Genomic DNA, 144,179 nt, shown 5'->3' on the forward strand with positions numbered 1-144,179 from the left:
AATAAATTTAGTTTTGGTATATGAACGATGTTAGATTTAAGTTTCCAACGGCATAAAATTAAATTTATTAAGGTTTCTAAATAAAAACTTTTAGAGTCCATAAAACTTTAGTTGAAAAGATGAAAATTAAATTACCAAAATTTTACCGTACTTAGTAAAATTCTTTAATGTATTATTTATTGTAAAAACTTTTAAAAAAAATCCATTTTTCTTGACTCCTAAGTCCTAAATTTAACAAAAAATTAGTTAAACAATGTTCAAAGGTATCGGTTAAAAGGCTTTTAAAAAAATGGATATAATTTAAAAAAAAATTGCATTTGTTTGGCATTTCATTACAAGAAAATATCTCTATTGTCACGTTTTAAAGCGTGACGAAAAAATGAAAAAAGTGTGGCAATAATTTTTCGTCACGCTTTTTGAACTACCGCCACGCTTTTGAAAGGGTTACAATTGCAAGTGTGGCGGTTGCTCTATCGCCATGTTTTTTTGTTACGCTTTTTATAGTTTGCCACGCTTGTGGAAGATATGGCCACGCTTTTCAAATGTGGCGATAGAGAGAGATACGGCCACACTTTCAAAGTGTGGCGATAGAGATATGGCCACGCTTTTAAAGCGTGGCGATAGCGAGAGGTATGGCCACGCTTTAAATCAATAGCAATTAGTGACTTATATAATTTTTGCTATAATTATTTTATACGTTAAAAAACTAATACTCAAAATACAAATATATCTCGAGTTCAAAACTATTCTAGAGAGGTGCCCTAAGTGCAAGCTGATCAAATGCCAATCATTCACCACCAAGTCTATACATCAGAATCAGCAGTAAGTTTTCAACTTTAGCCAGAATCCTGCGAAACCATTCAATTATAGCATAAATATAAGCTCACTCTCATTAATTACGGCTAAATTTTCCAACATAAGTTCTTGAGCTAACGAGCATTCACTTAAACAAGGAGAGAACAGAGATATAGTTCTTTGTTCATCTCTTAATGCATGCATATATACATTCATTTTCTACTTGAAACTAATTATGGAACAGGAAAGATGATCATTCCCATTCAATAAAGTGAATTTACTTGCCAAGCATACTAGAGAGCAATTTAACATAAAAAAGGGATCAACCAGTATACTTCAAATAATAAATGTATTAAAAGCAGTTCGTAAACTAATGTGACTTAGACAAGTTATTACACAGATGGTCTTCCTTAAAACCTCAAAAGGAAAGTTTGAAACAATCGCACCATCCTGACCCCTAGATGCAAATTGAAAAGTGAAAATGCTAATGAATTTATAAATTTGAACACTCGGATTGCACAAAAGACATAACTCCACATCAGGACAAACAATTGACCAAACTCATAGCATCATGCACAATGGGTAGTTGGTTCAATCAAACAACTTCATCGGTAGCACAAAAGCATAGCAGTCAGCAAACAGCAGGAAAATAGTTTTACATAGCTCCATTTTAATAAGCATATAATAAAAGGAAAAAAGTTCGATTTGACAAAATTCCTTAAAGACACAGCATAAAACAATAACCAGGCCCAAAAAGCATTAAAGTATTAATCATAGTAGCAACAATTAGGGGACATAGCTCGCAATTCAAAAAACACCGAAAATTTAATGATATTTTGCTGTGTCTAAGAAGCATTTTGATTTCATCTGGGACACCCTCACCTTTTACAAATTTTAAGCTGCAACCACTTTGTTTAAATTTCATATCAGTGGCAGGTGGTATGCTTGATATAATCCACTCCATATGATGACCAACAATGAACCTGAAATCAAGTTTAAGAATGTGGGCCAGTATGAGCTTCAAAAGTTCCAGTTGCGGGATATACATACTGAGAGTTTTTGAACACTTTAATCCCAATATTTCTGGTAGAATGACTTGCACATTCTCATTCCACTGCTCATCATCAGGGTTTACACCAATACACAAATGTTCTAACCTCTTTGAGTTTAGATAGCACACCAAAAGGAATAAAATGATTTTTGAGTGGTGTGCAGCTTCCACAAACATGGCTTAGGAGTGTAACATTACTAATCAATTAAAATTACCTTAAAGCATAGCTCACACATAAATATATATCAAGTTTGAAACAAAGTGTTAAGACATACTTGCCAAAGTCCTCTGGCTTCTTGCTGACCAAAACGATCATAACCATAGCTGCATCAACAAATATCAAAGAAAAATTAAGCGAAACAAGTCAAAGTTTCACAATGTTTGTGATTCAATTATAGTCAACCATGAAAAATATCTTTAAGAAAAATACTCTTTAATTACAAATATCAAAGAAAACTTAGTTACAAAAGATTGAATATACAGGTTTCTGATTCGTATATATCAGTAACAATTATTTCTTTTCTTCTAGGCAATGCCATAACAAAGAAGTGTGTGTGCTCCATAAAGAAAGTTAGATATAAAGATACCAAACTTGCAGCCTAGTAAGTTTACTATCCCTGTATGGAACATGAATGCCTTCCTTTTGCTTATTTTCATCACCAAGTGCACTAATATCATCAGTTACAGTTCCCACTACCACGGCAATTTTACCTTCATACATAAAAAAACAAACATCCAGTGGAGAGTATAAGTACTCAAAACTCGAAATAATTCCTATCTTACCACTGAGAAATATAAGAGAGGGAAAAACAAACCTTGCCCTTCAGTATCATGACATTGAAATTGCTGCCGGTCTTCCTCACAAGGAAGCGGTAAAGCTGATCATGTTACACTAAATCAAAACCGTCCAAATCCATAATTTGATAAAGAACAAATAAATCTCTAAAACGGATCAAAATTTGCACAATTAAAATTAGAACAAAATAAGGATAACAAATCAACAATAATCAGAACATGTTTCAATTAAAATCAGAATAAATAAAAAAACAAACAAGGAGAACAAAGCAACAATAATCAGAACAAATCAAACCCAAACTTGGAGAACAAATCAACATTATATTTAATTAAAATAAAAAAATATCAGAACCAAACAAAGAGAACAAATCAACAATAATAAGAAGTTCAGAACAACAAATCAACCTTATAAATTATAATAACAAGTTCTGAACAAATCTAGCATTATAAATTATAATAATAAAGCTTAGACCTTAATCCTAGTTTACAAAAAAAATTTAGAAGCATTACCAAAACCAGTCCACCAACTCTTGCTCTGACAGAGATATCAACTCCCCTATCACAATGTTATTGATCCCTTCTACCATAGCAACTGTTGCTAATGCCCAACAACTCCCTTCATAACAAAACCGCATTGAACTTGATCCTTAACGGGGGAGACAATGCCCTTCACCCTCCAATCAACAGAAGCAGGCAACTCGTCAATGGCACGGAATGTGTAACGGTCACTCTTCCTGTTGCCAGAGAGCAATCGCTGTTGATGGGAGGAGCTGCGGGGTTTGGTGCCGAGGTACCTAGCTTTGTACTCTTTATTCGTGAAATCGGCAAACTTGTTCAAGCCAAGCTTGTAAGGTTTGTTCCCAGTGCTGTTATGTTCGTGAATGAACCGCATGTTATCCTTGAAGATCTCAAACCTTCTCTCTTTCTCTCCCAACGATTGACATTAACGGTTTGGAACAAGCACTAACTGTACAAACACGCATAATCGCAAAATATCAACAACAAAAATAATAATAATTATGCAATTAACAATAATAAACAATTGAACTATGGAAGCAACAAGACCCACCAGCAGGAGGTACAGCCGTTTGAGGAGCACCCACGATGGTGGCGTAACCGTTTGGCTTCGCGTAGGATGGTCTCAGGGTTGGGATGGCGGGCTTGCTGGGAGGAACCTGATACGGCATCATCGGCTGCATGTGTGGCACAGACGCCGGAACCGCAATGCCACCGGCAGCAGAGGCGATGCCGGGAGCCATTGAAGCCGCAGAGCTAACACCAGGAGGTGGAATCGACGGATTCTGGTAGGCAAGACTCGGCAGAGCGGTGCCTCCAGATGGATTTGGCAGTGAGGAGAAATGTGGTGCCTGAAGAGGCAGCGACTGGAAGGAGGGGGTGGCGGTATAAGGGATAAGAGTGAGAAGAGTGAGTTAGAGTCAGGATAAATATGTAAATATTCAGGGGATAACATAATTTAGTTAGTCAGCATTTCTATTGTAAAGTTAGTATATATATATATGTGATGCTTGTATTTGATTTTAGTGTGAAAAGTAATAAGAAATATCTTTCCATTACTTTTTGTTTCTACTCAATTTTCTCTGTCAAGAAACCAGCACTTGCTACATAGCTTCTTGCTGCATCCTTTATGGTATCAAGAGCCACCATTTCATCATTAGATCCACAATGGAAATCACACTATCAGATTCAACAAAGAAGACCTTCTCACCCATTGTTGAAAAACTCAATGAAGACAATTACTCAACTTGGAGATATCTTGCACTTCTTACCCTTGAAAGTTTGGGTCTCGAAACCCACCTTGATCCATCAAAGGCTCCAGAACAATTCACATCAGATGCCACCAAGAAAACACTCACTGAATCAGAAGAGTTCAAGAATTGGCGAAAGCGTGATAGAACCCTCACAACCTGGCTGGTAGCTTCGATGACAAACCCCTTCAAGAACAAAATCATTCATCTATCCAAATTTTCTGATGTTTGGAATCAAATAGATGAATACTTCCAAGCTGTCTCCTCTGCGCGTGTACAAAGCCTCAAGAGTCAACTACGATCCTGCAAGAAGACTGGTCCAGCAACTGAGTACCTTGCCAAAATTCGCAAAATTGTGGATTCTTTGTTTGCTGTGGGATATGAAGTACCAGAAGATGATCACCTTCAAGCTATCATTGATGGGCTTTCTGAAGATTATGCCGTATACATCTCTTCCGTCACAGCAAAGAGAGGATCTTTCCGAGTTGTTGAGGCTGAAGCATTTCTCCTCTCCCATGAAGAGATGCTCGAGCGCTTCAAAAAACCTGATATTGGTATGCCAACTGCTCATTATGTTCAAAATTCTCCATCGGGCTTTGATTACAACCGTGCCACTGCCAATCGACGCGGCCGTGGAGGCAGAAATGGCCGTGGTGGTGGACGTTTTGGCTTCAATAACAATAATTCAAGAGTGCAGTGTCAACTATGTGGAAGATTAGGGCATGTGGTGTGGAACTGCTACCACAGATTCGACCATTCGTTCAATCCCAATTCTGGAAATCCTTCTACGACACCTCAAATTCCATACATCAATGCACACCCACCACCTCCCCCCGCGAATTTTCACCAATCAACAGCCTTTCTCACTGCCCCATCCTCATCATTGAGTGATGCATCCTGGCTTGCAGATTCTGGTGCCAGCCACCATCTCACACCAGACCCTTCAAATCTTCTTTCTTCTTCTACGAGTAACACAGACGCAAATCAAGTATTTGTAGGTAATGGTACAGGTATTGCCATCAAGAATTCTGGCTCTTCTATCCTTTATGATAAATATGCTAATATCTCTTTCTGTTTAAAGAATTTGCTTCATGTCCCTCAAATTACCCAGAATTTGCTAAGTGTGTCCAGGTTTGCAGCTGAAAATGGGGTTTTCTTTGAATTTTGGCCTGATTTTTGTGTTATCCGTGATCAGGCTACCAGGGACTTTCTCCTATAGGGCATAGTTAGAAATGGAGTTTACTCCTTTGACACTCTCAGAGTTCCTAAGCCTAATACTCAGGACACTGCTTTAAGCTGTAATTCTAATTTTCATCATGGTGTTGTTCCTGATTTAGACAACTTCAATTCAGCTCTTTGTAATTCTACTGTCATCAACAATTCTAATTTCACTGCTTTCAATACTCAATGTAATGTGAATAGTAATATTGTTCTATGGCACAAAAGACTTGGCCATTGTGCCATGAAAACTGTGCTTACCATCATGAATAAATGCTCCATTCCTATTACAAATTCTGCATCTTCCTTACAATATAAGTGTGAAATTTGTCCTCTGGCAAAGATGCATAGATTGCATTTTGACCAAACTGAAACTGTGTATAGTGCACCATTACAGTGTGTTTTTGTTGATCTATGGGGACCATCCCCTGTGACTTCCCGAAATGGTTATAAATATTATGCCTGTTTTGTAGATGGTTTTTCAAAATTTACTGTTATTTTTCTTTTACAGAACAAATCTCAAACTTTATTAGCCTTTCAAAATTACAAGAAACTGATGGAAAAACAAACTGGTCACAACATTAAATCCCTACAAACCGACAAGGGAGGTGAGTTTCTTTCTAAAGCTTTTACTAGCTTTCTTGTTACTGAGGGTATCCAACATAGAATGTCATGCCCTTACACACATCACCAACAAGGTAGTGTCGAAAGAAAGCATAGACATATTACAGAAATGGGACTTTCCCTATTAGCTACAGCATCTCTTCCTATGGAATTTTGGGAAGATGCGTTTATTACATCTATTTACATCATTAATCGATTACCCACTAGTGTGTTGCAAAATAAAAGTCCTTATGAAACTCTATTTCACCATACTCCAGATTTCACTTTCTTTAAAGTATTTGGATGTGCATGCTTTCCTTTCTTAAGACCATATAAGAATGTTAAATTTGACTATAAATCTGAAATGTGTCTTTTTCTTGGCTATGATTCTCATCATAAAGGTTATAAGTGCATGACAAAGAATGGTAAGGTTTACCTTGCAAGGCATGTTAGCTTTATTGAAACTTTATTCCCCTATCATTCTATGTTTTCTAATTCTGCAATCAAGTTTACTGTAGATACACAAGATTATATTCCTGAATCCACTAAGTTTGAAATACAAATACCTTCATCCTCACCCTCTTCTACAGAAAATCCCTCTCTCCCAGCATCCTCTGTCCTGCCAGAACCACCAAATACCACCTCTAATGATTCCCCTATTCACATCAGACCTTCAATTTCACAAATATCAGACCCCCCATCTCTGCCTCAACCTCATTCACCTATCCCTGTTAGTGGCTTAAAGAGAGGTTTACCCTCCATTACACCTACAAACACCCATTCCATGATGACAAGGGCCAAATCTGGAATACACAAGCCAAAAGCATTCAACACACAGGTGGTTGATCTTGTTTACAGTATACCACTTACAGTTAAGCAGGCCCTTAACTGCCCTCATTGGAAGAGAGCAATGGACGCAGAAATTCAGGCTCTAGAGAGGTGTAATACCTGGACTCTTACAGAACCACCAGCTAATGCAACAGTAATAGGAAGTAAATGGGTTTTTGCAATCAAGAAAAATCAAAATGGAGAGATTCTTAGGTATAAAGCTAGGCTGGTGGGCAAGGGTTTTCATCAAAAGGAAGGTGTGGACTATGAACAGATCTACTCACCAGTAATTCGACCAACCACAGTAAGAGTTGTGTTAACCATTGCAGTTTCCCTGGGCTGGCCATTAAGGCAATTTGATTTTGACAATGCCTTCTTAAATGGCACACTGGAAGAAAATGTCTACATGGTTCAGCCTCAAGGGTATGTTCATCATAACAGTTCACTAGTTTGTAAGCTAAATAAAGCTATATATGGCTTGAAACAAGCACCTAGAGCTTGGTTCAAGACCTTAACAGATACTCTCTACAAGTTTGGGTTTAAAAGTACTAAATCAGATGTGTCATTATTTGTTAGACACAATTCTTCTAATGTGACTTATTTGTTAGTGTATGTGGATGACATTATAGTCACAGGGAACAATTCACAGGAAATTGAAACTTTAATATCTCAATTACATGAAAAATTTTCTTTAAAAGATCTTGGCAGATTCAACTATTTTTTAGGTCTTGAAGCTACTTATCTTCCCCATGGAGACCTTCTGATATCTCAAATAAAGTATGCCAAGGAACTATTACTCAAGGCTGGAATGAATAATTCAAAGCCTTTGCCAACGCCAATGTCGACAGATTTGAAACTCTACTCCTCTGATTCAGAACCATTTGAAAATCCAACAAAGTACAGATCTATAGTTGGAGCCTTACAGTACTTAACGATGACCAGACCAGATATTACTTTTGCAGTGAACCGGGTGTCTCAGTTTGCTCATGATCCAACCCTTAAACATTGGAAAAGTGTGAAGAGAATACTTCGTTATGTGCAAGGTACAGTAGAACATGGAATTGTTTTTACCAAATCCACTAATTTCAGGATTCTTGCATTTGCAGATTCTGATTGGGGAGGTGACTTGGAGGATCGAAAGTCCATCACTGGATTTTGTGTTTACTTGGGTAATAACCTAATATCATGGAAGAGTAGCAAGCAGACAAAGGTCAGTAGAAGTAGTACAGAAGCCGAATACAGAGCTATGTGTGCAGCCCAAACTGAAATCATCTCAGTCCAGCAACTCTTGAGTGAATTACATATACCACAACCTACACCGCCTACCATCTACTGTGATAATCAGAGTGCTTGTCTTCTAGCTGCTAATCCTATACTGCATAGTAGATGCAAGCACCTAGAGTTGGATCTTCATTTTCTTAGAGATCTAGTCAATCAGAAATCTCTTTTTGTGGCACATATTCCATCCCCTGATCAAGTTGCCGATTGCCTGACTAAGCCATTATCCCAGCACTTATTTGACAGATTCAAACACAAACTGAGGGTATTCTCATGTCCATACCTCAGTTTGAGGGGGGGGTATAAGGGATAAGAATGAGAAGAGTGAGTTAGAGTCAGGATAAATATGTAAATATTCAGGGGATAACATAATTTAGTTAGTCAGCATTTCTATTGTAAAGTTAGTATATATATATATATGTGATGCGTGTATTTGATTTTAGTGTGAAAAGTAATAAGAAATATCTTTCCATTACTTTTTGTTTCTACTCAATTTTCTCTGTCAAGAAACCAGCACTTGCTACATAGCTTCTTGCTGCATCCTTTAGGCGGGAGGCGCGAAGCGAGGTCCAGCGAAGACCTGAGGCGGCACGTAAGAGAAGGTGGGATGGTGCTGCTGCAACGGCGGCGGGGGCGGTGGCGCAGAGAGCAGAGTCGGATTGGGATTATGGTTTGTGAGAGCTGGAGATCGAGATAGGAATGTGGAAGGTGGAGCTGGATCGAGTTGTGATTCAATGTGATGGGCTTGAGATCTAGGGTTACGACGAGAGAGGAGGCAGGATCCGCCATGGAAAAGAGAAGAAGAATAAGGGGTTATTGGGTTTGGGGTTGTGAGTGACAGAGAGTGAGAGTGCCTCGAAGTGTTGTCCAGGTTTTAGAGTTAGTAGCATAGTTGTAAGAACCGAACCGGTGATCAAACCGGTCAGGTTACTGGTTCACTGGTTTATTGGTTTAACCGATAAATTGCTGGTTGAACCGATAAAATCGGTTTCACATAAATAAAAAATATAAAATACTAAAAATAGTCATAAACTTAAAAAATTCAAAATACATATCTTTACTTCTTCACCAACATTTTAAAAACAACCAAGTTTCAAAGTCTAAATATAACTAATACAAAGATAGACATGAAATTAGTTAGTACTAGTACAATAGTATCTTAATTAAACACAATAAGGATAACAATTCATAAACTAAATCCAAGGAGTGATTTCGAAGTCGGGAAATTGCTCTTCATCTGACAAACGTGGAGCTACATCCTGATTGCTTTCATTTTGATTTGCATTTTTCACAGAATTATTAGCTCCATCATTATCCCGATCATCTTCCAAATCCAATTGATCTAGCATTATAGATAATGTTTCGCAAATTAAGATATAAAATAAAATAAAACATGTTATAAGGCATACGAAAATCATAGTTGATCATAATTCATAAATAAATAAAAGCATACCAAAATCATCTAAAAGTGATTGAAGAGACATATTTGTAAGATCATTTAGTAAAGCATCAACTTCTTCAGGAGTTAAAAATGGTGGTGAATCTTCTAGTATCCATTCCGAATGATCCTTAAATGCATCAAGACAAATTGGATCATAAACTTGCTTTCTCATTTGGTTCCTATGTTATCAATATACTTCATTACTCTTGTGATGATTAAGTGATAAACCCCATATTTAGGGTTTATCTTGTATTGATTTTAGGGGATTTTACGACCTTTTACCCACATTCATTCAATGAAATAGCATGGTTTCATGATTGTCTCCCAATTTGTGCTTAAGTGTGAAAACATGCTTTTTAGGTCCTTAATTGGCTAAGTTCGATTCACCCTTGATTCCACTAGATGCCTTGATTTATTTGTTAAGTGATTTCAGGTTGAAAAGGCTATGAATGAATCAAAGGAGTGAAGAGGAAAGCATGCAAAGCGAAGAAATCATGAAAAGCCAAAGATGTGGAAAACGCCAAGGACGCGCGCGCACACTGTACGCCCCCGCGCGGATTGCAAACTGACTCATGGATGCGCACGTGCACTGTGCGCGTCCGTGCCGAAGGCCGCGCGTGATTTTTAAATAGAAAATGTGCCCAGCAAATTCTGAGAGCTGTGGGGCCCAATTTGCAACCAACTTTGGCGTCAAAATGCATTTAAAGGACCAAGGATTGAAGGGAATCAACACTTAGCATCATTCACACTCATTAGGATTAGTTTTAGTTAGTTTTAGAGAGAGAAGCTCTCACTTCTCTCTAGGATTAGGATTAGAATTAGGCTTAGTTCTTAGATCTAGGGTTTAGTTCATATCTTCTTCCACTTTTTCTTCTCAATTCCTTGTTGTTACATTCATCATTCTTCTATTCTTTTGTTGTAATTTCCTTTATGTTATTCTTACACTCTGTTGTAGATCGACTATTGTTTCTTCCATTTTCTTTCAATTCAATTCAAGGTAATTCATAATAATTGTGTTTCTTTTGATTGTTGTTGTTAATTCCTTTCAATAATTGTTGTTAGATTTCATTCTTGTTGTAGATTTCATGTGCTTTCCTTCTATGCCTCTTATGTGTTTGATAAAATGCTTCTTTTGGTTTTAGTATATATTTTTCTCCTCTTGGCTTTGGTAGAGTAATTAGTGACTCTTGAGTTGTCTAATTCCTTTGTTAATTGATAATTAGAAGTTGCTAATTGATTTGGATGCCTCTAAAGCTAGTCTTTCCTTTAGGAGTTGATTAGGACTTGAGGAATCAAATTGATTCATCCACTTGACTTTCCTCCATGGTTAAAGGTTAACTAAGTGGTAGCAATGAACAATTTGTTATCACAATTGAAGGAGGATAACTAGGATAGGATTTCTAGTTCTCATATCTTGCCAAGAGCTCTGTTAGTTGTTAGTTTATTTTCTTTGCCATTTATATTTCTTGTCTAAAATCTTAAAAACCCCAAATATAACTCACAACCAATAACAAGACACTTCATTACAATTCCTAGGGAGAACGACCCGAGGTTCAATACTTCGGTTTATAAATTTTAGGGGTTTGTACTAGTGACAAACAACTTTTTGTATGAAACGATTATTGATTGGTTTAGAAACTATACTTGCAACGAGAATTCAATTGTGAAATTCTAGACCGTCAAAAATCCAATCATCAAAATGGCGCCGTTGCCGGGGACTTGCAATGGTGTTATGTTATTGGTTATTCTACATATGTGAATATTGTAAATAGCTTGTCTTTTGCTTGTTTACTAAATTTTGTTAGTTTTATTTTGTTTTTCCACTATGAATTCTCACTTTGGCTATGGGTTTGGTCCTAATTATGTTGTAGGAAATGTGCATTTCAATGATGACACTCATTATGGATGGAACCAACAAAGATGGGAGGAGCCTCAAGGAATTGATCACTCCTATTGGCAACAACCTCCGGATACTCATAGGTATAATCACCATCCTAATGCATGTCAATTCAATGGCTATGGTGAATCTTTTTGCGACAATCAATCACTACCATCATATGCCTATGACTCTTATCCTCAACATGAACCTCAACCATACTCACAAGCCCTTCCATACCAAGCACCTTCCTATGATCCATATCCACCATATGACCAATCACCCATACCATATTCTTATGACCATTATGAGCAAGAACCTACAGAACCACCACAACCCTATCATGATTATTACCAAGAACCACCTCAATACTCACCATCTCCATACCCTTACCAAGAAGAACCACCTTCCTACCATGAACCCTCTCTCCAAAATAATGAACCTTCCTACCCACCCTAAACCCCAATAGATGATTCTCTAACTTTGTTACTTCAAGAACAAGAGGCCATGAAGCGGGATACACTTGAATTTGTGACCAATTTGACGTGGGTGGTGCACACTTTAGCCCACCAATGTTTGAATACTCAAGGTACTTCCGTGACCACATGTGAAAAGTCAAAAGAAGAGTAAAGCATGAAGGAGAAATTGGAAAATCTGGTCGAGAAGGAGGAGTCAAATTTTGTGTTGGAACAATTGGAGGAGCCTATGATCATTGAAGAAAAGGAAGAAGTGGTTGAAGATTTAGGAGATGTTGAAAGTCATGGAAATGTAGCATCATGGAGCCTTCTTCCAAGAAGCTTGAAATTGATGTTGAGGAGGGTGCGCAACCTCCAAGGCATGTCCTAGTTGGAGACTTGAAAGAGGCCTATCAAGAGATGGATTCAATCATGGATGAATTTCTATCTACAATCGAATCCTCTCCCATTAGACATGAAGTTGAAGTTATAGAAGAGTGTGCACAACCTCCCATACTCTTGGTGAGCAATGAGAAAGAGAGTGAATCGAAAGAAAGCTACCAAGAGGAAAAAGTTGGCATGGTGTATATCGAAATTGAAGAATACGAAGAGGTTGATCAAGAGATGGATTTATTCATCAATGAATTGCTATCCAAAATTGAATCACCTCCCATTGGGCAAGAAATCGAAGTTCTTGAAGACAACACCAAGCCATGTGATAAAAGGGGAAAGGTTGGAATTGAAGAAGCTCGCAAAGAGGTGGAAATACACAAAGAAGAGAACAAGGAAGTAGACCTTGCATTGTCTAAGTGTGGGGAGGTCTCCCTTCCCAAGTCACCATCTAACACAACATTCAAGTGGGTAATATCCTTATCCCTAAGCTTTACTTTCTTGCTTGAATATGGTTTGATTCAAAATAATGGTCAACTTAAAGCTCCTTGTGGAGTTAAAAGTAGAAGAGAGTTGTGTAGTGGTTGGAAACATCATTCTAAGCTCATGACGGTTGCAAGCTCAAAATTCAAGAGCAATGGTTGGTGTGGAACCAAATGGCATGGGTCTAGGAAGTTGTTTGGAAGCTCTTTGAGAATTCCAAGGCCATGCCACCCGGATGGAATAATGATGATCAATTTAAGGACGGGTGTCAAAACAAAGTGTGGGACCCCGGATCGCACAAGGAAAATCAAATTTGGGAGCTCATAGCTTGTGCGGAACTCCATCAAAGCTTGAAGATGTTAAAATTGAAGAATGGAGCTTATTGGAGATTCAAGCATTGGTGGCAAGGATAACTTCAAGCACAATCCACCTTGAGAGGAGCTCCCCATAAGTCCAACTTAAGGACAATAAACAAAAGTGCTAGGTGGGAGACACCCCACCAAGGTAATATCTTTTCATTTTCTCTTTTGTAAATATTGGTAGAATTAGTTTAAATTATTGTTTTGATTGGTTTCTTGAGTACATTTGGTAGTTTAGTATGTTAAATAAGGTTTTAGGGTGTTTTGGGTAGCTGTTTGGAGGTTTGGAATGCTTGGATTGGTGCAAAAACATAGAAAAATTTTGAAAAAAATAGAGCCCCATCCACGCATATGCGCACTGCACGCGTACGCGTGCATCAAGCATTTTTTCCAACCTACGTGGACGCGCCATGTACGCGTACGTGCGGATGCACAAATTCCACCCCCAGCCAAAAACTCGAGAGTTAGGCCTGCACTGTGCGAAAATTGGGCCTAAGGCACAAACCAATTCGTGCGTACGCACACCTGGCGCGTACACGCCCTTTTGGCAACTTGCAGATTGACGCACAGGCGCACTATGTGCGTGCGCGCCGATCGCTCATATGCACTCATGGTACATTTTCCAGAGAGTTATGCCCACGTTGCGCCAACGTTGTGCCTTTGGCACAAACTTACTCACGCGTACGCGCCACTCTAGGAATAATCCATCGATGCGGATGCACTCTGTACACGTACGCGTCGTGTCCATCACACCACCACCCGCACGCGCGCGCCATGCGTTCATACGCGCGGATGTCCTTCTTTCACTATATTTCTTTTCTTCTCCCCTTTCCTTTTCTTTCCTCCTACTTTCTTCTTCCCCTCTCCTACCCCTCATTCAACACTCCCAAACACCATTGATAACCATTTATTTTAGTTAACTAATTAGTTAGTTAGTTAGTTGATTAGTTAGTTTTCATTTAGTTTTCTCTTCTTCATTATAAGTGTTGGATTGTTATTCTTGTTTACCATTAATTGCTGCTGAGTATTAAAAAGGGAAGTTTTCTTAACATCACTATGTTTATAATCTTTGTTGGATTCTATTGTTGAGGTTATATTTTGCTACTTGGTTTTGTGTTTTTCATGCTCACCTTTTAAGAATGCCAAGTGATGAGAATTGCCTTCGAGCTTGTAACTCTTCTTGAATTACATGATTTGGCCACCATGTGATTTGAGCCTTATTCTGTGATTAGGCAACTCTTGATGGATGATGTTGTGCATTTACCTTAATGCCTTGTGTTATGATCATATGCATCCATATGCTTTAGCTTGAATGCTTTCATGCTTCTTTAATGCTTGTTTTACCTTACAAGTTTACTTAAAGCATTTCAAGCACATTAGAATGAGTAAAGAGCTTGCTTCTTTCATGACATAACTTTTATGCTAATATGTGTTCTAAACCGCATAATTCAGAATTCACATACCTAATATTTCCTAATGTCACACTAATTCACTCACTCAATTCTAGTGATTTACCTCATTCCAACATTGTATGCTTCCTTGTTTTTGTTTTCTCATCTTATGGTGTTGTTTTTTACTTTTCATGATTGATGCACCACAAGCAATAATGGAAGCAAGACAAAGAACACGCAGCACCGGTTGACCTACCAGCTGAAGGTAGCAATCCGGAGATTCACCGTACCCCCTTGCTCATCCTTGAATGCACCGAGGACGGTGCAAACTTTTAAGTGTGGGGAGGTCGTCCGACCAATCGACGATTTTGGGTGACGAATTTTTAATTCCAACACTTTTGCATTTCATCTTAGGTTTTTTGGATTTTTGTTTGCATTTTTTCTATTTTTGCATACATATACAAAATAAGCTTAGTCAAAATAACGAAAATTTTCAAGATTTCTATCTATAGGACACCTCAATTGATTTGAGTGAAACTTTTTCCTAGAACTTGCTTGAATTATATATATTATGGATTATGTTTTGAGCTAAGAACACAAGCAAGTGAGATTTGAGCCTAATGGTGTGGTTACATCTTATAACCACTTATATTTCCTTCTTGTGTGCAATTGTTCTCTTCCTATGATTGCAATCTTTGATTTGTTTGATTTTTTATGTCCATTATTTTGTGTATACATGCATTTATATGATTGAGGCCATCATTTCATTAGCTCACTTACCCAAATAGCCTTACCTTTGATCTTCCATTGTTAGCCAATTTGAACCTATGATTAACCCACTTTGTTCTTTATTTTAGCATATTACAAGCCTTAAAGCGAAAAATAATAAATATCCTATTTAAATCTTTGATTAGCTTAGGCTAGTGAGAGTGCTTATTTTCAAGTTTAGTGAGGATTGGGAACATTGGTTGGGATAAAAGGGTGTGTTTGTATTTTTATATTTGGAAATTGGGTACATACTCGTGTATTAATTAAATGTAAAGACTTTATGCATTGATGTTCCTGTATATAGTTTGAAGAAAAAAATAAAATTGGGAAAAACAAAAGAAAAAAAAAGCGAAAAAGAAAAGAAAAGAAAGAAAAAAAAGTAGAAAAAGAAAGAAAAAGAAGAAAAATAATAAAAGGGGACAAAAGGCCCCAAACCAAAGTAAAGCTCAATAAAAGTCAATGCATATGAGTTGTAATCAAGAAGAGAATGCATGAGTATGTGAAAAAGTGAAAAATGGGTAGTTAGGTTAGAACTTAATTGTATAGGATATCCTAGGTTAGGTGAAAAGTTTAAACTTATCAAAGATTCAAATTCCAAGCTCACTTAACCATATATGCATCCTACCTTGACCCTAACCCCATTACAACCTAAAGAAAAGACCTCATGATAATTGTATGCATGCATGAAATAAATGTTGATTGTTAGAAGAAAAAAACAAACCTTAGAAAGCATGAAATAGAGGAGAATTGAGAGAATCAACCCTAAACACTTGAGCGAATAGAGCGTAAACACATCCGGTGAGGGTTCGATTGCTCAATTACATGTTTTCCCCTATGATCATCATTCTTCATGCAAGTTTGTAAAAATATTTAATAGCTCAATTCAATTGTGGTTTGGCATGGTTGCTAACACCCACATCCCTTATGCATATATGTTCTCTTGGGAATTGATTTATTTTGACTAAACAATTGTATTCATTTAGATAGTTACATATAGGTAGATTGCATTTAGTTAGATTTCATCGAATAAATGTTGATCCCTTTGCTTTCTCTTGGTTTAAGCATGAGGACATGCTTGGTTTAAGTATGGGAGGTTGATAAACCCCATTTTCAGGGTTTATCATGTATTGATTTTAGGGGATTTTACCACCTTTTACCCATATTCATTCAACGAAATAGCATGGTTTCATAATTGTCTCCCAATTTGTGCTTAAGTGTGAAAACATGCTTTTTAGGTCCTTAATTGGCTAAGTTCAATTCACCCTTAATTCCACTAGATGACTTGATTTATTTGTTAAGTGATTTCAGGTTGAAAAGGCTATGAATGAATCAAAGGATTGAAGAGGAAAGCATGCAAAGCGGAGAAATCATGAAAAGCCAAAGATGTGGAAAATGCTAAGGACGCGCGCACACACTGTACACCCCCGCGCGGATTGCAAACTAACTCATGGACGCGCACGTGCACTGTGCACGTCCGTGCCGAAGGCCGCGCGTGATTTTTAAATAGAAAATGTGCCCAGCAAATTCAGAGAGCTGTGGGGCCCAATTCGCAACCAACTTTGGCGCCAAAATGCATTTAAAGGACCAAGGATTGAAGGGAATCAACACTTCTCTCTAGGATTATGATTAGAATTAGGCTTAGTTCTTAGATCTAGGGTTTAGTTCATATCTTCTTCCACTTCTTCTTCTCAATTCCTTGTTGTTACATTCATCATTCTTCTATTCTTTTGTTGTAATTTCCTTTATGTTGTTCTTATACTCTGTTGTAGATCTACTATTGTTCCTTCCATTTTCTTTCAATTCAATTCAAGGTAATTCATAATAATTGTGTTTCTTTTTTATTGTTGTTGTTAATTCCTTTCAATAATTGTTGTTAGATTTCATTCTTGTTGTAGATTTCATGTGCTTTCCTTCTATGCCTCTTATGTGTTTGATAAAATGCTTCTTTTGGTTTTAGTATAGATTTTGCTCATCTTGACTCTGGTAGAGTAATTAGTGACTCTTGAGTTGTCTAATTCCTTTGTTGATTGATAATTAGAAGTTGCTAATTGATTTGGATGCCTCTAAAGCTAGTCTTTCCTTTAGGAATTGATTAGGACTTGAGGAATCAAATTGATTCATCCACTTGTCTTTCCTCCATGGTTAAAGGTTAACTAAGTGGTAGGAATGAACAATTTGTCATCACAATTGAGGAGGATATATAACTAGGATAGGATTTCTAGTTCTCATATCTTGCCAAGAGCTCTATTAGTTGTTAGTTTATTTTCTTTGCCATTTATATTTCTTGTCTAAAATCTTAAAAACCCCAAATATAACTCACAACTAATAACAAGACACTTCATTACAATTCCTAGGGAGAACGACCCGAGGTTCAATACTTCGGTTTATAAATTTTAGGGGTTTGTACTAGTGACAAACAACTTTTTGTATGAAAGGATTATTGATTGGTTTAGAAACTATACTTGCAACGAGAATTCAATTGTGAAATTCTAGACCGTCAAAAATCCAATCATCATTAAGAAAGTACCTTTGTTGTAACCTTTAGTTGTAATGAACATAAACAAGATCATTAAGTTTTTTATGCTCTAACCGATTCCTCTTCTTTGAGTGAATGTGTTAAAAAATACTCCAGTTACGCTCACAACCTGAAGAGCTACAAGTTTGGCTTAAAACACAAATAGCCAACTTTTGCAAATTTGGTGCTCCACAATCATAAGATTCCCACCATTTATCTTAACATAAAAAACAAAAATATAATTTATCACAATCATAAATATCACATAATAAATACATCACAATCGTAAAAGACCAAATTTATGAAGAAATTCACCTGGCATAACAGTGGTTCGTTGACGTATTGCAGATTGTCTTTCGAAATCTTGTTCAGCATTCTTAAAGATTCTCTTCTCACTTGTCAGCTTAGAATTCAATACAAGATCATTATAAGCATATTTCTCAATGACATCCAACAAGCCAAAAGTTGTTTGTTTGTGCTTTTCAAATTCTCTAGCGTTAAATCGAAAAGCTAGATTGAACCAATAACCAGCGGCATGAAGATTTTTCTTAAGTTGTGCATCCCAACGGGTATCTAAAATCTTCAAATAAGGATCAGTAACGTTCTTTCTTTTCTGAAACCTCTTCACCATTTCTTCTCTAGCCTTATAAATAGCTTGATAAAGAAAACCCATGGCAACTCTATCTTTACTATCCACAATACGTAAAACACAAACAGGAGGCTCAATAAGCTTAACAATATCAGTGCATTGACTCCAAAATTTAGAATCCAAGACTTGATCTACAAATTTCTTAGCTTTGGCATCTTTGGGGTAAGCTGAGCTTATCCATTCTTTAGAGGTCACTATAGCTCTCAAAGGATCCTTTTGAGCAAAAATACTTTGCAAAGCAATGAAATTAGTGGCAAACCGAGTTGGAGCTGGACGAAGTATTTCCCGCCCACCTGTAAACTTTCTCATCAAGAACAGTGGATAGCAATGATTATAGATATACTTGGTGATCACTGAAGCTTGTGACAAAGTTTCACTCACTTCTTGTAACTTCCCAATATCTTGAAACACAGATTAACATAATGAGCTGCACAAGGGGACCAATACAATTTAGAAAACTCAGCCTCCAACAACCTTCCCGCAGCAAAATAGTTTGCAGCATTGTCCGTTACAATATGCACAACATTCTCAAGACCAAAAAATAATACAACATCCCTAAACAACTTAAACAAAGCATCAGCAGTTTTTGAGACATTAGAAGCATCAAATGACTTTAGAAAAAGAGTTCCTTTAGGACAATAAACTAAAAAATTAATCAAAGTACACCTACAACGATCAGTCCATCCATCGGCCATAATAGTGCATCGAGTTTGTTTCCAAATCTCATGATAACCATCAATCATTTTCCTCACATCCTCAACTATTTTACTTAACAAATACCCACGGGCTCTTGGATAATTTGGCCCTTTATACCCTGCACCCATGCTTGCAATAGCATCAATCATTAGCTGATAATAAGCTAAATTAACAGCAATAAATGGAACAGAGGCATCCATCATCTATTTCGCAATAGCAATATCACACTTCTCCACAATTTCTTTGCTTTGAAGAACGCTTTTGATAGTTGGTTGAACTCCGGGTGTTGTTGCCAATGGAAAATAGGATTGTAAACCTTTGACTTGTTTTCCTTTTCTAGAGCCAGGTGCTGGAACTCTGGATTTTTGTTGTTGTTGCATCTCATTATGTTCGATCTCATCAAATTCTCTTTCAACTTCATCACAAGCATGATAACTTTCTGCATACTATTCTTGAGTTTTTCTTTTCTCGCTTCGAAGCTCTTCAATGCTTTGTTGGAATGGGCATCTCACTGCAGCTGGCACCTTTCAACATGACTTAATATCTCCTATTTTTCCAGCCAAATGAAGCTTAAACTGATGAATTCCTCCACCCCTAATAAGCTTCTCACAATATATGCATAGTAGAATGGTTTTTCCATATTCCACAACTTGTTTATAATGACCCCACGCAAGATCAGTTTTTGCTCTATTATTGTATTTTTCAGTTCTGACTGATGCATCAGGAGTTGATCCTTATTCTTGCAAAGATGGTGTTTCTGATGGTGTATTCGCAGAAGCCATTCTAAAAGAATATGGAGTAGCAAAAGTATAAAACAATAGCAATCCTAAATTCCCTAATTCTTATTCCCTATTCAGCAAGACAACAACCTTAAAGGCTTAAATAGTTAAATTCATAGCAACCTTAAATAGTTAAATTCACAACACAAGCATATTCATAACAGAACAGACAACATAAAAACATTGGCCATAACTCATAACAGCTTCATATTCATAATTTCAAGTTTTCAACAAGCGTATTCAACACAGAACAAATCAACATAACAATATTATTCATAGTTTAAAGCTTTCAACAAGCATATTCATCCCAGAAATTTCAAGTTTTCACAACTTCATAATTTCAAATATTCAACAAGCATAGAGTAGAAGTGCAAAATAGAGGAGAACTGAAGAACAACATATTCAACTAATTTGTTTGACAGCGCAGAAGAGCGAGGCAATGGCGAGGGCGACAACACAGCAATGGCGAGGCAACAGTGAGGGCGACGGCGCAGCAACGGCGAGGCAACGGCGATGGAGATGAGAGACAGGATGAAGCGGAGCCGCGGGTCTGTTTTGTTCCTTCAGACTTCAAAATGGGTGTCTGGCGGTGAGACGAAGAAGACGATGGCGGGCGGCTAGCGACAATGGCTGGGTGAGTGACATTGTGACAGAGTGGGTGAGGTGATGACGAGGAGGGTTAGCTGTTAGGGGATTAGGGTTGGGGAAAAGTGGAAACAGGGATTGGGGGTGGAGGGGGGATAGGATACTGTATACGAGACTTTTCTTTTTTTTAATAAACCAAAACGACATCGTTTTAAAAAATGAATAAAAAAAAGCTTCCGAACCGATTGGTTGAGCAAAAACTGCCGGTTTTTCAGTTTTCATCAGAATTGGTCGGTTCAATCCGGTTCTCAACGATTCTCTTCCTTGTCCGGTCATATTACTCTACTGGACCGGTTAGGGATCCGGTTCACCAGTTTTCTGATCGAACCGGCTAGTCCGGTCCGGTTTTTACAACTATGGTTAGTAGGAATGTTTGGTTTGGGGTTATTAGTTTTTTTAAGTCTTTTGGCCACGCTTTTAAAGCGTGCCAAAACAATATCAGGATATGGCCACGCTTTATAAACGTTACTATAATGAAACTCTATTGCCACGCTTTCAAAATATCCCTGTTTCTCTCTATGACCACACTTTTAAAGCGTGGCAGAAAAAAAACGTGGTTGTATCTCTATTCAATTGCCATCCTCACAAAAGCGTGGCCATTGACCCTTTTTGCCACGCTTTTGAAGCGTGGCGAGAAAAAACATGGCCGAATCTTTATTTAATCGCCACTCTCACAAAAGCGTGGCAAGAAAAAAGCGTGGCCATAGACCTTTTTTCTTGTAGTGTTTTTAGAAAAAGTTTCTATTAACCTTAAGTCCTTCACATTTGTTAACAAGACTCATTTATAATTCGCAATTAATTATTTTTGCAAATATTATATATTTTTTGAAAAACTTTTTTTATCTGTTTTCTTCTTTAGAATTTGTTTCTAATAATGAACCCGTTATTATTTATTTGAGATATTAATTAAAATAGTCTTAAAAAATTACACGCATGTCAGTTTAATTTTAAAAAATAATTATTGATCTCTTAAAAACAATTTCAATTCAACCCTTATTTGTTAGTAGGGATGGCAACGAGGCGGAAACAGGAAATACCTTTCCGTTTTTCATCCCCACTCCTAGATTTGCTTTTATTTCCACTCTAATTCCTGTTGTGCAGGAATATTGTCTCCCATTTCCATTTTCTGCGGATTTTCATTTTTCGCGAGGCCTTTCATCTTCTTATATTGATTATTTATATGAAAGTTCTAATGAAAAATTAAAGAAAATAAATCAAAAAACATTATTACAAAATATAAGAACATAGTCATGCAGCGGTAAAAAGGGAAAAGGACACCGAAATCGGAGACAATGAGGTGGCGAGAAGGTGACGACATGAAAAGCACTAAGTAGTAGCGACGAAGGGTATGGTTGTGACACTATAAGAGATTGGAATTTACGAATTTTGACTTTTTCGGATGACTTGGAGAGTGAGACGATAGAATGTTAATGTTATGGAGAGAAGAGAAGGCACTTTTAAAATTAGGGTTAAGTTTTTCAATATATATATAATATGTGAAATGACTAAAAAATTTACATTAAAAATAAATTATTAAAGATATTTAAATAAATTTAATAATTCGAAGATTAATGAAAATAAAGCGGAAATCCTTGCTCGAGTCCCACATCTTCCTCAAAAAAATTTTGCTCCATATTCATTTTCACAGAAAAAATTCATATTCAAATTCTCATTTAGAGCGATTTTTGCGCTTCGAAAAGTTTTGTCATCCCTGTTTGTTAGCTCTCTTTTGATGTGAAGTGATGCGCAATCTATTCTAAACATATATATTACTCATCTAAATGCACAAACAAACTAGGAAGTGATGCCAATTACTTAAGACTAGGGTTGAAATTGTGAGCAATAATGGCACATGACCAAAACTTTGAAATGGGTCAAGATTATGCTGTATGGATTACGGAATATGAAGGAAGCGACAGATGAATGAACCCCACACCAAAGGCATCTAAAAGCAAAAATTATAAAAAATAAAATGTTCTTCCTCATCAATGCACATTTATTCAGTGCAAAACAAAAGTACCTAACCCTCTCTCTCTCTCTCTCTTCAGACCCACTAGTCTTTCTCAAAACCAATGTGACATCCAAACACACCAGTATACCACGGTGACTCTGAGCGAGTGAACGGTATGTGTTGTTTGTTACTTGTTACCGTTCCCATTTCCCAAAACCAGTTAATCAAATTATCGAATTAATCATATTTCATACTCACATAAACATAACCCACTCTTTCATTTCATGTTGTGCTCTCTCTTCTTCTTCTTCTTCTCTTTCTTCTCTCTCAGCTGCTCAACCAACATGCTCTGCTGCCTTCCCTTCTTTTTTGGATTTGCGGTTTTTCTTGGAATGCACTTCCCTTCATTAATGGCTGGTTAGTTTTCTATCTTAAAGTTCTTTCCTTTCTTAACTTCCATCCCTCCTTTCATTATTCTCCTACCCTTGTGTGTAGTGTCTGCTACCCATTGTTGAAAAAAAAATAAAAAAAATCAAATTTTGTGGCATTTTTCGATGACCCATCTTGGGGAAAGTTGAAGAAATTGTGGAGCTAAGGTCTACATGATGTGTTTGTTAGTTGTTTTTTGTAGCATTAACTAATTCCATATAGTTTGTTATGTTTGTTTGCTATGGCAATTTGTATTTATGACTTGGTCAAAAGTGTATTTATTATGAAAGGATGGAGTAACATTTTCCTTAATAAAGTTGCTAACTTGCAAAACAGCTGGAAGAAGCATGTGATGGATTTCTGGCTATATAGCAAAGTCTTTTTATGACCAGAATGGTAGTTAAATTGGTTGCAGAAACCAGTGTTGAAAAATGAAAGTAACAGCTAAAAAATCTAGGTCTTCTAGTAGTGGTTGACTTTGAGTTATCATCTGAGAAGAAACCAGGACCATTTTATTTACCGCATTTATTATTGACCCTGCATGCCATGCTCTTTTGTACTACTTTTTTAACTGTCATACACGCTACATTAAAATGGAAGTGTTCCAAACTTCTTGTAAAATTTGAGGCATTTGGTTAGAGAATGAATTGCAACCATATAAGGGCCTTAACATGATTATTAATTTATAGTTTGTTCCTTGCTTCCCCTCATTATTCTATGTAAATTTTAATTTTATAATAAGGTCTAAGAGGGATTGTGTTCTGTCCATGATTTAAATTTTGAAGGGGGATGTCAGAAATTTAAACCATTTCTAGTCCTCAGTTTGATTGCTCAAGATTTTCAGAACCTCGTTACTCTCTTGATTTGTTCTTAAGCAAATTCAAAAGCCATCTAGATTTCATGTTTATAAGTTTATTTCAATCTTATGGGCTAACTTCCAATTCATTTAAGTGTTTGTGAGAACTATGTCAATATATATTATTGGCCTAAAAAGATATAAGCCTATGAACATCAGGATTAGAGTTTTGCTTACCTTATTAGTAACCCAGTCATTTAACTTGGTTTCAAGAGATAGATACATTTCTACAATATTTTCTCGTATTTTAAGATCAACCAATTTTGGAATTATGAATAGAGTAGGTTACATAAAATTGTTCAAGTTGCATATATTATTGAATGGAAACAGAAGAGATAATCAAAGAAGCTTGTGCTCAAAACTAAGAACAATGGCAATACTGCATTTGCATATTAATTTGATTTAGCATGATTGTTCTGAAATAAAATAAAATACAAGGATAAAAAAATAAACAAAGTTAACATGCTTGTGTGTCTTTCAAATGTGCTCGCAGTATATGGCTGTCTTTACAGTCGTAGGAATACCAAATGCAGCTTAGTGATCTAATATGCTGATATGCTGCTTCTTTTGCAGATTGCCCTTTGGATTTTTCCGCTTCAAACTTTACACTGGCTTCCTCTCTATGTTCTAACCAAGGTGATAGGGGAAACTGTTGCCGCTACATTAATGCTAATGTTGCAATTTCTGTTGCTCGTTTCGCTAATTCAACGAGCATCCTGGGGGTCCCTCCAAATGACTCTGTTTCCTGTCTCCAAACTATATCTGATAAGTTGCAACTTAATGGAGTTCCACAAAATGCAACAGCTTTCTGTGGTTTTGGGACCAAAATTCCTGTTAATTATGAATGTAAGGGACGGACTAGTGTCATGCAAATGCTGCAATCTCCTAGATTCGCGGAGGTCACAAAAAATTGCAAAGTGTCACTTGGAGAGGAAAGAAAATGTAGGAAGTGCTTAAATGCAGGCTTTGGTTATCTGCATCATTTGGGAATTAATGATAATATAACACTCAGTACTTGTCGTGATGCAACTTTTGCTGCACTTGCAAGCCAACTTGATCACCAATCTACAACTGACATTGCAAGCTGTTTCTTTGGTGTTCAAGGACTTCTTGGGCCTCCTGGTATGAACATTTTTAAATTATAAGTTTTTACAATAGAATAGTTGCGATGCTCTCCCCATTTGGCTCTCTTTGAATACATGAGTTTGTACATGTGCTAATGCTATTACATACACAATTACGTATATGAGTCCTGATATATTGTGAAGCAATATTCTAGATTCTCCTCATCTTCCTACTTTAATAAGCAATGATTGCAAAATCCCCTTATGGTTGGCATGTTAAAGGATGAATGGAAACTGTAGGAATACTTATTCCACAGCTGAATTAGACTCGAAAAATCTCGAGAAGGGCTAGTTTTATATAATGTGCAACAGATGACTGCTTATATTATTCCAATTATATTGCTATTAAATATTTATTTAACATATACAATGAAGTCTGTGTACTGTTGTGACAGAGTAAAACTTACCATATTTTGCAAACACGATGCTAGTTTCAGTGTCATCGTCCCCATCCTTGCCGAGTCCCGAGGCTTCTCCAAGTCCAGTGGTTGCTGATAGTCCAAGCCAACTATTGTTAGGTGCACCTTTTAAGGGAAACCACCATACATATCACTTGACATTAGTTCCAGGTATTGCTATTGCCGTCACCGCTGTTGCTGTTGGGATGCTCATAGTCTTGATAGTTCTAATTCGTAAAAAAAGCAGAGAGCTAGATGATCCTGATGATTTCGGAAAAACTTCTTCAAAAACCATGCCTCCTTTTGCAACATGGAAGTTTCAGGAAGGTAAGTTTATGTTTTGAATCTGCTGCTTCATTTCTGAAACTTTTCTTTATGAAACACATCATAACCAGCTCTACCTTGTTCTCCATTCTTCTACCAGGTTCTTCAACTATGTTCCGAAAATTTAGCTACAAGGAGATAAAGAAGGCAACAGAGGATTTTAGCACCGTCATCGGGCAAGGGGGATTTGGAACAGTGTATAAAGCTCATTTTAGTGATGGCCTGGTGGCAGCAGTGAAGCGCATGAACAGAGTGTCAGAGCAGGGAGAGGATGAGTTCTGCCGAGAAATCGAACTTCTTGCACGGCTGCACCATCGGCATCTTGTTTCTTTAAGAGGCTTCTGCATAAAAAAACACGAGAGGTATCTCTTTATCTGCTTTTTTTTGTGTTTCTTAACACCAGATATCGGTAAATCAAGCTCTTTTGCATCTCTAATGGCAGGTTTCTGATGTATGAGTACATGGGAAATGGAAGCTTGAAAGATCATCTTCATTGTATGCCTCTTAGTCTTAGTATCTATACATTGTTTTCAATGGTACATTTAAGATATTATTTGGTTGGATTTAAAAGGACACCTCTATCTATATATTGTTTTCAATAATAGTACACTTTAAGATATTACTATTATGCTCTTCTGCATCTTTTTCTAGTAACAATTATCTATTCAACAAAATAATAGCCTTAGAGAATTGTGGAATGCAGCTGAATCTATTAGCTTGTTCCCCCTAACGAACCCGATCTCACATTTCATTCTTTTTTTCTTGTGCAGCTCCTGGTAGAACACCGCTAAGTTGGCGAACTAGAATCCAAATTGCGATTGACGTAGCTAATGCATTGGTACATATGATTGATTAGTTTAATATCAAGCTTTAATATCTTCTTGTTTGGTATTTTTATTGTTGAATCACACTTTGCCTTTGCATCGTCACATGCAGGAGTACCTTCATTTATATTGTGATCCTCCTCTGTGCCATAGAGACATTAAGTCTAGCAACACTTTGCTGGATGAGAATTTTGTTGCTAAGGTGGGATAACTATTCATCCTCTTTTTTCAGAACTGAATAGTTCAAAAACAGCACAAATTTTATGATGCAGTAATATTTAGATAGTCACAGACACCTTTTAAGCGTTAATTGATTCTTTATTTTTTTCCTGTGTCACATCGTTTCACAGATAGCCGATTTTGGCCTTGCACAGGCATCAAAAAATGGTTCGATATGCTTTGAACCTCTAAACACTGAAATCCGAGGAACTCCAGGTATAAAATTCTTCTGACCTTTCTTCCTCATCTTTCATTTACATGCTTTAGAAGATGACTGTATGTCCCTGAAATTCAATATTTTCTCCACTGATGTCATGCATTCCAGGTTATATGGATCCAGAATATGTTGTTACTCAAGAGCTCACCGAGAAAAGCGATATCTACAGTTTTGGGGTGTTACTACTAGAAATCGTGACAGGAAGGCGAGCTATTCAGGATAATAAGAACTTGGTGGAATGGGCGCAACCGTATATGGAATCCGAAACCAGATTATTGGAGCTAGTAGATCCCAACGCGAGGGAGTCTTTTGACTTGGATCAACTCCATACATTAGTGTCTATAGTAGGATGGTGCACCCAGAGAGAAGGAAGGGCAAGGCCTTCAATAAAACAGGTTCTTCGGCTTCTTTATGAGACGTCAGAACCGATGCACAGTGGTTTCCTACAATCCGGCGATGATGAAGACTGTCAGGGAAGTCAGCAGAGAGGCAGAAGAAGCAAGGGGAAAATGCACCGGAATGAAGCTATTTTCAACAGCGGCGATGGAAGATACCTCGCCTCGTCCTCAAGCACATCTCGATCGTATTGCAGTAGGACCTTTTTACTCGAGAGTGGCTCTCCGCAGTCGCCGCCAAATATTTTCTCAGTTTAAGAAAAAATCATCAGGGCTCTTCATCATGTTGACAGGAATTTCTCATTTTTACTTCACACTAACTTCAAATGTTTGGATTTGTTAGTTCCAAGGGTCCATGTATAAAATCTTTGGAGATGAGGAATATAGTACTTTCAGGGTTACCATAAATATATGATGCTTGTTAATTCTTTCTTTGATGACCTGTTGTGAATCTTATAATTTATGATAGAATTCAATCTACAACTTGAAAAATAAACTACTTGAATCATGCTTCAAATTCTAAGTTGATAATGAGAATGATAGGAAAAGGGAAGTACAGAAGACACTACTTTACATTTCTTCCAAGTAGCTGGTAGGTTCCAGAGGCAAGAACTAAAGACAAGGAAACTTTAATACAGATTCAAAATACATGCGGGACAGTGACAATAAAAAATACACACATGTTCCCAGCGTATCATCTTTACTATATAGAAGGAAAATAAATAAAACTAGAATAAGGATGGGATTGCTAGAAAGAACAAGTTTTCCTTCTCTTTTAAAAATATTTTAAGTTAAAACCACAAGGCAGCAATTTGCTTTAGCATTCTAACCCCCCATTGGAGCAAGGAACTTCCTCTTGCTTCCTGGTTCCTCAACCAATACTACAATATCATTGACTTTCTCAAACAAATCCTCCAACTTGTTCACTCCAAGTCTCTGATATTCCAATTGTCTCTTGTACCTTTGTTGGTATATATCCTCAAAACAACCTAGGAATATTCGGCACGAGTAGCTGACTAGAATCTCTTGAAGCTCGAACTTGAACTGCTCAAGAGCACGGTCATTGATAGCTGCTCTCCTTTGACTGCCCTTTCCTACACAATTTCTCTCATCAGGTTCTTCCATGACTAGTCTTTCTTCATCTGAGAACTCATCTGAAGAGACACCACCGGTGACAGTATTCATATTCTCTTCTGGAAGCCCCTTTCCTTTCTTGTCTTTCTTTGCTAGAGCCAATGGGGGAGCGCTCGGGCCTACCTTGAAGTTTCTGAGATACACAAATTTACGCTGACCTTTCCCTTCCACTGCCATTGTATCACCCATCTTCTTGAAAAGATTGACTAATTTAATTGCTCCATAATCAGATACATAAAGAGTTCTCCCATAAGCTTTCTGATACTCTGTTGGAACTCGAGCCAGAGGCAGGCACCCTCCAGAAAGTTCAAGCAACTTTACCAACTGGCCTTTGAGAACATTTAAATCGCTAGACATAGGGCCCCAAAGCTGGCCTTCATTATTGTCACTAGAAGGCATAGATATTCCTGAAACATCAATCATCCCAGGTGGAAGGCTGTGTGATCTCATAGTTGTCGGTAAGCCAGCCATGTTCGATGTGGTACAATTGTATTCAGATAGAGATTGTGAAACCATAGAGAAATCCCTTGAGTTATATAATCTCTGTGACATCCCTCTATAAACTATTGCTTCTTCCTCATTTTGTCCCTCGAAGTTGTCATTAATATGGCACCCCATCAAATATCCAGCAACCTCAACTGAACCTCCACGAGGTGGTACTAAAGCCTTTGCCGGGGGAACAAATCCTTCTCCACGAGCAACGCTAGGCCAATCCCAGACAAACTTTCCGGCATTGCATAAAGCAGATGAAACACCCACCCCAGAAGGGATGACAAGAATTATAGTGTATCCCCGTTGTCCAAGAATGTGAAGTGCTCGGGCAAAGTCAACGTCTCCAGATATTAGCATAATAGATGATGGGGGAGGGTTGTCAAGAGCAAATAAAAACATGTCAACCAAGATTGCTTTATCAGCAGCATCTTTTCTCCCATTAGGAACATCGATGAGATTAACACCAGTTCTTAGACATCCCTCTCGAAGTCGCTTAGGGAAAGCGTTGAAGTCACCATAAGCAGAAAATACCATAACAGTTCCTTGAATTACTGGATGCACTTGCAACGCCATCCTTATATTTCCTGCTACGTCTTCAGGGCAGACATCACTCGGAACAGGACAGTTTTCAATGTCCCAAAGAATAGCTACTGAACCATCCGAGGAGCTATGGGGCTGTTGACTTATAGGGGATTGATGTATGTTACCATTTAATTCAGTGATATCCTTTCCCTTGTGTTCCAAAGATTCAGACAACATTACGGCCATTGGTTTAGTTGGAGTAGCCATCATTTTCAAAGAAAAAGCAATCAGAAGTTCCTGCACAAAATGGAGACAGTGAGATATCATTAAACAGAACAAGTCACCACAAACATCTCATAACATAGTGATATAAAAGGCCATTGCATAAGCCCCCAAAATAAACACCCCCATTGCATAAAAGGTTAATAAGGAAATAAAACATGTTTTTTTTTTTTTTTTACTTTTCTTTTTCCAAGTCCAAAAACCCGTTAACAATCCGAAAATTGTAGAAACTAGTAAGCACGACTGTATCATCAAAGACTCCCTCCCTGTAACCAAAACCTCTAAAGTGAAAAAGCAGAGTTGCGACAGTGCCAAAGCAAGCTGAGGCTGATTGATACATCAAAAGTAACACAAAACGAATCAATCGCTGTTAAGGAAGTAAAACTAGATCACTATTGTACACGAAATATATATAATCACGGAGTATCAATTAGAACACTGACGAAACCAACTCCACATTGAATATCTCAACCCTCACAATGAACAACATCATACATAAATTGGATAAGACCTGATTAACCGTCTCCATCTCCCACAACAAAAACACTTTACTTTATGCAACTTCTAAGCTCTAGAACTTAATCCATACGAAAATCTGTGCAGTCAAATTAAGAAGTTCTGCAAATCCAAAACCAAATGAAGAATGAAAAGTAACCGACGTAAGAGAAACATTAATCCTTTTTTTTTCTTTTAAATTCTGTTCTTTGAACAGAAATTGTAATAACCAAAAGAATTAAGCTTTGCTGGAAAAAGAACATAACTGAACACGCATAAATTATAAGCGAAAAGATGTAGGTAGGTAACTAAATAAAATAAAATAAGAAAATAACAAGAGAGAGTACCAATTGAGTAGGAGAATGATTGAGGTGAGTTGAGTAGGAGAATAATTGAATCAGATATGAAGAGGTGAATCCTTGGAAAAGTTAAGATCTAATTGAAACCCTGAAAAAAATAATTAAGTTGAACGATCAAACAATGAACCCAATCAATGGTGATCATTGTTTTGTCCCAATATGAAGACGCAAAACCCACGCAAGAAGAAACGGGAGATGAGAAACCTGGTTCTGGTTCGGAGACAGCGAGAAGAGTTGAAAGAGGAAAGAAATTACGGATTTGGGTGGGTTTGCTTATATTCTCTTGATATTTTCACTCTCTTTCAGACTCAAAAAAGTGATACCGAAATAAAGAAACAAACAGCGCTCAAAATGTGTAGTGTATGCAGCCATTCATTACTCCCCACATTTAAAATGGTATCTTCCATATGTGACGAATTAGCTTTTTATTGCACTTTTAATAATTTAATTAAATAAAAAGTATAAATAGACAATAATATTATTGAACAATGTGAACAATAGGATTAAAAAAAGTAAATTAATCCTAAATTTAATTAATACTATGATTAATTAATTTCTAATAATAACTATTGTTGGTCAAAATTTATTTTGTGAAAAGAGGAAGTTAATCGAGTCAACTAAATCGAGGAGAAGGCCGGAATCGAGAAAAGGTTCGAATTGAGAAATCGAGCAAGGCTTTTGAAAGATTTAGTCGAGTAGTCAAAGAGGTGAGAAGGTTAGTGGATAATTAATTACATGGTGAATATCTACAATTGTGAAGCGGGAACAGTTACCAAGGGTAGTTGTATTTTAAATGTTTGTAATTTATTTTAATTGTAATTAATTGTAATTAATGTGATTCAATTAACCGTTATGTAAGATAGCCTATATATATTAGGAAGGATTAGAGAATAGAGGTTGGAATTTTGATTCAGAAAACACACTCCTACAATTTCACATCTCAGAAATTTCCTGATCTTGCATTCGAGTTAAATTTCCTGTAGGATTCCTTCCACCTTTCTTTTGTTGTTTCAATTTCAACTTTGTTTGTAAAATTGATGTTTAATTTAATTTCATTTATCAGGCATTTCTTCTCTCTTTCATTTTCGATTTGATTTATCTTTTTACATTTTATTATTGTTATTTCCTTTTGATTCTTATGCAAATCCTTTTATTTATCATCTATTCAATTTGTAGAACTTCAATTTCTAAAATTAATTTATCAATTTACAATTTTATCTTGTCTTTATTCAAAATATTTGTCTAATTGAAAAACGCTTTGATGCACTTCTAGAAAACTGGTACTCGCACAGAAGAGTAGGTTTCGCTCCCAGATCACTAGATATCGAATCACCATTGATTTACTAAAAATCGACAAAACAAATTGACATGCCCGGTGGGACAGTTTTAAATCAAAGTGTGTCAAAAAAGTTATTTTTTTCAGTAATTACTTGGTGCATGCGATTACGAAGTGGAAAGATCATTCACATGGCTGATGAAGTGTCAAATGTGAATGGTGGTTCTTCCACCAATAATAGCATACCAGTGTCTATGCAACAGGATGATGTGTCTTCACATTCAGAAGGTGAAATTGGTACTGAAAGTATAGCCGTTATGACTATACAGACTGAAAATGTTGGACGTAATATTCGTCCGCGTGTTCCCTCAACACCATATCAATTTCCATTAACACTGGTTGGCCTCCTTATGGTCTTCCTCCTGGTTATACTCCACCGGTGGGTGGATTCATGCCGCCTATCCGTTTTGGGAATCCAAATGGAGTGAATAATGTGCAAAACCCACAATAAAACTCTGAATATTCTTGAGAGTATCACGTTGGCTCTACTTCGAATGCCACGAATTCGATGGCAGTGTATCGACAACAAGTGGAGGAAAGTCATCATGACCTAGTCAATTTATTGACTCAACAGATGACTACAATTTTAAATTCCATAATGGCTGATCATGATACGAGGTTCGAGCGTTTTACTAGACAAGTCGAAAGGATTGCTTGAATTGTCGATTATGATGAAGGTGAAAGGCATAATGCTAGAGGGAATTATGAAGGGGCAGATAATATTTTCCAAAATGAAAATAACGTTTTTAATAGAGAAAACCCTTATGTAATTCATCGAGGTCAAAATGCTGATGAAGTTTTAGCAGGATGGCGAGGTAATCGCTATCAGGCTACTCGCCTTGTTGAAGAAGTGTTAAATCGGATCGGATTGAATGTTGGTTTTATGAATCGACCCCACTTTGTATCTACTTTCCCTCAAGCGCTACAAATGGCTAAAGTTCCAAGAGGAGTTAAGATAACAAAAATAACTACCAAGTTCGCTGGAGAAGTTGGAGAGTCAACAACTGAACATGTTGCTCGATATTTGGTTGAGATTGGAAACCTCGCGAATGATGAAAACTTGAAAATGAAATTTGTTCCTTCATCATTAACGAAGAATGCATTTACTTGGTTTTCGAATCTTAGACTAAATTCGATTACAACATGGAATCAGTTAGAAACCGCTTTTCACGCTCAGTTCTTTTCAGGGGAAATGAACGTAGCAGTTATTGATCTAGTTGCCTTGAAACGTGAAGATGGTGAGGCCATCGATGAATATTTAATACGTTTCAAAATTGCTAGAAGTAGATGTTATGTGATATTACCTGAAAGTGAGATAGTGAAAATAGCAATCATGGGGTTGGGATTCTATATGCGCAGGAAACTGCTTAATGTACATATTCTTGACTTGGGGCATTTGGTTGAAAAATTTCGACAGACTGAACTTATGAAAAAGGAGAAAGAAAAACATAGAAGTGAGTAGAGGTTAAAAAATAAGCCTTTTGTTCGAAAGGAAATGGTTGCCTATGTGACCATGGAATCGTCAGATGAGGAATTCGAGTTCGAAACGGAAGTTGATTTGGCTGAACTTAAAAAGGGTCCTCCATATATTTGTTCTTTGTTGAAAAAGCTTCCCAATAATGAAAAGTCGAATGATGCAAAACTTAAAAATGGAAAAAAGGTATAGTTTTGATATCTCAAAATCTGATCAGATTTTTGATGTGTTGCTTAAAGATAAACAACTGGTTTTGCCTGAGGGTAGATCTTTGCTTTCTGTAAAAGATTTAAAAGGAAAGCCTTATTGTAAATTTCATCAAGCAACAAGTCATTCGACTAACAGTTGTGTCCGTTTCAGGGATTTAATTCAAGAAGCAATAATGGAACGACGTTTGAAATTCGACGATGGTAAGAAAGAGATGAAGGTGGATGTAGATCCCTTCGAGGTTGATGCTAGCTGTGTTGAGCCTTACTTCGGAGTGAACATGGTTGGTATGGCTTATGATTTTGATGTGGCTCTCAATGATTTTGAGTCACAAGTGAGGCCTGTTCACCCTAGAACAGGAGATGGTTTACTGGATTTTTTTGTTCAACAAAAGATCAAGGACCGAGACGTATCTCTATGTCCACAGTGCAATGCTGTTTTCGATGCTGAAGCCGCTACCATCTTTGAAAAAGAAAGAATGAAAAAAGAATTGGCTCACAAGGAGGAACAAGCGCGCCAGAGACAGCCAATTCGGTGTGTTGAGGGTTCTGATTCGAGGATCCCTCAACATGATGTGTCTACACCATTGAGCCGATCTCAGGCTATAGGTGTTCAATGGATCAGGAACTGTCACGAGTTCCAAAAGCGCGATCATTTGTATCGACGCAACCCTCAGTGGGGGCATCGGGCTCCTTCCCGAAATCAATATGCTGCTTTTCGAGGAAGAGCCAGGGGTTACCCGAGGGGCAGAGGAGGAAGACAGAGTTTTAATCAGGGGAAGAAGCTTCAAATCGAGGCAAGTAAGGAAGTAAGCAAGAGAGCGAATCCCTCTGTGCACTCCCGAATTGTCTTTCCTTCTGATGAAGAGACTTATCCTAAAGAAGTTCCATCGCTAGCTAAGATGGAAAAGGATAAGGCAATTGCTCAATCTTCTAGTATCGATAAACAGAGGATGTTGATGTTGATGAGGAATATTTTGATGAGGGAAAAGATGACATGATCGGGACAATTTCGATCATTCCGACTGAATACTTGGGTGAGTGTGAAAGTAACCCAGATGAAGATTATGATCAGGAGGAGGAAGGAGCTTTCTCCTTTATTCGAATCGAGGATGAACCAGGGTACTTCTCTCAGCCAATGGAGAGGCAGATGTCTCATCTACGTCCTCTTTATGTTATTGCTGTTTTGAATGGATTCAAAATAAACAAGGTGTTAATCGATGGAGGTGCAGCAATCAGTTTTCTTCCTAAGTGAATGTTGGGAAACGTAGGCAAAAATCTTGATGATTTGGTTCCTACTAACATCGTTGTGACTGATTTTAGTGGAGCCTCAACACCAGCAAAAGGGCTGGTCACATTAACTGTGAAGGTGGGATTGTCGGAAAGGCATTTTGTTTTTGTGGTAGTGCCATCGAAGGCTAGTTACAACGCCTTACTTGGGAGAGATTGGATTCATGGTGTAGGTGCTGTGCCATCTACTGTGCATCAAAGTGTGCTTTTGTGGACTAAAGAAGGCAAGCCTGAAATGGTTAAAGCAGACTCGAGTTTATACGTCGAACAAATGCATGTCAATTTTAGGATTTATAATCGAAATTTGAAGCCTTTGAATGTTGATCGATCTCTGAATCCTTATAATTGTGATGGTTGTTATTTGACTTCTGAAGGCCTTTCGATGAAGCTACGCTATCCGGACGTGGGTTTTGAACCAATAGGTTGGGATTGTTTGTCTTGAAGATTTCGACGTTCGAACAATGGGCCGGGTTGAAGAAGTGTCCGAATACCTGGTAACATTGCATAAATATTTAAGTAATTTTCAAGTTGTTGAAAATAAAGATGATTCTTCTGATAAAGTTGAGTCTGATAGGATTAGTATAGTTACTAATTGTAGTAAGCATGATTCGACGGTTTCAGTCGAAATTAGTAGTGATGTCTTTAGTGCTTGTAATGAAACTAGTAATGTGAGTCGGACTGCCGATTTAATAGCAGAAGCTCATTGTGTTGAAAATAAAAATAATAGTGATATTATCAAAGATCAAGTTTCTTCTACTTTCGATAATTCTATTTATTTTACTTTTGACTGCATTTATGATTTAGAGCCTTTGGGATTTGAAAAATATTCAATTATCGAAGATGAATATTATAAAGGGTTTGAATCTCAAGACCCTTTAGAAGAAGTTAATTTAGGGACTTCTGATGATGTTCGAATTACATATATCTGTAAAGGTCTTCGTGATCCTTTTCGAACTAAACTCTTCGATTTGTTGCATGAGTTTAAAGATTTTTTGTGTGGGATTATCATGAAATGCCTGGTCATGATCGATCATTGATAGAACATCGATTAGCATTAAAACCTAATGTTCGGCCTGTGAAACAAACTCCAAGGCGCTTTGCTCCTGAAATAAATGTAAAAATCAAAGAAGAAATAGAATGCTTGATCAAAGCAAAGTTTATTCGAACTGCACGATATGCGAATTGGGTTTCGAATATTGTCCCAATAATGAAGAAAAATGGGAAATTAAGAGTTTGTATTGACTTTCGTGATTTAAATAATGTTACTCTAAAAGATGAATTTTATGTCCATCGCAGATATGTTGATCGATTCTGCAGCAGGGAATGAAATTCTTAGTTTCATGAATGGTTATTCTGGATATAACCAGATTTTCATTGCTGAGGATGATGTGGCTAAAACTACCTTCCGTTGTCCTGGTGCTTTAGGCACATATGAGTGGGTAGTTATGCCTTTTTGCTTAAAGAATGCTAGAGCTACATACCAGCGAGCGATAAATGCCATTTTTCATGAATTTATTGAAAATTTCATGGAAGTATATATCGATGATGTTGTGGTCAAATCAGTTTTGGTGAATCAACATATCGAACATTTGAGAAAAGCATTTCTTACTATGAAAAAAAAGGGTTAAAAATGAATCCTTTAAAATGTGCTTTTTGGGTATCTGTGGGAAATTTCCTAGGTTTTGTTGTGCACAAAAAAGGAATAGCGATCGATAAGAACAAAGCAGATGCAATTCTAGCATTGGCTGCGCCTAAGTCGAAAAAGGAGGTGCAATCTTTCTTAGGTAAAGTAAACTACCTTCGACGATTTATTTTGAATCTATCAGATTGAACTAGGGTATTTGCACCTTTAGTCAAGTTAAAAAAATGGTTCAAGATTTGAATGGACTATAGAACATCAATTGGCGTTTGATTCGATTAAAACTTACTTATCGAAAGCTTCGATTACGGCAAACATTCATCCATCTAAGCCCTTAAAGTTATATATTACTGCATCTGAAAGTACTATTGGATGTATGTTGGCCCAAGATGATGAGAATGAGCACGAGCGGGCAGTATATTACCTTAGTCGAGTTTTAACAGATATTAAAACAAGGTATTCTCCGATTGAAAAATTATGTTTGTCTTTGTACCATTCTTGTATGAAGTTAAAATGCTACATGGTGGCAAAGACGATAAAAGTTATAGCACAAACTAATCTTGTTAGATATATGCTAAGTTTTCCTATGTTAAGAGGACGTTTGGGGAAATGGATGTTGGCATTGACAGAATTTGATTTACAATATGTTCCAGCGAAGGTTGTTAAAGGACAGGTCATTGCAGACTTTCTGGTCAATAATTCGAAAGATCTTCATGACCAGGGGGCAAATATAGTTGAAATCAAAGTTAACTATTGGAAATTGTATTTTGATGGTTCAAAACATAAAGATGGTGCAAGGGTTGGAATCCTCATTATTTCACCAGAGGGTATCCCATTAGAATTTTTGTTTGAATTAAAATATCCTTGTTCGAATAATGTTGCGGAGTATGAGGCTTTGATATTGGGTCTCAAAATTTTAATCGACAAAGGAGCTTTAGAAGTTCAAATTTTAGGTGATTCATAGTTGGTTTTGAAGCAGTTATCAAAGGAGTTTAAGTGTGATAATGAGACGTTACAAAAATATTTAGTTACTACCTGGGAGTTGTTAACGTCTTTTCAGAAAGTTTCTTTGGTACATATTCCTAGAATTCATAATGAAATTTCTAATGAGTTAGCCCAAATCGCTTCAAAATATCGAATTAGTCCGTAAGCTATCAAGAAATTCTCTAGTATCCATCAAATTTTGGTGCCAGCAAATGAAAGGGAAGTGCTATGTATAGATGAATGGGAGGATTCTGATTGGAGAAAGCATATTGCTCAATATTTAAAAGATCCCAGTTTTATGGTTGATAGGAAAATAAAATTACGAGCAATGAACTTTGTTTTTTTGGCTGATGAGTTATATTGGAAGGGGGTTGATGGAAGTTTGTCGAGATGTTTAAGTCGAGAAGACCAGAATATTGCTTTGGGTGAAGTTCATAATGGAATATGTGGGGCCCATCAAGCAGGGAAGAAAATAAGATGGGTGCTATATCGTAATTATGTTTATTGGCCATCAATGATAAAGGATTGTATCAATTATGCCAAAGCATGTCAAGAATGTCAAAAACATGGTTCTGAACCACAAGTTCCAGCAATTGAGTTACATTCTATAATCAAGACGTGTCCGTTTAGAGGATGGGCTTTAGATTTAATTGGATTAATTCATCCTCCTTCATCAAAACACCACAAATTTATTTTAGTGGCTATTGATTATTTTACGAAATGGGTTGAAGCAGTTCCATTGGTGGAAGTTGGTCAAAATGAAATAATTGATTTTATCGAAGAACATATTATTCATCGATTTGGGATTCCTTAGACATTGAGTACTGACCAAGGAACTATGTTACTGGCCAGCAAATTAAGAATTTTATAGTTTCGAGAAATATTAATATGATTACTTCGACTCCATGTTATGCACAAGCTAACGGGCAAGTAGAAGCGGCGAATAAAATATTAATAGACCTGATTAAAAAGCATATCAGAAATAAGCCTCGAACATGGCACGAAACTTTAAGTCAAATATTATGGACTTAATGAAATTCACCAAGAGGTTCGACAGGGACTTCGCCTTATAAGTTGGTGTTTGGCCATGATGCAGTATTGCCATTGGAAGTTAATTTGAATACTTTAAGAGTATTAAGACAAAATGAATTGCCGGTCGATGATTATTGGAATGCAATGTTTGATGAGTTAAATGAGTTAGATTCAGAACGAATCTTGGCACTCGAAAATGTTATTCGACAGAAGGAGAGTATTGCTCAGAGTTATAATCGTCGAATTAAAGAAAAGTCTTTTAAGATAGGCGAGTTAGTATTGAAAGTTATTTTACCTATGGAAAAGAAATCGAAATTTTTGGGTAAGTGGTCCCATAATTGGGAAGGTCCCTTCCAGGTGATAGGGACATACTCTGAAAATGCTTATCAAATTCAAGATATCAAATCAGGAAAAGTGATTAATTCGATTAATGGAAAATATTTAAAACCTTTCTATTGCTGGCAAACATAGAAATTTCAGCATGCATAAAGTTTAAAAGAGACAAAAGTCATTGCAAAATAAAAGGAAAAAAGTTCAAGGCGCCAATAATTTTTCCAGAACAGAGCACAGTTTTGTCCTTTTGTCTTCCATAGTTGTGAGCATCCCAGTTTGCTTGGATTTTTCAGTTTGGATCTCTTCAAGTTGTTTTTCGACTTTCTCTCGCTCAATTTCAATCGAGACGAGGTTTTGAATAAGGAGATGTTGCTCTTGTTGTGCTGCAGCCAAAGGCTTGGCAAAGGTGATCCGATCTTCGCTTATAGTAGTGAGTTGTTCTTGAATTCGAGCAAATTCCATTTTGAGCCTTGCTTCTTCTTGGTCATGAAAGGCTTGAACAGAAATAGCCTGGGCAATCTTCAAATCAAACTCGTCATGAGCAACTTTGATTGGTTGAGCAGTTGCTAGGTAATTTTCAATTTTGGATATGGCTGTGGTTTCTCAATTCTCAATTTCTTGGAATTGAAAATGGAATGCGACACTTTCTTCGAGGAGTTGTTTAAATCCTCGAATTAAATCAAAATTGGGAATTTTGGTTGGGAGTTCCAAATAGGAGTTCAAAAGAGAGGTTAGGAATTGATTAAGAATCGAGTCATTAACCCAAGTGGCAGGAGGATGATCCAAAAGCTTGATGAGTGATCGATGTTGTTCCTGAGTGTCAAGATCCAATTTGATTGGAGGTCTTGTCAAAACTGGTCTCGAGATGGCTGGAACAGGTACTGGCACTTTGGTTTTCTGGATAATTTTATTCAAAAGAGAAGTCAAGTCATCCAAAGTAGCGCTAGATGGAGTTGTTGGGACAATCGACGTGTTTGGTCTTGATCCTAGAGGAGTCTGAAGTTGTACTAAATCTGAAGGTGGTGGTTGCAATTCTGGTGGAGTTTCTGAAACCTTGGATTTAGTGGAGTCTGAATTGATGGTGTCAGCAGCCTTGGAAGCAGAATCAGAGTCAGGAACTATTAGATTCTTTTCAGAAAGAATAACTTGATTGTTTGGTGAAGTCGATTCAATTCTTTGAGTCTCTTCTAGAGAATGTTGTAAAGGATTGGCTGTTGAATCAACTATTTGTGTTGTGTGAGAATAAGGTGGAAAAACGGCTGGAATCACTTTGGATCCTGAGAATTGAATCGAGTCATATGAAGTTGATTGTTCTTGACCATGTTACTGTGATAAAATTAATGGGTTAAATTCTTCAGCAGAGGTAGTTGAGTGGATGACGTGGGCAAGCTAGTACAAAAGGTACACATTTGTGAGTTTAATTTTTGTATTAAAGTAAGTGAAGTTTGTAGTGATGAATGTGTTACCTGAGAAGTTCTGGTCTTGCGGGTCAATTGGGGGTCAGAATCAGAATCGGCTGCATCTTCTGATTGGGAAGAAATAGCAGGACTGTCTTTGTTGGCTGGCTCGATTTCCTCAGAACTCTCAGTTGATGAAAGTAGTATCAACTGACAAGAAATCCAAAATTAAGTGTGATTAAAAAAAAAGACAAAAGTTGAAATATGTTTCGAATAGAGAAAAGAATTATAAAATTACCTTTCGAGAAGTTTTAGTAGGAGTTTTCCTGCTTTTTGCTGTTGGTGGTCGAGCAGTCCAGCTTTCCTTTTCTGAGTTCTTTTCGGAGAACTCTCAGGAACAGGAACGGTTCGGATTGCAGTTTGTTGAATGGTGATGAACGGATAATTTATACGCTTTTTGGCATTGTTTTTAGGTAGATTTTAGTAGGATCTAGCTACTTTTTAGTATATTTTTATTAGTTTTTAAGCAAAATTCACATTTTTGGACTTTACTATGAGTTTGTGTGTTTTTCTATGATTTCAAGTATTTTCTGGCTGAAATTGAGGGACCTGAGCAAAAATCTAATTCAGAGGCTGAAGAAGGACTGCTGATGCTGTTGGATTCTGACCTCCCTGCACTCGAAATGGATTTTTTGGAGCTACAGAAATTGATGAGCGGATAATTTGTACGCTTTTTGGGATTGTTTTTAGTATGTTTTTAGTATGATCTAGTTAGTTTTTAGTATATTTTTATTAGTTTTTAGTTAAAATTCACTTTTCTGGACTTTACTATGAGTTTGTGTGTTTTTCTGTGATTTCAGGTATTTTCTGGCTGAAATTGAGGGACCTGAGCAAAAATCTGATTCAGAGACTAAAAAGGACTGCAGATGCTGTTGGATTCTAACCTCCCTGCACTCGAAGTGAATTTTCTGGAGCTACCGAAGCCCAATCGGCGCGCTCTCAATGGCGTTGGAAAGTAGACATCCTGGGCTTTCCAGCAATATATGATAGTCCATACTTTGCCCAAGATTTGATGGCCCAAACCGGCGTTCAAAGTCACCCTCAGAATTCCCAGCGTTAAACACCGGAACTGGCACAAGAATGGGAGTTAAACGCCCAAACTGGCACCAAAGCTGGCGTTTAACTCCAAGAAGAGTCTTTACACGAAAATGCTTCAATGCTCAGCCCAAGCACACACCAAGTGGGCCCGGAAGTGGATTTTTATGTCATTTACTCATCTCTGTAAACCCTAGGCTACTAGTTCTCTATAAGTAGGACCTTTTACTATTGTATTTTTAATCTTTGGATCTTTGGATTATTTTAGATCCTTTGATCATCTTGGGACATCTAGTTCTTAGATCATTGGGAGGCTGGCCTCACGGCCATGCCTAGACCTTGTTCTTATGTATTTTCAACGGTGGAGTTTCTACACACCATAGATTAAGGTGTGGAGCTCTGCTGTACCTCGAGTATTAATGCAATTACTATTGTTCTTCTATTCAATTCCGCTTGTTCTTGTTCTAAGATATCACTTGTTCTTAACCCGGATGAATGTGATGATCCGTGACACTCATCATCATTCTCACCTATGAACGTGTGCCTGACAACCACCTCCGTTCTACCTTAGATTGGGTGAATATCTCTTGGATTCCTGATACACGATGCATGGTTGATCGCCTGACAACCGAGTGCTCGCCTGACAACCGAGCCAGCCATTCCGTGAGATCAGAGTCTTCGTGGTATAGGCTAGAACTGATGGCGGCATTCAAGAGAATCCGGAAGGTCTAACCTTGTCTGTGGTATTCTGAGTAGGATTCAATGACTGAATGACTGTGACGTGTTTCAAACTCCTGAGGGCGGGGCGTTAGTGACAGACGCAAAAGAATCACTGGATTCTATTCCGGCCTGATCGAGAACCGACAGATGGATAGCCGTGCCGTGACAGGGTGCGTTGAACATTTCCATTGAGAGGATGGGAGGTAGCCACTGACAACGGTGAAACCCTTGCATAAGCTTGCCATGGAAAGGAGTAAGAAGGATTGGATGAAGACAGTAGGAAAGCAGAGAGACGGAAGGGACCAGCATCTTCATACTCTTATCTGAAATTCCTACCAATGAATTACATAAGTATCTCTATCTTTATCTTTATATTTTATGCGTTTATCACTATACCCATTTGAGTCTGCCTGACTAAGATTTACAAGGTGACCATAGCTTGCTTCATACCAACAATCTCTGTGGGATCGACCCTTACTCGCGTAAGGTTTATTACTTGGATGACCCAGTACACTTGCTGGTTAGTTGTGCGAAGTTGTAGTGATCACAATTTCGTCCACCAGGTTTTTGGCGCCGTTGCCGGGGATTGTTCGAGTATGGACAACTGACGGTTCATCTTGTTGCTTAGATTAGGTATTTTTTTTTCAGAGTTCTTAAAAATGAATTCTAGTGTTTCATGATGATCTGTTGAAGTCTGGCTGGCTGTGAAGCCATGTCTAATTTCATTGGACCGAGGTTTCAACTTATCATCACAAGAGCTTGTTGATTTCTATCAATCTTGCTGTTGGAGCAGTGATCTGCTAAGGCTTGGCTGGCCATTGGCCATGTCTAGTGTTTTGGACCGAAGCTTTCTTTGAAAGCTTGGCTGGCTGTGAAGCCATGTCTAATTCCTGGACCGGAGTCTTAGAGTAAACATTGCATGATTCCTGGAATTCTCATTAAGAATTTTGATACCTTTATTTTCTTTTTCCACTTAATTTTCGAAAATCCAAAAAAATTACAAAATCATAAAAACCAAAAATATTGTATGTTTCTTATTGAGACACTAGTCTCATTTTAAGTTTGGTGTCAATTTCATGCATTCATTCATGTGTCTTAAGGATCCTCAAGTAATTCTTGATGATTTCTTACTCTGATCTTTGAATTCTCTTGACTTGAGTGTTCATGTGTCTCATATGCATTCTCATTAGTGTCAGTAGTACACAAACTGCTAAGTTTGGTGTCTCGCATGCATTGTTATTTGATTTTAGTTGCATTTTGATTATTAAAAAATCCAAAAATATTTTTAATTTGTGTCTTTTCAAGTCAATAATACAGAGAATTGAAGATTCAGAACATACTGCAGAGGAATTATACAGAAAAAGTTGGGCGTTCAAAACGCCCAGTGAAGAAGGACAGACTGGCATTTAAACGCTAGCCAGGGTACCTGGTTGGGCGTTTAACGCCCAAAAGGGTAGAGTTTTGGGCGTTAAACGCCAGAATGTGCACCATTCTGGGCGTTTAACGCCAGGATGGCACAAGAGGGAAGATTTTGTTTTCAATGCAGATTTTTTTCAAGGTTTCAAAGTTTTTCAAAATCAAATCTTTTTCAAATCATATCTTTTCAATCAAATCTTTTTCAAATTCAATTTCTTTCTATTTTCAAAGATACTTGCTATCAATTAGTGATTTGATTCAACATTTCAAGTATGTTGCCTTTTCTGTTGAGAAAGGTTTAATGTTTGGATCATATCTTTTCTTGATAGCCAAGTCATTAATTTTCAAAATCAATTTTTTTTTTAAAAACTGTTTTTCAAATCATATCTTCTCAATCACATCTCTTTAAAACCAATCATATCTTCTTAACCACATCTTTTTCAAAATAAATTTCAATCAAATCTTTTTAATTTCTAATTTCAAATTCTTTTTCAAAAATCACTTGATCTCTTTACCACTCTTGGTTTTCGAAAATTAATTAGTGTTTTTCAAAATGTTTTCAAAATCTTTTACTTAATTTTCGGAAATTACTTCCCTTCTTCTCACATCCTTCTATTTATGGACTAACACTATTCCTTAATGCAAAATTCGAACTCCATCTTCTTTGATAAGTTCGAATTTTCTACTTCTGCCTTCTATTTTTCTTTTCCTCTGACACCTCAAGGAATCTCTATACTGTGACATAGAGGATTCCACATTTTCTTGTTCTCTTCTCTTTCTTATGAGCAGGAGCAAGGACAAAAGCATTCTTGTTGAGGCTGACCCTGAACCTGAAAGGACCTTGAAGCGAAAACTAAGAGAAGCTAAGGCACAATTTTCTGTAGAAGACCTAACAGAAATCTTCAAAGAAGAAGAACACATGGCAGCCGAAAACAACAACAATGCCAACAATGCAAGGAAGGTGCTGGGTGACTTTACTGCACCTACTCCCGACTTCTATGGGAGAAGCATCTCTATCCCTGCCATCGGAGTAAACAACTTTGAGCTTAAGCCTCAATTAGTTTCTCTAATGCAACAGAATTGCAAGTTCCATGGACTTCCATTGGAAGATCCTCATCAGTTCTTAGCTGAATTCTTGCAAATCTGTGACACTGTCAAGACTAATGGGGTTGACCCTGAAGTCTACAGACTTATGCTATTCCTTTTTGCTGTAAGAGACAGAGCTAGGACATGGTTGGACTCACAACCTAAAGAAAGCCTGGACTCTTGGGAAAAGCTAGTCAATGCCTTCTTGGCAAAGTTCTTTCCACCTCAAAAATTGAGTAAGCTTAGAGTGGAAGTCCAAACCTTCAGACAGAAGGAAGGAGAATCCCTCTATGAAGCTTGGGAAAGATACAAACAATTAATCAGAAAGTGTCCCACTGATATGCTTTCTGAATGGAGCATCATTGGAATTTTCTATGATGGTCTCTCTGAACTATCCAAGATGTCTTTGGATAGCTCTGCTGGAGGATCTCTTCATCTGAAGAAGACGCCTACAGAAGCTCAAGAGCTGATTGAAATGGTTGCAAATAACCAATTCATGTACACTTCTGAAAGGAATCCTGTGAACAATGGGACTAGTCAGAAGAAAGGAGTTCTTGAGATTGACACTCTGAATGCCATATTGGCTCAGAACAAAATATTGACTCAACAGGTCAATATGATTTCTCAAAGTCTGTCTGGAATGCAAAATGCACCAAGCAGTACTAAAGAAGCTTCATCTGAGGAAGAAGCTTATGATCCTGAGAACCCTTCAATAGAAGAGGTGAATTACTTGGGAGAACCCTATGGAAACACCTATAATCCTTCATGGAGAAATCATCCAAATCTCTCATGGAAGGATCAACAGAGACCTCAACAAGGTTTCAACAACAATAATGGTGGAAGAAACAGGTTTAGCAATAGCAAGCCTTTTCCATCATCTTCTCAGCAACAGACAGAGAGTTCTAAGCAGAATACCTCTGACTTAGCAACCATGGTCTCTGATCTAATCAAAACCACTCAAAGTTTCATGACTGAAACTAGGTCCTCCATTAGAAATTTGGAGGGACAAGTGGGTCAGCTGAGCAAGAAAATTACTGAACTCCCTCCTAGTACTCTTCCAAGCAATACAGAAGAAAATCCAAAAGGAGAGTGCAAGGCCATCAACATGGCCAAATTTGGAGAGGAAGGAGAGGCAGTGAACGCCACTGAGGAAGACCTCAATGGACGTCCATTGGCCTCCAATGAGTTCCCCAATGAGGAACCATGGGAATCTGAGGGTCAAAATGAGACCATAGAGATTCCATTGGACTTACTTCTGCCATTCATGAGCTCTGATAAGTATTCTTCCTCTGAAGAGGATGAATATGTCACTGAAGAGCAAGTTGCTAAATACCTTGGAGCAATCATGAAGCTAAATGACAAGTTATTTGGAAATGAGACTTGGGAAGATGAACCCCCTCTGCTCACCAAAGAACTGAATGACTTGTCTAGGCAGAAACTGCCTCAAAAGAGACAGGATCCTGGGAAGTTTTCAATACCTTGTACCATAGGCACCATAACCTTCAAGAAGGCCTTGTGTGACTTAGGGTCAAGTGTAAACCTCATGCCTCTCTCTGTAATGGAGAAGTTAGGGATCTTTGAGGTGCAAGCTACAAAACTCTCACTAGAGATGGCAGACAATTCAAGAAAACAAGCCTATGGACTTGTAGAGGATGTTCTGGTAAAAGTTGAAAACCATTACATCCTTGCTGATTTCATAGTCCTAGAGACTTGGAAGTGCATGGATGAATCCATCATCCTTGGCAGACCCTTCCTAGCCACAGCAAGGGCTGTGATTGATGTTGATAGAGGAGAATTGATCATTCAAGTGAATGAGGAATCCTTTGTGTTTAAGGCTCAAGGATATCCCTCTGTCATCATGGAGAGGAAGCATGAAGAGCTTCTCTCAAAACAGAGCCAAACAGAGCCCCCACAGTCAAACTCTAAGTTTGGTGTTGGGAGGCCACAACCAAACTCTAAGTTTGGTGTTGAACCCCCACATTCAAACTCTAAGTTTGGTGTTGGGAGGTTCCAACATTGCTCTGAGCATCTGTGAGGCTCCATGAGAGCCCTCTGTCAAGCTACCGACATTAAAGAAGCGCTTGTTGGGAGGCAACCCAATGTTATATTTCATATATTTTTCTTTGTTATTTTATGTTCCTTTGTAGGTTGATGATCACGAGAAGTCACAAAATCAATGAAAAAAGCAAAAACAGAATGAAAAGCAGAAAGAAAAATAGCACACCCTGGAGGAGAGCGTACTGGCGTTTAAACGCCAGTAAGGCTAGCTGTTGGGCGTTTAACGCCCAGTCTGGCACCATTCTGGGCGTTTAACGCCAGAAAGGGGGCACCAGACTGGCGTTAAACGCCAGAAAAGGGCAAGAAGCTGGCGTTAAACGCCAGAAATGGGCACCAGCCCGGTGTTTAACGCCAGAATTGGCCAGAAACGCATTTTTGCATGCCATTTGGTGCAGGGATGACTTTTCCTTGACACCTCAGGATCTGTGGACCCCACAGGATCCCCACCTACCCTACCACTCTCTCTCTTCTTCACCCATTCACCAATCACCTCAACACCTCTTCCCCAAAAACCCTTCACCTATCAAATCCCATCTTTCTCTTCACCACTCACATCCATCCTTCATAAAACCCCACCTACCTCACCATTCAAATTCAAACCACTTTCCCTCCCAAACCCACCCATACATGACCGAACCATGAGCCCCCCTCTCCTATATAAACCCATCTTCACCCCTTCATTTTCACACAACCTAAACACCCCTTCTTCCCCTTTTTGGCCGAACACAAAGCCATTCCCTTCTTCCTCATTTCTTCTTCTTCTACTCTCTTCTTTCTTCTTTTGCTCGAGGACGAGCAAACCCTTTAAGTTTGGTGTGGTAAAAGCATTGCTTTTTGTTTTTCCATAACCATTTATGGCATCCAAGGCCGGAGAAACCTCTAGAAAGAGGAAAGGGAAGGCAAAAGCTTCTATCTCTGAGTCATGGGAGATGGAGAGATTCATCTCAAGGGTGCATCAAGACCACTTCTATGAAGTTGTGGCCTTGAAGAAGGTGATCCCCGAGGTCCCTTTTTCACTCAAAAAGAGTGAATATCCGGAGATCCGACATGAGATCCGAAGAAGAGGTTGGGAAGTTCTTACCAACCCCATTCAACAAGTCGGAATCTTAATGGTTCAAGAGTTCTATGCCAATGCATGGATCACCAAGAACCATGATCAAAGTGTGAACCCGGATCCAAAGAATTATCTTACTATGGTTCGAGGGAAATACTTAGATTTTAGTCCGGAAAATGTAAGGTTGGCATTCAACTTGCCCATGATGCAAGGAGATGAACATCCTTACACTAGAAGGGTCAACTTTGATCAAAGGTTGGACCAAGTCCTCACAGTCATATGTGAAGAGGGCGCCCAATGGAAGAGAGATTCAAGAGGGAAGCCGGTTCAATTGAGAAGGCATGACCTCAAACCCGTGGCTAGAGGATGGTTGGAGTTTATCCAACGCTCAATCATTCCCACTAGCAACCGGTCCGAAGTTACCATAGACCGGGCTATCATGATTCATAGCATCATGATTGGAGAAGAAATAGAAGTTCATGAGGTTATATTTCAAGAACTTTATAAGGTGGCGGAAAAGTCCTCTACCTTGGCAAGGTTAGCCTTTCCTCATCTCATTTGTCACCTCTGTTATTCAGTTGGAGTTGACATAGAGGGAGACATCCCCATTGATGAGGACAAGCCCATCACTAAGAAGAAGATGGAGCACACAAGAGATCCCACTCATCATGAGATCCCTGAGATTCCTCAAGGGATGCACTTTCCTCCACAAAACTATTGGGAGCAACTAAACACCTCCCTAGGAGAATTGAGTTCCAACATGGGACAACTAAGGATGGAGCATCAAGAACACTCCATCATCCTCCATGAAATTAGAGAAGATCAAAGAGTCATGAGAGAGGAGCAACAAAGACAAGGAAGAGACATTGAGGAGCTCAAGCACTCCATAGGATCTTCAAGAGGAAGAAAGAGCCGCCATCACTAAGGTGGACCCGTTCTTTAATTTCCTTGTTCTTTATCCTTCTGTTTTTTCGAAAATTAATGCTTATGTTTGTCCATGTTTGTGTCTCGTGATCATTAGTGTCTTAGTGTCTATGCCTTAAAGTTATGAATGTCCTATGAATCCATCACCTTTCTTAAATGAAAAATGTTCCTAATTGAAAAAGAAAAGAATTGCATGAATTTTGAATTTTATAACAGTTTGATTATTTTGATGTGGTGGCAATACTTGTGTTTTCTGAATGTATGCTTAAACAGTGCATATGTCTTTTGAATTTGTGGTTCATGAATGTTGGCTCTTGAAAGAATGATGAAAAAGGAGACATGTTACTGAGGATCTGAAAAATCATAAAAATGATTCTTGAAGCAAGAAAAAGCAGTGAATATAAAAAAAAAGAAGAAAAACGAAAAAAAAGGAGAAAAGAAAACGAAAAAAAAGAGAGAAAAAGAAAGAAATAAAGTTGTGATCCAAGGCAAAAAGAGTGTGCTTAAGAACCCTGGACACCTCTAATTGGGGACTCTAGCAAAGCTGAGTCACAATCTGAAAGGGTTCACCCAATTATGTGTCTGTGGCATGTATGTATCCGGTGGTAATACTGGAAGACAGAGTGCTTTGGGCCACGGCCAAGACTCAATAAGTAGCTGTGTTCAAGAATCATCATACTTAACTAGGAGAATCAGTGACACTATCTGGATTCTGAGTTCCTAAAGAAGCCAATCATTCTGAATTTCAAAGGATAGAGTGAGATGCCAAAACTGTTCAGAGGCAAAAAGCTAAAAGCCCCGCTCATCTAATTAATACTGATCTTCATAGATGTTTTTGGAATTCATTGCATATTCTCTTCTTTTTATCTTATTTGATTTTCAGTTGCTTGAGGACAGGCAACAATTTAAGTTTGGTGTTGTGATGAGCGGATAATTTGTACGCTTTTTGGCATTGTTTTTAGTATGTTTTTAGTATGATCTAGTTAGTTTTTAGTATATTTTTATTAGTTTTTAGTTAAAATTCACTTTTCTAGACTTTACTATGAGTTTGTGTGTTTTTCTGTGATTTCAGGTATTTTCTGGCTGAAATTGAGGGACCTGAGCAAAAATCTGATTCAGAGACTAAAAAGGATTGCAGATGCTGTTGGATTCTGACCTCTCTGCACTCGAAGTGGATTTTCTGGAGCTACAGAAGCTCAATTGGCGCGCTCTCAAAGGCGTAGGAAAGTAGACATCCTGGGCTTTCCAGCAATATATGATAGTCCATACTTTGCCCAAGATTTGATGGCCCAAACCGGTGTTCAAAATCACCCTCAGAATTCCCAGCGTTAAACGCCGGAACTGGCACAAGAATGGGAGTTAAACGCCCAAACTGGCACCAAAGCTGGCGTTTAACTCCAAGAAGAGTCTCTACACGAAAATGCTTCAATGCTCAGCCCAAGAACACACCAAGTGGGCCCGGAAGTGGATTTTTATGTCATTTACTCATCTCTGTAAACCCTAGGCTACTAGTTCTCTATAAGTAGGACCTTTTACTATTGTATTTTTAATCTTTGGATCTTTGGATTATTTTAGATCCTTTGATCATCTTGGGAAATCTAGTTCTTAGATCATTGGGAGGCTGGCCACACGGCCATGCCTAGACCTTGTTCTTATGTATTTTCAACGGTGGAGTTTCTACACACCATAGATTAAGGTGTGGAGTTCTGCTGTACCTCGAGTATTAATGCAATTACTATTGTTCTTCTATTCAATTCCGCTTGTTTTTGTTCTAAGATATCACTTGTTCTTAACCCGGATGAATGTGATGATCCGTGACACTCATCATCATTCTCACCTATGAACGTGTGCCTGACAACCACCTCCGTTCTACCTTAGATTGGGTGAATATCTCTTGGATTCCTGATACACGATGCATGGTTGATCGCCTGACAATCGAGTGCTCGCCTGACAATCGAGCCAGCCATTCCATGAGATCAGAGTCTTCATGGTATAGGCTAGAACTAATGGCGGCATTCAAGAGAATCCGGAAGGTCTAACCTTGTCTGTGGTATTCTGAGTAGGATTCAATGACTGAATGACTGTGACGTGCTTCAAACTCCTAAGGGCGGGGCATTAGTGACAGACGCAAAAGAATCACTGGATTCTATTCCGGCCTGATCGAGAACCGACAGATGGATAGCCGTGCCGTGACAGGGTGCGTTGAACATTTCCACTGAGAGGATGGGAGGTAGCCACTGACAACGGTGAAACCCTTGCATAAGCTTGCCATGGAAAGGAGTAAGAAGGATTGGATGAAGACAGTAGGAAAGCAGAGAGACAGAAGGGACCAGTATCTTCATACTCTTATCTGAAATTCCTACCAATGAATTACATAAGTATCTCTATCTTTATCTTTATGTTTTATGCGTTTATCACTATACCCATTTGAGTCTGCCTGACTAAGATTTACAAGGTGACCATAGCTTGCTTCATACCAACAATCTCTGTGGGATCGACCCTTACTCGCGTAAGGTTTATTACTTGGACGACCCAGTACACTTGCTGGTTAGTTGTGCGAAGTTGTAGTGATCACAATTTCGTCCACCAGAAACCCACATGGTGCGCTCTCAATTGCGTGGAAAGTAGACATCCAGGGCTTTCCACCAATATATAATAGTTCATACTTTGATCGAGTTTTGACGACGCAAACTGGCATTCAAACGCCAATTTCCTGCCCTATTCTTGCGTTAAACTCATGAAAAGTGGCATAAAAGTTGGAGTTTAACTCCAAGAAAAGTCTCTACACACGAAAGCATCAATGCTCAGCCCAAGCACACACCAAGTGGGCCCGGAATTGGATTTCTGCATCATTTACTTATTTCTGTAACCCTAGTAACTAGTTAGTATAAATAGAACTTTTTACTATTGTACTCACATCTTTGGATTATCGTTAGATCATCTTTGGACGTTCTGTCCTTAGACCTAGGTCTTGGTTATTCTGGTTCCCTTTCTGGGGCCGAAGCCAATGAACACCATTATCACTTATGTATTTTCAACGGTGGAGTTTCTACACACCATAGATTAAGGTGTGGAGCTCTGCTGTTCCTCGAGTATTAATGCAATTACTACTGTTTCCTATTCAATTCATGCTTATTCTTGTTCTAAGATATCTATTCACACACAAGAACATGATGAATGTGATGATTATGTGACACTCATCACCAATCTCAAGTTATGAACGCGTGCCTGACAAACACTTCCGTTCTACATGAAAACAAGCTTGAACGCATATCTCTTGGATTTCTGGTCCATGCGTTTGATTGCCTCTCCTGACAATAGAGCCTTCAATTCCTTGAGATCAGAGTCTTTGTGGTATAACTGGTGGACGAAATTGTGATCACTATTCTTTGTGCTTGTATGGATTTATTCAATAATTGTCTTTATTTGAATTCACAACTCCGTTCAACTAACCAGCAAGTGTATTGGGTCGTCCAAGTAATAAACCTTACGCGAGTAAGGGTCGATCCCACAGAGATTGTTGGTATGAAGCAAGCTATGGTCACCTTGTAAATGTCAGTTAGGCAGATTAAATTGGTTTATGGGTTTTTGAAAATAGAAATAAGAAAATAAATTATAAAAAGGGATAGGATACTTATGCAGATTCATTGGTGGGAATTTCAGATAAGCGAATGGAGATACTATATGCTCAAGGACGCCTGCTATTCTCCTGCTTCAACTCAATCCTTCTTACTCCTTTCCATGGCAAGCTGTGTATAGGGGTTCACCATCAGCGGTGGCTACTTTCAATCCTCTCGGGAAAATGATCCTATGCGGCTGTCACTCGCACGGCTAATCGTCTGGAGGCATCACCCATGGTTGATGGCTACATCCCATCCTCGCAGTGAAAACTACGCTCACGCACTCTGTCACAGTACGGCTAATCACTGGTTGGTTCCTGCGCCTACTGGAATAGAATCCCTTGATTCTTTTGCGTCTGTCACTAACGCCCAGCACTTGCAAGTTTGAAGCACGTCACAGTCATTCATTACTGGAATCCTACTCGGAATACCACAGACAAGGTGAGACTTTCCGGATTCCCAGGATTCTACTCGAAATACCACAGACAAGGTGAGACTTTCCGGATCCTCATAAATGCCGCCATCTATCTAGCTTATACCACGAAGATTCTGTTGGGGAATCTAAGAGATACGCATTCAAGCTCGGTTGCATGTAGAACGGAAGTGGTTGTCAATCACGTGCGTTCATAAGTGAGAATGATAATGATCGTCACTTTCATCATTACACTCATCATGTTCTTGGGTACGAATTAATATCTTGGAATAAGAATAAGAGAGATTTGAATAAAAGAAAATAGAACTGCATTAATACTTGAGGTACAGCAGAGCTCCACACCCTTAATCTATGGTGTGCAGAAACTCCACCGTTGGAAATACATAAGTAAAAGAGGTTCAGGCATGGCCGAATGGCCAGCCCCCAAAACGTGATCACAGGATTCAAAATACAATCCAGGATGATAATATGATAGTAAAAAGTTCTATTTATAATAAACTAGCTCCTAGGGTTTACATGAGTAAGTAATTGATGCATAAATCCACTTCCGGGGCCCACTTGGTGTATGTTTGGGCTGAGCTTGATCTATCCACGAGCTGAGGCTTCTCTTGGAGTTGAACTCCGAGTTATTACGTGTTTTGGGCGTTCAACTCCGGATTATGACGTTTTTCTGGCGTTTAACTCCAGACAGCAGCATGAACTTGGCGTTCAACGCCAAGTTACGTCGTCAATATTCGAATAAAGCATAAAGTATTATATATTTCTGGAAAGCCCTGGATGTCTACTTTCCAACGCCGTTGAGAGCGCGCCAATTGGAGTTCTGTAGCTCCTGAAAATCCATTTTGAGTGCAGGGAGGTCAGATTCCAACAGCATCAGCAGTCCTTTTGTCAGCCTTTTTCAGAGTTTTGCTCAAGTCCCTCAATTTCAGCCAGAATTTACCTGAAATCACAGAAAAACACACAAACTCATAGTAAAGTCCAGAAATGTGAATTTAACATAAAAACTAGTGAAAACATCCCTAAAAGTAGCTCAAACTTACTAAAAACTATATAAAAACAATGCCAAAAAGCGTATAAATTATCCGCTCATCACAACACCAAACTTAAATTGTTGCTTGTCCCCAAGCAACTGAAAATCAAAGAGGATAAAAGAAGAGAATATACTATAAATTTCAGAATATCAATGAATATTAATTTAATTAGATGAGCGGGACTTGTAGCTTTTTGCTTCTGAATAGTTTTGGCATCTCACTTTTTCCTTTGAAGTTCAGAGTGATTGGCGTCTCTGGGAACTCAGAATTTCGGATAGTGTTATTGACTTTCCTAGTTAAGCATGTTTGATTCTTGAACACAGCTACTTATGAGTCTTGGCCTTGGCCCTAAGCATTTTGTTTTCCAGTATTACCACCGGATACACAAATGCCACAGACACATGACTGGGTGAACCTTTTCAGATTGTGACTCAGCTTTGCTAGAGTCCCCAGTTAGTGGTGTCCAGAGCTCTTAAGCACACTCTTTTGCCTTGGATCACGACTTTAACCACTTAGTCTCAAGCTTTTCACTTGGACCTTCATGACACAAGCACATGGTTAGGGACAGCTTGATTTAGCCGCTTAGGCCTGGATTTAATTTCCTTGGGCCCTCCTATCCATTGATGCTCAAAGCCTTGGATCCTTTTTACCCTTGCCTTTTGGTTTTAAGGGCTATTGGCTTTTTCTACTGCTCCTTTTTTTTCTTTCTCAATTTTTCGCCATTTTTTTCACAAGCTTTTGCGTTTTCACTGCTTTTTCTTGCTTCAAGAATCAATTTCATGATTTTTTTCAGATCATCAATAACATTTCTCTTTGTTCATCGTTCTTTCAAGAACCAACAATTTTAACACTCATAAACAACAAGATCAAAAATATGCACTGTTCAATCATTCATTCAGAAAACAAAAAGTATTGTCACCACATCAATATAATTAAATTAAATTCAAGGATAAATTCGAAATTCATGTACTTCTTGTTCTTTTGAATTAAAACATTTTTCATTTAAGAGAGGTGAAAGACTAATGGGTTTTATTCATAGCTTTAAGGCATGGTTACATACTAATGATCATGAAGTAGAGACATAAAACATAGATAAACACAATAATTAAAAACCGAAAACAGAAAGAAGTAAAGAACAAGGAATGAATCCACCTCTAGTGGCGTCTTCTTCTTGAAGGACCAACAATGTCCTTAAGCTCTTCTATGTCCCTTCCTTGCCTTTGTTGCTCCTCCCTCATTGCTCTTTGATCTTCTCTTATTTCTTGGAGAATGATGGAGTGCTCATGATGTTCCACCCTTAATTGTTCAACATTATGGCTCAAATCTTCTAAGGAGGTGTTGAGTTGCTCCCAATAGTTGTTGGGAGGAAAGTGCATTCCTTGAGGCATCTCAGGAATTTGTTGATGATGAGCTTCTTCATGTTCTTCTTGAGGGCCGTGAGGAGCTTCTCTTGTTTGCTCCATCCTTTTCTTGGTGATGGGCTTGTCTTCTTCAATGGAGACATCTCCATCTATGATAACTCCAGCTGAGTAACATAGATGGCAAATAAGGTGAGGGAAGGCTAGCCGTGCCATGGGTGAGGACTTGTCGGCTATTTTGTAGAGTTCATTGGAGATGACCTCATGAACCTCTACTTCCTCTCCAATCATGATGCTATGGATCATGGTGGCCCGATCCACAGTAACTTCAGATCGGTTGCTAGTAGGAATGATGGCTCTTGGAGATGAATCTCTCCTTCTCCCATGACTCGGAGGTGGAAGCTTTTGTCTTCCCTTTCCCTTTTCTAGAGGATACTCCGGCCTTAGGTGCCATTGATGGTAATGGAAAAACAAAAAGCTTATGCTTTTACCACACCAAACTTAAAATTTTGCTCGCCCTCGAGCAAGAGAGAAAAGAAGAGTAGAAGAAGAAGAGAATATGGGAGAAAGGGGAAGAAGTAGGTTCGGCTATGTGGGAGAAGAAGGGGTTTTGTTGTGTGAAAAATGAAGTAGAAGGGAAGGGTATTTATAGGGAGAGGGAGGGTGGGATTTCGGCCATTTTGGGTGGGAATGGGTGGGAAAGTGAATTTGAATTTTATGAAGGTAGGTGGGGTTTATGGGGAAGAGTGGGTTGATGTGAATGGTGATTGGGGAAATTGGGAAGAGGAATTGAGGTGATTGGTGAAGGTTTTTGGGAAGTGTGATATGGGAAAGAGTGAAATGAGATTTGGATTAGGAGAGTGTGATTAGGATTAAAAGAGAAGGTGGGAATGTGGTAGGTGGGGATCCTGTGGGGTCCACAGATCCTGAGGTGATCCTGTGGGGTCCACAGATCCTGAGGTGAAAAGAAATACCATTCCTTCACCATATAGGCATGTAAATTGCCTTCGTGCATCATTCTGGCGTTCAAACGCCCATTGGTGCACATTCTGGGCGTTCAACGCCCATGTAATGCATGTTTCTGGCGTTGAACGCCAGTTTCATGCTTGTTACTGGCGTTCAGCACCAGTTTGTCCTCTCTGTGCACATTCCTGGCATTCAACGCCAGGTTGTTGCTTGTTTCTGGCGTTCAGCGCTAGAATGGTGCTCTGTTCTGGCGTTGAACGCCAGCCAGATGCATCTTACTGGCGTTGAACGCCAGTCTGCGCTGCCTCCAGGGTGAACAATTTTTTTCTTCTGTTTTTGACTCTGTTTTTAATTTTTTTTGATTTTTTCGTGACTCCTCATGATCATGTACCTAATAAAACACAAAAATAACAAAGAAACAAAATAAAATAAAATTAGATAAATAAAATTGGGTTGCCTCCCAACAAGCGCTTCTTTAACGTCAATAGCTTGACAGTGGCTCTCATGGAGCCACAAGGTGATCAGGTCAATGTTAGTGTAGTCCCAACACCAAACTTAGAGTTTGGATATGGGGTCTTAACACCAAACTTAGAGTTTGGTTGTGGCCTCACAACACCAAACTTAGAGTTTGACTGTGTGGGCTCTTCTTGACTCTGAACTGAGAGAAGCTCTTCATGCTTACTCTCTTCTGTCACAGAGGGATGGCCATGTGCTTTAAACACAAGGTAGTCCCCATTCAATTGAAGGAGTAACTCACCTCTGTTGACATCTATCACAGCTTCTGCTGTGGCTAGGAAAGGTCTTCCAAGGATGATGCAATCATCCTCTTCCTTCCTAGTGTCTAAGATTATGAAATCAGCAGGGATGTAAAGGCCTTCAACCTTTACTAGCACGTCCTCTACTATTCCATAAGCTTGTCTCAATGACTTATCTGCCAATTGTAATGAGAACAAGGCAGGTTGTACCTCAATGATCCCCAGCTTCTCCATTACAGAGAGTGGCATAAGATTTATCCCTGACCCCAGATCACATAGAGCTTTTTCAAAGCTCATGGTGCCTATGGTACAAGGTATTAGGAACTTGCCAGGATCTTGTTTCTTTTGAGGTAGAGTTTTCTGAATCCAAGTATCTAGTTCACTAATGAGCAAGGGAGGTTCACTTTCCCAAGTTTCATTACCAAACAACTTGGCATTCAGCTTCATGATAGCTCCTAAATATTGAGCAACTTGCTCTCCAGTCACATCTTCATCCTCTTCAGAGGAAGAATAGTCTTCAGAGCTCATGAATGGCAGAAGGAGATTTAATGGAATCTCTATGGTCTCTATATGAGACTCAGATTCCTCTGGATCCTTATTAGGAAACTCCTTCTTGCTTGAAGGACGTCCCAGGAGGTCTTCCTCACTAGGATTTTTGTCCTCCTCCTCCCTAGTGCATTCGGCCACTTTGATTAAATCAATGGCCTTGCACTCTCCTTTTGGATTCTCTTCTGTATTGCTTGGGAGAATACTGGGAGGAGTTTCAATAACTTTCTTACTCAGCTGGCCTACTTGTGCCTCCAAATTTCTAATGGAGGATCTTGTTTCATTCATGAAACTGAAGGTGGCTTTTGACAGATCAGAGACTATATTGGCTAAATTAGAAGTGTTTTGTTCAGAGTTCTCTGTCTGTTGCTGAGAAGATGATGGATATGGCTTACTATTACTCAGCCTATTGCGTCCACCATTGTTAAAGCCTTGTTGAGGCTTTTGTTGATCCTTCCAGGAGAAATTTGGATGATTTCTCCATGATGGGTTATAGGTGTTTCCATAAGGTTCACCCATGTAATTAACCTCTGCCATGGCAGGGTTCTCAGGATCATAAGCTTCTTCAGAAGCTGCCTCTCTAGTACTGTTGGATGCATGTTGCAATCCATTAAGATTTTGAGAGATCATGTTGACCTGTTGAGTCAACACTCTGTTCTGAGCCAATATGGCATTCAGAGCATCAATTTCAAGAACTCCTTTCTTCTGAGGTATCCCATTGTTCACGGAATTCCTCTCAGAGGTATACATGAATTGGTTGTTTGCAACCATGTCAATGAGTTCTTGAGCCTCTTCAGGCGTTTTCTTCAGGTGAATAGATCCACCTGCAGAGTGGTCCAATGACATTTTCGAAAATTCAGAGAGACCATAATAGAATATATCTAATAGGGTCCATTCTGAAAACATGTCAGATGGACATCTTTTGGTCAGCTGCTTGTATCTTTCCCAAGCTTCATAGAGGGATTCACCATCTTTTTGTTTGAAGGTTTGAACATCCACTCTCAGCTTGCTCAGCTTTTGAGGAGGAAAGAATTTATCCAAGAAGGCAGTGACCAGCTTATCCCAGGAGTCCAGGCTATCCTTAGGTTGTGAATCCAACCATATTCTAGCTCTGTCTCTTACAGCAAAAGGGAAAAGCATGAGTCTGTAGACTTCAGGATCAACTCCATTCGTCTTTACAGTCTCACAGATCTGCAAGAACTCAGTTAGAAACTGATAAGGATCTTCAGATGGAAGTCCATAAAACTTGCAGTTTTGTTGCATTAATGCAACTAGTTGAGGCTTAAGCTCAAAGGTATTGGCTCCAATGGCAGGAATGGAGATGCTTCTTCCATCAAACTTGGACGTTGGCTTTGTGAAGTCACCAAGCATTCTCCTTGCATTATTATTATTATTATTTTCGGCTGCCATCTCCTTCTCTTGTTCAAAAATTTCTGAAAGGTTATTTCTGGATTGTTGTAATTTAGCTTCTCTTAATTTTCTCTTCAGAGTCCTTTCAGGTTCTGGATCAACTTCAACAAGAGTGCCCTTTTCCCTGTTCCTGCTCATATGAAAGAGAAGAAAACAAGAAAAGAAAGAGGAATCCTCTATGTCACAGTATAGAGACTTCCTTATGTTAGTAGAAGAAGAAAGGGGTTAGAAGAATGGAGATGGGGATTCGGATTTTTGGATGAAGAGAGGTGAAGAGAAGTGTTAGTAATTAAATAATTAAATAGAAGAAGAAAAGAGAAGGAAGATTTCGAAAATAATTTTTGAAAAAGAGGTTAGTAATTTTCGAAAATCAAAGACAAAATATAATTAAAATTAAAATTTAAAACAAAAAGAATTTTTGAAAAAGAGAGGGAGAATTTTCGAAAATTAGAGAGGGAAAAGTAGTTAGGTGGTTTTGAAAACGATAAGAAACAAACAAAAAGTTAGTTAGTTGATTGAAAAAGATTTGAAATCAAATTTTGAAAAAGATAAGAGGATAAGAAGTTAGATAAGATAAAAGATAAAAAGATAAGATAAAAATTTTAATAAAAAGATATTTTGAAAAAGATTTAATTTTTAAAAAGACTCAACTAACAAGAAACTACAGGATAAGATTCTAGAATTTAAAGATTGAACCTTTCTTAACAAGAAAGTAACAAACTTCAAATTTTTGAACCAATCACATTAATTGTTAGCTAATTTTCGAAAATTTGATATAAAGATAAGAAAAAGATTTTGAAAATATTTTGAAAAAGATTTTTGAAATTTTCGAAATTTATATAAAAAAATGAAAAAGATATGATTTTTGAAAAAGATTTTGAAAAGATAAGATTTTTAAAATTGAAATTTTGACTTGACTTGTAAGAAACAACTAATTTTAAAAATTTTTTGACCAAGTCAACCCAAAATTTCGAAATTTTGGAGGGAAATAAGGAAAAGATATTTTTTTATTTTTGAATTTTTAAAGAAAAACACAAAAATGACCCAAAACATGAAAATTTTGGATCAAGACACAAGATGCATGCAAGAATGCTATGAATGTCAAGATGAACACCAAGAACACTTTGAAGATCATGATGAACATCAAGAACAAAATTTTGAAAAATTTTTGATGCAAAGAAAACATGCAAGACACCAAACTTAGAAATCTTTAATGCATGGAAAATATGAATGCAAAAGTGCACATGAAAAACAACAAAAGACACAAAACAAGAAATCATCAAGATCAAACAAGAAGACTTGTCAAGAACAACTTGAAGATCATGAAGAATACTATGAATGCATGAAATTTTCGAAAAAATGCAAGAAAAATTTTAAAAGCATGCAATTGACACCAAACTTAAAAATTAACACAAGTCTCAAACAAGAAACACAAAATATGTTTTTTGATTTTTATGATTTTCTAATTTTTTTGTATTTTTATTTTAATTTTTTTTCGAAAAACATTTTTGGAAAAACGAAAAATAAAAGAAAAACTTTGAAAAAGATTTTTGAAAAGAAAATTACCTAATCTGAGCAACAAGACGAACCGTCAGTTGTCCATACTCGAACAATCCCCGGCAACGGCGCCAAAAACTTGGTGGACGAAATTGTGATCACTATTCTTTGTGCTTGTATGGATTTATTCAATAATTGTCTTTATTTGAATTCACAACTCCGTTCAACTAACCAGCAAGTGTACTGGGTCGTCCAAGTAATAAACCTTACGCGAGTAAGGGTCGATCCCACAGAGATTGTTGGTATGAAGCAAGCTATGGTCACCTTGTAAATCTCAGTTAGGTAGATTAAATTGGTTTATGGGTTTTTGAAAATAGAAATAAGAAAATAAATTATAAAAAGGGATAGGATACTTATGCAGATTCATTGGTGGGAATTTCAGATAAGCGAATGGAGATACTATATGCTCAAGGACGCCTGCTATTCTCCTGCTTCAACTCAATCCTTCTTACTCCTTTCCATGGCAAGCTGTGTATAGGGGTTCACCATCAGCGGTGGCTACTTTCAATCCTCTCGGGAAAATGATCCTATGCGGCTGTCACTCGCACGGCTAATCGTCTGGAGGCATCACCCATGGTTGATGGCTACATCCCATCCTCGCAGTGAAAACTACGCTCACGCACTCTGTCACAGTACGGCTAATCACTGGTTGGATCCTGCGCCTACTGGAATAGAATCCCTTGATTCTTTTGCGTCTGTCACTAACGCCCAGCACTTGCAAGTTTGAAGCACGTCACAGTCATTCATTACCGGAATCCTACTCGGAATACCACAGACAAGGTGAGACGTTCGGATTCCCAGGATCCTACTCGGAATACCACAGACAAGGTGAGACTTTCCGGATCCTCATAAATGCCGCCATCTATCTAGCTTATACCACGAAGATTCTGTTGGGGAATCTAAGAGATACGCATTCAAGCTCGGTTGCATGTAGAACGGAAGTGGTTGTCAATCACATGCGTTCACAAGTGAGAATGATAATGATCGTCACTTTCATCATTACACTCATCATGTTCTTGGGTACGAATTAATATCTTGGAATAAGAATAAGAGAGATTTGAATAAAAGAAAATAGAACTGCATTAATACTTGAGGTACAGCAGAGCTCCACACCCTTAATCTATGGTGTGCAGAAACTCCACCGTTGGAAATACATAAGTAAAAGAGGTTCAGGCATGGCCGAATGGCCAGCCCCCAAAACGTGATCACAGGATTCAAAATACAATCCAGGATGATAATATGATAGTAAAAAGTTCTATTTATAATAAACTAGCTCCTAGGGTTTACATGAGTAAGTAATTGATGCATAAATCCACTTCCGGGGCCCACTTGGTGTATGTTTGGGCTGAGCTTGATCTATCCACGAGCTGAGGCTTCTCTTGGAGTTGAACTCCGAGTTATTACGTGTTTTGGGCGTTCAACTCCGGATCATGACGTTTTTCTGGCGTTTAACTCCAGACAGCAGCATGAACTTGGCGGTCAACGCCAAGTTACGTCGTCAATCTTCGAATAAAGCATGGACTATTATATATTGCTGGAAAGCCCTGGATGTTTACTTTCCAACGCCGTTGAGAGCGCGCCAATTGGAGTTCTGTAGCTCCTGAAAATCCATTTCGAGTGCAGGGAGGTCAGATTCCAACAGCATCAGCAGTCCTTTTGTCAGCCTTTTTCAGAGTTTTGCTCAAGTCCCTCAATTTCAGCCAGAATTTACCTGAAATCACAGAAAAACACACAAACTCATAGTAAAGTCCAGAAATGTGAATTTAACATAAAAACTAGTGAAAACATCCCTAAAAGTAGCTCAAACTTACTAAAAACTATATAAAAACAATGCCAAAAAGCGTATAAATTATCCGCTCATCAATAACCTAGAACCAATTGGCAGCATTCTTGAGATTCGAAAAGTCTAAACCTTGTCTATGGTATTCCGAGTAGGATCCGGGATGGGATGACTGTGACGAGCTTCAAACTCATGACTGTTGGGCATAGTGACAGATGCAAAAGGATCACTGGATCCTATTCCAACACAAGTGAGAACCGACAGATGATTAGCCCTACGTAACCCGTAGCTGGACCATTTTCACTGAGAAGACGGGAGGTAGCCATTGACAACGGTGATACCTGAACATACAACTTGCCATAGAAAGGAGTATGAATGATTGAATGAAGACAGTAGGAAAGCAGAGATTCAGAAGGAATAACACATCTCCATACGCTTATCTAAAATTCTCACCAATGAATTACATAAGTATCACTATCATTATTTTATATTTATTTATCTATTAATTATCAAAACTCTATAACCATTTGAATCCGCCTGACTGAGATTTACAAGATGACCATAGCTTGCTTCAAGCTGACAATCTCTGTGGGATCGACCCTTACTCATGTAAGGTTTATTACTTGGACGACCCAGTGCACTTGCTGCTTAGTTGTGCGAAGTTGTGAAAAAGAGTTGAGATTACAATTGTGCGTACCAAGTTGTTGGCGCCATTGAGATCACAATTTCGTGCACCAAGTTTTTGGCACAGTTGCCGGGGATTGTTCGAGTTTGGACAACTGACGGTTCATCTTGTTGCTTAGATTAAGTAATTTTCTTCTTTTTTTTTCAATCTTTATTTTATTTTCAAAAAGTTTTCAAAAATCTTTCAAAATGTTTTTCTTCTTTTTCGTTTTTCCAAAATAATTTTCGAAAAATCCAAAATTTTTTTAAAATCATAAAAACCAAAAGTTTTGTGTTTCTTGTTTGAGTCTAGTGTCAATTTTTAAGTTTGGTGTCAATTGTATGTTTTAATTTTTCTAAAAAAATTTATTTTCAAAAATTCATGCATTACATTCTTCATGATCTTCAAGTTGTTATTGATAAGTCTCCTTGTTTGATCTTCATATTTTCTTGTTTTGTGTCTTTTGTTGTTTTTCATATGCATTTTTGAATTCATAGTGTCTAAACATGAAAAATCTCTAAGTTTGGTGTCTTGCATGTCTTTCTTTTCTTGAAAATTTTTCAAAAAAAAAGTTCTTGATGTTCATCATGATCTTCAAAGTGTTCTTGGTGTTCATCTTGACATTCATAGTGTTCTTGCATGCATCATTTGTTTTAATCCAAAACTTTTATGTATTGAGTCATTTTGTAGTTTTTCTCTTTCCTCATTAAATTAAAAAAAAATATATCTTTTCCTTATTTCACTCATAAATTTCGAAAACTTTGGGTTGACTGATAAACCACTATTTTATGGTTTATATTGTGTTTGATTGAGTGGTTTTATCAAGCTTTTCACCCACTTATTCATATGATTAGCATGTATATACAATTCCTTCCCAAATTGTTCTATGATTGAAAACTTGCTTCCTAAAGATATTTTAATTATATATTTTTATTCTCCTTTATGCCATTCGATGTCGTGATACGTATGTTAAGTGTTTCAGGCTTCATAAGGCAGAAATGGATGAGAGAATGGAGAGGAAGTATGCAAAAATGGAAGGAACACAAGGAATTGAGGAGATGACCAGCGAGAAGTCACGCGGTCGCATGGCTCACGCGGCCGCGCGAATTGGAAGAAATTGAAGTGACGCGCCCGCGTGCCTGACGTGACCGCATGGACTGGAAGCTGCACGAATGACGCAAATGCGTGGACGATGCGCACGTGTGGTACGAAAAATGCTGAGTGACGCGATCGCGTGGACGACGCGGCCGCGTTACGTGCGCGATCTGCAGAATTACAAAAGTCGCTGGCAGAGATTCTGGGCTACATTTCAACCCAGTTTTGGACAGATTAAAATCAGAGAACATGAAGAGACTCAGGACATCACTTGAGATTCAATCATTACTCAAAACTTTTTCAAAAATCAAATCATTTTCATTTTTCTTTTGTATTTTCGAAAATATTTTAAAAATTGATTTTCAAAATCTTTTTCTTAATTTTATTTCATAATTTTTGAAAACTTTACTAACAATTAATGTGATTGATTCAAAAATTTGAAATTTGTTACTTTCTTGTTAAGAAATATTCAATCATTAAATTCTAGAATCATATCTTTTAGTTTCTTGTTATTCAAGTAATCAATTTTAATTTTAAAAATCAAATCTTTTTCAAAATAAATTTCAATCATATCTTTTCATTCATATCTTTTCATTCATATCTTTTTTCAAAATCAATTTCAAAAATCTTTTCTAACTCCTTATCTTTTCAAAATTGATTTTCAAATCTTTTTCAACTAACTAATTGACTTTTTGTTTGTTTTACTATTTCTTATCTTTTTCAAAACCACCTAACTACTTTCCTCTCTCTAATTTTCGAAAATCACCTCCCTCTTTTCCAAAAATCTTTTTATTTAACTAATTGTTTTAAATTTTAATTTTATTCCTTTTTATAAATTCGAATTTTAACTTTAATTTAAAATAAAAACAAAAATATTTTTCTTTTATTTTAGTTAATTTTCGAAAACTCCTCTCTCTCATCTTCTTCTATTTATTTATTTATCTACTAACACTTCTTTTCTACTCAAAATTTGAACCCTCTTCTCCCCTGGATTTTCTTCTTATTTTCTTCTACTCACATAAAGGAATTTCTCTACTGTGTAAAGAGGATCCCTATTATTATTTTCTGTTCCCTTCTTTTTCATATGAGTAGGAGCAAGGACAAGAACATTTTTGTTGAAGCAGATCCTGAACCTGAAAGGACTCTGAAGAAAAAACTAAAAGAAGCTAAAATACAACAATCCATAGAAAACCTTAAGAAATTTTCGAAAAAGAAGAGGAGATTGCAGCCAAAAATAATGACAACAACAATAATGCAAGGAGGATGCTTGGTGATTATACAACACCTACTTCCAATTTTTATGGAAGAAGCATCTCAATCACTGCCATTGGAGTAAACAATTTTGAGCTAAAGCCTCAACTAGTTGCTCTAATACAACAGAACTGCAAGTTTTATGGACTTCCATCAGAAGATCCCTATCAGTTTTTAACTGAGTTCTTGCAGATCTGTGATACTGTTAAGACTAATGGAGTAGATCCTGAAGTCTACAAGCTCATGCTTTTCCCTTTTGCTGTAAGAGACAGAGCTAGAACATGGTTGGACTCACAACCTAAAGATAGCATGGACTTTAGGGATAAGCTGGCCACGGCCTTCTTGGACAAGTTCTTTCCTCCTCAAAAGTTGAGCAAGCTTAGAGTGGATGTTCAGACCTTCAGGCAAAAAGATGGTGAATCCCTTTATGAAGCTTGGGAAAGATACAAGCAGTTGACCAAAAAGTGTCCTTCTGACATGCTTTCAGATTGGACCATTTTGGATATATTCTATGATGGTCTATCTAAGTTCTCTAAGATGTCACTAGACCATTCTGTAGGTGGATCCATTCACCTAAAGAAAATGCCTGCAGAAGCTCAAGAACTCATTGACATGGTTGCAAATATCCAATTCATGTACACCTTTGAGAGGAATCCTGTGAGTAATGGGACGTCTCAGAAGAAAGAATACTGGCCCAGAACAAAATATTAACCCAACAAGTCAATATGATATCTCAGAGTCTGAATGGATTGCAAAATGTATCCAACAGTGCTAAAGAAGCATCTTCTAAAGAAGAAGCTTATGATCTTGAGAACCTTGCAATGGCAGAGGTGAATTACATGGGTGAACCCTATGGAAACACCTATAATCCCTCATGGAGAAATCATCCAAATTTCTCATGGAAGGATCAACAAAAGTCTCAACAAGGCTTTAATAATGGTGGAAGAAATAGGTTTAGCAATAGCAAGCCTTTTCCATAACCTTCTCAGCAACAGACAGAGAATTCTGAGCAGAGCCCCTCTAGCTTAGCAAACATAGTCTCTGATCTATCTAAGGCCACTTTAAGTTTCATGAATGAAACAAGGTCCTCCATTAGAAACTTGGAGGCACAAGTGGGTCAGCTGAGTAAGAAAATCACTAAAACTCCTCTTAGTACTCTCCCAAGCAATACAGAAGAGAATCCAAAAAGAGGGTGCAAGGCCATTGATATAATCAAAATGGCCGAATCCAAAGAGGAAGGGGAAGACATAAGTCCCAATGAGGAAGACCTCATGGGACGTCCTCCAGACAGAAAGGAGTTCCCTATTGAGGACCTAACGGAATCTGAGGCTCATATAGAGACCATAGAGATTCCATTAAACTACCTTCTGCCATTCATGAGCTCTGAGAACTATTCTTCCTCTGAAGAGGATGAAGATGTAACTGAAGAGCAAGTTGCCAATATCTAGGAGCCATCATGAAGTTGAATGCCAAGTTGTTTGGTAATAAGACTTGGAAAGATGAACCTCCCTTGCCTATTAGTGAACTAGATACATGGGTTCAGCAAACTCTATCTCAAAAGAAACAAGATCCTGGTAAATTCTTAATATCCTGTACCATAGGCACCATGACCTTTGAGAAGGCCCTGTGTGATCTGGGGTCAGGTATAAATCTTATGCCACTCTCTGTAATGGAGAAACTGGGGATCTTTGAGGTACAAGCTACAAGAATCTCATTAGAGATGGCAGACAAGTCAATAAAACAAGCGTATGGATTGGTAGAGGACGTGTTAGTGAAGGTTAAAGGCCTTTACATCCCTGCTAATTTCATAATCCTAGACACTGGAAAGGATGAGGATGAATGCATCATCCTTGGAAGACCTTTCCTAGCCACAGCAGGAGCTGTGATTGATGTTGCCAGAGGAGAGCTAGTCCTTCAATTTATTGGGGACTACCTTGTGTTTAAAGCTCAAGGATCTTCCTCTGCAACCATGGAGAGGAAGCATGAAAAGCTTATCTCAATCCAGAGTCAAACAAAGCTCCCACAATCAAACTCTAAGTTTGGTGTTGGGAGGCCACAACTAAACTCTAAATTTGGTGTTGAACCCCCACATTCAAACTCTACGTTTGGTGTTGGGAGGTCCCAACAATGCTCTGAACATCTGTGAAGCTCCATGAGAGCTCACTGTCAAGCTATTGACATTAAAGAAGCGCTTAATGGGAGGCAACCCAATTTTTATTTATCTATATTTCTATTTTTCTTTTATGTTATGATCATGTGGAGTCACAAAATAATTGCAAAAATTAAAAATAGAATAAAAAACAGCAGAAGAAAAAGCACACCCTGGAGGAAGAGCTGTCTGGTGTTTAAACGCCAGAAACAAGCATCTGTCTGGCGTTTAACGCCAGAAACAAGCACCAAGCTGGCGTTTAACGCCAGAAACAAGCATCAGGCTAGCGTTAAATGCCAGAAGTAGGCACATTTGGGCATTTAACGCCAGAAACAAGCTGCAGCCTGGCATTAAATGCCAGGATTACATACAGAAAGCGTTTTAAATGCCTAAAAGGTGCAGGGATGAGAAATCCTTGACACCTCAAGATCTGTGGACCCCACAGGATCACCTCAGGATCTGTGGTCCCTACAAGATCCCCACCTACCCCATTTCTCTCTTCTTCACACAATCTAAAAGCATTATACCCTTCACCAATGACCTCAATCTCTCTTTCCCATTACCCCTTCACCAATCACATCCATACACTCTTCCCCATAAACCCCACCTACCTTCAAATTCAAAATCTCTTTCCCACCCAAACCCACCATAAATGACCGAACCCAAACCCCTCTCCCTCCACTATATAAACCCCTCCATCCTTCTTCATTTTCATACATCACTACTCTCTCTTCTCCCCCTTGGCCAAAACCCACACCTCTCTCCCTCTCCTCCATATCTTCTTCTTCTTCTTTTATTCTTTCTTCTTTTGCTCGAGGGTGAGCAACATTCTAAGTTTAGTGTGGTAAAAGCATAGCTTTTTTTATTTTTCCATATTCATTGATGGCACCTAAGGCTAGAGAAACCTCAAGAAAGAGGAAAGGGAAGGCAATTACTTCCAACTCTGAGTCATGGGAGATGGAGAGATTCATCTCAAAAGCCCATCAAGACCACTTCTATGAAGTTGTGGCCAAGAAAAAGGTGATCCCTGAGGTCCCTTTTAAACTCAAAAAGGGCGAATATCCGGAGATCCGACAAGAGATTGGAAGAAGAGGATGGGAAGTTCTCTCCAATCCCGTTCAACAAGTCAGAATCTTAACAGTTCAAGAGTTCTATGCAAATTCATGGATCACTAGGAACCATGATCAAAGTATGAAACTAAACCCAAAGAATTGGCTTACAATGGTTCGGGGGAAATGCTTAGATTTCAGTCTGGAGAATGTAAGGTTGGCGTTCAACTTGCCTATGATGCAAGAAGACGCACGCCCCTACACTAGAAGGGTCAACTTTGATCAAAGGTTGGACCAAGTCCTCATGGACATATGTGTGAAAGGAGCTCAAAGGAAAAAGAGACTCAAAAGGCAAGCCGATTCAATTGAGAAGACTGGACCTTAAGCCTGTGGCTAGAGGATGGTTGGAGTTCATCCAAAGCTCCATCATCGCTTCTAGCAACCGATCCGAAGTAACTGTGGATCGGGCCATCATGATCCATAGCATCATGATTGGAGAGGAAGTAGAAGTTCATGAAGTCATCTCTCTAGAACTCTACAAGATAGCCGAAAAGCCCTCCACCTTGGCAAGGCTAGCTTTTCCTCATCTCATTTGCCATCTATGCAACTTAGCTAGAGTTGTCATAGAAGGAGACATCCTCATTGAAGAGGACAAGCCCATCACTAAAAAGAGGATGGAGCAAACAAGAGAGCCCATTCATGGATCTCAAGAGACGCATGAGGAAGCTCATCATCAAGAAATCCCTGAAATGCCACAAGGGATGCATTTTCCTCCAAATAACTATTGGGAACAACTCAACACTTCTCTAGAAGGATTGAGTCATAATATGAACCAATTAAGGGTGGAACACCAAGAGCACTCTATCATTCTCAATGAGATTAGAGAAGATAAAAGAGCTATGAGGGAGGAGCAACAAAGGCAAAGAAGAGACATAGAGGAGCTCAAGAACACCATTGGTCCTTCAAGAAGAAGCCGCCACCCTCACTAAGGTGGACTCATTCCTTAACTTCCTTGTTCTTATCTCTCTGTTTTTCAGTTTTATGCTATATGTTTGTCTATCTTTTGAGTCTTTACTACATGATCATTAGTATTTAGTAACTATGTCTTAAGGCTATGAATAATTCCATGAATCATTCACCTTTCTTAAATGAAAAATGTTTTTAATGCAAAAGAACAAGAAGTACATGAGTTTCGAATTTATCCTTGAAATTAGTTTAATTATATTGATGTGGTGACAATACTTTTTGTTTTCTGAATAAATGCTTGAACAATGCATATTTTTTATCTTGTTGTTTATGAATGTTAAAATTGTTGGCTCTTAAAAGAATGATGAAAAAGAGAAATGTTATTGATGATCTGAAAAATCATAAAATTGATTCCTGAAGCAAGAAAAAGCAGTGAATAGCAAAGCTTGCAAAAAAAAGAGAGAAAGAAAAAGAAAAAACAAGTAGAAAAAGCCAATAGCCCTTAAAACCAAAAGGCAAGGGTAAAAAGGATCCAAGGCTTTGAGCATCAATGCATAGGAGGGCCCAAGGAAATAAAATCTAGGCCTAAGCGGCTAAATCAAGCTGTCCCTAACCATGTGCTTGTGTCATGAAGGTCCAAGTGAAAAGCTTGAGACTGAGTAGTTAAAGTCATGATCCAAAGCAAAATGAGTGTGCTTAAGAGCTCTGGACACCTCTAACTGGGGACTTTAGCAAAGCTGAGTCACAATCTGAAAAGGTTCACCCAGTCATGTGTCTGTGGCATTTATGTATCCGGTGGTAAACTGGAAAACAAAGTGCTTAGGGCCACGCCCAAGACTCATAAAAGTAGCTGTGTTCAAGAATCAACATACTTAACTAGGAGAATCAATAACACTGTCTGAACTCTGAGTTCCTATGGATGCCAATCATTCTAAACTTCTAAGGATAAAGTGAGATGCCAAAACTGTTCTGAAGCAAAAAACTACAAAGTCCCACTCATCTAATTAGAACTAATATTCATTGATATTTTGAGATTTATAGTATATTCTCTTTTTTTTATCCTATTTGATTTTCAGTTGCTTGGGACAAGCAACAATTTAAATTTGGTGTTGTGATGAGCGGATAATTTATACGCTTTTTGGCATTGTTTTTAGGTAGTTTTTAGTAGGATCTAGCTACTTTTAGGGTTGTTTTTATTAGTTTTTATGCAAAATTCACATTTCTAGACTTTACTATGAGCTTGTGTGTTTTTTTGTGATTTCAGGTATTTTTTGGCTGAAATTGAGGGACCTGAGCAAAAATCTAATAGGAGGCTGAAAAAGGACTACAGATGCTGTTAGATTCTGACCTCCCTGCACTCGAAATGGATTTTCTGGAGTTACAAAACTTCAAATGGCGCTCTTTTAATTGCGTTAGAAATTAGACATCCAGGGCGTTTCAGCAATATATAATAGTCCATACTTTATTTGAGTTTAGATGACGCAAAATGGCATTCAACGCCAGTTCCATGCGGCATTCTGGAGTAAGACTCTAGAAACACGTCACAAACCAGAGTTAAACGCCAAAAACATGTTACAACTTGGTGTTTAACCCAAAGAGAAGTCTTTGCACGTGTAAAGCTCAAGCTCAGCCCAAGCACACACTAATGTGGGCCTCGAAAGTGGATTTCTGTACTTAGACTTATTTCTGTAAACCCTAGTAACTAGTTTAATATAAGTAGAACTTTTTACTATTGTATTAGGAGTCTTGGTCATCCTGGTTCCCTCTCTGGGGCTGGAACCAATGAACACCTTTATCGCTTATGTATTTTCAATGGTGGAGTTTCTACACACCATAGATTAAGGTGTGGAGCTCTGCTGTACCTCGAGTATTAATGCAAAGTACTATTGTTCTTCTATTCAATTCACGCTTATTCTTATTCTAAGATATCCATTCACACCCAAGAACCTGATTAATGTGATGATTATGTAACGCTCATCACCATTCTCACTTATGAACGTGTGCCTGACAACCACTTTCGTTCTACATGCAAATAAGCTTGAATGAATATCTCTTGGATTCCTTAATCAGAATCTTCGTGGTATAAGCTAGAATCCATTGGCAGCATTCTTGAGAATCCGAAAAGTCTAAACCTTGTTTGTGGTATTCCGAGTAGGATTCAGGGATTGAATGACTGTGACGAGCTTCAAACTCGCGATTGTAGGGCGTGGTGACCACGCAAAAGGATAGTAAATCCTATTCTTACATGATCGAGAACCGACAGCTGATTAGCCGTGTGGTGACAGCGCACCTGGACCATTTTCACTTAGAGGATGAATGGTAGCAATTCACAACAGTGATCCCCCAACATACAGCTTGCCATGGAAAGGAGTAAGAATGATTGGATGAAAGCAGTAGGAAATCAGAGATTCAGAAGGAACACAGTATCTTCATGCGCTTATTTGAAATTCCCACTAATGAATTACATAAGTATCTCTATCTTTATTTTATGCTTTATTTATCTTTATATTCGAAAACCATTATAACCATTAGAATCCGCCTGACTGAGATTTACAAGATGACCATAGCTTGCTTCATACCAACAATCTCCGTGGGATCGACCTTTACTCACGTAAGGTTTATTACTTGGACGACCCAGTACACTTGCTGGTTAATTTTGCGAAGTTGTGAAGAATGTGTGTGAACCATAGTGTTCCGAGGGTTACCTGAAACGTGTAGCTCGGTCGTCCGGAAAGACCCGAGGTGGGGGTTCAGGGACCCGAGCTTGATATGTAGAGTGGTTGGTGGTTGTACCTGCAATGACACTCCGATGCTTACGTTAGCATGGGTCCAAGCAGATATGTGTAGAATGTGGAATGAATGTCATACCTGGGTGCTCCAGTGTATTTATAGTAGTTGGCCGTGATCTTCCCTGGATAAGATATTCTTATCTTATCTTATCTTTGGGAGTTTTATCTCTATCTTTTGTGGAACCGCCTTTTCTAGGCCTTTTCGGCCTTTAGCTTTTGGGCTGCGTTCCTTTTGATGGGCCTTCCTTACTTTATTGTCCGAGGTCCGACCTTTAGGCGTGAGCCTTAGGACGAGGTCGGACCTTTTATGAATTGACCGAGTTGGAGGAGCCCGGTCAGGGTATGAACAGTGCCCCTGCCCGAGTTCGTCCTTTTTGGGAGGTCGAGCTCGGGCATAGTAGTTTTTCAAAATTTCAAAAATGGTCGTTCCTGCATTTATTGCATTTTACCGTTTTTCCTTGATTTCCGTTCGGGCTCTGTGAAGGCTTTATTTATTTGCCCCTTTCCTCCTTTTTCTGCGTTTTTGTTTTTCTTTATCCTTTCCGAGCACTGCTTCTTCTTTCTCTTTGCTCTGCTTCCCCGAATCTCTCCGTGTGTCTTTCTGGGGTTCCTTCTGCGCCGTCGTTTCGCTCTCCTTGCTTCGGAGTTCGTCGTCTTCGTTTTTTTCTTCCAGGTTTGTTCCCATGTTTCTCTTTTCTTGTGCGCATATGTTTCTGTTCTTTATGTGGCTCTTGTTTGTTTTCTTTTTTCTTTATGCCTGGGTTGCCCCGAAAAGAGGTGCCGCCATTGCTTGTTGTTTGTATATGGGGGGGCTCTTTTTTTGTTCTCCGGTATTTTTGTTCCGGGTTGCCGCGTTCTTGCTTTGCTGAATGGGTTTTTGCTGTCTTCTTTATGTGATTTTTGCTTGCTGCTGTATTCTTCTTTGTAGGTAAAAATTTTATGTCTCGAAAGGTTCTTCAAGCGATGTCGACTAAGATTCCATGTGGTCTTGGTTGGGTAGACCCTCTTCCTCTAAGAGTCCCTTCTGTGGTAGATTCTGAGTATTTAGCTAGGTTCCGTAGGCACTGTAGCATATGTGAGAATAGGGAGTCTGAGAGGGATTACAAACTAGTGGCCCCGGAATCCGAGGAGAGAGTGTGCTTCCCGCCCTTAGATAGTTCCGAGAAGCTCTTCTTTTATGCTTATGATTGTTTTTTCTCTAAGCTGAGTGTCCGACTTCCCTTTACCGATCTGGAGTCCGAGGTGTTATGGTCTTGTAACCTTGCCCCTACGCAGCTCCATCCAAATTCTTGGGCGTTTTTAAAGCTGTTTCAACTTTTGTGTCAGTTTTTGGGCGTCTCTCCCTCTATTTCTCTTTTTTCCTATTTGTTTGTGTTGACGAAGCCGGGGTCGGGTGGAGGGAAGGTATCTTGGGTCTCTTTTAGAGCTAACCAGGGGAGGAAGTTTTGTACCTTGTATGATGAGTCCTTTCATGATTTTAAGAACTTTTATTTCAAGGTCCGGGCTACTGGAGATGTCCGACCTTTCTTTCTAGACGAGAGTGGGGAGCCTTCTTTTCCTCTTTATTGGCAGGAGAATGTAGTGTCTGTTAAGTATACCTTTGAGAGTCTAGATGAGGTGGAGCAGGCTTTTGTGGGTGTGATAAGCAGTTTATGGGGTCGGGCACCTCACTTGGACATGAAGAAAATGTTGGGAGATCCAAGTCTTCTCCGTTCCGAGTTAGGTAGTTCCCGACCTCTCAGAGATTCATCTTTTTTAGTATTTTGGTTTTCCTTGTTTTGGTGGAATTTCTGTTGTGGTAATCCTTTTTCTTTTATTTCTGCAGAGATGTCTTCTCAGGCGGATTCCATGAAGTTCCTTCGTCGGACGAAGAAGTCTGTGGCTGCTCGGAATATCGAGGCTGGGGAGGCTTCTGTCCGATCTTCTCCAAAGAAGACTACTGTGGGTGTCACTACTCGGTCGAATACTATTCCGACTCCCCAGTTCCGAGCTACAAATCAAGATCCACCGACCTCCGGGCCTGCTACCTCTTCTCCGCCTTCGTCCTCGGGTCCTCCTCCCAAGAAACAGAAGACCTCTCAAGAGCCTGCGGGTTTTAATGACAAGGATTTTGATGCTCTTGGTTGGATTGAATAGCATATTCTCCCTCAGACCTTTATTTCTACTGATGATGTATCTATGGAGCATCATTTTCAGTATATGGCGCGGAGTTGTGTCCGGATGGCTAGTCTTCATGCCGCTATTGCCCGGGAGTTCAAGAAATCCCCCATTGGTGCGACCAGCTCCCGACTTGAGAAGGCTCAGTCTGAGTTTGAGAAGATTAGTGAGCTGAAGGCTGCTAGGATTACTGAGCTGGAGGCATCTTTGGAAAAAGAGAAAGCTAAAGCTACCGCGGCTGTGGCGGCAGCGAAAGCATCTGAGGAGATGGCGAAGGCGGTGACGGAGAATTATACTCGGATATATGCCGAGCTTGTGGAGACAAAGGAGAAGTTGCAATCCACTCAGGATGATTTTTACGAGCTAGAAGGTCATGTGGCTAAGGGTATGGATGCTATGTTTGAAAATTTGAAGGCTCAGGTCCGGGTTCTTGCTCCTGACCTGGATCTGAGCTTATTTAGTACGGATAACGTTGTTGTGGAGGGAAAGATTGTTCCTGCTCCCAACGAGGATGAGGTTCCGGTGTCCGACCCCAAAGTTCCGGTTGCGAACCCGACTTCACTTTTGGCCGAGGAGGGGTCTGGTGTGGAGGTTTTGAACCGAGATGACGGTGCCGTCAATGCTGTCCCGATTTCTATGTTTCCTCCGCAGCCTTCTGTTGATGTGGAGTCCGGAAAGGACCTTGAATCTCTGTAATCCTTTTATCTTTGGTTTTTTTTGCCCGGCCTGTGGGCTCTTTTGTTTTTGGATGGTTTCTGTGGACGCTTTGGACACCTTTTTGCTTTTAGCTACTTGTAGTAACTTTTTAGCTTATTATGTGGTGTTTTTGCTCGCGTTTTGCCTTTTTGTTCCGCTTTTATGCTTTTTAGTTGTTTTTGGATAACAACCTTTTAGCTAGCGCTTTTTGAACTTTCCTTTGATTTCGTTTTTTCGCTTGTACTTTTTAGTTGTTTTTGTATAGAAACGTTTTAGTAAGCGTTTTCGAAATCTTTGCTTTCGCCGTTTTAAGGCTTCTTTCTTGGATCCGGGCTTTTTTCTCGGACCTCGGGCGTTCGAGTACCTCCCTTTGTTGGGTCCGACCTTGTCGTTGGTCGGCCTTTTAAGTTATTTTTGTAATCTCTTTTTATTTGGCTTTTTGAGCCTTTTCAGAGTTGCTTTATAACTTCTCACATTAATTTGAACCTCGTCGCTTTATCTTTGCCGACCTTGTGTGGTCTCTTGGCAAATGATTTTTTGCGTTTTGTCGAGCATAAATTAATGCGCCTTGGGGGGTACTTTTCAGGATTTGTTTCAACACGAGGAAAATAGAAAAATTTGATTAGTATTAAAAAAAGAAAGAATATTTACAGAGTGTTTACCCTTGACTAGGTCGGGTGTCTTTTTGACCGGGTGTCTCATTAAAAAACCCTTGTAGGGAAAAAGAGTACACCTCGGGTTATCTTTTTCTAGCTGTAGTATCGTCTTAGATTGCAGGCGTGCCAGGCCCTGGGCAACTCGTTGCCTTCTAGGTCAGATACTTTGTAGTAGCCTGTTCCTAAGACTTCTGTTACCTTGTAGGGCCCTTTCCAATTTGCAGCTAGCTTTCCTTCTCCCGACTTTTGTGTTCCAATGTCGTTTCGGATTAGAATCAGGTCGTGAATGGAGAAGCTTCGTTTTATTACTTTCTGATTGTATCTGAGGGCCGTTCGCCATTTTAAGGCTTCTTCTCGGATCCGAGCTCTTTCTCGGACCTCGGGGAGGAGGTCGAGTTCTTCCCTTTGTGCCTGCGGGTTACCTTTTTCGTTGTAGAAGATGGTTCTAGGTGACCCTTCATCTATTTCAATAGGAATCATTGCCTCCATCCCGTAAGCTAGTCGGAATGGCGATTCTCCTGTTGTAGAGTGCGGAGTTGTCCGATATGCCCATAGCACCTGGGGGAGCTCCTCGGCCCATGCCCCTTTGGCCTCTTGGAGTCTTCGTTTTAACCCGGCCAAGATGACTTTATTTGCAGCCTCTGCTTGTCCATTGGCTTGTGGGTGCTCGACCGAGGTGAATTGCTGTTTGATTTTTAGTTCGGCCACCAAGTTCTGAAAACTTGTGTCCGTGAACTGTGTTCCATTGTCCGTTGTGATGGAGTAGGGGACTCCGAACCTTGTGACAATGTTTTTGTATAGGAATTTGCGGCTTTTCTGAGCCGTAATGGTGGCTAAGGTTTCAGCTTCGATCCACTTTGTGAAGTAGTCGACCCCTACTATGAGGTATTTGACTTGCCCCGGTCCTTGGGGGAACGGGCCGAGTAGGTCAAGTCCCCATTTGGCGAAGGGCCATGGTGCGGTGATGCTGATAAGGTCTTCGGGTGGTGTCTTGTGAAAATTGGCGTGTTTTTGGCAGGGGGCATATTTTCACAAATTCCGTTGCGTCTCTTTGCAAGGTCGGCCAGTAGAACCCGGCTCGGACTACTTTCTTGGATAATGCCCGAGCTCCGAGATGGTTTCCACACATGCCTCCGTGGACTTCTTCGAGGACGCTCTTTGTTTCTGAGGTCGGGACGCACCTAAGGAGGGGGTTTGAGAATCCTCTTCTGTATAATACGTCGTGAATTAGTGTATAATTCTGAGCGTCTTTCGTGAGTCTTTTAGCTTCCTTTCTTTCGGCGGGAAGAGTTCCCGACTTCAGGTAGTTGAGTATGGGGGTCATCCATCCCTGCTGTTGGTTGGATATATTTAGCGTTTCTTCCTCTCTTAGCACGGAGGGAGATTGTAAGGTTTCCTGGAGGAGACTTCTGTTGTTGCCTCCGGGCTTGGTGCTGGCGAGCTTTGAGAGGGCGTCTGCCCGGGCGTTTTGTTCCCGAGGTATGTGCTGAATCTGTATCTCTGAAAAGTGGCGTAGTTGTGCCTGTGTTTGGTCCAGGTATTTTTTCATGGTGGGGTCTTTGGCCTGGTAGCTTCCATTTACTTGTGATGTGACGACCTGGGAGTCGCTGAAGATCGTGATTTTCCGGGCTCCGACCTCTTCGGCTAGCTTTAGACCTGCTAGTAGGGCCTCGTATTCGGCTTGGTTGTTCGAAGCCTGGAACTCGAATTTTAGGGATAGTTCTATCCGCGTTCCTTGGTCGCTTTCGAGTATAACCCCGGCTCCGCTTCCAGTTTTGTTTGAGGACCCGTCGACATACAGGTTCCATGAGAGTGGGGTTCCAGGGGTCTCAGTGTATTCTGCGATGAAGTCGGCTAGATACTGAGATTTTATGGCAGTTCGGGCTTCATAGTGGAGGTCGAACTCGGACAGTTCCACCGCCCATTGTAGTATTCGTCCTGCCAGGTCTGTTTTTTGTAGGATGTGTCTCATGGGTTGGTTTGTCCGGACTTTGATGGTGTGGGCTTGAAAGTAGGGACGGAGCCTCCGAGCTGTGAACACTAGGGCGTAGGCGAATTTTTCTATCTTCTGATAATTTAATTCGGCCCCTTGTAGTGCCTTGCTTACAAAGTATATGGGGTGTTGTCCTTGGTCATTTTCTCGTATTAACGCTGAAGCGACTGCTCGATGTCCAACCGAGAGGTATAGTACGAGTTCTTCTCCCTTTAAAGGTCGGGTTAGGATTGGTGGCTGCCCGAGGAATTCCTTGAATTCTTGAAAGGCTTTTTCGCACTCCGGGGTCCATGAGAAGGGTTTTCCTTTCTTTAGGAGTGAGTAGAGAGGTAGTGATTTTATTGCTGATCCTGCCAAGAATCTTGATAGGGCGGCTAGCCTTCCATTCAGTTGTTGTACTTCTTTGACACACGTCGGGCTCTTCATATTGAGTATCGCTTGGCATTTGTCCGGGTTCGCTTCGATGCCCCTTTGGGTCAGCATGAAGCCTAAGAACTTTCCGGCTTCTGCGGCGAAGGTGCACTTTGTCGGGTTAAGTCTCATGTTGTGTTTTCTGAGGGTGCCGAAGACGCTGGTGAGGTCGGTCAGCAAGTTTCTGTCTTCTTGTGTCTTTACCAGCATGTCGTCGACGTACACCTCCAGCTGTAGTCCGATGTGTTCTGAGAACACTTTGTTCATTAGCCTCTGGTAGGTTGCCCCTGCGTTCTTCAGCCCGAAGGGCATTACTACGTAGCAGTAGTTAGCCCTTGGGGTTATGAACGAGGTCTTTTCTTGGTCGGGTCCGTACATCGGGATTTGATTGTATCCCGAGTATGCATCCATGAAGGAGAGATATCTATAGCCTGAGGCTGCGTCTACTAAGGCGTCGATGTTTGGTAGAGGGTATGGGTCTTTGGGGCAGGCTTTGTTGAGATCCGTGTAATCGACGCACATCCTCCATTTTCCGTTGGGCTTTTTTACCAGGACCACGTTTGCGAGCCATAGGGGGTATTTTACTTCCCTAATGAACCCTGCATCTAGCAGTGCTTGTACTTGTTCTTCTATTGCTTGCATGCGCTCGGGTCCGAGCTTTCGGCGTCTTTGTTGGATAGGTCGGGATCCCGGGTAAACTGATAGCTTATGGCACATCAGGTCGGGACTTATGCCTGGCATGTCGGAGGCTTTCCAGGCGAAGAGGTCGGAATTCTCCCTTAAGAGGGTTGTGAGTTCCTCTTTTAGGCCCGTTTCGAGGTTTACTCCTATGTTTGTTATTTTTTCGGGTGTGTTCCCGATCTGGATTTTTTCGGTTTCTCCCTCTGGTTGTGGCCGAAAATCTTCTCGGGATTGAACTCGTCCGAGTTCTATTGTGTTGACCTCTTTCCCTTTTAGGTTCAGGCTTTCGTTGTAGCATCGCCGCGCTAGCTTTTGGTCGCCTTTTAGGGTAGCGATTCCTTTTGTGGTAGGGAACTTCATACAGAGGTGTGGGGTCGAGACTATAGCTGCCAGTCTGTTTAGGGTTGGTCGCCCAATGAGGGCATTGTATGCTGAAGTGACGTCGACTATAATGTAGTTGATGCTTAATGTTTTAGATTGCTCGCCTCTTCCAAAGGTAGTGTGTAGCGAGATGTATCCTAAGGGATGGATCGGGGTATCCCCTAGCCCAAATAGGTCGGTGGGATAGGCCTTTAGTTCTTTTTCCTCAAGTCCGAGCTTGTCGAAGGCCGTTTTGAACAGGATATCTGCTGAGCTTCCCTGGTCAATCAGGGTTCGGTGTAGGTTGGCGTTTGCTAGGATAATGGTGATTACCATTGGATCGTCGTGCCCGGGTATTATCCCTTGAGCATCTTCTCGGGTAAATGAGATGGTAGGTAATTCGGGCAGGGGACTGTCTTCTCGGACGTGATAAACTTCTTTGAGGTGTCTTTTTCGCGAGGATCTGGATGTTCCTCCGCCTGCAAAACCTCCATTTATCATGTGAACGTGTCTTTCAGGGGTTCGCGGGGTTTGTTCGGCCCGATCTTCGTTATCTCCCCGCCTTCTCTTCCTGGTCTCTTCTCCTTTCTCTGCTATATATCTGTCGAGTTTTCCTTCTCTGGCTAGTTTTTCTATAACATTTTTTAGATCGTAGCAGTCGTTAGTAGAATGACCGTAGAGCTTGTGATATTCACAGTATTCGGACCGATCTCTCCCTGCCCTCTTGTGTTTTAGTGGTCGGGGCGGTGGTATCTTTTCGGTGTGGCATACTTCTCTGTAGATGTCTACCAGGGAGACTCGGAGGGGGGTGTAGCTGTGGTACTTCCGCGGCTTGTCCGAGTTGGGTTCTTCTTTCTTCCTCTGTTCCCGATCTCGATCTCGGGGTGGGTAGGTTGATTCCTTCCTAGAAGAGTCTCTTAGCTGGGAGGTTTCCTCCATGTTGATATATTTTTCTGCCCGCTCCTGCACCTCGTATAGGGAGGTCGGGTATCGTTTGGATAGGGATTGGCTAAACGGTCCCTCTTTTAGGCCGTTTGCTAGTCCCATGATGGCTGCTTCAGTGGGCAAGTGTTGTATGTCCAGGCAGGCTTTGTTGAATCGCTCCATGTATTCTCGGAGAGTTTCTTGGTTACCTTGTTTGATCCCGAGTAGACTGGGGGCATGTTTTGTCTTGTCCTTTTGAATAGAGAACCTTGTCAGAAATTTTTTGGTTAGGTCTTCGAAGCTGGTGATTGATCTTGGTGGCAGGTTGTCGAACCACTTCATGGCTGACTTGGTGAGAGTGGTGGGGAAGGCTTTGCACCGAATCGCGTCGGAGGCGTCGACTAGGTACATTCTGCTTCTGAAGTTGCTGAGGTGGTGACTTGGATCGGTGGTGCCGTCGTAGAGATCCATATCGGGTGGTTTGAAGTTCCGCGGTACCTTCTCCTTCATGATCTCTTGCGTGAAGGGATCATGGTTATCTTCGGGGGTGGTGCCGCGTTCTGTCCGGTCTTTCAGGTTGGCCTCTATTTTCCGCAGCTTTTCTTCTAATTCTCTGCGCTTTCGAGTCTCCCTTCTCAGATCTTGTTCAGTTTCTTTCTGCTTTTTTATGTCCTCTTCGAGTTGTTTCAGCCGGTTTTGTTGTGCCCGGACTGCTTCTAGAATTTCCGAGCTCTTCTCTTTTTCTGAAATTTGTGGATCTTTGTTTAGGAGTGATGTCTTTGGGCGATTCTGTTTGTTTCCTCCTGGAGTGCGTGGTGATAGAGGGCTGTCCGGTCGTTCTCCGGTGTCAATTTCATCCTCTTGTTCAGATGCAGCGCGATCATTGTTGTGAGGATTGTCCGCCATGGTAGAGGGATGACTTCCAGGTCCCCGGCAACGGCGCCAATGTTCCGAGGGTTACCTGAAACGTGTAGCTCGGTCGTCCGGAAAGACCCGAGGTGGGGGTTCAGGGACCCGAGCTTGATATGTAGAGTGGTTGGTGGTTGTACCTGCAATGACACTCCGATGCTTAAGTTAGCATGGGTCCAAGCAGATATGTGTAGAATGTGGAATGAATGTCATACCTGGGTGCTCCAGTGTATTTATAATAGTTGGCCGTGATCTTCCCTGGATAAGATATTCTTATCTTATCTTATCTTTGGGAGTTTTATCTCTATCTTTTGTGGAACCGCCTTTTCTAGGCCTTTTCGGCCTTTAGCTTTTGGGCTGCGTTCCTTTTGATGGGCCTTCCTTACTTTATTGTCCGAGGTCCGACCTTTAGGCGTGAGCCTTAGGACGAGGTCGGACCTTTTATGAATTGACCGAGTTGGAGGAGCCCGGTCAGGGTATGAACACATAGTATTGTGCACCAAGTTTTTGGAGCCATCGCTAGGAATTATCCGAGTTGTGAAAAGTATGAGTCACAATTTTGCCTATCACTCATCATGCACCCTTAGCAACAATTCTCCTTTTTCAACATCTATCAGTGCTCTGCCCGTAGCTAGGAAAGGCATCCTCAGAATGATGGGAGTGTTAGGGTCCTCCTCTATATCCAAGATGACAAAATCAACTGGGAGAAGGAATTTTTCCATTTTTACCAGTACATTCTCTACAACTTCAAGTGCTTGCTGAATGGATTTGTCAGCCATTTAAAGAAGTATTCGTGTGGATTTCAACTAAAAAATTTGGAGTTTCCTCATTAGAGACAAAGGCATCAAGTTTATGCTTGCACCAAGGTCATAGAATGACTTCTCAATTGTTATGTTTCCTATAGTGCAAGGTATATAAAAACTCCCAAGATCATCTTTCTTCTCTAGCAACACTCTTCGGAGAATAGCACTATATTCCATTGTCATCTCAACAATTTGTCCCTCATCATAGGATACTCACCATCCTTCATTCTAAATCTGACCTCTGGGATTATTTTCTTTTCCTCTATCCAACCATGATATTGGCGCTCATGAAATTGAGATTTGAATCTCTTTTCATCATAGATGGGTAGTTCAGCTAATTGCTTCCCTTTTCTTCTTCTGGAGCTTGGTGAGGCCATTGAATTTGGAAAAAAATGAAGTATGAAAGGAAGATTTTGGTTAGAACAAGGCTTAGGATGAAAATAGAAGAGAATAGGCGTAGTGTGATGTTCTTGACTAAAAGAAGAATAGTGTAGATTGCATGGGAGGATTATATGAATAAAGTAAAAGTGTGTGATCACAAAGAGTGTTACTTGACTATTTATAGTAAGAAAATGAGTTATTGAAGCAAGACAACAAGGTTGGTGGTTCGATCATATTAAAATAAAGGGTGAAGATATTGTTGAGACCATGGGAATGAACGGTGTGCATGTGTAGTTTAGTAAGGACAAGGATCACCTCTTTATTGGGCACATGGATTCGGTTTTCTAGGTGATGAGCCTTCCCTACTATTGTGCAGATTCGTATTTCCCAATAATCCATTTCCAAGCACATGTGACATGCCATTCACCCTTGTAATAACCGTATAGCATGGTTTTGTCATTTCTCTCAATCTTTTCCTCTTCATACTTATCCATCCTGACAAAACAACAAAAATTGAATTCAAGCAGTGAGCCATTGAAAATTAATAACTAGATAAAGGAAACTAAAATTTTAAGCCACCTGTTCCTTATATATGAACAACTAACTATGCCACATGTAAGTAAACATAGTTTTGGTGGACACCAAACTTGTTTTATATTAAATAGTTCATGTGAGACCCAAACAAATTTCTATCACCGTTAGTTTATTCATCATAAGGAACATTTTATTTTCTATTTTAATAACATAAATTAAAAAAAATGAAGCAAGACATGGTTTATCTTTTCATGAATTTTAGCCTTAGAGCAAATTTGACTTTCTTTAAACTCATAGCATATGTAAAACACCAAACTTAATGTTTGGCTATATACTTCAAGAAAATGAATGAGTATATATCCTAACATGGTTCTATGATCATCATGCTTGGAAAACCATTTTAGGGTGCCCTCAGGCACACCAAACTTAGAAATCAGGCATATGCTTTCAAATGTTGTATGTAACCATCAAATTCCTCTTTGAAGGCCCAAATTCATGCTATGAAAACCATTAATTATTGGCATTAAAGTAATAAAAGCAAGAATACTAAATCATGGGTTGCCTCCCATGGAGCGCTCTTTTATTGTCACTAGCTTGACATTGGTTCTCTGTTAGGGTGGTTGATGATCATAGTGCCTCAGCTTGTCTCCTCTCACTGTGAGCCTTTTTTGTGGATTTTGATGAACAATTTCTGCATACTCCAATGAGAGTAATTTTCTCACAACGTAATAATCATCAGAATGCGGAGATATGTCCCACTGTTGGTAAATTAGCTTCACTTTGTTTTCCTCTGAGAACCCTTCAGTTGGGATTTTTTGTTTCTCCACCCTTTTGGAATCTGTTTCTTGTTCTTTTACCCCTCTTTTGATGATTTTCCTTTCTTGGCAGCAGTCTTTATGTTAGGATCCTTCTTCTTAGTGATCAAATTTGTAGCCTCCCCTTGCAATTCTTCCTCAGCTTTCTTATCCCTATGGCCCTTTTGTTTTTCTTCAATGTCTTCCTTCTGTACTAAGGGTAAGCTGATTGATGAACTATATCTTGTCGGTATAGAATTTTCCAATAGAATTGTGTTGTGAGTATAGTCTAAACCAACAAGCTATAATTCATCAAACAAAGAAGGTGTGTGTCCATAATTTAAATCAATAACCGAGAGTATTAGTCTCGAGTCATTCTCCCTAGGAGTTGCCCTAAGGTGCACATCATTGGCTAGGAGTCTCTTGGTGTTTGAGATTGAGTATGAAGAATGTAAATAAGCTTACATAGAAGTAATGAACAAATAACAATGAAACTAGAGGACACAAGAATTTGGAATCAAGCAAGAGTAAATGACAATCAATCAATATAAAAGCCTTGGCTAGGGTTGGAAATTGGAATTTCTATCATCATTATCTCTATCAATTGTGATATCAATTGGTTATTGCTCCACTTAGTTAACCTCTAACAATGAAGGAAAGTTAAGTGGAAATAATCAACTTGAGTCCACAAGTTCTAGTCAAATCCTAGTGAGAGACTAGAATTAGTGTCATTCAAGTCAATTAGCAATTTTCAATTATCAATCAACAAAAGCTTTGTCAATTCAAGTGTCTCCAATTATCCAACTCCTAAACCAAGAGTGAAATTCTACTCCATAGCTAAAGTTGACATTTCTCAAACAATTGGTGAGCAACAATGGGAGATATCATGAAATTGAGAAAGGAAATTGAATTAAAGCTATCTATTGCAAACAATTAACAAAAATCAACAATTAATAACAATTAACATGAAATTCCTCAATTCATTGATGGAAATCAAAATAACAAAGTCTAGATCCAAGATCTACAATAGTAGAGTAACAAAAACACTAAACTGAGAGTAGAAGAAGAAGATCTACAACTAGAACAATGTAGAATTGAATCAAATTCAGATCTCACCAAAGAATCCAAGTACAATTGAGCTTGAGAAAGCCAAAAACCTAGAGAGAAGTTAGAGTTTCTCTCTCTACAAAAATGTAACTTCCAAAAACTTCCTAAAAATATCTAAATGTATGAATCCATGAGAATCCCTTCATCCCTTGGTCCTTTTAAGTGTTTTGGCGCCAAAATTGGTTCAGATTGGGCCCCATAGCCTCTGTGAAATCACCAAGCACGTTTTCACTTAAAACTCACGTGCGAGCATCGATGCGTACGCATACATCACGTGTGTACGTCCCTGGAGTTTTACGATCCACGCGCATGCGTAAAGCACACGTGCGCATCCATGAGGTTCTTGCTCAGCCATGCGAATGTGCCGGCTTCTAGCTTTGGCTTCTTCGCGCCGATTCTAGTAGCGCACATCCACGCGTACGTGTAAGGTACGCATGCGCGTTGCTGCCTAAGCTCCAAAGCTCTAATTTCCATGCTCCTTCCATTTATGCATGCTTTCTTCCTCTCTTCTATGCCATTCTCACCCCTATAAGCTTTGAAATCACTTAACAAATAGATCATGGCATCAAATGGTAATAAAGGGAGATTAAAATATAGCTTATTTAGAGCTTAAAAAGCATGTTTTCAATCACTAAGCAAAACTAGGAAGGAAACGCAAAACCATGCATTTTATGTAGATAAGTGTGAAGGAAGTTGATTAAATCCTCTAGATTATGCACAAAATATACCATGAAATAGTGGCGCATCAAATCTCCCCACACTTAAACCAAGCATGTCCTCATGCTAAAGATTAAAGACCAAAGGACATAGGAGAAGGAGTTTATTGGTATGCAATCTACCTATATACATGCAACTAATGCAAATGTATCCACCTACTTGGTCAAAGGTGAATCAATTCCCGAGAATATGCAAATGAGCACATAGGGCTAAAGTGACAACAATTCATGAGCCTACCAATCTGATCATCAAACTGAAGTGTGCATGACTTGCATGAAGAAAGCCTGTGAAAGCCGGGAATAAGAAGTTGAGCATCAAACCCTCACCGGAAGTGTTTGCACTCTAGTCGCTCAAGTGTTTAGGGTTGATTCACTCAATCCTCCTCTAATCATGCTTTCTAAGATTTGTTCCTCATCTAACAATCAACACTTATTCAATGCATGCGTACACATATCATGAGGTCTTTTCTTAGGTTGTAATGGGGTTAGGGTCAAGGTAGGGTTATATATATGGATAAGTGAGCTCAAGATTTGAATCTTTGATCAACATAAGCTTCCCACCTAACCTATACAACAACCTATAACAATCTAAGACAAGCCTAACTATCGATTCTTCACCCTTTCACATACTCATGCATTCTTTCTTTTTATCACAACACATATGCATTGATCATTATTGAGCTTCACCTTGAGCCATTTTGTCCCTTTTTTTATTTCTTCTTTCTATATTTAATTTTTTTCTTTTGTGTATATATTTTTTCTTCTTTTCTTCTCTTTCTTCTCTTTTTTTTCTTTTTGATGTCATTATATACAAAGGTATCAATGCATATGGTTCAAACATTTAATTGACACATGAGTATGTATCCAATTTCCCAATATTTTCAACAAAATACAAAAACATACATCCTTTCCCAACCAATGTCCCAAGTTTCCCCACACTTGAATGATACACACTCTCACTAGCCTAAGCTAATCAAAGATCCAAATAAAGGACATTTATTATTTTTCGCTTAAAGGCTTGTAATGTGCTAAATTAAGAACAAAGGGGATTTAAAATAAGCTCAAAATTGGCTAACAAGGGTTGACGAAAGGTAGGCTACTTGGTTGAGTGAGCTAAATGGAATGATGGCCTCAATCATATATATGCATTCATACAAGGAAGAGTGGACATAAAGAATCAAATAAATCAAATATCACACTCATAAAAAGAGAACAATACACACAAGAAGGAGGATAAAGTGGTTATAAGATGTAACCAGATAATTAGGCTCAAATCTCACTAGCTTGTGTTCTTAGCTCAAAATCTTGTTCCAAAATACATTCTTCAAGCAAGATTAAAACAAAAAAAATTTCAAATTGGTAGGGTGCCCTATAGTTGATTTCTTGGAAAAGAGAATTTATCACCCTAACTTACCAAGTAGTCCTAACATGCAAAAAGTGTTCAAATACAAAAACTAAACATGCAATCTATTCTAACTAATGAAAGAAAAATCAAAATCATGGGAGTTGAAAGGAGAAGAGATGTTACCTACAGAAGTCGGTAACTGACCTCCCCACACTTAAAAGTTCGCACAGTCCTCCGTGCCTTGGGTGATGCGCAAAGTGGAATTGAGGTCGCCACCTCCATCATCCATGTCCTGAGTAGTCGCTTCACTGTGGTCCAAAGCAGATATGGAGATGTCCGGAGCATCCGTAGCTGGGTTGACAAAATCCAAGAGCTTCTTGTAGTAAGCAAATCGGCGCTTGTTGCGTCTCTCATACCGATCTACCTTCTCATGGAGCTCTACAAGCAATTGATGGGTCGACTTAGGCGGTGTGGATGAAGTGGTAGGAATGGTGGAAGAAGGGGCTACGTCAAGGCATGGGGTGTCCACGGGAGGCTGAAGATATTTCTCGCTTGGGACGAAAGCGCCCTCCACCGGGATTGCAGCTCTCATGTCCATAGCCTCGCAAGGAACACCAGCAGCGGCAACCAAGTTGGATACCAACGCAGGAAATGGTAGATTACCCTTGGCATTGACTCGACCCATCGCTTGTCGGATGAGGAGAGGGATGTTGACCAGCCTCTCCGTGAGTACGCACCAAACGAAGAGGGCGAGTGATGCACCACTATTTCGTGGTACATTTTGTGCTTAATTTAGGTGGATTTTATCCACTTTTCCCACATTTATTCAAGGAAATAGTATAATTTCATGATTGTCTCCTAATTTGTGCTTAAGTGAGAAAATATATTTTTTAGGTATTTAATTGATCAATTTTAATTCACCTTTGATTCCACTAGATACCTTGATGTGTTTGTTAGTGAATTCAGGTGGAAAGGGCTAGAGATGGATCAAAGGGATGAAGAGAAAAGCATGCAGTGGAGAAATTATGGAAAACCAAGGATTTGGGATGCTGAGATCAACGCGCAAGCGCAGTAGACACGCACGTGTGGAATTGAGGTCGCAAGGCGACGCGTACGCACACATGACACGTACGGGTGGATAGAAAATCGTCAAGCGATGCGTACGCGTGAGCCACGCGTACGCGTCGATGTTCGCACGTAACTTCATTAAAGTGAAAATGCTGGGGGTGAATTCTGGGCCTCCTAGGCCCAAATCCAACTCACTTCTGATGCTATTTGCTGACTTACATCATTTACCTCTTTCTCTTATTTAAAAGGACCATAGAATGGGTGAAATCTCATTCAAAGATGCAATTATATGAGCTATATGATTAATTTATGAACATTGCTTTGAAATGAGTTTTGGCTGAAATTTCAGGTGAAAAAGAACAAAAAAGGGATGAAATAGGGAACACAAGTGGCGCTATGTTCTTGCAAGGTGAAAAAATGAAGAAAGAAATACAAGGATTAGATGAACCTGCATTCAATTGGTGAACGCCACGTTCACAAGCGACGCGTTCGCATACAAGTTGCTTACGCGTGGGGAAGCAATTTTGGATATTCAAGCGTACGCACGCAGGGCGCGCACGTGTGGATGGAGGATCAGCGTTCTCAAGCCAAGAACGCAACGTTCACTCTGAATGAACGCCTACGATACTTTCAGAGTTGGGATTTGAATTTGGTCATCGACGTGCACACATCAATGTGATACTATTGGTGATTAGCGCAGACGCGTACATGATGCTGGAATGCAGAAGCAGCATTTTTCCATCCACGCGCACGCGCACAAGACGCACGCGTGAGGAGCGTTAATGGCATAAACGTAGCGTTCATTCAATGAACGCTACCAAGGGCGCGCACGCACGCATGGTACACGCAAGCATGGTTGAAGCTGAAGATTGTATCGACACGCACGCATGCAGTACGTGCACGCATCGATGGTATAAAATGCAAGTGACACACAAGTGTATAGCACGCATACGCGTGGGTGCCTGAACTCTCCGTTCTCAAAACGAATGCTACGTTCTCCTGGAAGCACTCTTTCCAGCCAAAATGGGTCGTACTGATTGCAAATGAGAAAGGACCACTTTTAGATCATGCAAGTACACCTGAAGACTCACAGAACACTTGTATAAATAGGTGGTGACTTGAATTGAGAAGGGACTTTTTGGGACTTCTGAACTTTTACACACTTTTAGCTTTTGGAGACTTTGGAGTTTCTATTTTTTTTTTTATTTTTTTACTTCCAGTTTTGAACTTTCATTCTGTATTGAGCTATAAGTAGCTTACTTCTCTCTCATTGGGGGAGGGAGCTCTATTGTACTTGATGGATTAATTGATAGTGAATTTCTTCTTCTCTTAATCTTCTCTTTAATTTGCTAGAAGGAATTTCGTTTTCATTCTTAGTGTTTAGTCATCTTGGAAAAGAGGCTGAATACAAATTGGATTTTATGTGAACCTTGGAAGAGGGATCAAAAAACCATGCTTGAAATTCCCTCTCACATTGAGTAGATCTGGGTTTTTAGGATTAGGTACAGTGACATGAAATCTACCCAATTAAATGGATCTATGATGATGTGTGGTAAAATCAGGGACCAAGCATATCTCTCTTCATGAGCAATTAGACCAAGAAATTGGCTTATTATCAAGATTTGAGAGATTTAATCACTAAGGAATTGGGGTTCAATCAATCATGATTGCCAAGAGGTCAATGAGTTGCATGATTGAAGATGAGATGATCTGATTTTAATCCAAAGAGAACAATATCTCCCAACTCCAATGAATTTTCCCTATTCTTATCTTACCCATTCTTTACTGCTTACTTTAATTTTTGTTATCATCCCACTTCCCATTTACATTCATTCATTTATGTTTATCCCATTTATTTTCTTGCTCTATACGTTACTGCACTTTACAGCTTTCTTTTATTTTTAAGTCATTTATCATTCTGCCATTTAGAATTCTGCACTCACAATCACACTTGATTAGTGGTGGACGAAATTGTGATCACTACAACTTCGCACAACTAACCAGCAAGTGTACTGGGTCGTCCAAGTAATAAACCTTACGCGAGTAAGGGTCGATCCCACAGAGATTGTTGGTATGAAGCAAGCTATGGTCACCTTGTAAATCTTAGTCAGGCAAACTCAAATGGATATGGGTGATATACGAATAAAACATAAAGATAAAGATAGAGATACTTATGCAATTCATTGATGGGAATTTCAGATAAGCGCATGAAGATGCTGTGTCCCTTCCGTCTCTCTGCTTTCCTACTGTCTTCATCCAATCCTTCTTACTCCTTTCCATGGCAAGCTTATGCAAGGGTTTCACCGTTGTCAGTGGCTACCTCCCATCCTCTCAGTGGAAATGTTCAACACACCCTGTCACGGCACGACTATCCATCTGTCGGTTCTCGATCAGGCCAGAATAGAATCCAGTGATTCTTTTGCGTCTGTCACTAACGCCCCGCCTTCAGGAGTTTGAAGCACGTCACAGTCATTCAGTCATTGAATCCTACTCAGAATACCACAGACAAGGTTAGACCTTCCGGATTCTCTTGAATGCCGCCATCAGTTCTAGCCTATACCACGAAGACTCTGATATCACAGAATGGCTGGCTCGGTTGTCAGGCGAGCACTCGGTTGTCAGGCGATCAACCATGCATCGTGTATCAGGAATCCAAGAGATATTCACCCAATCTAAGGTAAAACGGAGGTGGTTGTCAGTCACACGTTCATAGGTGAGAATGATGATGAGTGTCACGGGTCATCACATTCATCAAGTTGAGGAACAAGTGATATCTTAGAACAAGAACAAGCGGAATTGAATAGAAGAACAATAGTAATTGCATTAATACTCGAGGTACAGCAGAGCTCTACACCTTAATCTATGGTGTGTAGAAACTCCACCGTTGAAAATACATAAGAACAAGGTCTAGGCATGGCCGAATGGCCAGCCTCCCAATGATCTAAGATAGCATCAGAACAAAGATAACTACTCCGATCCCCTCAATACAATAGTAAAAGGTCCTACTTATAGAGAACTAGTAGCCTAAGGTTTACAAAGATGAGTAAATGACATAAAAATCCACTTCCGGGCCCACTTGGTGTGTGCTTGAGCTGAGCATTGATGCATTTTCGTGTAGAGACTTCTCTTGGAGTTAAACGCCAGCTTTTGTGCCAGTTTGGGCGTTTAACTCCCACTTTGGTGCCAGTTCCAGCGTTTAACGCTGGAATTCCTGAGGGTGACTTTGAACACCGGTTTGGGCCATCAAATCTTGGGCAAAGTATGGACTATCATATATTGCTGGAAAGCCCAGGATGTCTACTTTCCAACGCCGTTGAGAGCGCGCCAATTGGGTTTTCGTAGCTCCAGAAAATCCACTTCGAGTGCAGGGAGGTCAGAATCCAACAACATCTGCAGTCCTTTTTAGTCTCTGAATCAGATTTTTGCTCAGGTCCCTCAATTTCAGCCAGAAAATACCTGAAATCACAGAAAAACACACAAACTCATAGTAAAGTCCAGAAAAGTGAATTTTAACTAAAAACTAATAAAAATATACTAAAAACTAACTAGATCATACTAAAAACATACTAAAAACAATGCCAAAAAGCGTACAAATTATCCGCTCATCACAACACCAAACTTAAATTGTTGCTTGTCCTCAAGCAACTGAGAATCAAATAAGATAAAAAGAAGAGAATATGCAATGAATTCCAAAAATATCTATGAAGATCAGTATTAATTAGATGAGCGGGGCTTTTAGCTTTTTGCCTCTGAACAGTTTTTGGCATCTCACTCTATCCTTTGAAATTCAGAATGATTGGCTTCTTTAGGAACTCAGAATCCAGATAGTATTATTGATTCTCCTAGTAAAGTATGATGATTCTTGAACATAGCTACTTATTGAGTCTTGGCTGTGGCCCAAAGCAATCTGTCTTCCAGTATTACCACCGGATACATACATGCCACAGACACATAATTGGGTGAACCTTTTCAGATTGTGACTTAGCTTTGCTAGAGTCCCCAACTAGAGGTGTCCAGGGTTCTTAAGCACACTCTTTTTGCCTTGGATCACAACTTTATTTCTTTCCTTTTCCTTTTCTCTCTTTTTTTTTTCGTTTTTCTCTTTTTTTTCGTTTTCTTTTCTTCTTCTTCTCTCTTTTGTATTCACTGCTTTTTCTTGCTTCAAGAATCATTTTGATGATTTTTCAGATCCTCAGTAACATGTCTCCTTTTTCATCATTCTTTCAAGAGCCAACATTCATGAACCACAAATTCAAAAGACATATGCACTGTTTAAGCATACATTCAGAAAACAAAGGCATTGCCACCACATCAAAATAATTAAACTGTTATAAAATTCAAAATTCATGCAACTCTTTCTTTTTCAATTAAGAACATTTTTATTTAAGAGAGGTGATGGATTCATAGGACATTCATAACTTTAAGGCATATACACTAAGACACTAATGATCATAAGACACAAACATAGATAAACATAAGCATAAAAATTCGAAAAATAGAAAATAAAGAACAAGGAGATTAAAGAACGGGTCCACCTTAGTGATGGCGGCTTGTTCTTCCTCTTGAAGATCCTATGGAGTGCTTGAGCTCCTCAATGTCTCTTCCTTGTCTTTGTTGCTCCTCTCGCATGATTCTTTGATCTTTTCTAATTTCATGGAGGAGGACAGAGTGTTCTTGGTGCTCCACCCTTAGTTGTCCCATGTTGGAACTCAATTCTCCTAGGGAGGTGTTTAGTTGCTCCCAATAGTTTTGTGGAGGAAAGTGCATCCCTTGAGGAATCTCAGGGATCTCATGATGAGTGGGGTCTCTTGTGTGCTCCATCTTCTTCTTAGTGATGGGCTTGTCCTCATCAATGGGAATGTCTCCCTCTATGTCAACTCCAATTGAATAACAGAGGTGACAAATGAGGTGAGGAAAGGCTAACCTTGCCAAGGTAGAGGACTTGTCCGCCACCTTATAAAGTTCTTGGGATATCACCTCATGAACTTCTATTTCTTCTCCAATCATGATGCTATGAATCATGATAGCCCGGTCTATAGTAACTTTGGACCGGTTGCTAGTGGGAATGATTGAGCGTTGTATAAACTCTAACCATCCTCTAGCCACGGGTTTGAGGTCATGCCTTCTCAATTGAACCGGATTTCCTCTTGAATCTCTCTTCCATTGGGCGCCCTCTTCACAAATGCATGTGAGGACTTGGTCCAACCTTTGATCAAAGTTGACCCTTCTAGTGTAAGGATGTTCATCTCCTTGCATCATGGGCAAGTTGAATGCCAACCTTACATTTTCCGGACTAAAATCCAAGCATTTCCCCCGAACCATAGTAAGCCAATTCTTTGGATCCGGGTTCACACTTTGATCATGGTTCTTGGTGATCCATGCATTGGCATAGAACTCTTGAACCATCAAGGTTCCGACTTGTTGAATGGGGTTGGTAAGAACTTCCCAACCTCTTCTTCGGATCTCATGTCGGATCTCCGGATATTCACTCTTTTTGAGTTTGAAAGGGACTTCGGGGATCACCTTCTTCAAGGCCACAACTTCATAGAAGTGATCTTGATGCACCCTTGAGATGAATCTTTCCATCTCCCATGACTCGGAGGTGGAAGCTTTTGCCTTCCCTTTCCTCTTTCTAGAGGTTTCTCCGGCCTTGGATGCCATAAATGGTTATGGAAAAACAAAAAGCAATGCTTTTACCACACCAAACTTAAAAGGTTTGCGCGTCCTCGAGCAAAAGAAGAAAGAAGAGAGTAAAAGGAGAAGAAATGAGAAAGAAGGGAATGGCTTTGTGTTCGGCCAAAAAGGGGAAGAAGTGGTGTTTAGGTTGTGGGAAAATGAAGGAGTGAAGATGGGTATATATAGGAGTGGGGGGGTGATGTTCGGCCATGTGAGGGTGGGTTTGGGTGGGAAAGTGGTTTGAATTTGAATGGTGAGGTAGGTGGGGTTTTATGAAGGATAGATGTGAGTGGTGAAGAGAAAGATGGGATTTGATAGGGGAAGGGTTTTTGGGGAAGAGGTGTTGAGGTGATTGGTGAATGGGTGAAGAAGAGAGAGTGATGGGGTAGGTGGGAATCCTGTGGGGTCCACAGATCCTGAGGTGTTGGTGCACGAAATTGCAATCACACTTTTGCAACCCCGCACAACTAACCAGCAAGTGCACTGGGTCGTCCAAGTAATACCTTACGTGAGTAAGGGTCGATCCCACGGAGATTGTCGGCTTGAAGCAAGCTATGGTTATCTTGTAAATCTTAGTCAGGATATCAGAAATTATCAGGATTGATTGTGAAAAGTAAAAGAACATGAAATAAGTACTTGTTTTGCAGTAATGGGGAACAGGTTGAGGTTTTGGAGATGCTACATCTTCTGAATCTCTGCTTTCCTACTGTCTTCTTCTTCAAACACGCAAGGCTCCTTCCATGGCAAGCTATATGTAGGGTTTCACCGTTGTCAATGGCTACCTCCCATCCTCTCAGTGGAAATGTTCAACGCACCCTATCACGGCACGGCTATCCATCTGTCGGTTCTCAATCAGGCCGGAATAGAATCCAGTGATTCTTTTGCGTCTATCACTAACGCCCCGCCTTCAGGAGTTTGAAGCTCGTCATAGTCATTCAATCATTGAATCCTACTCAGAATACCACAGACAAGGTTTAGACCTTCCGGATTCTCTTGAATGCCGCCATCAGTTCTAGCTTATACCACGAAGATTCCGGTTAAAGAATCCAAGAGATATCTACTTAATCTAAGATAGAACGAAGGTGGTTGTCAGGCACACGTTCATAGTTGAGAATGATGATGATTGTCACGGATCATCACATTCATCCGAATTAAGAACAAGTGATATCTTAGAATGGAAGCAAGCATGATTGAATGAAAAATAGTAGTAATTGCATTAATCCATCAAGACACAGCAGAGCTCCTCACCCCCAACCATGGGGTTTAGAGACTCATGCTGTAGAAGATACAATGAGAAACGTGTAAAGTGTCATGAGGTACAGATACAATGTCAAAAGATCCTATTAATAGTAAACTAGTAACGTAGGGTATACAGAAATGAGTAAATGACGTAAAAATCGACTTCTGGGTCCACTTGGTGTGTGCTTGGGCTGAGCAATGAAGCATTTTCGTGTAGAGACCTTTTCTGGAGTTAAACGCCAGCTTTTATGCCAGTTTGGGCGTTTAACTCCAAGTTCTATGCCAGTTCCAGCGTTAAACGCTGGAATTTCTAAGGCTGATTTGCCACGCCGGTTTGGGCTATCAAATCTCGGGCAAAGTATGGACTATCATATATTGCTGGAAAGCCCAGGATGTCTACTTTCCAACGCCGTTGAGAGCGCGCCAATTGGGCTTCTGTAGCTCCAGAAAATCCACTTCGAGTGCAGGGAGGTCAGAATCCAACAGCATCTGCAGTCCTTTTTGGTCTCTGAATCAGATTTTTGCTCAGAAAGCTCAATTTCAGCCAGAAAATACCTGAAATCACAGAAAAACACACAAACTCATAGTAAAGTCCAGAAACGTGAATTTTAACTAAAAACTAATAAAAATATACTAAAAACTAACTAGACTATGCTAAAAACATACTAAAAACAATGCCAAAAAGCGTATAAATTATCCGCTCATCACAACACCAAACTTAAATTGTTGCTTGTCTCCAAGCAACTGAAAATCAAAATAGGATAAAAAGAAGAGAATATACTATAGACTCCAAAATATCAAGGAAACATAGCTCCAATTAGATGAGCGGGACTAGTAGCTTTTTGCCTCCGAACAGTTTTGGCATCTCACTCTATCCCTTGAAGTTCAGAATGATTAGCATCTATAGGAACTCAGAACTCAGATAGTGTTATTGATTCTCCCAGTTAAGTATAATGATTCTTGAACATAGCTAGTGTATGAGTCTTGGCTGTGGCCCAAAGCACTCTGTCTTCCAGTATTACCACCGGATACATACATGCCACAGACACATAATTGGGTGAACCTTTTCAGATTGTGGCCCAGCTTTGCTAGAGTCCCCAATTAGAGGTGTCCAGGGTTCTTAAGCACACTCTTTTTGCCTTGGATCACAACTTTATTTCTTTCTTTTGCTTTCTTTTTCTTTTTTTTTCTTTTTTTTCGATTTTTTTTTGTATTCACTGCTTTTTCTTGCTTCAAGAATCAATCTAATGATTTTTTAGATCCTCAATAACAGTTCTCTTTTTCTTTCATTCTTTCAAGAGCCAACAATTTTAACATTCTCAAAACAACAAGTTCAAAAGACATATGCACTGTTCAAGCATTCATTCGGAAAAACAAAAATCATTGTCACCACATCAAACTAATTCAACTAGTTTCAAGGATAAAATTTGAAATCCTGTACTTCTTGTTCTTTTGTGATTAAAGCATTTTTCATTTAAGAGAGGTGATGGATTCATAGGACATTCATAGCTTTAAGACATGAATTTTAAATTTTATTAATTATGAATTAAAAACAAGACTCAAAAATAGATATAAGATGAGACTAGAAAATAAAAATAGAAAACAAAAATTTAAACTAGGCTCCTAATGATAGAGGTTTTCACAGAGTTAGGACTCAACAACCTTGATTTTGAGAAGTGGATGCTCCCTCAACTTGAGATGAGAGCTTTTGGCGTTTCAACTCTTGGAGTTCATGCCCCTGCTTCTCTTGTTCCTTCAGCAATTTGCAGAGCATGCAGTTCTGATTCTGTTGTTCTTCCTTAAGTTGCTCCATAGTCTCTTGCAACTTGTTGATAGATGCTTCTAGGCTAGCCCAGTAGCCAATTTCAGGGAATTCAGGGAGGAACTCCTGCGCCCTCCTTTTGATGGAGTTGTCTTGCATTTGTCCTTCCATTGACTTCTTGGTGATTGGATGTTCAATGGGTATGAATTCATCTACTCCCATCTTTACCCCAGCCTCTTTACAGAGCAAGGAGATCAAGCTTGGGTAAGCTAGTTTAGCTTCAGTGGAATTCTTATTTGCAATTGTGTAGATCTCACAAGCAATCACATGATGAACCTCCACTTCTTTTCCAAGCATAATGCAATGAATCATCACTGCTCTCTTGATAGTGACCTCAGAACGGTTGCTAGTGGGCAATATGGAACGCCCAATAAAGTCTAGCCAACCTCTTACAATTGGTTTGAGGTCTCCCCTCTTGAGTTGGTTTGGGACACTCTTTGAATTGGTTATCCACTTAGTTCCAGGGAGGCATATGTCCTCTAGAACTTGATCCAACCCTTTATCTGCTCTCACCATTCTCCTATTAAAGGATTCAGGATCATCTTGCAGTTGAGGTAATTTGAAGATTTCTCTTATTTTGTCCAGATGGAAGTACATAACTTTCCCTCTGACCATGGTTCTGTAGGTATGGTAAGCAGTTCCAGTCATCCTCTGCTTATCTGTTAACCACAGATTTGAGTAGAATTCCTGAACCATGTTCCTTCCAACCTTTATTTCAGGATTGGTTAGAACTTCCCATCCTCTGTTTCGAATTTGCTCTTGGATCCCCGGATATTCATCTTCTTTCAGATCAAATTTTACTTCTGGGATCACTGACCTCAGACCCATTATTTTATGATAATGGTCTTCATGTTCTTTGGTTAAGAACTTCTCTTGATTCCAAAAATTCTTTGGATTATTCTCTTTCTTTCCTCTTAAATTGGTTTGTTTTCCCTTAGGAGCCATGATCTTGATGAATCTTGGCTTAGTGATCACGGAAAAGCACACCAAACTTAGAGGTTTGCTTGTCCTCAAGCAAAAGAAAGGAAAGAAGAGAGAGAGAGGAAGAGTAAATTCGAATGGTGTGGTGGAATGAGGGGTGCCAAACGTGTATTTATAAGGTGGGGAGGGGAGATTTCGAAAAAAAAGAAGAATTTGAAAGGAGATTTGAGAAGATATGGTAAGAAATTGAGAGAGAGGTGAGTTTTTGAACAAAATTTGGGAATGATTTGAGAGATTTGAAGAATGATTTTAGATTTTTGAAAATATGAAAGTGAATGATGAGAGATTGAAATGTGTTTTTGTAGAAAAATATGGGTAAGAAAAGGAAAGTTTGAAAAAATTTGATTTGAAAACAAAATTGTGGTCCCCCCACCTTTCTGGCGTTAAACGCCCAGAATGGTACCCATTCTGGCGTTTAACGCCCAATTGTTGCCCCTTTTAGGCGTTTAACACCCAGCCAGGTGCCCTGGCTGGCGTTAAACGCCAGAATTCCTTTATCACTGGGCATTTTTCTAAACGCCCAGGATGCTGCACACCTGGCGTTAAACGCCCAGAATGGTGCCCATTCTGGCGTTTAACGCCGAAGATGGCACCATTCCTGGCGTTAAACGCCCAGAATGGTACCCATTCTGGCGTTTAACGCCCAAAATGCCCCTTACTGGCGTTTTTTCGCCAGTAAGCTCTTTTTCTCTGCTTTTTGAGCTGAATCCTTCTGTAACTCTGTGAATTCCTTCATTTTTGATACTTGCCTCTGTAAGAACAAATCATATAACCTCCTAATGACTGGGTTGCCTCCCAGCAAGCGCTTCTTTACTGTCTTTAGCTGGACCTTCACTGAGAATCATTCAAGTCTCGGTTTTGAGCATTCCTGCTCAAAATTACCTTCACGATAATGATTGATTCTCTGTCCATTAACAATGAACTTTTTGTCAGAATCAATATCTTGAAGCTCAACATATCCATATGGTGACACTCCTGTAATCACATACGGACCCCTCCACCGGGATTTAAGTTTTCCTGGAAACAATTTGAGCCTAGAGTTGAAGAGCAGAACTTTTTATCCTGGCTCAAAGACTCTGGTTGACAACTTCTTGTCATGCCATTTCTTTGCCTTTTCCTTATAAATTTTTGCATTTTCAAAGGCATTGAGTCTGAACTCCTCTAGCTCATTTAGCTGGAGTAATCTTTTTTCACCAGCTAACTGGGCATCCATGTTTAGGAATCTGGTTGCCCAGTAGGCTTTATGTTCCAGTTCCACGGGCAGATGACAGGCCTTCCCATACACCAGTTGGTATGGAGAGGTTCCTTAGGAGTCTTGAATGCTGTTCTGTATGCCCACAGAGCATCATCCAAGCTCTTTGCCCAATCCTTTCTTCGGGCCATCACAGTCCGTTCCAGGATTCTTTTTAGCTCTCTGTTAGAGACCTCAGCTTGCCCATTTGTCTGTGGATGATACGGAGTTGCCACTTTGTGGCTAATTCCATATCTAACCATAGCAGAGTATAGCTGTCTATTGCAGAAATGAGTGCCCCCGTCGCTGATTAGTACTCTGGGAACACCAAACCTGCTGAAGATGTGTTTCTGGAGGAATTTCAGCACGGTCTTGGTATCATTAATGGGTGTAGCAATTGCTTCTACCCACTTAGATACATAGTCTACTGCCACCAGAATGTAAGTGTTTGAGTATGATGGTGGGAATGGCCCCATGAAGTCAATTCCCCATACATCAAACAATTCTATCTCTAATATCCCTTGTTGAGGCATGGCATATCCGTGAGGCAGGTTACCGTCTCTTTGGCAACTGTCACAGTTACGCACAAACTCTCGGGAATCTTTATAGAGAGTAGGCCAGTAGAAGCCACATTGGAGGACTTTAGTGGCTGTTCGCTCACTTCCAAAATGTCCTCCATACTGTGATCCATGGCAGTGCCATAGGATCCTTTGTGCCTCTTCTCTGGGTACACATCTGCGGATCATTCCGTCTACACATCTCTTAAAGAGATATGGTTCATCCCAGAGGTAGTACTTGGCATCTGAAATTAATTTCTTTCTTTGCACTCTGCTGTATTCCTGGGGTATGAACCTCACAGCTTTATAGTTTGCAATATCTGCAAACCATGGAGCTTCCTGAATGGCAAAGAGTTGCTCATCTGGGAAGGTCTCAGAGATCTCAGTAGAAGGGAGGGACGCCCCAGCTACTGGTTCTATTCGGGACAGATGATCAGCTACTTGGTTCTCTGTCCCTTTTCTGTCTCTTATTTCTATATCAAACTCTTGCAGAAGCAACACCCATCTTATAAGTCTGGGTTTTGAATCCTGCTTTGTGAGTAAGTATTTAAGAGCAGCATGGTCAGTGTACACAACCACTTTGGATCCCACTAGATAGGATCTAAACTTGTCAATGGCATAGACCACTGCAAGTAACTCTTTTTCTGTGGTTGTGTAATTCTTCTGTGCGTCATTTAGAACACGGCTGGCATAATAAATGGCGTGTAGAAGCTTGTTATGCCTCTATCCCAACACTGCACCAATGGCATGGTCACTGGCATCACACATTAGTTCAAATGGCAATGTCCAATCTGGTGCAGAGATGACTGGTGCTGTGACCAGCTTAGCTTTCAGGGTCTCAAATGCCTGCAGACACTGTGTGTCAAACACAAATGGACAAATGGTGTGTCAGCAGCTAGCAGGTTACTCAAAGGTTTTGCAATTTTTGAAAAATCCTTTATGAACCTTCTGTAGAATCCTACATGCCCCAGAAAGCTTCTGATTGCCTTAACATTGGCAGGTGGTGGTAAATTTTCAATTACCTCTACCTTTGCCTTATCCACCTCTATTCCCCTGCTTGAAATTTTGTGCCCAAGGACAATTCCTTCAGTCACCATAAAGTGACATTTCTCCCAGTTTAAAACCAGGTTAGTCTCTTGGCATCTTTTCAGGACAAGTGCTAGGTGATTAAGACAGGAGCTAAATGAGTCTCCATATACTGAGAAGTCATCCATGAAGACTTCCAGAAATTTCTCTACCATATCTGAGAAGATAGAGAGCATGCACCTCTGAAAGGTTGCAGGTGCATTGCACAGACCAAAAGGCATCCTTCTGTAGGCAAACACGCCAGAAGGGCAAGTAAATGCTGTTTTCTCTTGGTCCTGAGGGTCTACTGCAATTTGGTTGTAGCCTGAATAGCCATCCAAAAAGCAATAATAATCATGACCAGCTAATCTTTCTAGCATTTGGTCTATGAATGGTAAAGGAAAATGATCCTTTCTGGTGGCTGTATTGAGCCTTCTGTAGTCAATACACATACACCACCCTGTGACTGTTCTTGTAGGAACCAGTTCATTTTTTTCATTATGAACCACTGTCATGCCTCCCTTTTTGGGGACAACTTGGACAGGGCTCACCCAGGGGCTATCAGAAATAGGATAAATAATCCCAGCCTCTAGTAATTTAGTGACCTCTTTCTGCACCACCTCCTTCATGGCTGGATTTAGCCTCCTCTGTGGTTGAACCACTGGTTTGGCATTATCCTCCAACCGGATCTTGTGCATGCATCTAGCTGGGCTAATGCCCTTAAGATCACTTATGGACCACCCAAGAGCTGTCTTGTGTGTCCTTAGCACTTGAATCAATGCTCCCTCTTCCTGTGGATTTAAAGCAGAGCTTATAATCACTGGAAAAGTGTCACCCTCTCCCAGAAATGCATACTTCAGGGATGGTGGTAGTGGTTTGAGTTCAGGTTTGGGAGGCTTATCCTCCTCCTGAGGAATTTTCGAAAATTCCTTTGTTTCCACTGATTCTTCTTGATCAGGTTGAGCATCTTTGAAGATGTCCTCAAGCTCTGATTCTAGGCTTTCAGTCATATTGATCTCTTCTACCAGAGAGTCAATAATGTCAGCGCCCATGCAGTCATTTGGTGTGTCTGGATGCTGCATAGCTTTTACAGCATTTAACTTGAACTCATCCTCATTGACTCTCAGGGTTACTTCCCCTCTTTGTACATCAATGAGAGTTCGTCCAGTTGCTAGGAAAGGTCTTCCTAGAATGAGAGTTGCACTTTTGTGCTCCTCCATTTCCAGCACCACAAAGTCAGTTGGAAAGGCGAATGGCCCAACCTTGACAATCACGTCCTCTATTATGCCTGATGGATATTTAATGGAGCCATCAGCAAGTTGGAGGCATATCCGGGTTGGTTTGACTTCTCCAGTCAACCCAAGCTTTCTGATAGTGGATGCAGGTATTAGATTGATGCTTGCTCCAAGATCACATAGGGCTGTCTTGGTGCAAGCACCTTCTAATGTGCATGGTATAATAAAGCTTCCTGGATCTTGGAGCTTTTCTGGTAAGCTTTTTAGAATGACTGCACTGCATTCTTCAGTGAGAAACACTTTTTCAGTTTCTCTCCAATCCTTCTTATGACTTAAGATTTCTTTCATGAACTTAGCATAAGAAGGTATTTGCTCAAGTGCCTCTGCAAATGGAATTTTTATTTCAAGAGTCCTTAGATAGTCTGCAAAGCGGGCAAATTGCTTATCCTGTTCCGCTTGGCGGAGTTTTTGAGGATAAGGCATCTTGGCTTTATAGTCTTCAACCTTAGATGCTGCAGGTTTATTCCTTACAGAAGTGGTAGAAGAAGCCTTGTTAGAGGGATTACTATCAGCACTCTCAGGTGTCTGATCTTCCCTTGGCGTCTGAACGCCAGGATTGGGTGGAAATTGGGCGTTTAACGCCAACTTTTCCCCCTTTTCTGGCGTTTGAATGCCAGAACTGGGCAAGGAATGGGCGTTTAACGCCAACTTTCCTTCCCTCTCTGGCGTTTGAACACCAATAACATTCCTCTCTGGGCTCTTACTGTCCTCAGAGGGATCTTGAACAGTGGTTTGGTTATCCCCTGTCAATTGTTCCTTGTTTGGCTTTTTGCTACTTTGAGCAGTGTTATTCAGTGTCTTCCCACTTCTCAGTTGAACTGCTTGACATTCCTCTGTTATCTGTTTAGATATTTGCTGTTTTGCTTGATTCAACTGCAGTTCTATGTTCTTGTTAGCAACTTTAGTTTCATGGAGTATTTCTTTAAATTCTGCTAACTGTTCTGTCATCAGGAGCAATTGTTGATTAAGCTCAATCATCTGTTCTTGAGGATTAGGATCAGTGACTACTGTCATGACTTCCTCTTTTGGAGAGAACTCATTGCTAGAGTACAAATATTGGTTTCTAGCAACAGTGTCTATAAGCTCTTGAGCTTCTTCAATTGTCTTCCTCATGTGGATAGATCCACCAGCTGAGTGGTCTAAAGACATCTGAGCTTTTTCTGTAAGCCCATAGTAGAAGATGTCTAACTGTACCCACTCTGAAAACATTTCAGAGGGGCATTTTCTTAGCATACCTCTATACCTCTCCCAAGCATTATAAAGGGATTCATTATTCTCTTGTTTAAAGCCTTGGATGTCCAGCCTTAGCTGTGTCATCCTCTTTGGAGGGTAAAAGTGATTCAGGAATTTGTCTGATAACTGTTTCCATGTCTTTATGCTTGCTGTAGGTTGGTTATTCAACCACCTCTTAGCTTGATCTTTTACAGCAAATGGAAACAGTAATAGTCTGTAGACATCCTGATCTACCTCTTTATCATGTACTGTGTCAGCAATTTGTAAGAATTGTGCCAGAAACTCAGTAGGCTCTTCCTGTGGAAGATCGGAATACTGGCAATTTTGCTGCACTATGATAATGAGTTGAGGATTTAGCTCAAAGCTGCTTGCTTTGATGGGAGGTGTACAAATGCTACTCCCACATGCAGCTGTAATGGGGCTAGCATATGACCCCAGAGTCCTTCTGGACTGATCAATCCCACTCAGGTCCATAATGGATAAAGGGAAATGATATGGATTCACAAGCAAAGTATATATATATATATATATATATATATATATATATTTGAATTAAACGAAAAAAAATATAAAATAAAATAAAATAAAAGGAAATTAAGATAAAAATTCGAAAATCAAAAAGAAAATAAGATCAAAGTAAATTGAGAACTGAATCAATTAGTTAATTAGAAAGATTTTGAAAAGAGCAATTAAAAAGATATGATTGAAAAATTTTTATGAAAAAGATTTGATTTTTGAAAAGAGGAAAGAGAAAAACAACAAAATGACACCAAACTTAAAACTTTTAGAGAATCAAACACTAATTTTTGAAAATTTTTAAGGGAAAAACACAAAGAGGACACCAAACTTAGAAAAATTTTTTTTTTTAAAGATAAAAAAGAGACTAAGGACATGCAAATTCGAAAGACTAAAAGAAAACAAAAGCATGCAATTGACACCAAACTTAAAATATGAACTAGACTCAACTAAAAGACTCTAAACCAACAAAAGTAAAACAGTCCTAATCTAAGCAACAAGATAAGCCGTCAGTTATCCAAACTCGAACAATCCCCAGCAACGGCGCCAAAAACTTGGTGCACGAAATTGCAATCACACTTTTGCAACCCCGCACAACTAACCAGCAAGTGCACTGGGTCGTCCAAGTAATACCTTACGTGAGTAAGGGTCGATCCCACGGAGATTGTCGGCTTGAAGCAAGCTATGGTTATCTTGTAAATCTTAGTCAGGATATCAGAAATTATCAGGATTGATTGTGAAAAGTAAAAGAACATGAAATAAGTACTTGTTTTGCAGTAATGGGGAACAGGTTGAGGTTTTGGAGATGCTACATCTTCTGAATCTCTGCTTTCCTACTGTCTTCTTCTTCAAACACGCAAGGCTCCTTCCATGGCAAGCTATATGTAGGGTTTCACCGTTATCAATGGCTACCTTCCATCCTCTCAGTGGAAATGTTCAACGCACCCTGTCACGGCACGGCTATCCATCTGTCGGTTCTCAATCAGGCCGGAATAGAATCCAGTGATTCTTTTGCGTCTGTCACTAACGCCCCGCCTTCAGGAGTTTGAAGCTCGTCACATTCATTCAATCATTGAATCCTACTCAGAATACCACAGACAAGGTTTAGACCTTCCGGATTCTCTTGAATGCCGCCATCAGTTCTAGCTTATACCACGAAGATTCCGGTTAAAGAATCCAAGAGATATCTACTTAATCTAAGATAGAACGGAGGTGGTTGTCAGGCACACGTTGATAGTTGAGAATGATGATGATTGTCACGGATCATCACATTCATCCGAATTAAGAACAAGTGATATCTTAGAATGGAAGCAAGCATGATTGAATGAAAAACAGTAGTAATTGCATTAATCTATCAAGACACAGCAGAGCTCCTCACCCCCAACCATGGGGTTTTGAGACTCATGCTGTAGAAGATACAATGAGAAATGTGTAAAGTGTCATGAGGTACAGATACAATGTCAAAAGATCCTATTAATAGTAAACTAGTAACCTAGGGTATACAGAAATGAGTAAATGACGTAAAAATCCACTTCTGGGTCCACTTGGTGTGTTCTTGGGCTGAGCAATGAAGCATTTTTGTGTAGAGACCTTTTCTGGAGTTAAACGCCAGCTTTTATTCCAGTTTGGGCGTTTAACTCCAAGTTCTATGCCAGTTCCAGCGTTAAACGCTGGAATTTCTGAGGCTGATTTGCCACGCCGGTTTGGGCTATCAAATCTCGGGCAAAGTATGGACTATCATATATTGCTGGAAAGCCCAGGATGTCTACTTTCCAACGCCGTTGAGAGCGCGCCAATTGGGCTTCTGTAGCTCCAGAAAATCCACTTCGAGTGCAGGGAGGTCAGAATCCAACAGCATCTGCAGTCCTTTTCGGTCTCTGAATCAGATTTTTGCTCAGAACCCTCAATTTCAGCCAGAAAATACCTGAAATCACAGAAAAACACACAAACTCATAGTAAAGTCCAGAAAAGTGAATTTTAACTAAAAACTAATAAAAATATACTAAAAACTAACTAGACTATGCTAAAAACATACTAAAAACAATGCCAAAAAGCGTATAAATTATCCGCTCATCAGGTGTCAAGGAAAAGTCATCCCTGCACCAAATGGCATGCAAAATTGCGTTTTTAGCCAATTCTGGCGTTAAACGCCAGGCTGATGCCCCTTTCTGGCGTTAAACGCCCAGAATGGTGCCAGACTGGGCGTTAAACGCCCAACAGCTAGCCTTACTGGCGTTTAAACGCCAGCATGCTCTCCTCCAGGGTGTGCTGCTTTTCATTCTGCTTTTCATTCTGTTTTTGCTTTTTCAAGTAATTTTGTAACTTCTCATGATCATCAACCTACAGAAAACATAAAATAACAAAGAAAAATATATAAAATATATCATTGGGTTGCCTCCCAACAAGCGCTTCTTTAATGTCAGTAGCTTGACAGAGGGCTCTCATGGAGCCTCAGAGATGCTTAGAGCAATGTTGGAACCTCCCAATACCAAACTTAGAGTTTGATTGTGGGGGTTCAACACCAAACTTAGAGTTTGGTTGTGGCCTCCCAACACCAAACTTAGAGTTTGACTGTGGGGGCTCTGTTTAGCTCTGTTTTGAGAGGAGCTCTTCATGCTTCCTCTCCATGGTGACAGAGGGATATCCTTGAGTCTTAAACACTAAGGATTTTTCATTCACTTGAATGATCAACTCTCCTCTATCAACATCAATCATAGCCTTTGCTGTGGCTAGGAAGGGTCTGCCAAGGATGATAGATTCATCCATGCACTTCCCAGTCTCTAGGACTATGAAATCAGCAGGGATGTAATGGTCTTCAACTTTTACCAGAACATCCTCTACAAGTCCATAAGCTTGTTTTCTTGAGTTGTCTGCTATCTCTAGTGAGATTTTTGCAGCTTGCACCTCAAAGATCCCTAGCTTCTCCATTACAGAGAGAGGCATGAGGTTTACACTTGACCCTAAGTCACACAAGGCCTTCTTGAAGGTCATGGTGCCTATGGTACAAGGTATTGAAAACTTCCCAGGATCTTGTCTCTTTTGAGGTAATTTCTGCCTAGACAAGTCATCCAGTTCTTTGGTGAGCAAAGGGGGTTCATCCTTCCAAGTCTCATTTCCAAATAACTTGTCATTTAGCTTCATGATTGCTCCAAGGTATTTAGCAACTTGCTCCTCAGTGACATACTCATCCTCTTCAGAGGAGGAATACTCATCAGAGCTCATGAATGGCAGAAGTAAGTCCAATGGAATCTTTATGGTCTCATTTTGAGCCTCAGATTCCCATGGTTCCTCATTGGGGAACTCATTGGAGGTCAGTGGACGTCCATGGAGGTCTTCCTTAGTGGCGTTCACTACCTCTTCCTCCTCTCCTAATTCGGCCATGTTGATGGCTTTGCACTCTCCTTTTGGATTTTCTTCTGTGTTGCTTGGAAGAGTACTAGGAGGGAGTTCAGTAATTTTCTTGCTCAGCTGACCCACTTGTCCCTCCAAATTTCTAATGGAGGACCTTCTTTCAGTCATGAAACTTTGAGTGGTTTTGATTAGATCAGAGACCATGGTTGCTAAGTCAGAGGTGTTCTGCTTAGAACTCTCTGTCTGTTGCTGAGAAGATGATGGAAAAGGCTTGCCATTGCTAAACCTGTTTCTTCCACCATTATTGTTGTTGAAACCTTGTTGAGGTCTCTGTTGATCCTTCCATGAGAGATTTGGATGATTTCTCCATGAAGGATTATAGGTGTTTCCATAGGGTTCTCCCATGTAATTCACCTCTTCCATTGAAGGGTTCTCAGGATCATAAGCTTCTTCTTCAGATGAAGCCTCCTTAGTACTACCTGGTGCATTTTGCATTCCAGACAGACTTTGAGAAATCATATTGACTTGCTGAGTCAATATTTTGTTCTGAGCCAGTATGGCATTCAGAGTGTCAATCTCAAGAACTCCTTTCTTCTGATTAGTCCCATTGTTCACAGGATTCCTTTCAGAAGTGTACATGAATTGGTTATTTGCAACCATTTCAATCAGCTCTTGAGCTTCTGTAGGCGTCTTCTTCAGATGAAGAGATCCTCCAGCAGAGCTATCCAAAGACATCTTGGACAGTTCAGAGAGACCATCATAGAAAATACCTATGATGCTCCATTCAGAAAGCATATCAGAGGAACACTTTCTGATTAATTGTTTGTATCTTTCCCAAGCTTCATAGAGGGATTCTCCTTCCTTCTGTTTGAAGGTTTGGACTTCCACTCTAAGCTTACTCAATTTTTGAGGTGGAAAGAACTTTGCCAAGAAGGCATTGACTAGCTTTTCCCAAGAGTTCAGGCTTTCTTTAGGTTGTGAGTCCAACCATGTCCTAGCTCTGTCTCTTACAGAAAAAGGGAATAGCATAAGTCTGTAGACCTCAGGGTCAACCCCATTAGTCTTGACAGTGTCACAGATTTGCAAGAATTCAGCTAAGAACTGATGAGGATCTTCCAATGGAAGTCCATAGAACTTGCAATTCTGTTGCATTAGAGAAACTAATTGAGGCTTAAGCTCAAAGTTGTTTGCTCCAATGGCAGGGATAGAGATGCTTCTCCCATAGAAGTCGGGAGTAGGTGCAGTAAAGTCACCCAGCACCTTCCTTGCATTGTTGGCATTGTTGTTGTTTTCGGCTGCCATGTGTTCTTCTTCTTTGAAGATTTCTGTTAGGTCCTCTACAGAGAGTTGTGCCTTGGCTTCTCTTAACTTTCTCTTCAAGGTCCTTTCAGGTTCAGGATCAGCCTCAACAAGAATGCTTTTGTCCTTGCTCCTGCTCATAAAAAAGAAAAGAGAACAAGAAAATGTGGAATCCTCTATGTCACAGTATAGAGATTCCTTAAGGAGTCAGAGGAAAAGAAAAATGGAAGACAAAGGTAGAAAATTCGAACTTATCAAGAAAGATGGAGTTCAAATTGTGTATTAAGGAATAGTGTTAGTCCATAAATAGAAGGATGTGAGAAGAGAGGAAGTATTTTTCGAAAATAATTAAAAAAAATTTAAAACATTTTGAAAAACTTTAATTGATTTTCGAAAACCATGATTGAGAAAGAAGTAAAGTGAATTTTTGAAAAAGATTTTGAAATTAGAAATCAAAAAGATTTGATTGAAAACTATTTTGAAAAAGATGTGGTTAAGAAGATATGATTGATTTTAAAAAGATGTGATTGAGAAGACATGATTTGAAAAACAATTTAAAAAAAGATTTAATTTTAAAAATTAATGACTTGGCTATCAAGAAAAGATATGATTCAAACATTAAACCTTTCTCAACAGAAAAGGCAACATACTTGAAATGTTGAATCAAATCATTAATAGATAGAAAGTATCTTTGAAAATGGAAAGGAATTGATTTTGAAAACATATAATTGAAAAGATATGATTTGAAAAAGATCTGATTTTGAAAAATTTTGAAAACTTGAAAAAAATTTGCATTGAAAACAGAATCTTCCCTCTTGTGCCATCCTGGCGTTAAACGCCCAGAATGGTGCACATTCTGGCGTTTAACGCCCAAAACTCTACCCTTTTGGGCGTTAAACGCCCAGCCAGGTACCCTGGCTGGCGTTTAAACGCCAGTCTGTCCTTCTTCACTGGGCGTTTTGAACGCCCAGCTTTTTCTGTGTAATTCCTCTGCTGTATGTTCTGAATCTTCAATTCTCTGTATTATTGACTTGAAAAGACACAAATTAAAAATATTTTTGGATTTTTAATAATAAGGAATAATCAAAATGCACTAAAATCAAATAACAACGCATGCAAGACACCAAACTTAGCAGTTTGTATACTACTGACACTAATGAGAATGCATATGAGACACATAAACACTCAAGTCAAGAGAATTCAAAGATCAGAGTAAGAAATCATCAAGAATTACTTGAAGATCCTTAAGACACATGAATGAAAGCATGCAATTGACACCAAACTTAAAATGAGACTCTAGACTCAAACAAGAAATTTTTGGATTTTATGATTTTCTAAATTTTTTTGTGCTTTTTCGAAAATTAAGTGGAAAAAGAAAATAAAGGTATCAAAATTCTTAATGAGAATTCCAGGAATCATGCAATGTTTAGTCTAAGACTCCGGTCCAGGAATTAGACATGGCTTCATAGCCAGCCAAGCTTTCAAAGAAAGCTTCGGTCCAAAACACTAGACATGGCCAATGGCCAGCCAAGCCTTAGCAGATCACTGCTCTAATAGCAAGATTGATAGAAATCAACAAGCTCTTGTGATGATAAGTTGAAACCTCGGTCCAATAGAATTAGACATGCCTTCACAGCTAGCCAGACTTCAATAGATCATCATGAAACACTAGAATTCATTCTTAAGAACTCTGAAAAAAAAAATACCTAATCTAAGCAACAAGATAAACCGTCCGTTGTCCAAACTCAACAAACCCCAGCAACGGCGCCAAAAACTTGGTGGACGAAATTGTGATCACTACAACTTCGCACAACTAACCAGCAAGTGTACTGGGTCGTCCAAGTAATAAACCTTACGTGAGTAAGGGTCGATCCCACAGAGATTGTTGGTATGAAGCAAGCTATGGTCACCTTGTAAATCTTAGTCAGGCAAACTCAAATGGATATGGGTGATATACGAATAAAACATAAAGATAAAGATAGAGATACTTATGCAATTCATTGATGGGAATTTCAGATAAGCGCATGAAGATGCTGTGTCCCTTCCGTCTCTCTGCTTTCCTACTGTCTTTATCCAATCCTTCTTACTCCTTTCCATGGCAAGCTTATGCAAGGGTTTCACCGTTGTCAGTGGCTACCTCCCATCCTCTCAGTGGAAATGTTCAACGCACCCTGTCACGGCACGGCTATCCATCTATCGGTTCTCGATCAGGCCGGAATAGAATCCAGTGATTCTTTTGCGTCTGTCACTAACGCCCCGCCTTCAGGAGTTTGAAGCACGTCACAGTCATTCAGTCATTGAATCCTACTCAGAATACCACAGACAAGGTTAGACCTTCCGGATTCTCTTGAATGCCGCCATCAGTTCTAGCCTATACCACGAAGACTCTGATCTCACGGAATGGCTGGCTCGGTTGTCAGGCGAGCACTCGGTTGTCAGGCGATCAACCATGCATCATGTATCAGGAATCCAAGAGATATTCACCCAATCTAAGGTAGAACGGAGGTGGTTGTCAGTCACACGTTCATAGGTGAGAATGATGATGAGTGTCACGGGTCATCACATTCATCAAGTTGAGGAACAAGTGATATCTTAGAACAAGAACAAGCGTAATTGAATAGAAGAACAATAGTAATTGCATTAATACTCGAGGTACAGCAGAGCTCCACACCTTAATCTATGGTGTGTAGAAACTCCACCGTTGAAAATACATAAGAACAAGGTCTAGGCATGGCCGAATGGCCAGCCTCCCAATGATCTAAGATAGCATCAGAACAAAGATAACTACTCCGATCCCCTCAATACAATAGTAAAAGGTCCTACTTATAGAGAACTAGTAGCCTAAGGTTTACAGAGATGAGTAAATGACATAAAAATCCACTTCCGGGCCCACTTGGTGTGTGCTTGGGCTGAGCATTGATGCATTTTCGTGTAGAGACTTCTCTTGGAGTTAAACGCCAGCTTTTGTGCCAGTTTGGCGTTTAACTCCCACTTTGGTGCCAGTTCCAGTGTTTAACGCTGGAAATCCTGAGGGTGACTTTGAACGCCGGTTTGGGCCATCAAATCTTGGGCAAAGTATGGACTATCATATATTGCTGGAAAGCCCAAGATGTCTACTTTCCAACGCTGTTAAGAGCGCGCCAATTGGGTTTCTGTAGCTTCAGAAAATCCACTTCGAGTGCAGGGAGGTCAGAATCCAACAACATCTGCAGTCCTTTTTAGTCTCTGAATCAGATTTTTGCTCAGGTCCCTCAATTTCAGCCAGAAAATACCTGAAACCACAGAAAAACACACAAACTCATAGTAAAGTCCAGAAAAGTGAATTTTAACTAAAAACTAATAAAAATATACTAAAAACTAACTAGATCATACTAAAAACATACTAAAAACAATGCCAAAAAGCGTACAAATTATCCGCTCATCAATTAGCTTGACTAATTGATCCATTAATTAAAGTTGCTCAAATCTACCAATCTCTGTGGATTTGACCCCACTCCTGGTGGGTTATTACTTGATGAAAGTTTGGTGCACTTGCGAAAGAACGAATTCATTTATTAGTGAGTGAATTTCGGTCATCAAGTTTTATGGCGCCGTTGCCGGGGATTTGTTTGAATTTGACAATGACTAAATTGATGGACAGTTATATTAAGCAATTTTAATTTCCTTACTAATTCTGTTAACTTCAGTTTATCATTTTCTTCTTTTCATTTGGAATTTTAATTTTCGTTATTCACTGTCTATATTTCCATACTAATCCAATAACCATTTGATAAATTGCTTTAACCAAGTTGACTATAATCTCTTCTAGTGAATTCTGCACTTCCTGTTGCTTGTATTTGTTCATTGTATGACAAGTAGAAGAAGAGAAACCCATCCTCTTTTGATAGTGAATCTGAGAGGACCTTCCTTAGGCTAAGGAGGGAAGCAAGAGGCAAGGAAATAGTTGGAGAGAAAGTAGTGGAGGAAGATTTGGGAGTCACTATGGAGGAAGAAGGACACAACCATGTTGGAGAGCATGCTGGCAATCATGTTGGGTAAGAAAGGAGAGTTCTAAGCTCATACATCAACCCAAACCCAAGGAACTGTGTCAGTAGCATTCTAAATCTAACAATTCATGCTAACAACTTTGAGTTGAAACCTCAACTCATCACACTTGTCCAGAATAACTGCTCATTTGGAAGGAGTGCCCAGGAAGACCCTAACCAACATTTGACTACATTCTTAAGGATTTGTGACACTGTAAAGTCAAATGGTGTACACTGTAACGACCCAATTTTCAGTATATCTAGATCATACCGGAAACTGAGCGTTACCAAATTGTCTTTCTAATTATTATCTATTACTTAATATATGAGCCTGATTCATTGTTAAGGCATAGTTATCTAGCGAGGTATTTTTTTCGAAAACATTTGGACTAATAAATGGAATCATTCACAATCAATTTTCAAATAATAATAGAAACAACAGTTATAAACAACCACGCTTATACACATTTCAAACAGTTAATAGAATTCAGTTATCCAGCCTTTATTAGAGTAAAGATCTTTAGTAAGAACACTCCTAGATATAGCTAGATAATAACCTTATACATTTATATACATACAACTTCCCAGGCCCTGACTTGTTCAAGAAGTCCATAAGCTAGCGCCTAGGCTAGCCTAGACTTTATACCCACCTAGTCCCTCTAAACTACTAAAGTGAGGAAAAGTACATTCAAAGTCTTTAAAACTCAAGTAAGGTGGAACATCATCAAAAGGTGTAACATCATCTACTACTCCTCTGCACGATCAGACATTGCCATATGACGTCTCTCTGGTACCTCATCAAGTAGCCACATAACAGGAGTCTCGTACACAGGATTTAGGTTAAAGTTCGCATATAAACGGGGTGCAGACGTTGGCTGGTCTCACAGTATATACATATAAATAGATAACAGTGTTCAGTCTAGACTCAAAAGACTATCTAGAGCGGATTCCTCTTTACAGAACGATTATCAATGAACTACGGAAAGGTACTCTTGCTTCCATCTGAAGGGAGAAGGCAAAGAGAAGGGGTAAGAATTGGGGAGTTCTTAGTAAGGTCGGGGTTATTAGTTAACTTCATTTATAATGGCCGTTTGCAAGTTTCTAAATCTTTTGCAAATCGATGGTTCTACAATAAAGAAAATTCAAAACATTTTTAAAAGAAATCAGTTAATTAACTGAAAATCTAAACTCCCTTTTTAGATAAAAGAATCTTAAGAGTTTCCTAATGGTATGAATGACCAACTTGTTCCAAACATAGGTTCACTAAGTCTATGCTGAACTAGCTTGATATTTCATACTTTACTAAACCACACTCAAACAAATCAAGGCCTCCGGCCTATCACATAATCAATCATGGCTTCAAGCCCAAACAGCTCAACCATATCCACTTCACCACAACTCAACCAATTTCAGTCACAAACCCAAGCAATAAGGTTCAAGCACAATCAAGAAGAGCTACGTCAAGTATAGCAATTAGCAATTAAACAAAATTATTCACATAGGAAATCCAATTACAATATGCACAAATAAGTATGATGCATGTATGGTCCTACTGCAGGTAATGATCTCATTTGTCGGTTACATACCCGCTCCCGACGTTACCCGGAGTCCTTTGACCAGGTAAGGCTTTCCTGTTAGAAATACACATCTGGTGCACGAAATTGCAATCACACTTTGCAATCACGCACAACTAACCAGCAAGTGCACTGGGTCGTCCAAGTAATACCTTACGTGAGTAAGGGTCGATCCCACGGAGATTGTCGGCTTGAAGCAAGCTATGGTTATCTTGTAAATCTTAGTCAGGATATCAGAAATTATCAGGGTTGATTGTGAAAAGTAAAAGAACATGAAATAAGTACTTGTTTTGCAGTAATGGAGAACAGGTTGAGGTTTTGGAGATGCTCCATCTTTTGAATCTCTGCTTTCCTACTGTCTTCTTCTTCAAGCACGCAAGGCTCCTTCCATGGCAAGCTGTATGCAAGGGTTTCACCGTTGTCAATGGCTACCTCCCATCCTCTCAGTGGAAATGTTCAACGCACCCTGTCACGGCACGGCTATCCATCTGTCGGTTCTCGATCAGGCCGGAATAGAATCCAGTGATTCTTTTGCGTCTGTCACTAATGCCCCGCCCTCAGGAGTTTGAAGCTCGTCACAGTCATTCAATCATTGAATCCTTCTCAGAATACCACAGACAAGGTTTAGACCTTCCGGATTCTCTTGAATGCCGCCATCAGTTCTAGCTTATACCACGAAGATTCTGGTTAAGGAATCCAAGAGATATCTACTCAATCTAAGATAGAACGGAGGTGGTAGTCAGGCACACGTTCATAGTTGAGAATATGATGAGTGTCACAGATCATCACATTCATCCGGGTTAAGAACAAGTGATATCTTAGAATGGAAGCAAGCATGATTGAAGGAAAAACAGTAGTAATTGCATTAATCCATCAAGACACAGCAGAGCTCCTCACCCCCAACCATGGGGTTTAGAGACTCATGCCGTGGAAAGTACACAAAGAAACGCGTAAAGTGTCATGATGTATAGATACAATGTCAAAAGATCCTATTAATAGTGAACTAGTAACCTAGGGTATACAGAAATGAGTAAATGACGTAAAAATCCACTTCTGGGTCCACTTAGTGTGTGCTTGGGCTGAGCATTGAAGCTTTCATGTGTAGAGACTTTTTCTGGAGTTAAACGCCAGCTTTCATGCCAGTTTGGGCATTTAACTCCAGTTTTTATGCCAGTTCCAGCGTTAAACGCTGGAAATTCTGAGGCTGATTTGCAACGCCGGTTTGGGCCATCAAATCTCGGGCAAAGTATGGACTATTATACATTGCTGGAAAGCCCAGGATGTCTACTTTCCAATGCCGTTGAGAGCATGCCAATTGGGCTTCTGTAGCTCCAGAAAATCCACTTCGAGTGCAGGGAGGTCAGAATCCAACAGCATCTGCAGTCCTTTTCAGTCTCTGAATCAGATTTTTGCTCAGGACCCTCAATTTCAGCCAGAAAATACCTAAAATCACAGAAAAACACACAAACTCATAGTAAAGTCCAGAAAAGTGAATTTTAACTAAAAACTAACTAGATCATACTAAAAACATACTAAAAACAATGCCAAAAAGCGTATAAATTAGGTAGATACTTGCCCCGAGATCACATAGAGCTTTCTTGGTACAAGTACCCTCTAATGTGCATGGTATCATAAAGCTTCCAGGATCTTTAGGCTTCTCTGGTAAGCTCTTTAATATGACTGCACTGCATTCTTCAGTGAGAAAAACTTTTTCAGTTTCTCTCCAATCCTTCTTATGACTTAAGATCTCTTTCATGAACTTAGCATAAGAAGGTATTTGCTCAAGTGCCTCTGCAAATGGAATCTTTATTTCAAGAGTCCTTAGATAGTCTGCAAAGTGGGCAAATTGCTTATCCTGTTTCGCTTGGCGGAGTTTCTGAGGATAAGGCATCTTGGCTTTATATTCTTCGACCTTAGATGCTGCAGGTTTATTCCTTACAGAAGTGGTTGAAGAAGCCTTGTTAGAGGGATTACTGTCAGCACTCTCAGGTGTCTGATCCTTCCTTGGCGTCTGGACGCCAGGATTGGGTGGAAAATGGGCGTTTAACGCCAACTTTTCCCCCTTTTCTGGCGTTTGAACGCCAGAACTGGGCAGGGAATGGGCGTTTAACGCCAGCTTTCCCCCCCTTTTCTGGCGTTTGAACGCCAAAAGTGTTCCTCTCTGGGCTCTTACTATCCTCAGAGGGATTTTGAACAGTGGTTTGGTTATCCTCTGTCAATTGTTCCTTATTTGGCTTTTTGCTCTTTTGAGCAGTGTTATTCAGTGTCTTCCTTATGCCAGTTCCAGCGTTAAACGCTGGAAATTCTAAGGCTGATTTGCAATGCCAGTTTGGGCCATCAAATCTCGGGCAAAGTATGGACTATTATACATTTCTGGAAAGCCCAGGATGTCTACTTTCCAATGCCGTTGAGATCACGCCAATTGAGTTTCTGTAGCTCCAGAAAATCCACTTCGAGTGCAGGGAGGTCAGAATCCAACAGCATCTGCAGTCCTTTTCAGTCTCTGAATCAGATTTTTGCTCAGGACCCTCAATTTCAGCCAGAAAATACCTAAAATCACAGAAAAACACACAAACTCATAGTAAAGTCCAGAAAAGTGAATTTTAACTAAAAACTAATAAAAATATACTAAAAACTAACAAGATCATACTAAAAACATACTAAAAACAATGCCAAAAAGCGTATAAATTATCCGCTCATCAACATCGCAAGAGTCCTTTGACTTGCGAGGCAAACCACTGCAAGAGTCCTTTGACTTGCAGAGTGGCACTAGCTACCCACTATAAGAGTCCTTTGACTTGCAGGACGGAGCTAGTCTGCCCAACACACTCACTGTAAGAGTCCTTTGACTTACAGGAGCATATGCTAGTTGTGTTTACTCGATACCTCTATAAGATTCCTCTGACTTACAGAATAGCATTATAGCTAAGTATCCCAGGAAAGCACTCTCAGTGGTCGTACCACCATCTATCTGACTGCCTCTCTGCAGCAGATTCTTACAAAACCGTTCTCAAGCATCACCCGAAGTCTCATAAGTCACATATAACCATACTTTTCATCACGTAGAAATCATCATTTTTATCTTTCCACAAACATAAGTCAAGCGTCACAGTGATCTCATTTCACAATTCTCTGTATACATCACAACATCACAATATCACAACAACACACTGCTATAAAATTTTTAACTCCTGTTCATACCCTGGGTCAAGATGACCGACCCGGGATGTTCGACAGACAAAGCGAACGACCTCTTCAGGTCAGGACAACCTGACCTCTTCCCAAAGATCTCGGTCAAGTCCCTACGAAAGCCCAAGGAAGGGCCCAAATAAAGGAACACGTCCCAAATCCTAAAGCGGCCCAAGCCTACAGCGAGAAGGGCAGTTCCCTTAAAGATAAGATGACCTCACTTAAAGATAAAAGATAAGATAAGATAACTAACTTATCTTATCCACAGAAGGCCACATCTCACCATTATAAATACACTCGAGCACCCAGGTATAACTCATACTCTGATTCTACTCAATACCTGCTTAATCCCCTTGCTAACTTAAGCATCGGAGTCCCCTGCAGGTACCCCCCACCCTTCGGTGACAAAGGATCAGTAGCACATTCAGTCCAACAAGTCGGACGCACCAGCTCCGGCCACTATTCACCAGCCGGACACATCAGTTCCGACCAGCACAGAAGATCTCGTCCGAGATCGACCTACAATTTCAGGTAACCCTCGGAACATTGGCGCTGTTGCCGAGGAACCTGGAAGTCATCCTATCACCATGGCGGACGACCATGACAACGGCCACGATTCAGGTTTGGAGGATCAGAAACCGCACAAAAACGCGGATGTCAAGCTATAAAACACTCCGGAAACCAACAAATACAAAGACTCACCAAATTCAGGGGCAATAGAAGCGCTCCTGGATCGCCTAAAACAACTGGAAAAAGAAACCCAACAACAACGGGAAATTGGAAGAGATCTCCAAAGAGAGGTGTGGCGACGTCGAGAGTTGGAAGAAAAACTACAGCAATTGGAAGCCGATCTCAAATCAAAAGCCCCCCGGACTAATCTCGAGGAAAATTCACGTAAAGACCAAGACCCGTTCACCAGGAAAATCATGAAAACCAAAATTTCAAAAGACTTCAAACTCCCGGATATGACCCTGTATGATAGCACCATGGATCCCAACCACCACCTCAGTAACTTCAGAAGTAGAATGTACCTCACTGATGCCCCAGATGCTGTTCGCTGTAAGGCTTTTCCAACAACTCTCACAAAGACAGCGATCCGATGGTTCGACAACCTACCCCTGAAGTCCATCTCAAGCTTTGATGAGTTAGCTAAAAAATTCCTAGCCAGATTCTCCATTCAGAAAGATAAAGCCAAGTACGCCCCCAGTTTACTAGGAATCAAACAAGGAGATCGGGAGAGCCTCCGCAACTACATGGAGAGATTCAACAAAACATGCATGGACATACAAAGCTTACCAACGGAGGCCGCCATCATGGGACTCATCAATGGCCTATGAGAGGGACCTTTCAGCCAATCTATATCAAAAAAGTACCCGACCTCCTTAGACGAAGTGCAGGAGCGGGCTGAAAAGTATATCAACATGGAGGAAAACGCTCGGTTAGTACCCTAAACCCTAAACCTCAAAATCGGGGGCCTCCTACCGAGACAAAGACAAGGAACCCAAAAGAAAAGAAGATCGACAAGGGGAGAAAATAAAAAAATACCATAACTACACCCCTCTCAGGGCATCCCTGGTCGAGATATACAAAGAAGTCTGCCATACGAAAAAAATCCCCCCAGCACGGCCGCTCAAAGGCAAAAGGGGAGGAGGAAACCAAAAGGAATATTGTAAATACCATCAAGTCCGAGGACACTCCACAAACGAATGCTTCGACTTAAAAAATATCATAGAAAAATTGGTGAGAGAAGGAAAATTAGATCGATTCCTGGCCATCCGAGATGATCAAAGAAAGAGATGAAGGGATGAAGATACCAAACGAACAGAACAATCAGCTCGGACACCAGAAAGTCATGTTCACATGATACACGGCGGATTCACAGCAGGTGGGATCTCCAAATCCTCTCGCAAAAGATATCTCAAAGAAGTATATCATGTCGAAAAAGAGGAGAAAGCACTCAACTTTCCGGCAATAACATTCACTAAAGAGGACGCATCCGGCATCATCACAGAACACGATGATCCCATGGTTATCACCATTATATTGGCAAACGCCAACCTACACCGCACATTAATAGACCAAGGAAGTTCTGCCGACATCTTATTCAAAACAGCCTTTGATAAACTCGGCTTGGAAGAAAAAGAACTTAAAGCATATCCAAACAGCCTGTTTGGGCTAGGAGATACCCCGGTTCGACCACTCAGATACATACCACTACATACAACCTTCGGAAAAGGGGACCAATCCAGGACCCTCAAAATAGACTACATCGTAGTCGATGTAAGTTCAGCTTACAACGTTCTCATAGGACGGACAACACTCAATCAACTCGGCGCAATAGTCTCGACCCCACACCTATGTATGAAGTTCCCAACCCCAAAAGGGATAGCCATGATAAAAGCAGACCAGAAGACGGCACGTCGCTGTTATAACGAAAGCCTAAACCTCAGAGGCAGTGGAGAAGAGTTCCACACAATCGAGCTGGGCGGAGTTCACTGACAAGAAGAACTTCGTCCCCAGCCAGAAGGCGAGATAGAAAAGATTCAGATCGGGGATACCTCGGAAAAAACAACCAATATCGGCACAATCCTAAAAGGAGATTTAAAAGAATTACTAATACAATTCTTGCGAGATAACGTCGATCTCTTCGCATGGAAAGCCGCAGACATGCCAAGCATAGACCCTAAGCTAATGTGTCATAAGTTGGCAGTTTATCCAAGATCTCGACCGGTGCAACAGAGACGAAGAAAACTTGGGCCAGAGCGATCCCAAGCTATGGACGAGCAAGTACAGGCACTACTGGAAGCCGGATTCATAAGAGAAGTCAAATACCCGCTATGGCTAGCCAACGTTGTCTTGGTGAAAAAATCAAATGGGAAGTGGCGAATATGCACCGATTACACCGATCTCAACAAGGCTTGTCCAAAAGATCCATACCCACTCCCAAGTATTGACGCTTTAGTAGATGCTTCCTCTGGATACAAATATCTCTTGTTTATGGACGCATACTCGGGATACAATCAAATCCCCATGTATCCACCAGATCAAGAAAAGACCTCGTTCCTAACACCGAAAGCAAACTACTGCTACATCGTGATGCCTTTTGGTCTTAAGAACGCAGGAGCTACTTATCAAAGGCTAATGAATAAAGTCTTCTCAGATCACATCGGAAAAATCATGGAAGTTTATGTGGACGACATGTTGATAAAGACACAAAGCGAAGATACATTATTATCCGACCTGACTCAAGTGTTTTACACTATAAGGAAACACAACATGCGGCTCAATCCCGCAAAATGCACCTTCGCAGTAGAAGCAGGCAAATTCTTAGGCTTCATGCTCACACAAAGGGGAATTGAAGCAAATCCAGACAAATGTCAAGCCATACTCAACATGAAGAGCCAAACCTGTGTCAAAGAAGTACAACAACTCAATGGGAGGTTGGCCGCCCTATCCCGATTCTTAGCAGGAGCTGCGATAAGATCTCTCCCCTTCTATGCTACTTTAAGAAAGGGAAAACAGTTCGAATGGACGACAGAATGTGAACAAGCCTTCCAAGACTTTAAGGAGTTCTTAGGACGGCCACCTATCCTATCGCGACCACAAGAAAGAGAACCGCTCATATTATATCTCGCAGTAGGGAGCCGGGCAATAGCCTCAGCACTAGTCAGAGAAGATGAAAATGGGCAAAAACCCGTCTACTTCATTAGCAAAGCACTACAGGGATCCGAGCTGAACTACCAGAAAATAAAAAAATTTGCCTATACCCTCATCCTAACATCTCGACGACTCCGCCCGTACTTCCAGGCTCACACCATTAAGGTTCGAACTAACCAACCCATAAATAGAATATTGCAACAAATCTGACAGGCAGAATTCTACAATGGACAGTCGTGTTGTCAGAGTTTGACCTCCAATATGAAGCTCGAACGGCCATCAAATCACAGTATTTGGCCAACTTTATCGCAGAATTCACAAATGCCCTAGAAACCCCCATAGAATGGAATCTTTACGTGGACGGTTCTTCAAATAAAACTGGAAGTGGCGCAGGCGTGATAATAGAAAGTGACCAAGGAACCCAAGTTGAGCTCTCCCTCAAGTTCGGGTTCTCGGCCTCAAACAACCAGGCAGAATATGAAGCATTACTAGCCGGTTTGAACCTGGCTAAAGAGATCGGAGCTCAAAAACTCAACATTTACAGCGATTCACAAGTGGTCACATCACAAATAACAGGGAGCTACCAAGCCAAAAATCCCACCATGAAAAAATATTTGGATAAAACCAAGGAACAGCTCGGACAAATCGGGGAGTATAAAATCTGCCACATACCCCGCGAACAAAACGCCCGAGCTTATGCACTCTCAAAACTAGCCAGCACCAAACCAGGGGGCAACAATAGGAGCCTCATCCAGGAAATGTTACAAAACCCGTCAATCTCGGAAGAAGAAAAAGTCCTGACTATAACAAGTCAGGACCAAGGATGGATGACCCCCATAATCAACTACCTCAAAACAGGAACGCTCCCCACAGAAGAAAAGGAGGCAAAGAGGTTAAAAAGGGAGGCACAGTACTACACCATCATAAACAACATCCTGTACAAAAGAGGAATCTCAACACCTTTACTAAAATGCGTGCCGACCTCCAACACAAGGAAAGTGCTAGAAGAAATACACGGCGGTATTTGTGGCAATCATCTCGGAGCACGAGCTCTCGCCAAAAAAGTACTCCGGGCGGGATTTTATTGGCCAACTCTACAGAAAGAAGCTACAGAATTTGTAAAGACATGTCCACCATGTCAGAAACATGCCAACTTTCACATCGCCCCGCCAGAAGAGCTCATTAGCGTGACCTCGCCTTGGCCATTTGCAAATTGGGGACTCGATCTTCTCGGCCCCTTCCCACAGGGATCAGGACAAGTTAAATTCCTCATAGTAGGGGTAGATTACGTTACAAAGTGGATCGAGGCAGAGCCCCTAGCCAATGCTACCACTCAGAGAAGCCGAAAATTCTTATATAGAAACATTGTCACAAGGTTCGGGGTTCCATATTCTATAACCATAGACAATGGCACCCAATTCACAAACGCAGGCTTCAGAAAATTAGTAGCCGACTTAAATATAAAGCACCAGTACACCTCTGTTGAACATCCACAAGCCAATGGACAGGCCGAAGCCGCCAACAAAGTCATATTGGCAGGGTTAAAACGAAGACTGCAAGATGTAAAGGGAGCCTGGGCAGAGGAGCTTCCACAGGTTCTATGGGCCTATCGAACGACGCCACATTCCACCACAAAGGAATCCCCTTTCCGATTAGCATACGGAATGGAGGCAATGATTCCAGTAGAAATTGAAGAAGGATCGCATAGAGTAGTCCATTATAATGAGGGAGCAAACTTCCAACTTCAGAGGGAAGAACTCGACCTACTACCTGAAATCCAGGAAAGAGCTCGGATTAGAGAAGAAGCTCTAAAACGTCGAATGGCTTCCAGATATAATCAAAGGGTAGTGCCAAGAAGTTTCGCTGAGAACGATCTCATCTTAATCCGAAACGACATTGGAACAACTCGGCCCGAAGAAGGAAAGCTGGCAGCAAACTGGAAGGGACCCTACCGAGTCATAGAAGTGCTTGGGAAGGGCTACTACCGACTGTCCGAACTCGAGGGACGAGAGCTTCCCAGATCATGGCACGCCTGCAACCTAAGAAGGTACTACAGCTAGAAAAGGCAACGGATCTCATTAGTGGATGTGCTCTTTTTCCTGAAAAGGTTTTTTAATGAGGCACCATGTTGAGATCCAGGTCATGCCCGACTTAAAGGAATAAGAAAATTCCCACATATATATATTTGCATTTTTTCTTTGAATAAAGTTTATTTAGATTTTCTACAAAGAATCCAAGACGCATTAATCTGAAGTATTCACCGTCCGGTTATAAAGCGACAGGTCGGCAGAAAGTGAAAAACAATTTCACTGCACGACCACGATAAAGATAAATTGTCCGATAAAGGTGGAAACGCGATTCACCCAAAGGACGATCTAAAGATGCCAACCACTTTCTACAAATCGGCAAAGGTGAACACAGAATAATGTAAGAAGTTATCGAAAGCAATCCAAAAAAGAACCTGACGAGGTCTTATGGATAGCTAAAATAATAACTTAAAGGCTGGCCGACGCTCACAAGTCGGACCAAGTCAACCCAAGTTATAAGTAAAACCTGGAAAGAGGTCTGGCCAACCCTATTAAAGAGGATTACTTTAACTTAGAAGGGCCTGACATAAAAAGTCAGCCCAAAACAAAAAGTTATACAAGTAGTCCCTGAAAGAGATCTGACAAAGATCCAAGAAAGAGGACTACAAAAAATAACTTAAAGGAGACCGACATAACCAAGTCGGACTCCTACCACTAAAAAGTTATACAAGTAGTCCCTGAAAGAGATCTGACAAAGATCCAAGAAAGAGGACTACAAAAAAAATAAATAACTTAAAGGAGACCGACATAACCAAGTCGGACTCCTATCACTAAAAAGTTATACAAGTAGTCCCTGAAAGAGATCTGACAAAGATCCAAGAAAGAGGACTACAAAAAATAACTTAAAGGAGACCGACATAACCAAGTCGGACTCCTACTACTAAAAAGTTATACAAGTAGTCCCTGAAAGAGGTCTGACAAAGATCCAAGAAAGAGGACTACAAAAAATAACTTAAAGGAGACCGACATAACCAAGTCGGACTCCTACCACTAAAAAGTCATCAAAGTAATCCCTAAAAGAGACCTAACAAAGGTCCAAGAAAGAGGATTACAGAAATAACTTAAAGGGGGACCAGCGCAAAAGAACTACCAAGAAACAAGTTGGACCCATAAGTCACAACCTCAAAGGATCCAAGCTACAAACAATAAAACAAAGCAATCCGAAGAGGTCGAGATACAAGATTTTAGACATCAGTAGAAAACTGAAAAGATGCCAAGTCAAAAAACTACCTCTATTACTCCACAAAAGTTATAAGGCCTCGGAAGGCCACCAAAACCTACCGTGAAGGGATAGCGAGCTACCTTTTGTTTTTCAAAACAAAAAGTTGCTAAACAAGCAACTAGGAAATGTCAGCAATTAAAAAGTTTTAAAAAGCCCACAAGCCGGGCCAACTACACATCCAGAAAGAGATCAGTAAACATCAGGAGCCTTCTTGGTGGTGTCAGGACAAGGAGAAGGAGGACGAGTCTGAAGGGGCACAGCATCTACAGTTCCATCATCCCGGTTCAGAATCTGGCAATCCGGATCAGATGTAACGGGAGGAATAGAGGAGGTCGACACCTTAAGAGAAGACACTGGCAGAGGATCAGTCTCATCATCATCTTGGTCATCAGGGACAATTTTACCATCCCGCACGACATTGTCCAGGCTGATGAGAGTCAAGTCGGCATCAGGAGCAACAACCCGGAACTGCTCTATCAGGTTCTTGGAGGCTGCAGTTACGCTACCTACAAGGTGACCCTAAAGCTCACCATAATTAACCCGAGCGGTTTCCAAATCCTCCCGAAGATGCATCAATTCCCTATAAGCCGAGACATAGCTATCCTTATGTTTCAATGCTATGTCCTCGGTCAGCTTCAAAGATGCAGCCAATGCAATAGAACTGGCCTTCTCACCTGCCAACTCCTTCTCCACTTTCGCCAACTTCACCTCCAACTCCTCCTTCAGACCCTTGATTCGATCAAATTCCGACTTGGCCTCTTCCATAAAGGATTTTGTGGCATGAATTGGAATCCCCTGAACTGTTCGGAATATAGCCGCACCCATATAAGCCATCTTCACACTACTTTTTGTGATAAAATCCAGATGTTAAAGAAGAGAAACGTCGTCCATGGAAAGCCCACCATAGGGGGCAATTTTCTGGTCAACAAACTCGATAGCATCAAAATCTGGGGCATCCAGGTTAAAGGGCTCGGATGTTTTTTGCTTCTTATTAGGAGGGGCACCAGGAGCTGCAGCAGAAGATTGTGGAGGATCAACCAGACGAACCCGAGGAACAGGAATTGCTTTCCTCGGCCCGGGAGAACTAGGTACAGGAGGTTTAACTGGAACCTGGGAAGATCCCTCTTCGGCCGCCTTGGTCGAAATGTTTAAAGCAGCAGTCGCCTTCTTCGCCTTCTTGAAGGCCTTCATAGAATCATTATTCTTCGACATCTCTGAAAAACACAAAATCAACCACAAAAGACAAGTTACAACATAGGAGAAGAAAAAGCTCGGAAGCAAGTATAAAAATAAAGCAGATAGTACCCAAAGCAGCTCAAACCAAAGATGGATCACTCAAAAATCTCTTCGTATCCAGATGGGGAGGCTTTCCCCACAAATCTTCAAGAACAACTACAAAGGCCCGCTTAACCTCACTAAGCATTTCCCATGTGTAATGTGGCACTCTTACATTCTTTTGCCACTCTAGAGGAAAAGCAGGCTCGTCATTTTCATCAAGAAAAAAGGGGCGGGCCCCCTCAACAGCTCGAACTTTAAAGAAGTAGTTCTTGAAGTCCTTAAAGGACTCATCATACATCGCAAACACTTTATGGCCCTGGGCAGACCGGAAAGAAACCCAAGAAGCTTTCTTTTTTGAAGAACCGCCAGGCTTGGCGAAAACAAATAAGTAAAGAAAAAGAGTCTGGGAAGGTGTTACATCTAGTTCACGACAGAGAAGTTGGAAAATTTTAATAAAACCCCAGGAATTCAGGTGAAGCTGGGATGGAGCAATATTACACGACCACAACAGGTCGGTTTCAAAAGCAGTAAAAGGAAAAGAAACGTTCAACTGACTAAAAAAGTATTCGTAAGCATAAAAGAAGGGACGCTCTTTCTCAATAGAAGTCGAACAGTAAACTCTCTCGTCAGAATCAGGGGCAACAAGCTCGTAATCCTCCTCACGGACATTGTTACCACAAATCCTATGGCGCTTCCTCAGTTCTGTACAAAACTCAGCATCCACAACAGAAACACACAACAAAACAAGGGAGTCCAACCAATCAGACATCACCTCGGGAACTCTGGACGACATCTCTACAATATTATTGCGAGAAGACATGAGACCAACTAGTCCTACAAGTAAGAAAAGAAAATGAGGTTACTACAAACATCTCGGACAAAGGAGAAAACAATTCGGTTAAATACTTCTCAGGCAATGAAAAGCAAGAAAAGGAAAACCCCAAGACTCAAACCAAAGTCTTGGGGCATCCTTTGGAGGCAGTAACAAGGCAAGGTTCCCAGAAAAATAGTGTGAAGTCAACATCCCAGCATTTCTCAGAAAAGAATCCAAAACAGCAACACTTTTCAGCAAAAAGAACGCCAAACAGAGACCATTAAAAGATGCAACCTTATTAAAGAGCAGACAAAAGCAACCTTCAAATAAACGAGGAACAGACACGGACAAGCAGTACCAAGAACAGAAACAACGAAAACATGCAAAGCCCTAGAGGCACCTAACAAAGGCGAAAAGGATCATGCAGAAAATAGAGAAACTCTCAGAAAGCACACTTCAACAAATCTAGGGCTGAAAGAAAACAAAAAGATCCAAACTTTTCCAAAAAGAGAGGATCAAAACCGAAACCTCTTCGCAAAACCACAATCAAAGAGAAAGCATGAAAAGGCACTAACCTGGAGATGGAAGAAACTTCGAAAAAAGGGGCAGAAACAAAAGTTGCCTAGGAAACCGCCGAGCGACGCCACTAACGCCAGAAAGCAGAAACGCAAGTGAAAGATGGAGAGAAACTGTTTTCTGGGTTTTTCAAAATCAAAGTAAAGAGCCCAGGGAAAACGGGGCAATTAATGCTCAAAATTAAAGAAAGCATTAAACCCTCGCACGTTCCCAAAAAAGCGCCGATATAAAAGCGCGCGTCTTTTAGAGAAAACGTTCTACATTCAAAAGCAACTACAAAGGAATCGACAAAATTCTTGAGTTCGGCTTCACCAAAGAAGGACCGAAGTCAAAGACTCGACCTCAAAAAAGAAGACCGAGCTCAAGCAGGGGCACTGTTCATACCCTGGGTCAAGATGACCGACCCGGGATGTTCGACAGACAAAGCGACCGACCTCTTCAGGTCAGGACAACCCGACCTCTTCCCAAAGATCTCGGTCAAGTCCCTACGAAAGCCCAAGGAAGGGCCCAAATAGAGGAACACGTCCCAAATCCTAAAGCGGCCCAAGCCTAGAGCGAGAAGGGTGGTTCCCTTAAAGATAAGATGACCTCACTTAAAGATAAAAGATAAGATAAGATAACTAACTTATCTTATCCACAGAAGGCCACATCTCACCATTATAAATACACTGGAGCACCCAGGTATAACTCATACTCTGATTCTACTCAATACCTGCTTAATCCCCTTGCTAACTTAAGCATCGGAGTCCCCTGCAGGTACCCCCCACCCTTCGGTGACAAAGGATCAGCAGCACATTCAGTCCAACAAGTCGGACGCACCAGCTCCGGCTGCTATTCACCAGCCGGACACATCAGTTCCGACCAGTACAGAAGATCTCATTCGAGATCGACCTACAATTTCAGGTAACCCTCGGAACAACTCCCTTTCTTTCTAACATGTTTGCAAGTTTTTAGAACTTGTTTCATTACCTTACATTCCTCGATATCTTATCTTATACCTTCACTTAGATGTTTAATAAAGAGAATTAAGGAGTTCTAGACTCAAAACTGCCATCCTTAGACTTTTAGGAAAAACTGTCTTTTTATCAATATTTTATTATTATTATTATTAAAATAATATTATTAATAAAATAATATTTACAATAAAATAATATTTAAAATAAAATAATATTTTATTCAACTTTCAAAAATTGCATTTTGATTCCTGAACTTTTTGGAAATTGCATCCTAACCCCCTTAACTTTTATTATTTGCACTTTAGCCCCTTAACTTCTTATTAATTAATTTTCAACCCCAATCTTTTTAATAATTACATTTTGACTCCAAAACCATCAAAACCAATGTTTTTCTTGTCCTTCAAAGACCAAAAACATTTTTTCCAAAAGTTCATCAGATTTCCACTTGATTTTCAACTAGTTTTTTAATCTTTCCGGTAACCGATTTGTACCTGATTTTTACCAAATCAAAGAGAAATGTTTTAGCCATCAAATACATATCAAATACACATCAAATATCATGAGTTTTATGGCTGGAAAGTCACGTTTTCCAGCAGCAACAACAGCAACTTCAAAACCATCATAAACTTAATTTTCAAGCATTAAACAACAAGAATTCATGATCAAACCATCACACAAAAACTCAAAATCAAGTCTCAAGTAATAACATCTGATTTAGTACTTCAAGAACACAACCAATCATTGATTAATTTACCAAACCTTACCTCCTTTGCTGCTGCCCAAAAGTTGAACCAAAAACAAGCTTCCAAAAGCACTTTTACGCCTATTTTAACATTAAAAACAACTTTAGAACCATATGAACCATGAAGGCTGAAGCTTCATGATAATGAAAAGAAGGTTTTCCTCACCTCAAGGCAGCTAGAAATCACGTTTTCTTAGAGCTTATGGTGAGTGCACGAGAGATCCTAAAAGAAAACATGAAGAAAACATCATTAGCTTGCTTTCTCCACCATGGCTGAAACTTCAAGGAGGAAGAGCAGCCATCATACCTTGATTTACTCCTTGAAAGTTGTCATAGAAATGAAGAGGAGGAAGAGATGAACACTTTGGTCGGACTAGATTTTTGATAGGGGTTTTAGTTTGAGAAAGAACGGAGAAAGAAGCTTGAAGCTTTCATGGAAGTTTTCATGGAAGTTCTTCCATTTCTCTCTCAAGAATTTCGAAAATTCTAGCTTGTTTGGAAGAAAAGTTGATGGCAATGATGAGCCTAGGGATTTGTGGGGTTAGGATAAGCATTATCCTAAAGTTTGGTGTAAAAATATCTCAAGAAAGGATAATTACTAAAGCTAGATGTATTAGAATACAAGTGTTTCTTACTTTTTCTTTAAGAAAGCTTTTCTTGGAGAGAAAGAAAGGAAACATGTGGTGGCTAACTCTGGGAGAGCCACGTGTCACTAAAGAATAAGCATGAGCTTTACTAGTATAATTGATACTAGTAACATGATAATCATGAGAATAAAAGATATATGATGAAGCATTAGCATCGCTAAGTTCATCTAAGAATGCCAATATTATCCATTACCGGTAGATTTTTAGCTCAGTTATTATATTACTAAACATAGATCAACGTTAACCACAGTAGAAGAATAATAATATAATATTCCAAATAAAATAATATTATAAGAATATTATATTAATATAATTGATGAGCGGATAATTTATACGCTTTTGGCATTATTTTTAGGTAGTTTTTAGTATAATCTAGCTACTTTTAGGGATGCCTTCTTTAGTTTTTATGCTAAATTCATATTTCTGGACTTTACTATGAGTTTGTGTGTTTTTCTGTGGTTTCAGGTAATTTCTGGCTGAAATTGAGGGACCTGAGTAAAACTCTGATAAAAGGCTGACAAAGGACTGTTGATGCTGTTGGATTCTGACCTCTCTTTACTCGAAATGGATTTTCTGGAGCTACAGAACTCCAAATGGCATTGAAACATAGACATCTAGAGCTTTCCATCAGTATATAATAGTTCATACTTTATTCGAGATTAGACGACGCAAACTGGCGCTCAACGCCAGTTCTACGCTGCATTCTGGAGTCAAACGCCATAAACACGTCACAAACCTGAGTTGAACACCAAAAACACGTTACAACTTGGCGTTCAACTCCAATAGAAGCCTTAGCTCGTGGAAAGTTCAAGCTCAGTCCAAGCACACACCAAGTGGGCCCTGGAAGTGGATTTCTGCATCAATTACTTACTTCCGTAAACCCTAGTAGCTAGTCTAGTATAAATAGGACTTTTTACTATTATATTTTCATCCTGGATCCGGGGATTGTATTTTTGATCTTGTAATCACGTTTTGGGGGGCTGGCCTCTCGGCCATGCCTGGACCTTCATCACTTATGTATTTTCAACGGTGGAGTTTCTACACACCATAGATTAAGGGTGTGGAGCTCTGTTGTACCTCGAGTTTTAATGCAAGTACTTCTATTTTTTTATTCAATTCGACTTATTCTTGTTCTAAGATATTCGTTGCACTTCAACTTGATGAATGTGATGATCCGTGACACTCATCATCATTCTCACCTATGAACGCGCGTGACTGATAACCACTTCCGTTCTACCTTAGACCGGGCGCATATCTCTTGGATTCTTTAATCAGAATCTTCGTGGTATAAGCTAGAATTGATGGCAGCATTCATAGGAATCCGAAAAGTCTAACCTTGTCTGTGGTATTTCGAGTAGGATTCCGGGATTGAATGACTGTGACGAGCTTCAAACTCGCGATTGTTGGGTGTGATGATAAACGCAAAAGAATTAAGGGATTCTCTTCCAACATGATCGAGAACCGACAGATGATTAGCGTGCTATGACAGAGCATTTGGACCATTTTCACTGAGAGGATGGGATGTAGCCATTGGCAACAGTGATGCCCTACATACAGCTTGTGATGAGCGGATAATTTATATGCTTTTTGGCATTGTTTTTAGTATGTTTTTAGTATGTTTTAGTTAGTTTTTATTATATTTTTATTAGTTTTTATTTAAAATTCACTTTTCTGGACTTTACTATGAGTTTGTGTGTTTTTTTGTGATTTCAGGTATTTTCTGGCTGAAATTGAGGGACCTGAGCAAAAATCTGATTCAGAGGCTGAAAAGGACTGCAGATGCTGTTGGATTCTGACCTCCATGCACTCGAAGTGGATTTTATGGAGCTACAAAAGCCCAATTGGTGCGCTCTCAATTGCGTTGAAAAGTAGACATCCTGGGCTTTCTAGCAATGTTTAATAGTCCATACTTTGCCCGCGATTTGATGGCCCAAATAGGCATTCCAAGTCCGCTCAAGAATTCTGGCGTAAAATGCCAGAACTGGCACAAGAATGGGAGTTAAACGCCCAAACTGGCACAAAAGCTGGCGTTTAACTCCAAGAAAAGTCTCCACACATGAAAGCTTCAATGCTCAGCCCAAGCACATACCAAGTGGGTCCCGAAGTGGATTTTTATGTCATTTACTCATCTTTGTAAACCCTAAGCTACTAGTTCTCTACAAATAGGACCTTTTGCTATTGTATTTGACATCTTTTGATCACTTTAGATCTTAGGATCATCTTTGGACGTCTAGTTCTTAGATTATGAAAGGCTGGCCATTCGGCCATGCCTAGACCTTGTTCTTATGTATTTTCAATGGTGGAGTTTCTACACACCATAGATTAAGGTGTGGAGCTCTGCTGTACCTCGAGTATTAATGCAATTACTATTATTCTTCTATTCAATTCAGCTTATTCTTGTTCTAAGATATTCATTTGCACCCAAGAACTTGATGAATGTGATGATTATATGACACTCATCATCATTCTCACTTATGAACGCGTGCCTGACAACCACTTCCGTTCTATAAGCAAACAAGGCTTGAATGTTTATCTCTTGGATTCCTTAATCAGAATCTTCGTGGTATAAGCTAGAATTGATGGCGGCATTCAAGAGAATCTGGAAGGTCTAAACCTTGTCTGTGGTATTCTGAGTAGGATTCAAGGATTGAATGACTGTGACGAGCTTCAAACTCCTGAAGGTTGGGCGTTAGTGACAGACGCAAAAGAATCACTGGATTCTATTCCAAACTGATTGAGAACCGACAGATGATTAGCCATGCTGTGACAGAGCGCGTTGAACATTTTCACTAAGAGGACGGGATTGTAGCCACTGACAACGGTGATGCCCAACATACAGCTTGCCATGGAAAGGAGTAAGAAGGATTGGATGAAGACAGTAGGAAAGCAGAGAGACGGAAGGGACAAAGCATCTCCATATGCTTATCTAAAATTCTCACCAATGAATTACATAAGTATCTCTATCCTTATTTTATGTTTTATGTTATCCTCCATAACCATTTGAGTTCGCCTGACTGAGATTTACAAGATGACCATAGCTTGCTTCATACCAACAATCTCCGTGGGATCGACCCTTACTCGCGTAAGGTTTATTACTTGGACGACCCAGTGCACTTGTTGGTTAGTTGTGCGAAGTTGTGATAAAGAGTTGAGATTGCAATTGAGCATACCATGTTGATGGCGCCATTGATGATCACAATTTCGTGCACCAGCTTGCCATGGAAAGGAATAAGAAGGATTGGATAAAAGCAGTAGGAAAGCAAAGATTCAGAAGGAACACAGCACCTCCATACACTTGTCTGAAATTTCCACCATTGAATTACATGAGCAACTCTATCTTTATTTTCTATTTATTATTTATTATTATTTGAAAACCCAATGATCAATTATTATCTGCCTGACTGAGATTTACAAGGTGACCATAGCTTGCTTCATACCAACAATCTCCGTGGGATCGACCCTTACTCACGTAAGGAATTACTTGGACGACCCAGTGCACTTGCTGGTTAGTTGTGCGAAGTTGTGACTAAGTGTGATTCACGTTTGAGAGCACTACCAAGTTTTTGGCGCCATTGTTGATGATCACAATTTTGTGCACCAAGTTTTTAGCGCTGTTGCCGGGGATTGTTCGTGTATGGACAACTGACGGCTCATCTTGTTGCTCAGATTGGGTAATTTTATTTTATTTTATTTTGTTTGATTGTTCTTAATTTTCAAAAAAAAAAATATATTACTTATTCTGTTCTTCAGAATTTTTAAGAATGAATTCTAGAGTTTCATGAAGCATCTTGAAGCCTGGTTGGCTGTAAAGCCATGTCTAAATTCTTTTGGACTGAGGCTTCAAAACCATCTTTATAGAGGCAAGTTAATTGGAATATTAGCTGTATGCTAATGCTTGGCTGGCTATTGGCCATGTCTAGTATTTTGGACCAGAGCTTTCACATAAAGCTTGGCTGGCTATTAAGCCATGTCTAATTCCTGGACCGGAGCTTTAGACAAATATTGCATGATTCCTGGAATTCATATTAAAAATTTAGAATTTCTTATTTTATTTTTCCTATATGTTTTCGAAAAAATATAAAAATAAAATACAAAAAAATTAGAAAATCATAAAAAGAAAAAATATTTTGTGTTTCTTGTTAGAGTCTTGTGTCAAGTTTTAAGTTTGGTGTCAATTGCATATTCATCATGCATTTTTCGAAAATTGCATTCATGCATTGCATTCATCATGATCTTCAAGTTGTTCTTGATGAACTTTCTTGTTTGATCTTCATATTTTCTTATTTTGTGTTGTATGGTGTTTTTCATGTGTATTTTTGCATTCATAGTGTCTAAACATGAAAGATTTCTAAGTTTGGTGTCTTGCATGTTTTCTTTACATTGAAAATTTTTCAAAAATATGTTCTTGATGTTCATCATGATCTTCATAGTGTTTTTGGTGTTCATCTTGACATTCATAGTGTTCTTGCATGCATCATGTGTTTTGATCCAAAATTTTCATGCATTGAGTATTTTTAGTGTTTTTCTCTCTCATCATAAAAAATTCAAAAATAAAAAAATATCTTATCTTTTTAAAATCTTTTTCAAAAATCATATCTTTTCCATTTTTTATCATATTCGAAAATTTCAAAAATCTTTTTCAAAATCTTTTTCTTATCTTTACATCATATTTTCGAAAATATCATCAACAATTAATGTTTTGATTCAAAAATTTCAAGTTTATTACTTTCTTGTTAAGAAAGATTCAAACTTTAAGTTCTAGAATCATATCTTGTGATTTCTTGTGAGTCAAGTCATTAATTGTGATTTTAAAATTCAAATCTTTTTCAAAACTAATTTCAATCATATCTTTTTAAAACCATATCTTTTAAAATCATATCTTTTCAATCTTATCTTTTCAAAATCATATCTTTTTAAGATCATATCTTTTTAATCATATCTTTTCATATCATATCTTTTTCAAACTTTGATTTCAAAAATCTTTTCTAACTTCTTATCTTTTCAAAATTAATTTTCAAATCTTTTTCAACTAACTAATTGATTTATTTATTTGTTTTATCCTTTATCTTTTTCAAAAACACCTAAATAATTTTCTCTCTCTAATTTTCGAAAATTACCTTCCTCTTTTTCAAAATTCTTTTGATTAACTAATTATTTCAAATTTTAATTTTAATTTTATTTCATTTTAATTTTCAAAAATTACTATCCCTTTTTCAAAATTTATTTTTCGAATTTCTATCCCTCTCACCTCTTTCTATTTATTTTATTTATTTACTAACACTTCTCTTCATCCTAAAATTCGAACCCCCTCTCTCTCTAAGTTCGAATTTTCCTCTTCTCCTTCTTATTCTTCTTCTTTTCTACTCACATAAAGTAACCTCTATATCTGGACAAAGAGGATCCCTATTATTATTTTCTGTTCCCTTCTTTTTCATATGAGTAGGAGCAAGGACAAGAACATTTTTATTGAAGCAGATCCTGAACTTGAAAGGACTCTGAAGAGGAAGTCAAGAGAAACTAAAATTCAACAATTCAGAGAAAACTTTACAGAAATTTTCGAAAAAAAGAGGAGATGGCAGCCGAAAATAATAACAATACAAGGAGGATGCTTGGTGATTATACTACACCTAAGGTTAGAGAAACCTCAAAAGAAAAAAAAAAGAGAAAAGGGAAGACAAAAAGCTTCCACCTCCAAGTCATGGGAGATGGAGAGATTCATCTCAAGGGTCCATAGCTCAGTAGAAGAGCATTTAACTGCACATCAAGAGAACATGAGAAATTCCCTCATCAAGAAATCCCTGAGATACCTCAAGGGATACATTTTCCTCCACATAATTATTAGGAGCACCAAAATCACTAGGGAGGAGCAACAAAGACAAGGAAGAGACATAGAAGAGCTCAAGGACATCAATGGTCCTTCAAGAAGGCGCCACCCTCACTAAGGTGGACTCATTCCTTGTTCTTAAATTTTTTTCTACTTTTCTTTTTTTTTTCATGTTATATGTTTATCTATGTTTGTGTCTTTATTACATGATCATTAGTATTTAGTAACTATGTCTTAAGGCTATGAATAATTCCATGAATCCTTCACCTCTCTTAAATGAAAAATGTTTAGAATTCAAAAGAACAAGAAGTACATGAGTTTCAAAATTATCCTTGAATTTAGTTTAATTATATTGATGTGGTGACAATACTTTTTGTTTTCTGAATGAATGCTTGAACAATGCATATTTTTTATCTTGTTGTGTATGAATGTTAAAATTGTTGGCTCTTGAAAGAATGATGAATAAAGAGAAATGTTATTGACAATCTGAAAAATTATGAGATTGATTCTTGAAGCAAGAAAAAACAGTGAAAAAGCAAAAGCTTGAAAAAAAAAAGAAGAGAGGTAAAAAAAATAGAAAGGAAAAGAAAAGCAAGCAAAAAAAGCCAATAGCCCTTAAAACCAAAAGGCAAGGGTAAAAAGGATCCAAGGCTTTGAGCATCAATGGATAGGAGGGCCCAAGGAAATAAAATCCAGGCCTAAGCGGCTAATTCAAGCTGTCCCTAACCATGTGCTTGTGGCATGCAGGTCCAAGTGAAAAGCTTGAGACTGAGTGGTTAAAGTCATGATCCAAAGCAAAAAGAGTGTGCTTAAGAACTCTGGACACCTCTAACTGGGGACTTTAGCAAAGCTGAGCCACAATCTGAAAAGGTTCACCCAATCATGTGTTTGTGGCATTTATGTATGTGGTGGTAATACTAGAAAACAAAGTGCTTAGGGCCACAGCCAAGACTCATAAAAGTAGTTGTGTTCAAGAATCAACAAAATTAACTAGGAGAATCAATAACACTGTCTGAAATTCTAAGTTCCTATAGATGCCAATCATTCTAAACTTCAAAGGATAAAGTGAGATGCCAAAACTATTCAGAAGCAAAAAGCTACAAGTCCCGCTCATCTAATTAAAACTAATATTCATTGATATGTTGGGATTTATAGTATATTCTCTTCTTTTTATCCTATTTGATTTTCAGTTGCTTGGGGACAAGCAACAATTTAAGTTTGGTGTTGTGATGAGCGGATAATTTATACGCTTTTTGGCATTATTTTTTAGGTAGTTTTTAGTATAATCTAGCTATTTTTAGGGATGTCTTCTTTAGTTTTTATGATAAATTCACATTTTTGGACTTTACTATGATTTTGTGTGTTTTTCTGTGATTTCAGGTAATTTCTAGCTGAAATTGAGGGACCTGAGCAAAACCCTGATAAAAGGCTGACAAAGGACTGCTGATGCTGTTGGATTCTGACCTTTCTGCACTCGAAATGGATTTTCTGGAGCTACAAAACTCCAAATGGCGCGCTCTCAACGGCGTTAGAAAGTAGACATCCAGAGCTTTTCAGCAATGCATAATAGTCTATACTTTATTCGAGATTAGACGACGCAAACTGGCGCTCAACGCCAGTTCTACGCTGCATTCTGGAGTCAAACGCCAGAAACACGTCACGAACCAGAGTTAAACGCCAAAAACACGTTACAACTTGGTGTTCAACTCCAATAGAAGCCTTAGCTCGTGTAAAGTTCAAGCTCAGCCCAAGCACACACCAAGTGGGCCCTGGAAGTGGATTTCTGCATCAATTACTTACTTCTGTAAACCCTAGTAGCTAGTCTAGTATAAATAGGACTTTTCACTATTATATTTTCATCCTGGATCCGGGGATTGTATTTTTGATCCTGTGATCACGTTTTGCAGGGCTGGCCTCTCGGCCATGCCTGGACCTTCATCACTTATGTATTTTCAACAGTGGAGTTTCTACACACCATAGATTAAGGGTGTGGAGCTCTGCTGTACCTCAAGTTTTAATGCAAGTACTTCTATTTATTTTATTCAATTTGACTTATTCTTGTTCTAAGATATTTGTTGCACTTCAACTTGATGAATGTGATGATCCGTGACACTCATCATCATTCTCACCTATGAACGCGCGTGACTGACAACCACTTCCGTTCTACGTTAGACCGGGCGCATACCAACAATCTCCGTGGGATCGACCCTTACTCACGTAAGGTATTACTTGGACGACCCAGTGCACTTGCTGGTTAGTTGTGCAGAGTTGTGACTAAGTGTGATTCACGTTTGAGAGCGCTACCAAGTTTTTGGCGCCATTGCTGATGATCACAATTTCGTGCACCAATAATTTTTCTCTCGAAATTCGAGACCGACTCGTCACATAGAGACTAACCACGGGAATCATAATTTTGAAATTCGGACTCAAAGTGGCTCAAAAGTGCAACTTTTTACGACGTGCTTACTTAGATTAGGAGAGGTGTCTGGTGCAGTCAAGCTGTTGACTTAGCAGCTTGATGACACAGCACCTGTGCAGCAGAGGTGCTTATATGCACTAAAATTCCTAAAAATTCCATAAAAATTCCGTTTGATCCCGAAAAATCGTTGTTTCTTCGAGGCTAAAAGCTAGGCCGTTACATACACCTTGATACCTACAAACTACTTTTATTCTCCTTCTCTCTTAGAGACAAAGCAGTAAAGTTGTTGGAAGCATTTTCCAAGGAGAGCTTGACCTCTTGGGATGATGATGTGAACAAGTTTTTAGCAAGATTCTACCCCCACAGAGAGTTAATAGATTGAGAGCTAAGGTGTAAATCTTCAGACAGAAAGATGGTGAAACCCTTTATGAGGTCTGGGAAAGGTTTAAGGACTTGACAAGGAAATACCCCCCGGATATGTTCAACGAGTGGGTGCAATTGCACATCTTTTATAAGGGGTTAACATATGAGTCAAAGCAAGCTGTGGATCATTCTTCAGAAGGATCGCTCAACAAGAAGAAGACCATTGAAAAAGCCATTGAAGTAATAGAAACTGTAGCTGAGAATGAGTACTTCTATGCCTCAGAAAGAACTCCAGGGAGAGGTGTGATGGAACTCAATTCTATGGATTCTTTGTCAGCTCAAAATAAAGTGATTACGACACAATTGGAATCTCTCGCCAAGAAGATGGAGAAGAACAAAGTCTCAGCTATCCAAGCCCAAGCCCCTCTACAAGAAGGAGATACACCAGAAGTTGAATGTGAATGGGAGCAATCTAACTGTGTGAACAATTCTTCCAGACAACCATATAATCCCAATGCCAAAACATACAACCAAGGTTGGAAGAACCACCCAAATTTTGGGTGGAGAAACTAACAGAACCACAACCAAGATCACAAATCTTACCACTCCAACCAATACAACAACCATAACCCAAACCATCAATCAAGCAACAATAGTCCATACCACAACTCACAAAATGCACCCTACCATTCCACAAAACAACCATACAACAATCACCCTCAAGATACACCACCCTCAACCATGCAATCATGTGACATCAATAGCAATTTCGGAAGAATTAAGGCAGCTATAGCCCAACTTACAAGGACTGTTGCCACTATTTCAGAGAGGCAGGTGCAAGCTGAGAAGAAGCGGCATCATTTTCATCAATAGTTTTTCTTCACATAACCACCATTGGTAAAGGAATTTTTCAAAAATAAACTTATTAATAGTTTGTGGAGGTTTAAAACCTCCACAAAATACAAATAAAATCCCATAAAACTAATTTTTGTTATTATTTAATGAATTTTTTAATAGAGGGATCGTATTGTTCCAAAATAAAAAGGTTGAGAGTCGAAGTGTCCCTTTTTTTTACAGGGATCGTTTTGTCTTTCGTGAAAATGGACAAGGACCGGATTGGGTGTTTATTCTATAAATAATGACTTTTATAATACAATAACCTCTTAGATTTAATTGTTATTGTTATAGTTTCTACATCACATCTATGTCATAGGTTAATTATTAAATAATATTATTTTGTTATTTTTTATATTTTTTATTTATTATATATTTTTAGTAATATTTTAGTATTCTTATTAGTAAAAATATTATAAGACGTTGACTTTTGAAAAAGATAAAAAAAACATTCAAAGAGACTATTTTAAAATTTTTTAAATTTTTCAAGGGTTGTTTTGATATTTTTAAATTTTTCGAAAACTATTTTATACTTTATTTTAGGAATTGATTTATCCAGTTCACACACGTAGACACTTAACAGTTATATGTACAAGATAACGTTCCACTCAGCAGCTACCGTTAGTAATTAATAAAAAAAAGATTATATTATCTAACAGAAATAAATATAGGAGACTATTTAATGTATTTTAAAACTTGAAAGTCTAAAATGTTTAATTTTAAAATTTTAAGAACTAATTTAATTAGTTACTCTAAAATAATTTATATTATTAACATATCAAAATTGAGTTTATCATTTATTTATGTAAATTATTTTATATTTTTAACGTATTAAATACATCATAACCTAAAATATTTATTATTATATTTTTAAAACATGTTTTTAGGACATATTAAATTAAATGTGTTTATACCAAAAATAAATTATTCATTGTGTTAGAAAAACTCATTAGGTAATAATAACATATAATATAATATAATATAATATATAGCTAAAAAGATTATAATAATATTAAATTTTAAAATGATTACTTTTTATTCCATTTAGTGGATGATCGGTTACATTCTATTTAAAAAAAATGTACTATATTAAATATAACCATAAAATAACATTTGTTTCTTTTTTTTGGTATTTAATAACATTTGTTTTTGACGGGTCATGTACAAACATTTGTTTCTGTTAGACTTAGATAAGAAGCCCATCTTAGTCTGGGTCTTAAATGTGCTTGCAGCCCAAAAGGAAAAGTGCTTGGTGATAAAAAAAAATCGATATAAAATAAATAGTGGTGGCAAATGGGCTTAAACCTATCGAGTTGGCCCATGTAATTCGCTAAAAAAGATGAGTTGCACTGAAAATTTGAGACCGTCATACATAAAAGTCCGCCTAATCTGCACTGCTTAAACTGTGAACTTTAGTGGAATAAGGTAAATTTTTCCAGTAAGGCTAGTACTTTTTTTGGTTAAGTGCGTTTGTGCAAAAAACTTAGTTTATGATTATATTTATTACATATTTATAATTATAAAGATTTTACTGTTTGTGAATTTAGATCTTATAATTTTTTTATATCTTTAGAAATTATAAATTTATCAAAATAGTTGTGAAATTATATACATTATTTAACATTTAATGATAAAAAAGCGAAATTTGGCGGGTCAAACCCGCTAGCCCACAAGCCCATCATTAGACGGGGATGGGAAAAGATTTTAAGGCCGCCTCCTTAGGTGGAGTAGGGCGAAGCGGGCCAATCGATCAGAGGACGGATTTTTGACGGGTGGGACGAGACGGAGTGGATTTTCCCATTTGCCATTCTTAAAAACAAAAGAGCACACCACAAGATTTGTACTAATGACATACATGTATGTCTTGTTAGAAGGTGCAATCTAAGTTCAAATAATCAAAATTAAATGGGCTTTTACATTTAACAAACATGTTAGGTATACACACAAATGTCATTTTTATGCATCTAATTATTTTAAGGAAGATTTACCAAATTTTTTGGTTTAGAAAATTTAAATTCTATATATAAATATAGATAGATAAAAATCAACAATAAAGACAGCAATTCTAACAAGATAAAAATACTATAATCAGGTCGGACAATGGACATAATGAACAAGGAATCAAACACCCCCCCCCCTCTTTCCTTCTTTCTGTCTGGTACATGGAGGAAATATATATGTTTCAAGAATTCAATGAGTTGAACACTATACACTATTCTTTTTTTCTTTTTCTTTTTTAATCTATATGCAAAGATAACTTTGTAAATTACAAACCATAAGTTGTATGCATATTTTCAATTTTTCATTACCATTGATCAAACATGGATCAACTTCTGCATAACTTAGCCTCAAAGCACCCTTTTCACATATTTAGCAATATAGCATAACGAAATTTACACATTTCATCTATCTAGAAAACCATGATGTCAAGCCACAAGCACCAAAAGCAACATGAATAAAGGTCCAATTATGTCTGCCAATTGTCAGAACTCGTATATTGGCAGCATGCTATATCAGAGTATCAGACAACTATGGTCACCCTGGTTCCTATTTTTTAACACAAATTCCCACGTAAGCCAGACAAACTAATAAGAACAGCAACTACTATTCATAACCAAAAAGGCAACACAAACATTACATCATCAAAATATTTCAATGGTCATATAGTTCAGTTATCAAGATTGTAACAATGAAGTAACATCTAAGACATTATAGAAGCATAGCAAAACAATTGAACTGTTTCTTGAATACAATTTAAAAAATATATATCCACCTAATGCTCTCAAGAGGCAGTGTTATATACAACAACAACAACAACAAAGCCTTGTCCCACTAAGTGGGGTCGGCTAGGCAGTGTTATATACATTAAGCTGAAAATTTGCATACCATCTTAGAGCACAAATCAGTATACCCCTCCCCATTTTTATGTTTTGTTAACAAAAAAAGTAAGAAATTAAAGGGAAAAAAAAACACTAAGAATTTGAGCAAGTTAAGAATTTTTCTTCACCATTGTAGCCAATGTGCTACGTATAACCAAAGCCTTCTCTGTAATTGAATCATCATTCTCTAAATCCAACCTACAAAACTCTCTATACCTCTGTTGCTGAAGCTGGTAACCTTCGATTTCGCCTGCCAAAGCAGAGAAATCCTCTCTCATCAACAAACCATTATGAAGAATGGAACACGCGCCGATGTAAGCCACAGCAACCTTAACCTCCTCGAGAACTGGTCCATCAAGAACACCCCAATTCCTCAAACTCGCAGCAGTTCTAATCGCCGGAATCTTCGTAACATCGATCGCCACATTGAAACTCTCCTCATTGGAACTAGTCGCAGCCTCCTCGGCCGCGAAAGGGACCATGAGCCAAGGAAGCAGAGGGTACCCTTCACCACCTCCAACTAAATACTGTTTCACATCAACCTCAACGCCATTGTTCATAGCCTTAACCGGAGGAGAATTCAATAATGTCCCTTCTTCTATGTCTTGGAACAAAGAAGAAGACTTTACGATTCTTGAATTGCTCTTGCGGCCGAAAAAACCAGCGGCAACGCTCAGAATCCGGCAGGATGAATCAACAACCAATTGTGCAGCCACCGGAGAAGGCGGCGAAGGAGGGTCTCGGGGGGGGCTTACAACCTCGAACCTAGTGCAGTGCAGCACCCCGCAGCAATGGGGGAGACCGGTGAGGCCTTCGAATTCTTGCGAAACCGAACCAAGCTCGTTCGGATTCGGGAACGAGATCCAGAACCGGAAATCGGTGCAGAGAACCCTGCAGAGCTGCTTCACGCAGAACTTTGCCACGGAAACCGGAACCCCGAACCGGGTAGATATTTCCGGGTAATCCAATCCTTTGGCGAGGCGGAAGAGGCCGATGCCGAGGCGGGAGCCGGCGGTGAGGTTGAGCGGCAGAGGGTCCCTGCAGTCGAGGAGTGGCTCGAGGAGGCCGGCGAGCCACTCGAACGTGGAGGATTTCATTTTGAAGCATAGGACAAATGAGTCGGGGCTCCGAATAAATAAACCGGTCCGGACCGGGTCTGGATCGGTGCGGGGGCGTTTTTTGTTACGTCTCGTGGAAGAGGAGAGAGAGGCAGCGATCTGGTGGGAGAGGAGGACGTGGTGAACAATAAGGGTTGAATTGGAATTAAAAAAAGAATGATTGGAATTGGAAGGGAGAATAAGAAGGAGGAGGAGAATGAGTTGGGAAATCAGGGAAGAGAGTATGGCAGCGAATTTTCGAGGTTCCATAGGAACGGAAATCGAGAGTGAGTGGGGTAAGTTAGTAGACAGAGAAAGAGAAAGAGGGCAGTACTAACTATTGACCGAGCGTCAGTGTGTGTCTGACAATAGTGGGTTGTGATTGGCTGAGATTGTATGTATATTCGTTTTGACGAACCTTCCAATTTCGGCGCCGCGCTCCTCTTTCTCTACGTCGAAACTTCTACTATTACTACTCACTACCACTGCCATCTTTCTTCTGCTTCCACGTGTGCTCTTATCATTGTCTTGCCTCTCGATCTTCCCTCCGATCTCTTCCCAAACCAACTCTTATAATCTCTAAAATATTTTAATAGATTTTTATATTTTTAATTAATTTTTTATATTATATTAAATTTTATAATTAAGTTTTTATTATAATAAAAACGTTGTATTTAAACTTTTATATATAATTAAATTTAAAAAAATTTCAGATTATCAGAATTTTCTAAAACAAAGTTAATTTCACAAATTTTAATATTATATAAATCGTTTTATTATTTAAATTTTAACATACATAATCTTAAAATAAGACGATTTATTTGTTAAAATTTTAACATGTTTAATACATAAATCATTTTAAGACATAGTTATTTAAATTTATACATAAATAGTTCTAGAGTATCATAATTTATTTTACTCATAAATCATTCTGGGATGTAACTATTTATATTTGTACATAAATAATTCTAAAATGTCATAATTTATGTGGTAAATTTTCAAACTCATTAATTTTGATATATAATAAATAAATAAAAAAAAGATTAGATTTATACCCTGACCCAAAAAGAAAGCTAAGCCTAAAATGAATAAAAGTCCACTCAAGATGTAACACTGTAATTACCCAAAACCTTACCTCATGATCACCTCATGATCATGCCGTAAAACAAAGGTTAGTTAAAGGTCACGACAATTCTAAGACTTATACAATATATATATATATATATATATATATATATATATATATAGAAAGAAATAGTAATTCTAAAAGCCCGATGAAGAAATAAGTTTAAAAATAGAGTTATAAAAGCACAAACGTTCACAAGAAGCTACAAATTTAAGGCACAAAATATAGATACAAGATAAGAAAGCATAAATAGATATATGAGTATAATAGTCATAAGGAAACTAGCCGCAGCCTGTGGAGTTTAAGCCGACTAGTTATATATAGACATACATAGTTTTGAAAGTAAAACCAACATATACAATATATCTTTCTCAAAGTAAGCCTCTAAGGCAAATATAAATACAAAAGTGAGAGTATAAAACAAAATATCCAAAAGATAATCAAAATCCTCCGTTCTGTCACCATCTCGTAACTCACCGAGGTGCGTTACGACCTGCATCTGGAAAACAACAATAGAATATGGTATGAGAGCCGGAGGTTCTCAATATGGTAACAGTGCGCAGTAATGTAAGATGTAAGACCCCGGGATGCCAGAGGCAATCTTAGAGCTTCATATCAACCATGAAATTCAACTTAAAGCATAACTAAATTTGAATCCATTACGTTAAAACCATAATGAAATAAGGGAATCTAACTTAGAAATTTTCTACTCTAACATTTACACCACTGTCCTATAGCCTTCGCC

The 144,179-nt window shown here is 39.3% G+C and overlaps 4 protein-coding genes and 3 non-coding genes across 16 annotated transcripts; 1 reads left to right on the forward strand and 6 right to left on the reverse strand.

The window, feature by feature from the left end:
* Window positions 1-642: 642 nt before the first annotated feature.
* Window positions 643-4,258, reverse strand: LOC112715637 (probable cysteine protease RDL3). Of its 6 annotated transcripts, none has more exons than XR_011866641.1 (7): window positions 3,711-4,258; window positions 3,152-3,608; window positions 2,662-2,724; window positions 2,439-2,557; window positions 2,122-2,170; window positions 1,678-1,778; window positions 643-848 (listed from the first exon to the last, which is right to left on the reverse strand). XR_011866641.1 is itself a non-coding variant. In XM_072204877.1 (7 exons), exons 4-7 carry the CDS (start codon window positions 2,522-2,524, stop codon window positions 817-819), a joined length of 273 nt encoding a protein of 90 aa, XP_072060978.1. In that variant the 5' UTR covers window positions 2,525-2,557; window positions 2,662-2,724; window positions 3,152-3,608; window positions 3,711-4,258; the 3' UTR covers window positions 643-816. The 6 variants fall into 5 exon arrangements, 3 of the variants coding, with proteins under 3 accessions (XP_072060978.1, XP_072060977.1, XP_072060979.1); XR_011866640.1 differs by having other exon boundaries at window positions 2,662-2,738; XM_072204877.1 differs by having other exon boundaries at window positions 2,434-2,557.
* A 14,031-nt stretch (window positions 4,259-18,289) lies between these two features.
* LOC112717591 (uncharacterized) lies at window positions 18,290-18,970 on the reverse strand. Its single transcript, XM_025769578.1, has one exon. The coding sequence runs from the start codon at window positions 18,968-18,970 to the stop codon at window positions 18,290-18,292; it is 681 nt and encodes a 226-aa protein (XP_025625363.1).
* Window positions 18,971-22,543: 3,573 nt separating this feature from the next.
* On the forward strand, window positions 22,544-27,955 carry LOC112715638 (probable receptor-like protein kinase At1g49730). 4 transcript variants are annotated; one of them, XM_029289668.2, is made up of 10 exons: window positions 22,544-22,905; window positions 23,064-23,149; window positions 24,591-25,139; window positions 25,573-25,866; window positions 25,964-26,225; window positions 26,306-26,358; window positions 26,634-26,701; window positions 26,800-26,889; window positions 27,038-27,122; window positions 27,232-27,955. In XM_029289668.2, the coding sequence occupies exons 2-10, from the start codon at window positions 23,077-23,079 to the stop codon at window positions 27,774-27,776; spliced, it is 2,019 nt and encodes a 672-aa protein (XP_029145501.1). In that variant the 5' UTR covers window positions 22,544-22,905; window positions 23,064-23,076; the 3' UTR covers window positions 27,777-27,955. The 4 variants fall into 4 exon arrangements, with proteins under 4 accessions (XP_029145501.1, XP_072060980.1, XP_025623199.1 ...); XM_072204879.1 differs by having other exon boundaries at window positions 25,579-25,866; XM_025767414.3 differs by having other exon boundaries at window positions 22,867-23,149.
* A 117-nt stretch (window positions 27,956-28,072) lies between these two features.
* On the reverse strand, window positions 28,073-31,203 carry LOC112715639 (uncharacterized). Of its 2 annotated transcripts, XM_025767417.2 has the most exons (3): window positions 31,007-31,197; window positions 30,791-30,890; window positions 28,073-29,963 (listed from the first exon to the last, which is right to left on the reverse strand). In XM_025767417.2, the coding sequence occupies exon 3, from the start codon at window positions 29,934-29,936 to the stop codon at window positions 28,344-28,346; it is 1,593 nt and encodes a 530-aa protein (XP_025623202.1). In that variant the 5' UTR covers window positions 29,937-29,963; window positions 30,791-30,890; window positions 31,007-31,197; the 3' UTR covers window positions 28,073-28,343. The 2 variants fall into 2 exon arrangements, with proteins under 2 accessions (XP_025623202.1, XP_072060981.1); XM_072204880.1 differs by having other exon boundaries at window positions 30,791-31,203.
* Window positions 31,204-45,048: 13,845 nt separating this feature from the next.
* Window positions 45,049-45,156, reverse strand: LOC112718798 (small nucleolar RNA R71). The gene has a single exon (XR_003161125.1). It is a non-coding gene; the product is annotated as a small nucleolar RNA R71 (small nucleolar RNA).
* A 20,531-nt stretch (window positions 45,157-65,687) lies between these two features.
* LOC112719558 (small nucleolar RNA R71) lies at window positions 65,688-65,795 on the reverse strand. Its single transcript, XR_003161857.1, has one exon. It is a non-coding gene; the product is annotated as a small nucleolar RNA R71 (small nucleolar RNA).
* A 71,655-nt stretch (window positions 65,796-137,450) lies between these two features.
* On the reverse strand, window positions 137,451-137,556 carry LOC112718734 (small nucleolar RNA R71). Its single transcript, XR_003161061.1, has one exon. It is a non-coding gene; the product is annotated as a small nucleolar RNA R71 (small nucleolar RNA).
* Between the last annotated feature and the right edge of the window lie 6,623 nt (window positions 137,557-144,179).

Source organism: Arachis hypogaea, chromosome 10, assembly GCF_003086295.3.
Source record: "Arachis hypogaea cultivar Tifrunner chromosome 10, arahy.Tifrunner.gnm2.J5K5, whole genome shotgun sequence".
Taxonomy (NCBI): Eukaryota; Viridiplantae; Streptophyta; class Magnoliopsida; order Fabales; family Fabaceae; genus Arachis; species Arachis hypogaea.

Excerpts from the sequence above, each read along its gene's own strand:
- LOC112715637 (XM_072204877.1), bottom strand. The coding sequence starts at position 2,524 with ATGATATTAGTGCACTTGGTGATGAAAATAAGCAAAAGGAAGGCATTC. Across the intron at positions 1,779-2,121 it reads AAGCCAGAGGACTTTGGCAA|GTTCATTGTTGGTCATCATA; the intron begins GTATGTCTTAAC and ends ACTTGATTTCAG. Across the intron at positions 849-1,677 it reads CAGCTTAAAATTTGTAAAAG|GATTCTGGCTAAAGTTGAAA; the intron begins GTGAGGGTGTCC and ends ATGGTTTCGCAG.
- LOC112717591 (XM_025769578.1), bottom strand. The coding sequence starts at position 18,970 with ATGAGAAAGTTTACAGGTGGGCGGGAAATACTTCGTCCAGCTCCAACT.
- LOC112715638 (XM_025767414.3), top strand. The coding sequence starts at position 23,017 with ATGTTGTGCTCTCTCTTCTTCTTCTTCTTCTCTTTCTTCTCTCTCAGC. Across the intron at positions 25,140-25,572 it reads AGGACTTCTTGGGCCTCCTG|TTTCAGTGTCATCGTCCCCA; the intron begins GTATGAACATTT and ends ACACGATGCTAG. Across the intron at positions 26,890-27,037 it reads ATGAGAATTTTGTTGCTAAG|ATAGCCGATTTTGGCCTTGC; the intron begins GTGGGATAACTA and ends ATCGTTTCACAG.
- LOC112715639 (XM_072204880.1), bottom strand. The coding sequence starts at position 29,936 with ATGATGGCTACTCCAACTAAACCAATGGCCGTAATGTTGTCTGAATCT.